This window comes from Phocoena sinus, chromosome 15 (assembly GCF_008692025.1).
Source record: "Phocoena sinus isolate mPhoSin1 chromosome 15, mPhoSin1.pri, whole genome shotgun sequence".
NCBI lineage: Eukaryota > Metazoa > Chordata > Mammalia > Artiodactyla > Phocoenidae > Phocoena > Phocoena sinus.
Window position 1 is genome coordinate 81,729,788 of NC_045777.1, and position 130,221 is coordinate 81,860,008.

Sequence of the window (130,221 nt, forward strand, 5' to 3'; positions counted from 1 at the left end):
CTAATAAGAGGTGGAAAAAACTCACAACATGAAGATAAGCAAATGATAGGAGCAAAGAGTGAAGTTGTTGGGTTTCCAGGTAACAGGAGGACCAACTGGCCAAAAGCCATACCTTAAATCAAAGAGTTTGCAGTCACAGGGAAAAAAACAGGATGGATTTAAGGTAATCATAGTGTGTATTATTGGCTTCTAGAATTTAGTAGGAAGCTTCTCAAGGAGTCAGATTTTCACAGACTTCGGCAGGGACACGAGTATACACGCCCCAAGAGCATGAGGCTGACAAAATGCTCCCAAATGCTGGAAAAACGTGTTCTGTGCACAGGAAAAGCACGATGAAGACTAAGCTGCAGCCACCCTGCTGCAACTTCCTCACACACACTCGCAATCGCCGAAAGCTCTGTTTACCCCAAATCCAAATCTTCCAAAAGCAAAACCAGCAGGAAGTTTCCTCTCTAGAATAGTGCTGAATAACTAACACACAATTTTTTAATAAAATAGTCCTGAGGCATCACAAGATGTTTTAAGTTTATTCTGAATCGGATTAAACTGTGTTCAACATGGCTCATTTCTTTACAAATCATAATTCTTGAATATATGTTAAAACAGTTAAACAGTTTTAATGTTTCCTCCTTAATTATACCGGATACACAGCACTTTAACTATACAAAAGGCAATGTCCGCATGGTTTATGGGACTCGAAGTGCGGTGAGGGGACCCTTCTGCAGCCAGCGGGCAGGTGAGGAACCCGCCGTGTCCCCGCCTGAGCTCTCACTGTCCCCTCGACGTCGAGTGAAACGAAATCTACCCCCGAGTTTACATTGCAATTACCGGGCTTTCTCCCTAGCATTCACATTCTGAAGTTAAAAAAACAAAAACCATCAAGAGAGCATACCTGACAGTTAAGGCCCTTCTCCCTCTGCAGTGTGGACTCTCTGATGTTTGGAAAGATTGGACTTACTACAGAAGGTTTTCCCACAATTATTACACCAATAGGGCTTTTCCCCGGTATGGATTCTATGGTGTTTATTAAAATTGGAGCTGTGGTTGAAGGCTTTCCCACACTCCTTACATTTATACGGCTTCTCTCCAGTGTGGAGTCTCTGGTGAGAACTAAGACCCGCGTGCTGACTAAAGCTCTTCCCACACTCGTTACACTGATACGGCTTCTCCCCAGTGTGTATTCGATAGTGTCGAATGAGGCTGCCTTTCCCGCTGAAGGCTTTGCCGCAATCTTTACACTGGTAAGGAGCCTCTTCAGTGTGCATTCGCTGATGTTTAAGGAGGTCCGAGCTCTGACCGAAGGCTTTTCCACACTTACAGTCATAGGGCCGGTCCACCAAGTGTGTTCTGTAGTGAAGGGTCAGGTTGGAGCTGTGGCTGAAAGCTTTCCCACATTTGGTGCACACATACGGTTTCTCCCCAGTGTGTGTTCTCCGGTGTTTAGTGAGATTTGAGCTATTACTAAAGGCTTTCCCACACTCAGCACATATGTAACGTCTCTCTGCTGCGGCAGGTTTAGTCATTACTTCTCTACCTTTTGAGGGACCTTTGTCTTGGAGAGGAATTTTTGTTCCTCTTCCCTTTTCCAGGTTAACCCACTGCCTTTCTAACCTGGCCTCACATTTGTTGGCAATAATCATGGGAATAGAATCCCTTCTGAATCCTTCTGCGTGAAATTCTTCAGAACTTTCCTGCTTATCTGTTGATTCCTCATTCTGGGTGTTCGACTTACGATCTGAAACAGTAAGTAGAATAAGGACATGTCAGTTGTTTCCTGTCATGAGAAGAAACTGTTAAATGAGAAATAGAATCACCAGGTGACACTGATGGATTCTAAGGGATAACCAAATATTGCTCTATGAAGTTACAGTATCACACTGATACAAATAAGTCATTATCAGATCTAGTTTACGATGCCAAACTTTCACGCAAGCCCCCTGCCAGAAGCTATCATGGTATGAGAAGTACATGGTGTTCTCTGCCAGGAGAACTTCGGGTATAGAGGGCAATTAGGCAAAACCAAGCATACTGAGACAGCAGCAAAGGAGCTGGGTGATGCTCAGGTAGAAAGAAACAAGAAAGAAAGACTGTGGAAGGGTCAAAGTTGATAAAGGAAAATAAAAAGGATAATTAAGGGAGAAGAGGCTAGTGGCAAACTCACAAAATCCTTATTCTCACAAAAGCTGAATATAAAAGCAATAAAAGAGAACGTTTGGTCCACTTATAATCATTCTAGTCCCAGATCCTTACTAATTTGAATGACAGTGCTTAACTCCCACGAGGGTTTAACTCTCATCATTTCACCTACATTGGCTATGTCTTATCATTCTCTTAGTTATAAAGTAACTGTCAAAACCAGACTGAAGCAGCTTAGCTTTCTTAGAGCACTTCACAAGGCAGTCACACCTCTTAAAAGTCCACCTAGGGCTTCCCTGGTGGCGCAGTGGTTGAGAGTCCACCTGCCGATGCAGGGGACACGGGTTTGTGCCCCGGTCCGGGAAGATCCCACATGCCGCGGAGCGGCTGGGCCTGTGAGCCATGGCCGCTGAGCCTGTGCATCCGGAGCCTGTGCTCAGCAACGGGAGAGGCCACAACAGTGAGAGGCCCGCGTACAAAAAAAAAAAAAAAAAAATCCACCTAACCATCCACATACACAGAAAAGGAGAGTAAGAGAAATTCACACTGAAAAATGGGCTCCCTTTGAGAACTGTCATCCCTCCGCAAGTCCAGAAGCCTCAGTCAACAAGGTACTTTCCTCTAAGCCACTTTCTCCTCGTCCCTGTCTCTCTCTCCACCCACCATCTATTTCCCTTCTCTCTACCAGCTGCTTCTAGGCTCAGCCCCTCCTCACTGTCCACTGCTGACTGAAGCAGCAGCTAAAATCCCTTCCAGTCCCTATGATGAGCAGTCACTTGGCTACACGTACAGATTTCCCCTCAAGTTGCCATGAACTATGTGTGGGAAGTAAATAACTTAAGAAAGGTTAAACATTTAAAACAGCTTAATGAGGCATAAGTTGAAAAAGAAATTACCAGGACCATTTCTGCATAATCCCGAACTGATCACAGCAGGTTCACTAAGTCATTAACAAATGAACCAGCACCACCTCTTACTGATTCATTCAAGCTGTTCTCGCTTCCATGAACAGTCCCCTTACTAAACTCACTTCAACTCTCCCTTTACGAGCGTGTCATCTGTTCCCACGCCAGGACCGACTGAGACACACCTGAGGGAGGAAAGGAACTCATTCTGCCTTGTCAGCCAGACCAGCTGAGTCAGCCTAGGGGGGCCACCTCACAACCAGGAATTAGGACGAGTGTTTCTTCAACCACAAAGGCCCGGGCACCGAGTTGGGGCCTGACAGATGGTCCTACCTTGAATCTTTCTCAGCTCTGGAGCGAAGTCCTCCTCTTCACCAGTCTCTTGGATGTAGAGGGGCCCCCAAGACTCATATTTGTAACTGGTCTCCACAGACCGTGGCTGCGGGCTGCTCAGGGATTCCTCCACTGTTCCTGAGGATGCCATCTTCTCCCACCACTGTTTCTGTTCACTGGGAGGTGGTGAGGCCTAGAGACAATTAGGAATGGCTGGGTCTGTGCACAGCTCACTTTAAGAACCAGAACAAAAGAAAACCTCAGGACAGCTATGTAGAACCTCTAGGAAAGAGAAAAGCATCCATCCCATTCAACTCCCAAGGGTAATTCCCTAATTCCATATAGGACAGCAGAAGGAAAATAGGAGGAAACATGGTCTAACTCAGCGGAAGGTCCATTCAGTTATTCTCAGTGTGTGAACAAACCCACTCCTGCCTGGACTGCTACGCTTCCGACCTCACAGAGTAAAAGGTCTCCCCAGCCTACCTGCTGTGCTGGCTCATCCAGCTCTCGCTCCAGATCTTCCAGGAGAGTGACGGCCTCTTCAGCGCTCTCCGGGCAGTGCTCCTGCACCCAGGCCTGGAGCTCCTGGGGCAGGATGGTCAGGAACTGCTCCAGCACCAGCAACTCCAGGATCTGCTCCTTGGTGTGAATCTCAGGCCGCAGCCACTCACAGCAGAGCACCCGGAGCTGGCTGAGGGCCTCCCGAGGGCCAGGGGTGTCATGGTACCCAAACTGCCTGAAGCGCTGGCGGAATGTCTCCAAGCTGGGAAGGCGCTTCCCTTTCTCCTCCTCCTCGACCTTCACAATCACAGGCCCCTGCTCTTGTGGAGTTCTAGGGCCCAGAACTGTGGCCATGCCCAGTACCTTGGTCATCATATAGGTACTCCAGAAACAGTGTCACTAAAATGGGGCTCTGTGTAGCAGGAGTACTGGTTCCTTTGGGTTTCTGGTTCTTTAGGGCTACACGTTAAACCTATGAAAATATGGTTACCATAAAATTACCAAAAGAAAAAGTATGTATGCTTTTTGGTCTTTATAGCCACACCTTTAGCACAGGAAATTGTGGAAGTTATGGCCATCGTAAAACTACCATATAAGAATGACTGTCAAATTTTTCTGGAGTCAGCTCAGGATATCCTATTTTGATTTGACTTTGCCTCCACTCTCTGAAAAAGTGCACTGTGGCTCAACCCCGCTCCTGCATGTATGTCTGAAGAAAACGAAAACACTAATTCAAAAATATACATGCACCCCAATGTTCATAGCAGCATTATTTACAATTATCAAAATATGAAAGCAATCTAAGTGTCCATCAACAGATAAACAGATAAAGAAGATGTGGGGTGTGTACGTGTACACACACACACACACACACACACACACAATGGTATACTAGTCAGCCATAAAAAAGAGTGAAATTTTGCCATCTGTGACAACATGGATGGACTTGGAGGATATTTATGTTTAGTGAAAAGTCAGACAGAGAAAGACAAATACTGTATATTGTCACTTATATGCAAAACCTAAAAAATAAAAAAAACTAGTGAATATAATAAAAAAGAAACAGACTCACAGATACAGAGAACAAACCAGTGGTTACCAGTAGGGTGAGAGAATGGGGGAGGGGCGATATAGGGCCGGAAGTTAAGAGGTACAATCCACTATGTATAAAAGAAATAAGCTACAAGGATATACTGTACAGCAGAGGGAATATAGCCAATATTTTATAATAACTATAAATGGAGTATAATCTTTAAAAATTGTGAATCACTATGTTGTACACTTGTAACTTATATAATATTGTACATCAACTATACCTCGATTTGGAAAAAACAAAACACTGTGGTGTAAGCTTAAAACTAAATTTAAATTAACTTTGCTCCAAAAACTGTTTCAGAATCTTACAATTCCTGAGATCTCAACAGGCCATCTACTGGCCAAATGAAGTCTGTCTAAACCTACAACTTTTAGCTTTAGCATTAAAAATTTACTAGTCAAATGACAGGCTAGTTAGCATAACCAGGAATCATGTTAGAAGCCTGGAATTAACTAGCATATTTTTAAATGATTGAGCATAGTTAGTGATGTAATTTGAGCTTCACTTGACCCATTTTTTTTTTTTTTTTTTTTTTTTTTGGTGGTACGCGGGCCTCTCACTGTTGTGGCCTCTCCTGCTGCGGAGCACAGGCTCCGGATGCGCAGGCTCAGCGGCCAAGGCTCTCGGGCCCAGCCTCTCCACGGCACGTGGGATCTTCCCGGACCGGGGCACGAACCCGTGCCCCCTGCATCGGCAGGCGGACTCCCAACCACTGCGCCACCAGGGAAGCCCCACTTGACCCATTTTAAGCAGGGCATACTCTTGTTTTAAAATGCCATTTATGTTTAGCTTTCACAGAAAGACCAGTGGAATGACAAGAGATTAGACTAAAAGTAACCTATGTTCTTTCAGAGGTATTTCTTTTGATGAGACACATACTGTTGAGAGGAAACTGAAGAGAAAAATTAAACCACAATAGACAATACAAAAGATGTTTAAGAGTATTTTTTCTTTTAAATATTATATATATTTGTCAGCTGATACATTAGAATACTGAAAACATCTATAGTAAATATAATTACTTCCATTTTTTCATATGCCAAAAAAGTGAAATCCACTCACTCAACATTTGCTGAATACCTGCCATGGGCTCGATGCTAGGACTGCAGGGATGCCTAAAACAGATACACGCCTACTCTCACACAGCTTTCAAGTTGTGGGGGAGATGGAAAAGAAGTGAGTAAACAGACAACAGAATCAGTCTATCATTCTTGGCATTCATTAAATATAGTACTCTGAAAGAAAACTACATAAGTTAATTAATCTTACACACTTGTGACTGGCCTTCCTGATGAGCATGTTTTCAAACTCTAAGCAGCACCTTTCCTGTCACATAGGTGCTCCCATACTGCATTTGAATAATCTAGACCAAGAAAACTCCAGCAGTCTCAGGAAAGAGCCAAACACGTAAAAAATCTATGTGGGTGTTCATTACATGAAATTATATTGATAACAATGGTAGAGAACATAAAAAGGATGTATAAATGGCTTATAAAAGCTGAAGACGAGGGAACAGGAGTTGCAGATAATCTAAAGCTAAGGCATTTAAAAAGTTGAGTATTCTAATTTCTAACATGCGTGTCAATCTCCATGGATCTGGCTTGAGAGCACTTGAAATATCATCTTGCACACACACTCATAATATACACACAATCACAATGAAGGAAAAAGATAAAAACACGAACAGTGATATTTCTGGGTTACAGAATTATGAATGATTTCAATTTTTTAAAGTCTTTTTTTTATTTCCTACATTTTCTATAATGGGTATTATTACTTTTGTAGCCAGAAAATCATAAAATCTCCAAAGGAATCATAAGCAGTTTTTAATAAATAAAACAGATTTTACTTCTAATGCCCAAATTCCATGCCCTTCAAAAAAAGAAACCCAGTAAAACAAAAAAGCAGCAATTCCAGCCCATGCAGAACCTTCCAAAAAAGGTACATTTATGTTACAGCTTTTAAATCAGATGTTTAGTTTCACACATTTAGTAAATATGTATTAAAAACATGTATTTTATATGACTCTTCCCCTTTATTTTTCTAATCAATTTTGGTAATTAAAAAAATATAGGAAGTGGGGTTCTAGGAATAAAACCTCAATACGTAACCTTGCTTTTACGAGAAAGTCAGTAATTATCAGCTGCTAATTAGTTCAGAACTCTTGGGATGCTAGCTGGGACTCCCCTCTACCGTACCCAAATTCTGAAGCATCCTATGAGGTGCCAACAGGTATTCCAACACAGTGGACCAGCATCAGCACTGAGCACTCGTTTATGCTGTCCTCTGCACCCAGTACACTATGAAGCTCCCAAGTTCAGAATTACTTGAAAACTGAGCGGGGGGTGGGGGGGTGGGGGGTTGGGAAGCACTGTCATCTAGTCTCTTAAAATAAAGGCATTAGCACCAAAGGCTAAAATAACCTAAATATAGATGTAGTAGCGCTGGGAGCATTCCTTAGAAATCCTTTCAAGTGGACCTCCTAAGTGTTGGAATAACTTTGTAACATAACTGGCTACAAAATTTCCCACTCTCTTCAGAGGAGGGCACCCCAAGAACAGGAAAGACTGCTCAGCTTCTGGGATCCAGCCTGGGAAACTGCAAGACACTAGGAGTTATAACCCAGCACAGGAGGCATTAAACAGTGAGTGCCCTGTATCACGTTCACATGGGATCTGTTCCCAGAAGTTGGCGAGTTCAAACTCACAGATGCCACTATATCACACAATCGCCTTTGCAAAATACATACATAGTCATAATTAAAGAAGAAAGTTTCCCTAGATGTTGCTGCTGGGCAACTGGCTGGGCTGGCTCAATAGCTCAGTGGCTTATTCTAGCACACCAGTTTTGCAGTGCCCACAATTCAAATTCATGCCTCAGCAAGGCCACAAACAAGTGGAGGGCTGGATGCTTGAAGCCTTCTTCCTAACTGTACTCACTCTCTTTGGAGAGTTCATCCAGTCACGTGGCTTTAAGTACCATCTATATGCTCAACAGCCGCCAATTTACCTGCAGCCTGGACCTCTCTTCTGAACTCCAGACTCACACAACAAACTACCCACTTGACGTTGCCACCAGCATGTCCAGTGGCATCTCAAGCTTAACACGCCTGAAACTGTACTTTCCATCTTTCACGCAAAGCTGCTCATCTTAGTTAATGGCAACCCCACCATTTTTTCCAGACCAAAAAAACCTGGGGACCCAACTCCTCCTTCACATTCTGCACACAATTCATGAGCAAATCTCTACAACTAAGAGATTCAGAGTTCACTACCTCCAGCACTGCTGTCCCACCAGTCCATCATCTGTTGCCTGTTAAATACAAGTCAGATCACATCATTCCTCTGCTCACACCTTTCAAGGCTTTGTGTGTCATACAGATTAAAAGCCAAAATCATCACAAGGCCAACAAGGTCTCAAAGATTTCAGCCCCTGTTGCCTCTCAGATCTCCTTGTCTCTTGTCTGCCTCTAGCAAAGCCAGTATTGGTCATGACCGCACTGGTCATGTTTAGTTTGTCTAAAGGTTCATTTAGGGATGCCCTCAAGGTCTTAGCTTTTGAATTTTTCTTAATAAGGTGCTTATAAAATAAAAAAGCATGTGAATAGAAAACAGAGGCTTCATTACTCACACTGTCTTCAACCACAGTGAACTGTTTTAAGCTCGCTAGAATGTTTAGCACGAGAGGCCCATCAAGGAAAAGTTCATGGTCTACTTCAAGCAGAGGCCTTTGTTCTGTTCCGAGGTTTTTTCCCCCTCTTTTATGCCGATTTCCCAAAGCTTATATGCCCTTATCAAAGTGCCCCAAATCCATTCTAGAACAAGATGAGGCATAAATAAACCAAATTATTACAGTCTAACAATTTAACACGACTTACCAATTAATGCTAGAATGCTTCTGACATACTCATTCTGTACCTGAAAACTCCTACGCAGGCAAACTTGATAATTCATGAGGCACAGATTTCTACTGCTGGACAGTTCTAATTGTTACAGGTTTTCTTTAAACTGCGCCAAATTCTGCATCACTTTTTATCTTCTTTCTTCACTGATCCTAGTTTGGTCCTAGACCAAAACTTACTTTCTCCGTTGTAGGCTTCCAATACCTGAAAACAGCTCTCTTTTCTTCACAGTTCTTTCAATTGCTCCTTATTCAAGAGGTTTCCAAGTACCTCACTCACCAGATCATCTTTCTCTTGACAAACTATTTATAAATAAATGGTCCTCTAAAAATGTGTTTCCAAACTGGAGCAGATCCCTGTTACGTGCTTTCTAACCTGAACAAAGCCCTCCCTATTCCCTCCCTTGGAACAGATACTACCCAGGACTTCTGAGGCCCAGTTTCTCACACGAGGTCCCCAACCCCCTCGGGCGAATTCTTATCAATTAGCCTTTAATTCGGACCGCCTACCGAGAGCCAGGGAAAAAGAGAAAGCAGCCCCGCTCAGACTGACGGGCCGTTCGGCTCAGGGAGCGCAGAGAAAAACTGCTCTGGAACACGAAAGAAACCAACTTTCACCTTTTTAAACCCCTGGGGGTGTGCGCGGTGTGGGGGGGGAATGCTTTCAAGGGAGCAAACGCCTCCGCCGTCTGTGGCTGGGCAGGGACTGGGGGCTCCTCCCACCACCCTCCCAGGACCGGTCTGGGGAGTCCCCACAGGCCACAGCTGCCTAACCCACCCGTATCTCCCCGCACCCTTCGGCGGACACTCCCGCTTCCGCCCGCCACGCGAAACCGGGAGCGAGAGGCTTACCGTGAGTAAAATCCACTGGGGCCGCTGGAACACCTCGACGCGCACCGCCGCCGACGCAGCCGGAAGTGCGTCATAGCCCCGCCCGCGGAGAGCTGTGCGGGGCCGCAGAGGCCCCTCTAGGAAGTTGGGAGGTCTTTTTTGGCATCTCGGTGTCTCGGGTGCTCGGGAGGCTGAGGAGCGAAAGTGACTAGTGGAGGCGCCCTCGCAACGTGAGCAGGCGGGGACCTCTTTCCCATTCCTTCTTTTTTTTAACCAAGGAGGGGTTGACCAGATGAAGTCTTGGCGGTTTCCGCACTCCGCCCCCGACGCCCCGGGCCAAGGAGAGGCGTGGGCTCGGCGCGGCGGCCTCGGTCCTCCTCGTGGACTTCAGAGGCCGGTTCCCCTGTGACCCTCAGGCTGGTCACCGCGTGAGAACTCGGTCCCCATTTATGGACAGAGCCCCACGCTTAGCCCACGAAGCCCGAGATTCAGTTATCACACTCAGATGCCCGGCGGCATCCACCTGAAGTAGCTGTGCCCTTGGGGCTTTGCGGGTTCGAAACTTCCTGGGCAGAAATCTCTGGGGCCGCCTTCCGGAAGCTCCTGATGCTGCAGGACTTTGTACAGAGGTCCTTGCCTACCTTTTCCCCCGCCGCTGTTGCTCAACTGCAGGTTACGGGACTGTAGATTCTCAATGTTTTCGATCTCAGCCCCACCCCGTCTGGCCCTCACTGAGTTTGCTTTTGCCTGGTCCCTCAAAAGGCATACATGTTGAGGGACAGCAACGTGCCTGCGCAGGGAATACCGTGTCTGAATGCACCATAAATTTGTAGAGATGAGACGTTTTTCCCTGATGTTTTCTATGATCATTTAAATTAAAAAACAAAATTCAAAGACATACAAAAGATCAACAGTGAGTCCCCTATGTACCAACTGACCAGTTTCAACAGTTATCACACAGTCTTGTTTCATTCATTCCCCCACGCACTGGTCAGACGTCTAAGATGGGCCCCTTCTGGGTGGCAAACGTTAAGAGGAGTGTTCAAAACCCAGTGATCATCCAGAAATGATGAAATCATCAGGAGGTGTGAGCTCTGAACACCATGCCATTCCACCTAGGAGAATCTGGAGAATTTTTCTTACCTTAGGTAAGGAGAGGACAAGGGGAGAATGAGAGACAACGCAGCCTTAGTTTTCAAATTTGTGAAGTGTCATCACTTGAAAATGAAGTTTGTCTTCTGGGGCCCAGAGGACAGAACTAAGAGCAATGAATGGAAATGAAAGAAAAGTTCAATACAAGGAAGGACTTTCTAAGAGAGTTGCTCAAAAACGGCCACTTCCTGCATCATCTTGTGCTGCTTTGCAGTGGGAGAGCCCCGGCAATGGGGAGGACAGGAGTTTTGCAGAGTGAATTTTGGGGCTGGATGACCTACAGCTTGCCCCAGACTCCTGTTAGTTTTTCCCTTCACCTCCAGCCCCAATGGCATTCATTCACCATTACCACTCCCTCCACACACCTCCTCTGAGTACTTACTGTGGGCCGGTACTGTGTTAAGCACTTGGTTTCAGTTCTTTATTGCCGCATAAAAAACTACCCCAAAACCTAGTGCCTTAAACACAACAATTATCCTGACTTCTTCTAACTCAGAGGCAGTAAGGGGCTTAAAAGTATAGACTCTGAAGAAAGAGCCAAGTTTGGATCTTGACTTTCCCACATGTCACTTGTATGACACTGGAGAAGTTACTTACTTTCCTGAGCCCATGTTTCCTGATCTATAGAACAGAGATTTTAATATTTCACAGGGGTAAGTATTCTCAGCATTATGTTTCAAAGGATTGATAAATTGAAGATAAATGTGTGTAGCAGATTGTTTCTAAAAATAGTCACAACTCCCATCCCACATGCTCTTTTGCAATGTGGCCAAGAGCTAGATAGAACAGAATCACTCAGGCTGAGGGGGAAACCAGAAACCTCAGAAACCTGCATAGTTCTATGGGCCACACGTTTCATTGTTGTTTTTGTTGTTGTTTGTTTTTTTGGCCGCACTGTGAGGCTTGCAGGATTGAACCCGTGCCCTCTACAGTGAAAGCTCGGAGTCCTAACCACTGGACCACTCGGGAATTTCTGAGCCACACGTGTATTGATGCCTTGGCAGCGCTCTGTCCAACCTCTTAGACAAAAGGATCTTTGCCGAGTCATGCAACCAGTAAGTTGTGATGTTGAGGCTTAAAGGAAATCCTTTCCGTTCCAAGCCCATTGTTCTTTCTACAGCAAAGGGCCTAGAGTTGCAAAATACTGATGGCAAGAGAGACCTTAGGGAAAAACTGGTTAAGTTCTTGTTTTCAAATGAAGAAACCCACCTGTGCCTGAAGAGGTCAGCTCCGAGGAACACTAGTGAGCTAATTAGTAGCAGAGCTGAGAGTAGAATCCAGATGCTCTAATTCAATCCTGTGTCCTTACTATATCTCAGCAGATTAAAAAGATCAATATGCTTCCATCCAAATCAGACTGTGGTAAAATAAATTAACTTACATGATCCATTATCATCTATTGATGTAACCATGGCCATATGACAAAACCACAAGAGAGCAAAGGAAAAGTTAGCCATTGTGGCTGGTGGCTCTGCATTTCTTCTTCAGAACAGTTTTGACTTACAAGAACCTCATACTCTTCCAATGAATTCATTCAGAAAACACTAACCAAGAACCTACAATGTGTCAGCCATTGGGTTCAGGCACAAGGAGAAAATGAAAAATACACGTAGCTCTTGGCAGATATGTAAACAAATAACTATGGACATGGTCCATAATAATACACGGTCCATGATAATACAGAGGAGACCAATAAATGGTGACAAAGTGACGTGTCATCTTGGGGATGCAAAATGTGATGTCTCCTAACATGCAAAGCTCTGTGGCAGGGAGTTTATTAGAGGACAGTTCCTGCCTTTTGGAGAATTCTACTTGCTAAAAGTTCTTTCGATTAAAGCAAACATCTAGGGAACTTCCCTGGTGGCGCAGTGGTTAAGAATCCGCCTGCCAATGCAGGGGACACGGGTTCAAGCCCTGGTCCGGGGGGATCCCACATGCTGTGGAGCAAGTAAGCCCGTGCACCACAACCACTGAGCCTGCGAGCCACACCTACTGAAGCCCTCGCGCCTAGAGCCCGTGCTCCGCAACAAGAGAAGCTACTGCAATGAGAAGCCCGCGCACCACAACAAAGGGTAGCCCCGGCTTGCCGCAACTAGAGAAAGCCCACGCGCAGCAACGAAGACCCAACGCAGCCAAAAATAAATAAAATAAATAAATTAAAACAAACAAACAAAAAGCAAACATCTGCTTTCTTGTAATTTCAACTCATTGATCCTAGTCTTTTTTTTTTTGGCTGCACCACAAGTGTTGTGGAATCTTAGGTCCCCAACCAGGGATTAAGCCCAGGCCCTCGGCAGTGAAAGCGCGGAGTCTTAACCACTGGACCGCCAAGGAAGTCCCACATTGATCCTAGTCTTGCTTGATCATTTTCTCTCACAAAATGCATGTAGTTGTTCTTGTCAGCCCTTCAAAATATTTGGAAACTACCATGTGTGACTGTCCCAAAAACCACCTACAACAAGTTCTATGATCTTGTCTGAAAGTTGCTTCTGAATCTTGGAATGTGAAGTGTATAATGACCCTCTGAGGGTCCACGGTTCCTCATTTAAATGACCTCCATACTCTCCCACTTAACTTTCTCTGCATTACTTGGTTTTCTTTTGTCTTTTTTTTTTAACTGGAGTATAATTGCTTTACAATGTTGTGTTAGTTTCTGCTGTACAACGAAGTCTTTTGTCTTGAAAGATTATTTGGTTTGAAAAAGAAAAAGACCCCGCTTTGTAGCAGAGGTCTGGAAAGGGAAAAGCTACGCTAGTTACTGCAGGTCTGGGCTTCCTCCCTCCTCTTCCAGCGGGGTGGTCGTGGTTCTCTCTAAAAAGGTTGCTTTCTGGATCTTCCTCGCTCAGTCTCGCCATCACTTACTTTTGCTGCCATCACTATGCTTGGCCAGCAGAGGGTGATCAAACCTTGGTTTCTTTTAGAACAAGGCAAGCTCCTTACCCATCACAGCTCTGAAAACTTCCCTTTTTTCTTCCTAGAGGGAGTCTGCCTGTACAGCCTGTTGGGAAGCTGCAAAGACATTCATTCAGCTAAAGAAAATGAAAAGAGAATAAAGGTGATGTAGTTAGACAACCCCATAGCTTAGAGCTGGAGCGCTGTTGCTAATGAGCCTTGGAGGACTTGAAGATGCAGCTTAATTATCTGGAAAATGGGCATAATAATAACCTGCTCTGAGAACTTTAAAGCATTTGGATCACGTGATAGTGAACTAGCTTTGTAATTACCTGTACCAATAGTAAGGACATTTTCATCTTCAAAACTCTTGGCTACCATATTATTTCTGATCTCTGTTTTAATGTCAGTGCACTGCCCTCCCCGCCGCCCTGCCCTAGGATGTGGCTCTGCCCATCACAGGTCCTTTTTTGTTGCTGTTGTCCTACCCGCTCTGGAGAGGGCCACTTGCCTTCTTAACAAGAGACAGTAAAGTTTCCCGCCAAAGCTTTTACAAGAGCAGGTTGCCGGCTTGTTCCCCGTTGTTGGTGGAAGAACCCAGAAAAAAATTGCATAATCTCTGAGTAGAAGGAGATCACCAAGGGCATCTGGCCCAGCCCTCCCCCTAGCAAAATCCCTTCCTGCCCAGGACCCCTGGGTGTCATACCTGACCTGATTCGATGCAGACAGCTGGCTCTGCAATGAGGTTCCTTCTCCCAGCGTCTTCCACTAGGGCCATTCCTTCTGGGTGTGCACCTTGGGCCCTGCAGAACCCTGGGGCCACCAGTCATCTTCTTATCAGGAGTTGTACGGTTATCACAACTCACTAGCACAAGGCAGGCAAGTGTCTTGAGGAAGGGGTGCCTTTTTCTAATATGCCCAAAGTCCTGGTAGCAGCTGGGAAGAGCTGGCTTTACTTAGCTGCCTTACTCACTGCTGGACCTCTTTCTTTTTTATTATTCCTGACACCCAGCACATGGCCTGACAATAATGTTTGTTGAAAGGGATTTAGATTGATTTCTTGGAGGCATGCAAAACAAACTGAATGCCTCTTCTACATGACAGGCCTTTAGATACTTGAGGGCAGAGACCAAGTTCTCATGCGTTTTCTCCTCACCAAGCAAAACCCTTTATTGTACACCTGAGGTGGTTTTGGTTTTACCATCCTGCGGTTGGTCTGTCTCTCTTTTAAAATGTGGAGTCCAGACCCAAATGCAGGGCGCACGATGACAGATAATCCAGATGGGGGGAGTCGTGCTAGCACGTGTGTGTTCAAGCATCTGGAGTGGAGGCCGTGCCAAAGACACCTGAGCCTTGGAGGCAGTGGTGGTGACTACTGGTGAAGGGATGTGCATAGTTTGGGACAAGAAAGTCCTCTTAAACCTGTGCAGTAATGCCCATGACTCCAGAGGAAATACCATTCCCCGGAGGATTTGGAATTGCAAGAGCTGAAAAAGGATTGGGGCAGGGGAAAGAATTGAGTAGGGATTAGTGCAGTTTGAGAGACTCAGAGGCCATGTGAAATTCTGTCCATAACATCGGGGACTGTCATGGGTCCCAAATTTTCACAAAGACCTGATTTTAAGGTAGTGTCTTTTAGGGACTCATGGGATGGAGGACACTGCCAGCATGTTTCACTTAAAGAAGGGAGACTTTTGTGAGGGGTAAATTAATATTCAGGAAAGAGTGAGAGGACCATGGAGGAAATAATAGCTAGTATATCTGGAACACATAGGTCAGGCACTGCTGTAGCTGCCTTACATGTAACGGCTCATTTAATGCTTATAATGCTATGTCCATTTTGCTGATGAGGAAACTAAGACACAGCACGTAAGTGGTAGATGAAGGATTTGATCCTGGGCACACTGGCTCCAGTGCCTGCATGTGTAAACACTATGCTAGGCTGCTCCATAAACGTAGTTGTGGGATCACAGAGGTGGCGTATGCAGGTGGGAGAATAACTGAGCTCAGAAAGGACATGAAGTAGTGGAAAGAACCTGATTGTTGGAGTCAGACACACCTCGCTTTAAATCCAGCTCTGCCACTCATGCATGGAATCAGCTGCTTCACGTTACGGGCCTCAGTGTCCACATCTGTATAATGGGGAAACTGTCTCTACAAAGTTGATGTATGGATTAGAGAAACCTCATGGTTGTTATTATTCAGGAGTGAAGGAGTAAGAGAGAGAGGAGTTGATGGGCAGTGCAATGCGAACAACTGACAAGGTTTCAAGGAAATGTCAAGTGCTCTAGAAAAGTAAGGGAGAATGAAGACGAGAGAAAGGGCTCTGTCAAGAACACTGGTGACCTCTAATGGTGCCATCTAAGAGGCTGGGATGAGAGCCGAGTTACAAGGGAATTCCTTGGTCGTGCAGTGGTTAGGACTCCATGCTTCCACTGCAGGGGAAAGATCCCTGGGGAACTAAGATCCTGCATGCTGTACAACATGGCCAAAAAATAAAAACACACAAAAAAAAGAATGTTAAAAAAAAAAAAGAACTGAGTTACAGGGGCTTTAAGAGGGAGGATATCAGCGGTGAAGAGATGAAAACAGCAGTTCTGGTCCGCGTGGCAGAGGAATTTGGTAGCTAAAAGGAAGGGTCAAAGTCAAACCAAAGATTTGAAAAATTTGCTTTTGTTCCTTAAAGCTACAAGTTTGTACTTATTTAAATGGAGAACAGGTACTGAGGGGTGAGGAGGAGGCTGGAGGTGCTTGAGAGCAAGGCCACATCCCTCGGAGGCAGCAGGGGAGGGGCTCCAGGGAGCAGGGAGGACCAGACAGGGAGGCGTCGGGATGGCCTGAGGCCCCTGGGAGAGCATAACAAGGGGGGTCTGCTGAGAAAGGGTGAGGTGAGGCCATGGTGGGCCTGGGAGCTTGGGGAGCAGGGAACACCCAGACAGCGGCCCCAAGACTACGGCAGAGAGGAGGGGAGGCTAGCAGGGGCGAGGGTCGTGGAGGGGCCATGTCTGCGGATTTTCCCCGGGCAGCTTTCTGTAACTAAGGCACAGGAATGGAGGGAGGAGGAAGCTACGAAGGTTTGAACTGGACACAGTGAAAGGCTGAGATGTTCTTGGAAGGTAACCTTGACCCTTACGACTCCTGGGGCTCTTGTCTACACTGGGGACGCTGGAGTCTCTGGTCCTCTCCACACCCAGCCGTTAATAAACTCAGGACCAGAATCTCTCACAGGGCCCGTCGTCCACAGCAGTGACCAAATTCAATAATGCACTGGGTTTCTTCCAGCTTCTGTCTACGCTGCGGTTCTCTGAAATCATCTCCTAAAATAAATCAACTGCAACTACACACGAGCCCTGACCTCAGGTTCTGCTCTCAGGGAAGGTAGGCTAAGATTGTTGGACAGTATAGGGCTTAGTACCCCTGAATTAAGATTTGGTTGTGATACCTAAGTAAAAATACATTGCTTTTTCACACGTGCCACCTTTTACTTTTTAAAAAATTTGTTTATCTCACCATAGCCCTGGAAAGCAAGTGAGGCAGGGGTTAGTATTCCTTTAGGATAAGGAAACTGAAGAGCAGAGGAAAACAGAACACTTTGCACTTCTCTCTAGTTTCTAAATAGGGTGGAAAAAAATCAATTATTTAAATGAGACAAAGTGAAAAAAATCACATTTTGTTTCAGTAAGTTATGCAAAAACAAGGTTATTAGGTTACAGTTCATAGTTTGAAGGTCTAAAATATCAACTTTATTTATTGCTCCTACTATTAGGATGTTCAATTTTTTAAGTCTCATAAAGTGGTCAAAAGGTTTTGTTTTTGTTATTGGAGTACAGTTGATTTACAATGTTGTTAGTTTCTGCTGTACAGCAAAGTGAATCAGTTATACATATATCAACTTTTTTTAGCTTCCTTCCCCATACAGGCCATTGTGTTCCCTGTGCTATATGGTAGGTACTTATCAGTTATCTGTTTTATATATAGTAGTGTGTGTATGTCAATCCCAGTCTCCAAAGGTTATTTTAATGGTTCCATCCTATGAAAAAATTATGTTTTGGGGGATCATTAAAAAGCAACTTTAGGGCTTCCCTGGTGGCGCAGTGGTTGGGAGTCTGCCTGTCGATGCAGGGGACGCGGGTTCGTGCCCCAGTCCAGGAAGATCCCACATGCCGCGGCGCGGCTGGCTCCGTGAGCCATGGCCGCTGAGCCTGCGCGTCTAGGTGAGCCACGGCCGCTGAGGCTGCACGTCCAGAGCCTGTGCTCCACAACGGGAGAGGCCACAACAGTGAGGGGCCTGCGTACCGCAAAAAAAAAAAAAAGCAACTTTATTCCATGGTTTTTCATTGTTGCCAAGAAGCTACCTAAGCGCTTGTGAAATTACCTACAACATGTCATTTGGGTGAGGATTGTGTCAGTTCTAGTTTTTAACTTTGAAATTATACTTTTTTCTTTACCCAAAACACGCATTTTATGCAACCAAGGACAACAAAAAACAAACATCACAACTACTGCCACCTAGAGATGATAATTTATTGTTTTACCATGATCCTGAAGAGAAACAACATAAAGAGAATATTTATTACAAATCCCCACAATTTCCTTCCCCCACCTCACTACTCTAAAATTCGTCAGACACCATCGGCCTCCTAAAATGGACCGTTGACTATAAATGCATTGCCAATTTATTTTGCTGCCATTTCTCATGACTGAAACTTTAGTGCTCAATCAAATGACTATTTTCAGTGGAGGAGTTTCCTAGCTTTAAAAAAAAACCTCACTTTTCCTCTAAAATTCCATTATTTACTGAAAGAAGCCGTTTTCGAAACATTAATGAGGATTTTAAATGAACAAATTCAATTTAAAAATCATTCACTGAACATCTACCAAGCATCTGGACGCTTCAAAGACCAGGGAACTGAAAAGACCAGGTTTAACAGCAATAACTTAATTCTGCGGATATACAAAGACAAGTCAGTTTCTTTGCGTCTAATTTATTCTAAACTAAGAAACTAGGAACTGACAAAACAGGAAAGGTTTGTTTTACCCAGTCTACAGATAATAAACAAGACAGTGCCTGAGTTAGCTCTCTATATAGATTTAGGGTTATCGTGTTGACCTGCGTGTAATAACCTCTATTTAACTAAAAGTTAATAAAAATATTTATGTTCATGTTAAAATATTTGCTGATTTTGCTTGCATATCCCGCCCCTTGCCCCTAAACTCATAGATTTTTAGAAAAAGATTTTCCTGTGTCGTCACAACCTGCTTCCCCCTGCCCAGCCCTCTCATATAAGAACCCCTGCAACCAGCAGAAGTACCTCTAAATCTAATACGCTTTGTCCTCGCTCGGCGGACTAAAACCTTACTCTGTCAAGTGGCTGAAGTGGGGGTAGGGGGATGGGGAAGGCAGGCGAGCACTGGCCCCCAGCACACGCCCAGCAGTCTCTCTTCTCTCCCTCCACAGGGCTCCCTCACCACTCTTCTGCAGCTGCGAGTCTGGCCCCTACAACCCTCCCCCCGCACTCTCCTTCCTAGCAAACCTGACCTTGTCGGGAGACTAAACAATAGCGACTCGGGCAGCTGCCCGGTCCCTTCCCTGGACCAAAGGAACTTGAAACCCGCATCTGAAACTGGAATGAAATCCCAGTTTCAGCATCACCTTTCAATCCCTCACAGAACTTACTCTTTGTATCTTAATGCACTCAGCCTGGCTGCTTAATGAGTGCTTGCTGAAGGGAGAAAATTTAATTTTAAGACCAATTAACTTTTCTGATTACTATGTAATTTGAAGTGAGTCATGATTCTTTAGTAAATGGAGGTGAGAATCTCAACGATTAAAAGAAAAACAAAACAAAAAACCTGTTAAAATAACAGCAGACCATTGTTCAGAAGTCAACCTAATGCCCACTCTTTACCTTCCACTGTTTTAGGATAAGAGAAAAACATGAGGTTTGTGGTATCCAGTTAAACAGAACCAGACAATATGAAACTAAGTTCTCATGTTAAGACATTCTGTATTATGAGATGTCCAAAACAGTTCCCAAACTTTTGTTTGACCTGCAGAATTGGAGATGGCTTACCTCCCTATAACTTCAAGTTTGTTTTACAAAGCTCTGAAAAGTAAAACAGATTTCATTTTTAGATATAATAAAAAATTAATTTGAATAGCAAAATAAATAACTACTTTTCAATGTACAGTAGTGTGTCCATTCTAAAAATGAAACCTAAATGTTAGGGAAACTTTTCAAATAATACTTTTTATTATATTCTCCAGTAGTAGTTGAAATAAAAATCTACTCTAACTTTTAGGAAAAGATCTATTTATACCACTTAATTTCCTTTTCTCTGATTCTACGTTTCACTTTGCAATCTGCAGACCTTCACGTGGTTTCCCAGCTGGGGAACCACAGCCCCCTCATCAGTATTTGAGAAGCTGCACAGAGTGGGACCCACAAACACATGGCTCCGCTGATAAGTACTGCTGTCACTGTGTGACTACATTTTAATACTGTTACTCCAATTCACACGATGACTCTTCCATGAGGATGGTAGGATGAACCTGGTTAGCTAGCTTTAGATGAGGACGTCGAGACCCTGCAATAAAAGGTGATCAACTCTAGGATAAAAATTAGAAAAAAGTTCTTTCCTAGCTATGAATCATCACAAGCCCCTCTCCTAATAATCACAGGCCAGGGGAAGTGAGTGGGAGCAAGGAGGGTACACAGGAGACAGCTGAGACAGGAATATTGCAAAATGCTTCTCAAGCCTTCCTGCAATCCCAGGGACTGGATGCCTGTGTGTCTGTTTTCCAGGGAAGAGCCCATCCTGGTGTTTTCCTATCCCAAGTTTTCTAAACACAGAAATTTAAGAGTTAGTGGAGGAAACAGGACCATGCTTCACACCATTGGGTCAAGGTAAGTGGCCCCACTGGCCCTCCCAGGACATGCCCTCTTCTTGATTGACGGGGTCAGACCTTCTTTCTCCCCCGACAAGCTCAGAGAACCCATTCTACTTGCTTGAAATGGTGATCTGGCAGCTAAGCGGTCAACTTCCTGGCTTTGAAGAGAACACTCTCAGGAAGCTGCCGATGTTTCTAGAACTGTTCCATTTTACTGCCCTAGTCGCCTGTCTCTCCTAGCAATTCCACTCATCTCCTAAGCTCTTGACTTGATAAGCACCAAACTATGAAGTTTTTCTTCTCGTTTTCCCCTTCCTCAGTTCTGTGAACTGACTTTTTGTCTATGACCACATCAACTTCTTCACTACTCCAAAACTTTGCTCTTTTGGAGTGATGTGTTCTGTCAAATAGATTAAAATAAAAATACATTATCTGTTTACAGGGAATATACAGAATAACAACAGGGGCTGGAGGTACAAAACACAGACACTGACATTATGGTCATACAAAATATATAGAAGTACCCAACATTAACAATTTTTGTCAGAAGTTGTACATTTTGCTATTTCTTTAGCATTTCCCCACATTTTTTTTTTTCTTCTTCTGTGGATCCTCTGGAGTTAAGACTGAGCTTCCTCTGCAGGGTTTCTGAAATTCAGTACATGATTGGAACATACTGACGGAATTCACTTTCTGTCCAAAGCAATGAGTGCTACACATGAAAGTTTTCCTCACATATAATATTAATAATGTTTATTTACAGTGTGAGCTTTCTGATGCTAAGGGCTGAGATGTGATTAAAGGCTTTGCCATATTTATCACATTCAAGAGGTTCCTTCCTGGGATGACTTCTCCGACGCCACGTAAGATGTGAATCGTCTTAGGTATCAAACGTGTCAACCTCTCTGTACATATTTAGCACAGTTTCACTTTTATGCCTTTAATAAAATACTAAGTGCCTTCCATATCAAGATGCCTCATACGTCTGTAGTCTTAGGCTTTAGCCTTGCCTGCCAGGATGAAGTAGAAACAAATGCCCCACAACTTTAAGACTTTTACTTCTCTTCCTGGCAAGGTTAAGTTACATTTTTAAAAACCCCTCAAAAATTTCCACTGGGTCAACTAGCATGCTAACAGTTAACTAGAGTACTTAAACTGTTAACATACTTCAGCCAGTCGAGAACTTTCAAATGACTACCCTGAGCACTAATTTAGATGTCGTAAGCCTTTTGGGCCATGACTCTATTACACTTTGCGCTGAAGAGCTGATAAATGAATGCAATGCAGATGGTTTTAATAAACAGTGGTAGCCGGTTTTCTTCAGAAAGCTTGTCTTCAAATAGCTGCTTCAAGGAGTCCATCTGCTGAAGATCTGGAGCAACGCCCATGGCCATCCCACAGTCAGTACGACGTCCCAGGAAATGGGAATTAAATGTGGGGCACAGGTTATAGTTAACTTCCATTAAAAAGAAATGATGGCTGAATCATGTCCGCATAAAAAAGCCAGTGTGGGTGGACTTGACCAGTGTTCTTTCCCTCTTCACAACAGTCGGTGCTTCGATCGGTGTCTGGAGTTAAGCACCTCGCTGCTTTCAGTTGCTTCCTGGCAGCAAAAGTCTTTGCTCAAAAGCATCAGCAATTTTCTATGCGACCACCACTATGTCTCACTCTTTGAAGAAAATTCCTAAAAGCATTTCTTCTACCTTCCCTTACTATAAAACGTTATTTAGATGTGCTCTTCTGGAGTATCTCTCCTGTTTTTCTTAAATTGGATGGATAGAATACTCTGGTCACCAGCTGACTTCCTTAAAGTTCCCCCAGGCAACACTGATGCAACTGCTTAGGAGCTACTGGGAAGCTGGAAGTTGCTCCAAGTTATAGAGAGAGGCCAGAGAAAAAGTGCTGTTTGGCCCGGAGCTGAGGCCACAGCTGCCCCCACTTGCATGGTTCCCCGTGAAGTGACACTGTCTTACAGGCTTGGGTTGCTGGCTAGCAAACCAGTGACGAGTGACAGTTTTAGTTCTTGACAGAAAATCTCAAACTCTATGTGAAGGGTCTCCCATTATGGGGCTAGTCTTCAGGTGTGTTCTTAGTCTGTTTCTAAGTCCCTGCAGGGCTGTCTACAATCATTTGCACGCTCTCACGAGCAGTTACCTCTACCCAAGGCCCTGATGACTTCCTATGTGACCCACGCTGCTTGGGTCTCTTGTGTGCGCATCTGAAAATGGTCTGTCGCTGGCTTCCACACAGCAGCTAATGCATCCTTCTGCACAGATGATGGGAAAGGTCAAAGTTTCATAACCTCACCTCAGTCTCTAGTGATGAGAAACAGAAAAGACATTGTGCGGTATGACTACAATACGACCAGCCACATCTCAGCATGTTGGTGAGCTTCCCAGAGCAACAGACATTTAGTAATTGCCAGCTAACGATCTCAAATGTCTTTTAGAAGTTTCTGGAAGGTGTGTGGAAAAAAGTGCTCCCTCCAATGTTCCTTTTTCTGAAAAGCAACAGAAATCACATCTTTTGAACTTTAAAGTTACAAATGATTCAGAAAGTGCCCAAATCATCAGGTTGTTCAGCAGTTGACTGAAGAAGTTCTGGTTAAGGTCTTTGCCATCTTTGCCTTAGTAAGTGTTCACATTGTTAAGATGACGGATGACGACAAAGTCATTTGACATTTCATGGTATTTACTCTCTGATCCATGTCTAGATAGTCTATGCTGGCGGCTGACCAGCACCCTTCGTTTATATTTAGGACAAAAATAGCATGCGGCCCTAGAGCTTTAGCCACGCCTCGGGCTCACAAGCTGGGCCACGCTACCGTATTTCAGGTCCTCGTGACTCACAGGCCTTGTCACGAATGTACAAATCCTGCTAGAAGTCAGGCCTAATGAGCACTTCTCATGTGGTCCGCACTGTGTCCAGGGCTGTCGGGGATATAAATATATCCCCCGACGAGAGAAGCATCTCTTTTGGGGAGTGATGAAAACTTTCACACACGGAACAACAAAAGATTCAAAGACAGTATGCAATCAAGTGCTAACCTGTGGAGAAACGCAGTTAGGAGTGCGAGAGTGCTTTAGGGAATTCGGGGATTTCGCGAAGGGAGAGAAGTGTTTTGAATCACGGTTGCCATTTCAGTAAGATTTGTCTCAGTCATGAGGAGGGAACCATCTACATCTGCAGCCGTCCTTTGGAACTGTAGACTGGTGCGAGTGCCCTCTCTTTCAGGAAGAGATAGAAATCTTTGGTTTGATACTGACAGCGCAGTCCTAGATTTCTATAGCTTTGGTAGGCTACCAGCGACTGTACAGAACTTACCGTATATATACAACTAGTTTTGAGCAGCATGTGCCGATGTAGTTTTTGTTCAAACTGTCCCTCTTTTTTGAGAAATAAGGTTCAGCAAGACGTTGGCCAAGTAGGGCGTGTTTGCGGCAAGCAGGTTTTGAACCTCAGTGTCATTTTCACAGACCCGATCTTAGTCTTTCAATTATGTACTGTGGTTGCGGAGAGTTCAAGAGTGCCTTAAAGGTCTCCTCATTACTGAAAAGCTTGACATTTTCCTGTGTGTGTGCTTCTATCCTGTGTGGAAATAGCATGTGGATTATCCATCCCTGTGAGTCGCATTTTCCTGCAGGGGCTGTGGAAGAATTACATGCCCACAGACTGGGCAAAGGCAGAACACTGCTGATGTACCTGTAAGGATCCATAAGTGTGATTTTTTTTTTTTAACCTGTTGAGGCTTTTTTTCCCCCTCCATGGGCACACATCTCTGAAATAATTTTAGAAACGAAAAGGGGAAATGGCTTATTGACAAATTCTCGCTTTACACACAGCTTTTCAGGAATGCTCCGAAAGCATCGAGGGAGGCAGGGCTGTACTCAGAGGCTCGCTCTCTGGTGTGGATTCTGTGATGCAGAGTGAGGGTCGAGCTCCGGGTGAAGGCCTTGCCGCACTTCGTGCACTTATAGGGCTTTTCTCGGGTGTGAATTCTCCGATGCAAAATAAGGTATGAGTTTCGGTTGAAAGCTTTTCCACATTCACTACATTCATAGGGCTTTTCCCCCGTGTGGATTCTCTGATGCTTAGTGAGGTCTGAGCTCTGGCTGAAGGCCTTCCCACACTCGTTACATTCGTAGGGTTTCTCCCCAGAGTGGATCCGCTGATGCAGAATGAGATTTGAACTGTGACTGAAGGCTTTGCCACACTCGTTACATTCATGAGGCTTCTCTCCTGTGTGGATTCGCTGATGCAGGACAAGGTTTGAGTTAAGACTGAAGGCTTTCCCACACTCACTACATTCATAGGGCTTTTCTCCGGTGTGGATTATTTTATGGCGAATAAGGCTTGAACTCCTTGTGAAGCATTTACCACATTCATCACATCTGTGGGACTTCGCTCCTGTCGGAACTTCTTCAGGGGTGTTGAAGTTTGAGCTCAGACTGAAACTTCTCCCCAGTCCTTTACCCTTTTCCCTTGGACCTCGCTCTCCTGTGCTGGGGTTTTTTTTTTCCTTGACTGTAGCTGGCCCTGGATCTCTCTTTTCTTTTCCAGTTTTCTCCTCAGGGTTTCTCTGCTGCCTTTCTACTACTCTGCCCTGCTGGTCACGTTTTTCTCCAAAATCTTTCTGGAATTTTCCTGTGGTCTCCCCATGTGATGCTGAGTCTTCTGCAATTTCAGCCTTTGAGGTGGACTCCTCATTCTCATTCCTGTTTTCACAACCTGACACAATAAATAAAAAATACAAATAGCATCTTTTTCTTTTGAATATGTGGGTTACTCAAGTGACACTGTTTTCCAGGAAGCTTCTACCTGCCTGCAAAATGACCTCACAATATTAACTGGAGATAAAATAGTAGGAAGAAAAGGGAAAAAACCTAGGGACAACAGGGAGTAGAACTGGGAAATGAGAGGGCAGGCGAAATGTGGAAAGGACAATGGAGGGCACGTGCAGAGAGGCTGGGAGCGAGCAGAGGGAACAGAACAGGCGAGGAAAGAAGGAAGGGGTGAGGAATTAAGGAACGTAAGAGGTCACAACTCATGGTTCTATAATTTGGTCACCCAGTAATTAATCTGAAAGAATAAATACACATTAAAAAAATCATGGTCCAGGGACTTCCCCGGTGGCCCAGTGGTTAAGACCCCGTGCTTCCAATGCAGGGGGGGCGGCTTCAATCCCTGGTTGGGGAACTAAGAGCCCACATGCTGTGAGGCTAAAAAAAAAATTAAAAAAAAAATGATGTTCCAGTTCTAATTAAGAATTTATGAGTTAAAAAAAAGAGAGAACGGACAGATCTTTCCTAGAAAATGATTAAGTGGTATTACCAGAAAGAAAGGAATGCAATTAATTAAAAAAAAGCAAATACTCTGCCAATTCTGTGAGATTTTTATTGACAAGGTGATAGTTAACAGGCAAAAACAAGGAGCGCTGAACCTGGCAGGTTACGCAGACCTTGAGACACAGAAACTAGTTTCTCTCCACCAGGGAGAGCAGCACAGAGCTGACAGTGCTCAAGCAACAGGGATGAGGGTGAAGAAGCTGGTTGGGGCATTAGTACATGTAACTGAAACCTGCACTGACAAACGACTGAGAACTACTGAGAACAAAGAGACTGAAAACAATTCCGGAGACAGCCCACAAAGGACGTAATATAAGACAAGATCTTACGAATGCAGAGCTGATCCTCTGATTTTAGCAATCTGCCTGTTAAAACACTGGAATATATTCTTATTGTGGACTGCTACATTCTGTGTGCCACCCTGTTAAGTATAGACTAAAAATTGTTCAGTACAAAAACACTATTTTATATATGTTTACATTTGTCTAGGAAAAAAACAAACTCTCCCAAATCTATTCTTTATTTACTTGGCCTTAAGAAACCTTTCCACGTGAGTGTGCACTATCTCAATGCAATCGCTGAAGGAGTTGAGTATCTAACCCCTGACTTGAGTGATGAAATCACCATAAATACTGACCTGATCATAAGGAAGAGGAAACTGGTCTACTTCTTTTGAATTCCAAGCCTAGGTCCTTGATGATCTGGATAGTTCCCCGGCTGTTCCCAATGTTTTGTTTTGCTTTAAGTTAGCAAGGGGTGGGTACTACCCGGCTCACAAACAGAGATCAGTTTTTTGGCTTAATTTTCACCTCGTCCAAAGAGCAAGTACTAAGAAACAACAAACCCCAGTTATCCCTATGGTTCAAAACAAAACTTGAGGTTTCTGTATTAACATCCATTCTTCATAACTTCCCTTCATTCACCCTGCCACTGCCCTCCCCAGGCAGAAGTCTTAGGAAGTGGCCTTCCCTATGACAGGACTGATCTGAGAGCTTCCTGCAGTACTATCTCCCAGGGGTTAAGACCTAATGGAGACAAATGGGACTGTTTGTCAACTGTGTCACCTTGTCTTATCTGGTTGATGCCTCTTAGAACTTCTTTGTTCTTACTACACACTCAGGAGCCAGAGCTCTTCACAGAAGATCACCATTAGGTTTGGAATCTGGGAATCCTGACCATAAGGGAGGTACAGGTGCAAGTTCATGGAATTATACAGAACTGTCGTGGACCAGCGCTCACAGGATGCAAGACTGAAAGCCCATGGCAGGATGCAGTGTAGGTTCAGGAACATGGTCCCAGGTTAGGATTAGACTGATGATCAATTCTCACCTGGCCCTCTATAATAGGAAATACAGACACTCCCCCTGACAAAAGCACTTAGTTGTATCCACAGGGAATGAAGCAGAATCCTCAATGGTGACAGAGTAGTTGAAGAGGTGGGGATTCAGAACATAAAAGTATTTCTGCTTTCAAACAGCAAAAACTACCTAGAGGTAAAAAATCCACCTGGAATCAGGAAGTCCCAGTACCAGGCTTTTGGGATTAAAGAAACTCAAATTGTTCTCTATCTGGTCTGAAGAAACGGGCTCAGTAGTCTCTACCACATCAGAGATCCCAGAACTAACAGAAAAAGAGGCAATACAATCTTATCAGACAATAATCCTGCAACCATCTTACCCTGGGAAATCACGTTCCCATAATTCTCCTCCCTGGTGTCCCTATTCAGATTCCTCCGAGCCAGGTTCTGACATCCCCATTCCTCCAGGATGAGGGACACGGCCATGTCCTCGATCTTCACCATTGCCTGAAATAACACGAGATCCCCACACTCAGTTCTCCCAAAGTCCAGGGACAGTCCCACTGCCCGAACCTGGAGTCAGGGACGGAGGTGACTGCAAACCTACAGGATGCTGGGAAAGAAAAGGTGACCACGCCAGGCTCTAGTGGACAGGTGGGAGTGGAGCTACTCTGTGGGCAGGGACGTCAAGAGCCAGTGTCCTGGTGAAGAACGCTGAAAGAGCTCCAGGAAGAGGCAGATGCGAGGGACTCGGGAGGGCAGAGGGGCCCACAGCTCACCTGGGGATCTGCCGAGAACAGTGCAGATGCCATCGCCTGGTCTCTGGGACCCCCCTCGTGATGAGGGGCAGGAACGTGGGTGGCAGGGAGAGCTGAGGGAGGAGAAAGGAGCTGTGAGTGAAGCCAGCTCTGCTCTGGGCCTCCCTTCAAAGAAGGGCCCAGGGGCACCCTCTTTCCTGTACCAGCATGCCCAATGTTCAGTGTTTAACTACAGAACTGAGAACTACAGAGAATGTAAGAAAGAAAAGGCACGATCTGTGTCTTCCCAAGACCTCTGTTCTTAAGCAGGAGTAACAAGGAGTCATAAAAGGGCCCTTAAAATCACCTGGTCCAACTCCTTCATTTTAAAGAAGGGGAAACCGAGGCCCCGAGAGGGTAAACAACTTGCCTAACATCATCCTGTTAAGAGGGCAGAGCCAGAACTATAACCCGGGTTCCTACTCTCAGCCACAGAAGTAGGTAACACTCAGCCCACATTCAAGTCTGGCTCATAATTTAATTTTCTCCAGTCCAACAAACAGTATACCAGGACTTCAGAATCCCATTCAGTTGTGGAAAATGCAACAGTTTTAAAAATCTTTAGTAGTAATATCTTGAAACACAGAGAAGGAAGGGGCTCTTCTTACTTCTGGGTAAGTTTCAGCCATTTTTTGTCCCTCTACTTTTCTCCCTCACTTAGCCACAGTTTTTGGATAAAACGCACACATGGTTCGAATGTCAATGAGACATTTACAAATGTATAAGGGTCTGGGTTGACACTCATCTAATAAAAGACGTCTACAATATAGGGTCACATCAACTGCGACGTGCAAGAAAAACTGGAAAAATTTTAAACGGCAAAATCAAAATCCTCCCTTGCCAAGTAATGTTAGATTTACAAATGTTACTGGTGAACAGATGATGTTACTGTGCTGCAAAGATACTAGAAAAACTAATTCAAAACGGAATTAGTAAATCTTGTAACTATTTCAGAATATACAGCAATAATATAAGCTAAAGCAAAATGTAGAAAAAGATCAAGTACCTAGCACTTTAACCCTCTGAGAGTTAGGAAATGCTCTGGAAGATGAGCAGCACAAAGAGAAACTGAGAATAAGTGCATATGCCTCAATTCCTTCAAGGACTGTTTACGACGTAACAACTGTATGTTCCAGGGTCTGGAAAGCTGTTACTCTGGTAACCTGAATCAGCCCTAATCTGGCACTTAAAACCACAAAGATTCTCCTCCGTTTCCTGACTTCACCTGGTGGAGTGTGGAGAGAGCTCACAAACCCTACGAGGACCTAACGGGACTGGGTGGACAGTGGTGGATAAACATCACAGCGCACTGGTTGGCTCACAAGGCTTTCTCCAGCTGACGAGTGCTGGCTATCTTGCAGAATGCATGGCAGACAATACTTCCTTAAGCTCTAATATTCCTATCCTGAATGTCATCATAAATAAACACACTGGTTAAGGACTGTGCCTTTGTCAACTCTTGCTGAACAACCATACTTTTAGCATGTTATTTTTTTTTTTTTACTGATATTCTAGGTATCAACTTTGATTTTAAAATTGGATAAAAATATTGTTAATATGTCCCTCAAAGGAAAAAAAATTCAACTGATTTTTATTTATATGACCCTGAAGTGATTTTTTTTTGCCTCATGTTCCTCAACCAAAACCAAAATATTTTTTCCATCCTTTTCCCATTCTTTGGAATTTTTGAAAGTAACCTAGAAATAGAGTGATGTTACACAGTATTTTATACATTTTAAATAAAATGAATTGATAAATGATCCTTTTAAAGATAATTTATGACATACTAGGGTGTTGGCTATATTTCATCTCTTCCTAGGACTTTCCTGTAAAAACAAAAAAACCTGCTAGACATCCAGAATACTAACAATTCAACAAATAATATAATGTCCACCCAAGTTCATTATGCACATTTCACTTACCTCCTTGGTAACATTATTTAACTCCTGAAATTGGTCTGTAAGTTATATTTCCTCTGATATTTAGTAATAACGACAATAGAAATAAACATGTTTCTCTATTACAGGCATTTAGCAACACAGAGAGGAGAGGACACTCCCATCCTGAATAGCTTGCTTCTTTCCCCCCATGTGAAACCTTGCTTCTTACCCCGTGGTTGTAAGAGGCGGGGTTTCCGAGATGAATGCTTGAAATGGGACTGGGTGGCCTCATGAGGAAGGTCAAAGCTCGAGGACTCCTGTACTGGATCCAGAGGCACCATCCCCCTTGCGAGCATCTCAGGTCCATGAACTTGACCTGGGACCTAAGGACAAACAGGGTGGGCTTGTGGGTAAATCACTTTTTAAACAGGAATTTAAACAAGTGAAAAAAGACAGTAAATATACCAGTGGCTGCAGGAAGGACAGGGCCAGAATACTTTTTAATATCCAAGCAGAAGAGGATCAAAGCACCACAAGGACTATTAATACAAACTTTAAGTCAGTAACTTTCTCTCTGCTTCAGTCTCAAAGTCCACGTGCTGCTCACACATGACAGGTTTCCCCTCTTCTTACCTGCTGTCCTGATAAATCCAGCTCCAGATCTTCCAGAAGGGTCACAGCCTCCTCTCCACTATCGGGACGGTATTCCTGCAGCCAGACTTGGAGCTCCTTGGGCAGAATGGAAAGGAACTGCTCCAGCACCAGCAGCTCCAGGATCTGCTCCTTGGTGTTTATCTCTGGTCGCAGCCACTGGTGACAAAGTTCCTTCAGTCGACTCAGGGCCTCTCGAGGCCCAAAAGTGTTCTGGTAACAGAAGTGCCTGAACCGCTGGCGGAAGATCTCCGGGTCAGGAGGAGGAGACTCCTGCAGACTGGTGTCCTGCCCCCACACGTGCTCTTCCTCATCCTCCTCTTCGACCTTCACTATCACGATGCCGTCCTTCTCCTGGGCAGCGTGGGGGGACAGACCGGTGGCTTCCCTTGACTCAGCAGTCATCATTCAGGCTCAGGGACCTGACTTGATCCAAACAGGGTCTGTGCTCTCCTTTCTGTCCTGGGAAATGTTTTCTGATATCTGTTTCTGTACTATTCCTGAAGGAGTAAAAAAAAAAAAAAAGGTATTGGTACCTTTATGAAAAGTGACCTGTGCTGTTAATATTTCATACAAGGCTACACATCAAAGCATTAAAAATGCCTCTGGGGGCTTCCCTGATGGTGCAGTGGTTAAGAATCCGCCTGCCAACACAGGGGACATGGGTTCGAGCCCTGGTCTGGGAAGATCCCACATGCCGTGGAGCAAATAAGCCCGTGCACCATAACTACTGAGCCCGTGAGCTACAACTACTGAGCCCACGTGCAACTGCTGAAGCCCACGTACCTAAGAGCCTGTGATCCACAACAAGAGAAGCCACCGTGATGAGAAGCCCGCGCACAGCAACAAAGAGTAGCCCCCGCTCGCCGCAACTAGAGAAAGCCTGTGCACAGCAATGAAGATCTGACACAGCCAAAAAATAAATTAATTAATTTTTAAAAATGCCTCTGAATAGCAAAGGGGGAAAAAAAAAGCCTCCAGAGCCACACTGTTTTCCCTGTCACTCTAGATATTAAGGTTTGCAAACAAACTTCCAACTGGCAAATTCCCCCTCAGGGTGTTTGCCTGAGCACCGCCCTCCAGCAGGGCAGGCTATGACATCATGCTATGACATCATGTGTTTACACGCTAAGCCCAGTGAGAGCGGAATGTCAGTGGGGTGCCAGGCACCCGCTTCAGCAGCACGCTAGCCATCTTACCCCCTCCCACAACACCCTTGGAGCACCATCTCACAGATGACACGACTGCGGCTCGGACGACTCGCTCAGGAGCAGGAGGCTACCTACCTAGCAGAGTCAACACTCAAGCCAAACGTGAAGGCCAGGACTTACTAACCCACCGTCTAGCTATTTCTATTATTTTTATAGGTGCCTTGGTCAGTACGAGATAATCCACTCTGGACAGAGAAAGAAAATATCAAAATGTCTATTTATATTTTAAAAGTGAGAAAAAATAAACCATATTTAATGTACAAATGGACACTACCAAACTCACTTGGTCTAAATGCTGAACTGCCACATGTCACACATGAGACAAGTGTGGGGGGGGGGGTGAGCAAAATGGATCAAATGACACAAACTTCCAGTTATAAAATAAGTTAAGTGCTGGGGACGTAATGTACAGCATGGTGACTACAGCTAACAGTAATACTGTCCTGCATATTTGACAGCTGCTGAGCGTCGTTCTTAAAAATTCTCATCAGAAGAAAATAAAATGTAGGGGCTTCCCTGGGGGCAAAGTGGTTAAGAATCTGCCTGCCAATGCAGGGGACATGGGTTCAAGCCCTGGTCCGGGAAGATCCCACGTGCCTTGGAGCAACTAAGCCCGTGCGCCACAACTACTGAGCCTGTGCTCTAGAGCCCGTGAGCCACAAATACTGAGCCTGTGTGCCACAACTACCGCAGCCTGTGCTCCTAGAGCCCGTGCTCCACAACAAGAGAAGCCACCGCAATGAGAAGTCTGTGCACCGCACCGAAGAGTAGCCCCCGCTCGCTGTAACTAGAGGAAGCCTGTGTGCAGCAATGAAGACCCAACACAGCCAAAAATAAATAATAAAATAAAAAGAAAAATGAAAAAAAGAAAATGTAACTATGGTGACAGATGTTAACCAGACTTACTGTGGTGATCACTTTGGAATATACACAAATATTGAATCATTATGTTGTACACCTGAAACCAATATAATGTTACATATCAATTACATCTCAAAAAAAAGAGAGACAAGCAGCTTTAAAGATTCTTTCAGAGAAACTACAATTAGGGAAATACTAACGATGCAAATACACACAAACAAGAAAACTGCACAGCAATTTTTAATTTTTTTTAAAATTTTTTTATTTTTTGCGGTACGCGGGCCTCTCACTGTTGTGGCCTCTCCCGTTGCGGAGCACAGGCTCCGGACGTGCAGGCTCAGCGGCCATGGCTCACGGGCCCAGCCGCTCCGTGGCATGTGGGCTCTTCCCGGACCGGGGAATGAACCCATGTCCCCTGCATCGGCAGGCGGACTCTCAACCACTGCGCCACCAGGGAAGCCCTGCACAGCAATTTTTAACTCAGCCAGGTCAGAAGGTAAAAACAAATGTGGAACTAAATCAAACTTAAGAAGTCAACCGATAAGTGAGAACGTAGCTGAATTTCAAGAACAAAAATTTAACATGGTTGGTGGATAGGATCAATCATGAGTTGCTAAGGCAGAGGCAACAGTGTGTTGCTTCCATCTGAACTGACAAATCTTCGTGAAGCATCTGTTTTTTTTCCACCTCTACGGCCATCAAAATTAAGCATCAAATTCAACTTTTAGAGACAGAGCATCCAATTGTTCTATAACAAAGAGATAAGCCAAGAGTTTTAAACTAGCAAAGTATTTTTAATTACATGGCTCTCACTGAAAAATTATTAGTAATTTTGATGGAAAAAGGATCATGTACGTTGAAAGCACAAATTTTTTTCTAGAATAGCACAACTTAATGTATTTTTTTAATTATACAAAACACTGGTACATGTATATAATTTTTCTAAATAGTTTTTACTGACAGGAACGTGTGACCAGAAAAGTTTGGAGATGACTGTTCTAATCGCAAAGAATATGATTTTAATCTGAGATTTATCACAGGATTAGTTTTTTTTTCTCTTACTTTGGTCCTTAATGAAAACCAGAAATCCTTATTAAAATAGCAGTCTATAATAACAATAAAGAATATTACATTCAAAAAGGCTTACTACATAAATGTAAAAACAATGTGGGAATTAAGTCATTTCTCCAATGATTTTAAACTGGTAAAAGTCCTGTTGCAAACCATCTTCTAGCCCTTCCCATCCACTCCTTCAGACCTGTTTTGCACTCCACCCACCTTGCTGCAGGAAATATATTTTGTTTTTTAACTTCAGAGCAGCTTTACCTGGAAAGTCCTTACAGTTATGAGTATTCGATTTCCTAACCATTTCTGCAATCTACAGTATGCAAAGTGTCCTGCTAGACTGAGGGGAATAAAAAGATGAGAAGCACCATTCCTATTTTTACACAAATAATTACAGTACAAAGCAGATGTGCCAACAGTTCTAAGGAGGTTACAACCTGAGTGCTGGAGAAGCCCTGAGGAGTGACTGACAGCTACAAGGCAGCTTCCAGGAAACAGCCCCCCTGGAGCTGGGACCCAGAGAGGAAGAGGCAATGAGTAGAGAGTCCAAGAGATCACTCCTTTGGCTAGCTTTCTCCCAGCTGGAGGCTGAATAATTCCTGTAAGGCTTATTCTCTTTATTTCATTCTGAAAAGTGGAAAGCAAGAGTATCTTTTCCAGCTATGCCTCCCAGAACTGTCTTCCACCATCCTAATCCAGGCTCCACATCTCCTGCCAAGACTAGGGCCTTAGCTCCATACATTTTCTCTAGCATCCATTTCTCCCCTTTCTAATACGAACAACATACCAAGGTCAACTTAGTATTGCCAAAGTATGCTTCTAGGCATTCCCTCCTTCCCCTCAGTTACTGTCAATGAATCCCTGACATCTACCGATTAGTGTTCAAACAACACACCCCACTCGACCTTTCCACTCCCATTACTTTCCTTAGTAGTGATCCCCTATGTTTCAGCCTATTGGGCCCATTAATGTTCCCCAAGCATAGGGTGTGACTTTGCATCTTCACCCCTTTGCTGGGACCAATCTCCCACCTTTATCCACCTCTACTGGCCAAATTTTCACTCACCCTTCAAGATGTACACTGTCTCCTGACATTCTGAATTAAATAAGATATCTTCCTCCTTTGAACACCCTTGGTACTTTCTCTGTTCCTATCTTAGGCACTTCTACTCTCCTTGTATTATCATTACTTGAGCTGCAGTTCCTATCTCCACCTCCCAGCTAAGCCCCTCAAGGACAAGGACTTTTGTTTACTTATCTTCTAGGGAACTGGGGAGACTGTTGAACGGCACAGAAGAAATAAGAACAACTCAGCGGCTTCCCTGGTGGTCCAGTGGTTAAGACTCCACGCTGCCAATTCAGGGGGCCTGGGCTCAATTCCTGGTCAGGGAACTAGATCCCACATGCCGCAACTAAGACCCAGCTCAGCCAAATAAATAAATAAATATAAAAAAAAAAAAAGGAAAAGGAAAAGAAAAAAGAACAACTCAAGCCATTACAGCGCCCCCTGCCGTCTTATTGCCTTTAGTGGCAATTAGTGATCAGACAGCCAAGGAACATCTCATCACTCAGGCGCAGAATCTCACCTTCCTTGACTCCTCTCTCCTTACATGCATTCAGTCTCCAGGCACCAGGGAGAAGTAATTCTTTGTTCATACTTATTTTTCTGTCTAGCTCCATGGAGGCCAGCTTCCTCTCTTTGGTGCCCTGCCTTCACCCCCCGGCAGTTCACCTCCCACCTTGCTCTCAGATCTTCTTCCTAAAACTCTAGAGCCTTGTAGTCAATACTCCCCAGCACCTGGTCCCAGTTTCCCCATCAAGCTTCATTTCCCATGAATTTCTCTCCCTCCCCTGCATGAACCTTTTCCATCCAGCAAAATGAGTCTACTCAGTACTTCCTAAATATGTCTTGCATTTTGAACACCATCCTTTTCTCCCATGATAATGCCTGGGATTTCCCTCCCAGTCTTCTCTGACTTTTCAAATTCTACTTATCCTTCAGAGCTAAGCTAAAATGCAACTTGCCCCTCATCTGTTCAAGGGGCCTCTCTCTAGTAGGCATTATAGGAAGAACCAATGTTAACTGAGTGATTTCTATGTACCAGGCATTTCACACAACACCCTCAGGAGGTAGGTACCATTGTTGTCTCACTGTATAATGACAAAACTAAGGTTTACAGATGTTAAATAACATACCCAAGGTCACAGAGCAATTGAATGGCAGAGCGAGGATTTGAAATTAGGTCTGTGGGACCCCTCAGCTCAAGCTCCAACCATCATACCAAACTCATTCTGTCCCAACGTGTGGGGTAAGGAAGGGCTTCTGTGGACACACGGATTCTTTCGAAGAGGAAGGCCTATGAAGGATGACCACTCAGGAATGGGCCTCACCTGCCATCCACTGTTTTCACTGGAGAGCTGCGTGACTAAGGAGACACAGCAGGAGATGCAAGTGGGAATCATCTAAACTCTAACCAGGTGGGACCTTCGAAAGAGACAACTGAGCAGAGCTAGTGCGGCATCTAGTCTGGTGTCAGAAATCTCATTTATGAAAGTTCTGCTCCACCTTAGGCATTTAAGGAGACTAAAGGAAAGGAATCTTAATTTGTGCCCACACCTTAGCCAGTTTTGAAGAGTAGGATGCTCCTTGGCTCAGTGGGACTCAACAGGAAGGGATTCTGAGGAGGAAGTGAGACCTAAAGGGACAGAGATGAGGGCACGGTCACAGTTCCTCTTCCCCCAATTTTGACAGGTACCCTCCCCCCCAACATTTCTCTGCTCCTACTTTGGGCAGGAGAAAAGTCACAACAGCGGCGGAAGGGCTGGGTTTTATTTTAGGTTTCAGAGGATCTGCGCACACAATCTTTTCTCCTCTCTCTAAACTCTATGCCCTAATGGTCTCCACCAAGCATGTGCTATTCAAGTTCTTTCTTGGTAATCTAATTTTTCATGCCATCTTCTTCGACTGGACTATTGTTAAGAGTATGCGTCTTTGTACCTCTCAGACCACTTAGTATGACCTCTTTGCAAGCACTAGTTTTTAAAAAATACTTGACTGAATGTTACTCTTTTTGGCCCATTCATACAGCATTCAAAGTTGCCTTCAAGTTACAGGCGTGGAAGAGTTTCACTAAACTGCATCACCACTTACCAGCTGATTTTAGGTTACTCTAAGTACAGATGTTTCTCCTCTGGGTTAAAAAACAGTATTTGTCTCACAGAGCTGCTGTGAGGATTACAGGAGTTAACATATATGAAGCACTTCAAACAGTCTCTGGCATTTAGTAGGCACTAGAGAAGTGTTTTAAATTTTTTCAATAAACTTAAGAGATGTAACTATACTTTCCAATTTTCAGCCTGCTTAAAAGATTAAGCAACAGGAGAAATCCTGTAATAGTGAAAGTAGCACAGGGTGGAACACCTGAATTCTAGTCTCCCATGAATAAGAGTGAGTCCCTCCCTGGGTGAGTTATTTAACCTCTCTGACATCCAGTATCCTTATCTGTCAAATTGGGGCGGGGTGGGGGAGGGAACAGAGGAGCAGAAAACTACCTCTGGGGTCCCTTTGAGCTGAAAACCATTCTGACACACTATCCGATTTAGATAAGATTACCCCCAGTACCTGGTTCTCCCCGAAGGTAAATACGAAAGATTTTCTTACAAAAAAGGCTTGGAGTTACAAGCTCAGTTTATTCCAAAGGCTATTTTCTGAACAGGCCAGTATCTTTTCCAGGGCATAGTCTTCAAAGTTTAAACTGCCTCCCACCCATTTCTGAACAGAGCTCTAAGATGTTTTAAAACATGAAAAAGCTACCTTTAAAAGACAACTAGCTACCCAAAGAATACTGATACTCAGAATGAAAAGGTAACATTTAACATAACACTCATCTGTATTTAGATACAATATAAAGTTAGGAAAAATTTAAATGCTTAGACCAAGTAGGGAATCAGCAAAAGACTATGATATTAAGTAGCTAGCTTCCCTGTTTGTATTTTAAGATTGGTGAAAACTGCCTGAAATAATGAACAAGCATCGTGCATAGTAATTCAGAGACAATACAAACTTGGAGAAACATTCTGGGGCAAATGATCATTATGGTTCCCTAAGTAATAAAGCTATTTCTCCACACACGGCTGGCAAATACAGTAACAGGGCTTTGTTGACTGGTTACAATGAATCCTCCACAATTCAATTCGACAACTATTTACTGACCACCTCCAATCCGCCTAGCAATAGTCTGTACAATAAATGCTTTCTTTGGTCCCAGGCCATGTAACAGCTGCTCTCTATAATGAAAGTATCTTATTGAGTACCACTGCAGGAAACGGAGGGCAGGGGGGTCAGTGTCAGGCTGAACTGTAGCTGAATTTTTAAATTACATTGACCAAATCAAATTATCTCAAAGTTGGAAGGGCCTTTGGAGAAAACCTAGTTAATTTGATTGATGACAAAACTGAGAGTTGGCGGAAGTGTCTTATCTTATCCAAGGTCACTCAGTTAATCAGTCTCCTAACGGCCCCGCGCAATTTCCACAAATTCCTTTCACTCTTCACCCCTTCCAAGTCAGGCAGAATAACTACTACCCAGGAGTGGAAAATCCACCTCATCTACCGGACAGCTCGTTTACAAAAGCCTTCGAAATAGTCCATAAAGCTGAAAGAGAGTGGGATGTACATATAATCTCTACTAGACCCGAATCATTTCTTTACCCACTCTGACTAGGTTTCAAAAGCTCTTTAATCACCGCTCGGGGGTGGGGGTGGGGTGCGGAGAAGCAGGTGATCTGGAAACACGTATGCGGCACCTTGAAACGTGTCCATTTCTCAGCCTTCCGCATTTTTCATCTCGAGGTCCTGCAAGGACCCCGAAAAAAAAAATCTCTCACTGGAATCAAAGCAAATGGCGACGAAAGCAGAGCAGAACATTCAGACAGGGGTCGGTTCGCTAGCGACCCGGTTCTCAGAAACGTCAAGCGACGATGACGACACTGCAGGAGAGGGGCCCGGAAGGGGCCCGCAGACGGCCTCCCAGGACCCCCGGCCAAAGACCGTCGCCCCCTCCCCGCCTGGGCCCGCGGTGGGGAGGGGACGGCCTGGCCTGGGGCGGGGACGCTGGCACGGACTCGCTTCACGCTGCGCCCCGGCCGCCCGGAGGGTACCCCGGGGCCTCAGTTGCAGAGCCCACCCCCACGCACACACCCCTGCGGCCCCGCCCGCCCCCCCAAGAGGCCGGCCCCACCTCTCACCGTGAGCCCCGGGAGCGGCCTAGGGGCGCTGGGCGAGCAAGGGGAGCTGACTCTGGGGCTCAGGCCGGCCGAAGGGCGCCGCGCACAGATCTAGGCCCTCTTGACGCCTCGACACAGACACAATGAGTCACAAAGGCCGGAAGTGTGTCAGCACCTCGTCTTCCGGGACTGCGCCGCGCTTCCGGGTCCTCTCTAGGAGCGCGGGAGGTTTTGGAATCTCGGTTCCCGAACGCTGGACCAGTCCCCTGCCCTTCCGTGGTCCCATCTCCCGCTTTGAGGTCTCCGCCCTCAGCCTGTGCGCCCCGTGTGAAGGCTGGGGACGAAGGAGAAGGGATTCAGGCCTTTTGAGATACAAACAGACTGTCCAGTTCTGACACCAGTCCATCTGATAATTCGATTTCTCCTTTTTCATCTCTGGCAGTCCTTGTAGTAATTATAGTTATTACCAAGCAATAATAATACTTAATAATTGTATGTCTGTGGCAGAGGAGCTGAAAGAAGGGTGTACACAGAGGAAGGTCAAAGTGAAGCCAGCGGTGGCTGGTTTCACAAAACTGCCGTGGTAGTTTCTCTCGGGCCCTGAAGATGTCTGACAATTGAGTGGGTGGTATTTTTAAATACTTGGCCTGTGGATGAAGGACGTCTTTCTACAACCAAGCTAGTTACAGGTTCTATGTTCTGCTCATGTGAGATATGCTATTATAGCGATCTGAAAGAAGTTTTCAGAATAATAACAGACACTTATGCCTTCAAGTTGCTTTCACAACCTACAACAATTATGGCCTTCATCTGGCAAGATAAAACAAATAATACTCCACCTGCTGAGCAAGGGTGACCACAGGCTTTAATGATTGTGACTTTGCTGTATATTCCAAGGCAAGTTTGGGGGAGAGACTGAACTTAATAGCTTGGTTGCATGACTCCTATTGCTTGGAAGAGATTACTTTTTAAAAAATATTTGAAAACTAAAAGGCAATTACAGTATCATTAAATGAAAATTGCAAAATGGAGAAAAATAATCAGCTGTAATCCCTCCATCGTAACCCAACTATGATGGTTTTAATGTATCCCTTTCCTATCTGTTTTCATATGTATATGTTTTTATTATTTTAAACATGGTTCAAAACTATGATTGTATTGGCTGGTGTACTTGAAGCACCTGCCACATTCATATTGTGTGGCCACTTTTTGGACCAGAGCTGATGGGAACAGTTTTGGGCACTTGATGGAAGCACAGCTTATATGCTGAGGTGGTCTGGTCTGAGAGCTCTGATGAATGCGACAGTAGGGAACTAAAGCAACTACATCTCCTTTCTTGGGGAGTCCAAATGTGAGACACACAGAAAACTGGGGCCAAGCAGAAATCAGTCAGCAGAAGGCATTAGGTGACAGAAGCCATAAAGCCGTGAGTGTCATGGGTAAGCAGTGGTTTCAGTAGAGAAAACTCAACTGAGCTATAGAAACAAAGACCAAGAGGGTCTGATGCACCACATGGCAGAGCTCACAGAAAGGAGCCCAGCCACCTAGTGCTGAGAACCCACAGCATAAGGAGGTGATGGCCTGATTAACTCTCAGGTCCCAAAGCTTTATTCTCTGCACCGCTTGACTTTGCTGCAGATGCTCTTGTATCCTGTCTCCCTACTTCCCCGTGTGTCCTTAGAATAAATCCCTTGCCAACAAAAGAGTCTCACTTTGTTCCTTGCCACAAAGAAAAGCCCGATGCGGTTGATGTGAAATAATGCATGCTACTTAAAAAAGCTTAATATCATATCATTAACATTGAAAATTTTGCTACACAAAATGGGTAAGTATCATTTTAATAGCTGTATAGTATTCCGTCAAGCAGCTGTACCACTAATTATTTAATAATTCCTGTATTTCTAGACATGCTGAATACTTCAAAAGTTTCGCTAGGTTAAGAAATATTTAAATGAAGATCTCTGTGCAGATGTCTTTTGGATTATTTAAATAAGACAGATTCTGACAAGCAAGTTTACTGAGTTAAAAAAATGTATATATATGTATACATATATATGTATATATATATTACCATTATTTACAATTGCCAAGATATGGAAGCAACTTAAGAGTCCATCAACAGATGAATGGATTACGAAGATGTGGTGTGTGTATACAATGGAATATTACTCAGCCATAAAAAAGAATGAAATTTTTCCATTTGCAACAATGTGGATGGACTTGGAGGGTATTATGCTAAGTGAAATAGGTCAGACAGAGAAAGACAAATACCGTATGATAGCACTTATATATGGAATAATAAAAATTTTTTTAAAAAGTGACATAGCACTGGTCTTTGAGAAGTTTGAAGTCTGGTGGGGATATTAGATCAATGCATGGGTCACCAAAATACAAAGTGAAATGATGCATATATCCAGAGCCATATAAATACACTTCTCTGTCCTGACTGCAGGTTTCCCAGGGCAGAATTAAGGGATCTGTGGGGCCCCTCTTCCAAACGTTACTCTCTGGTAGTAGAAAAAGGGGTTGTCTCTTGCACAGCACAGGGAACTCTACTCTGTACTCTGTAATGACCTATATGGGAATAGAATCTAAAAAAGAGTGGATATATGTATATGTATAACTGAATCACTTTGCTGTACACCTGAAACTAACACAACATTGTAAAGCAACTATACTACAATAAAAATTAATTTAAAAAAAAAAGAAAAAGGGGTTGTCTCAAGCCTGCTCCAAGGTCAGCTGTGACAAGGTCAGCTTCTCCTCCTGCTGCCCCTAAGTGCCACTGCCTGCTGTTGTCTACTCTGAGTCCCCTGGCTTGGAAAGGCCTCTTCTTCAGTTCCTGGACTTATGAAAGGTCCATAACAGAAGAATGTTGTGCACCTGTGCCAGCGAGGCTGTGGGCAGGGCAGGGCAGGGTGGAAGGGGCCGGGCCAGGGAAGGAGCAGTCCCCACGCGAGGACCTTTCTCAGGTCAGCCACCTCTGTGCTGACTGAGGGCCTGGCCCTCACGCCTCCCCCCTCCCCCTGCCCCTGCATGGCACATCCTCTGTGACCCCAGCTGTCCCACTGTGTGTGGCCTCTGGCCTTCCCACCTGTCCCCTCTTGTTTCCTGTGGCTCCACAGAGAGACCACCACCGGCAGCCAGCCTGCTATCCGGCCCTTGTCAGCGCATCTGGGTGCAGTGGCTCTGTCCCTGAGCTGGGCTTTCCTCCAGCATGGTCGCCCCCCTCACCTGCTCCATTACCTCTGATATGCTGTGCAAACATATTTCTGGATAAAATGCTGGGAAGAAAAAAGATCGCTGTGCACAATAGATTTAATCCTCAGTTTCCGAATCAATGAGGAAGATGATAACATGCAGATTGGAATCAAACTCAAGGTGAACATTCAACATTTGCAACCACTGCAGCCATCAGGAATTTATACCTGCCCAGATCGCTCATGCTTAGCCCTCCCCCTGCACCCAAGCTCTCTGCTTTACCCAAATCTTCCCTCTCATCTTCTTCCTTCTAGGATTTTAACAGTCTCTTGGAGCTTTTATTCTATTGAACATCGATGTCTCTTTATGTACGTCCATCCGCCCCACCCCCAAGTGCCCACAGGGGCCAGGCAGCCAGTGGCTGGGATAAATTTAATTGTTACCTGAGCTTGAAGTGGGACTGTGGGTGGCTGTCCATCTGTTGAGCACAGACCCTGGCCGAGGGAGGCACTCACCCTTCAGGCTATTGTTGCCAAACCAGGTGTGGACTCAGAATTTCCAGAAAGGCTAATTCTTCCAAGGAGAAAAGAGAAATGGGATTTTTAGATGAAGTCTCTCAATTTTTACTTGGTACTCAGCAAACAAACGAGGGGCACACTGGCACTGGGCATGCACACAATACACCCCCTCTGAGTTGGGCGCAGAGAGATTTGCAGGTGGCCGTGTGTGCTACCTCTCGTCTAAAGAGCCCCAGGGCGAGGAACCTTCCCTTTCTTATACAATTCCCTTCCAGGGGTTTTCCTAAACAAAGAGCCATCCACTTGTGAAGTGAATGCTGATCCTCCACCAACAATATGGAAGCACTATTGCAATTCCTTCCCTTTAAAAAAATAGTCTTTTGGGGCTTCCCTGGTGGTGCAGTGGTTGAGAGTGCGCCTGCCGATGCAGGGGACAAGGGTTCGTGCCCCAGTCTGGGAGGATCCCACGTGTCCCTTAGTGTTTTTCTTTGCACTGCATAAGGAAATTGTACATTCTGGAGGTGGGTGGGCCCTCTGGGAGAAGGATGAGGGATGTAGCTGATTGTTTTGTTTTTTTTAACATCTTTATTGGAGTGTAATTGCTTTACAATGGTGTGTTAGTTTCTGCTGTATAACAAAGTGAATCAGCTATACTATACGTATATCCCCATGTCCCCTCCCTCTTGCGTCTCCCTCCCACCCTCCCTATCCCATCCCTCTAGGTGGTCACAAAGCACCCGCTGATCTCCCTGTGCTATTTGGCTGCACTGGGTCTTCGTTGCTGCGCGCGAGCTTCCTCTAGTTGCGGCGAAAGGGGGCTACTCTTCATTGCGGTGCGCGGGCTTCTCATTGTGGGGGCTTCTCTTATTGTGGAGCACAGGCTCTAGGTGCACGGGCTTCAGTATTTGTGGCATGTAGGCTCAGTAGTTGTGGCTCGCGGGCCCCAGAGCGCAGGCTCAGTGGTTGTGGCGCACGGGCTTCGTTGCTTCACAGCCTGTGGGATCTTCCCGGACCAGGGCTCGAACCCAGGTCCCCTGTATTGGCAGGCGGATTCTTAACCACTGCACCACCAGGGAAGTCCTGAAAAGTCCTTCTCACCATGAGAGATAACATATTCACAGGTTTCGGGATTAAGGCATAGATTTTTTTTGGGGGGGGGATCGTTCTGCCCACCAAAATTTCCTGGGGAAAGAATTCTTCAAACCCTCCCTGCAGGCTGTCCGTCCAGCTCCCAAGTCCTGGGCACGTACGGACCTGCATCCCCAGGCCATTGCTTCACCATCAACTGTCAGCTTGCCATCACCACCGTCAAAGATGTTGCTGCTGCCACTACCCCCAAAGCAAATGACACCAGAATCACCTGCTGGCAAAGGAGTCTGGAAAGTGTAATTTGCACGGTCCTAGCTTCTTCCATACAGAGTGGGAGCCAGAAGGGAGAGAATCAAGCTGGGAGCTGAGAGCAGACAGGAAGAGTCCACCGCACTCATTCTCACTGTTCATCAAGATTTAACTTCCATGTGGCAGCAGCAACAACAAAACACATTATACTTTCACTTAAGTTGTTGCAATGATTCCTCATACACATGAAATGCTTTTGTGCCTTTCCACAAATCCCCATCAGTCACTTATTCACCATTGGGTGTTAATGTCTTGTTCGGTTCCAATCTCACCTGTATAGTCTGTAACCTAAAATCTAAATTGTAAGTTAACCATTTCTGATGTAAAATTAGTAACACTCTTTATATAAAATAATAGGAGAAACAGAAGAAAAAGGACAGATTAGTGAATACATAAAAATATATAAATACATATATAACTATATACTACAAATAAGGAAGAAAATATTCATAGTTGCTACAGGTCTTACTTCCGTAACTCACTGCACGGTTGTGTTTGGGGGCTTTTTAATAACCTCTCTAAGCCTTCAGTTCCTTCATATGTAAAATAATGATAATTAATAACTGATCATTATTGATAATCATTGACAAGAGTGATAAAGATACTAACCTCATAACGTCTTTGTGAGCATTAAATGACATAATGTATAAATAATGTATTAAATGCATAGCAAAATGCTTGGTACACAGTTAATACTCAGGGTCTGTTACCTATCATTATCATTATTATTGTTATTCTTATCATAATCTGAATCAGAAGAGGAAATAACGGAGCTTACATCCACATGGGGGAAAAGACGCAAGTAAATAATCAAGATAGTTTCATAGTGGTGCTGTGAGAAAAGCAAAACAATTTTGTGCATACTCATTGAAGGCATCTCTGATGATTTCTTAAGGACAGATTCTAAGAAATGAGATTGCTGGTCCCCCAAATAGTCAGAGGGTCTATATGAAATAGTGCTGGTAGCTCCAAGGTTCTAGACCTGTTGGCAAACAAACTCAGCTAATGAGATCAGGTGGCATCACTCTGAAAGAACTCAAAGGTAAGAGCTGAGAGTACCACTCAGTGTAATGGTTTACCATTACAAAGAGATGCTGTGCTTACGGACTGACAGGTTGCCCTGAACAATAAAAGTTTCTGTAGGGCACTCTGGAAACTGAAGGCTCCCAAGTTTGACTTCCGGGCTGTGAAAGCTGGTGGAGTTGATACTGAAGGGGTGCCTCCCTGAAGGCATTGGTGACACCAGGCACTAGGGACCCTGGGGGTATTTCATTGTGAGTTCCTCAGCGTTCTCTCTGCAGGGGCCTGTTGAGCCCTGGGTTTATAGTGAGAATCTGTTTGATTCAGTCTTGTACCAGGAACATGAATAAGTTAGAGTCACTATAAACCAAATTTAGCTAGAAATCTTTGGGGTCACTGACATAGTGTGATTTCAGACCACAAACTTTGGAGAGCGTGGTCTTGTGGTTGGGAAATTTCCAAGGCCCGAAGAGCCACATTCCCAGCATCCTCTTCCTTGGTGTGTTCCTTCCAGAGTGTTGTCCTTTGAGGTTCCTAGCTTTAGGCAGAGGTCTCAGGTCCCCGGCTTTGTCTCCCATCGTGTCATGTGTGGCCTGTGAAAACCCACGCTCTGGACACCAGAGGTGAGCAGACACTTCAGGGAAAAGTCTCTCACGGGTGCGCTTATCTCTCTGGACTGTCCTTTCTGGCCTCCAGGGAATTCCCTTACTTTCCAACCGGCTCTTTCACATACAGTATTAATAAAAGATACCTTTTTCATGGAACCCATCATTTTTCGGTAAGCTCTATGGGGAGAGTTTCTCTAATCATCTTAGCTGCTCTATGGCCAGAAGTAGAAGTCCAGGAGGATATTATATGTAAGACTTGTGAGTCTGAAAAATTATAGGTGGCATGGCTGGAGTAAAACAGGCTTAATCATTAAATCTTGGAACACTAGAATGAAGACACTCGTGCAAAGTACAAAGGACACGTACCTGGAGATATTGCTTTGCAGAGAAGATAGTGATTTTGTGGATCTTATTTCTGGGGGACAGGCTGGAAAAACGTGGCCCTCGATGACTGCTTGCTATATACATGGAAGGCAGGTAAGGGCAGAGTTGGATGGAATTTTTAGTTGGTTGAATAACCAGACCCAAGTTCTATTAACAAATTCATATCAACTTTAAATGGAGTCTCCAGAGACTGCAACCACTGGGCTCCGTACTGCTATTCCCGTTCAACAGGATCCTCTTATATGTGCTTTATATGACCTGTTTCCTCTTTTATCAGTGTCATACTCAAGAATGTTGGTGTTATAAAGTTGGATTAGCGCATGATCCTAAGCGAACGGTGTTAACTAATGTGTTGAAGGTAGAAAAGCAATTTCTGTCCCTCCTCCCCCGACCCCAATCCACAGACAGGGAATAGATGAGTTAAAATATAACAGGGCCAAGTGTTCTGCTTGTAGGGGGAAAAGTCTACAAAACATCCCTGTGGCTACCATCCAAGATGGAACATCAGTCTGGAAAAAACAAGTATAGAAGGCCCAGAAGTGAAAGATGTGGCTTTTTGACAGTAATGTTAGTGAACAAGGCCTGGGGTTCTTTACGGACTGTAAGCTCAAGGTGAGCCAAGGGTGAGTCAATCAAAGTTAAATAAATCTTAGGCTCCGTGAGCAGCAGCACAGAGTCCAATGAAGTGAGAGGCATGTCTTCTTCCACAAGTGGTCGGGCAACTGGTTGCAGGGCTTCGCCTCTGGGCACTGGAACTAACCAGAGTGCAGGGAGCGGAGAGGTAGCCACATGGGGAAGGAGCAAGGGAAGATCCCTGCTCAGTAAGAAGAGCAGGGTCTGCTTAGGCTGAAGAGGGGGCTTAGCTGGGAGCCTGTATTAGTCTGCAGTGGCCGCCATAACAATATTGTCTTAACATCTGGAGGCTTGGTTCCTTCTGAGGCCTCCCTCCTTGGTTTGCAGATGGCCTTCTCCCTGTGTCCTCACTGGTCTTCCCTCTGTGTGTTTGTGTCCTAATCTCCTCTTCATTTAAGGATACCAGTCCTACTGGATTAGGGCCCACCCCAGGGACCTCATTTAAATTTTTTTTTTAAAGTTACCATCTTAATCATTATTTTAAAATAAATTTATTTATTCATTTATTTTTGGCTGCATTGGGTCTTTGTTGCGGTGCGCGGGCTTCTCATTGCAGTGGCTTCTCCTGTTGAGGAGCACGGGGCTCTAGGTGCACAGGCTTCAGTAGTTGCGGCTTGCAAGCTCTAAAGCACAGGCTCAGTAGTTGTGGCGCACGGGCTTAGTTGCTCCGCAGCATGTGGGATCTTCCCGGACCAGGGCTCGAACCCATGTCCCCCGAATTGGCAGGCGGATTCTTTTTTTATTTTTTTAATTTTTTTGAATTTATTTATTTTTAATTAATTTATTTATTTTTGGCTGTGTTGGGTCTTCATTGCTGCGTGTGGGCTTTCTCTAGTTGTGGCGAGCGGGGGCTACTCTTCATTATGGTGTGCGGGCTTCTCATTGCTGTGGCTTCTCTTGTTGCGGACCATGGTCTCTAGGCATGCGGGCTTCAGTAGTTGTGGCACACGGGCTTAGTTGCTCCGCAGCATGTGGGATCTTCCCAGACCAGGGCTCGAACTCGTGTCCCCTGCAGTGGCAGGCGGATTCTTAACCACTGTGCCATCAGGGAAGCCCTGGCAGGCGGATTCTTAACCACTGCACCACCAGGGAAGTCCACCTCATTTAAATTTAATTACCTCTTCAAAGACCCTGTCTCCAAATCCAGTCACCTTCTGAGGTACTGGGGGTTAGGACTTCAACACATGCACTTTTGGTGTGGGGACGATAATACATAATTCAGCCCATAACAATGACTGACTCTTGTTTCCACATGCAGAAAAGGAAGTAGATTTCTCTTTTGTGATTCCAGCAGACAAAGCAAAGACCACTGTGTAGGAATTATTAGGAAGGCCAATTCTGGCTCAATAGGAAAATCTTTGTAAGAAAGAAGAAAGAGCTTTGCCTTAGGAAGGGATGGTTTCAAAGATGGTCAAAAAGAGGGTGGATAGTCTCTTGTTGGGAATGTTGTATCTGAGAAAAGGCAGACTGGATGAATCCTCAAGATGCATCTATCAGCCTGAGGTTCTTTGATGCTGAGTGTACACAATTGCAAAAATATCTCTTGTGTTCCCCTTTAAGGACAAAATACCAGACCTGGAGAGTCATCATTTTGGATTGGGGTACCATTTCTTCTGTACTTAATTTTTTTAAATTGAGGTATAATTGACGTATAACCTTATATTAGTTCCAGGTATACAGCATAATGATTCAATGTTTGTATATATAGCAAAACAATCACCGCAATGTCAGGTTAACATCTGTCACCACACATAGTTACAAAATTGTTTTATCGTGTGATGAGAACTTTTCAGACCTACTCTCTTAGCAGCTTTCAAATATGCAATATGGTATTATTAAATATAGTTGCCATGCTGTACATTGCATCCCCAGGACTTATTTTATAACTGGAAGTTTGTACCTTTTTTTTTTTTTTTGCGGTACCTGGGCCTCTCACTGTTGTGGCCTCTCCCATTGCGGAGCACAGGCTCCGGACACGCAGGCTCCGGACGCGCAGGCTCAGCGGCCATGGCTCATGGGCCCAGCTGCTCTGCAGCATGTGGGATATTCCTGGACCGGGGCACGAACCCGTGTCCCCTGCATCGGCAGGTGGACTCTCAACCACTGCGCCACCAGGGAAGCCCGAGTTTGTACCTTTTGACTCTTTTCACCACTAACCCTGACCCTCCAGCCTCTGGCAGCCACCAATCTGTTCTCTGTATCTACGAGCTTGGCTTTTTTTTTTAGATTCCACATATAAGTGAGATTGTATGGTTTTTTTCTTTCTCTGTCTGACTTATTTCACTTAGCGTAATGCCCTCCAGGTCCACCCATGTTACTGCAAATGGCAAGATTTCATTCTTTTTTATGGTTGAATAATATTGAAGTACACACACACACACACACACACACTTTATTTTTAAAATAACTTTATTTATTATTTTATTATTATTATTTTTAAATCAACAAGTATTTCTAGCCTCTTACAATTTCTATGTGGGTTAACTGGACCCAACAGTGCAATTCTATACCATGTGTCAGGGCTGCAGTCTTCTGAAGGCTCAACCCGGCTGGAATAGCCACGATGGCTGGCTCTTGGGGCGGGCAGTGGTGCTGCTTGTCATCTGGGAACTCAGCTGGGGCTGTTGATTGAAGGCCTTGATTGTTCTCCACACAGCTTCTCCACGTGGCTTGGGTTCCAAGAAGGAATACTCTAAGTGTGCTTCTACATGATAGAAGTCATCTTTCTTCTCTTGCAGTACTAGCAAGCAATTCAAAGTTCAAACCTCAGAGGATAAGGGCTGGAAAAAGTAACTTCCTCTCCTATCTGCTTGAAGTCCATCTCCTGGTGGTCTCATTTCCTATATGAACCACCACTTGTAATCTTGGTGACTGAAATGGTAACCTACCACTTTCAGGGGACACACTGGCCTCTCAGAGACCTCACCTAGACAAGCAATTCAGAGTTGAGCTGACAATGCCAATAGTCATTCTAGGGATATGTACTTATATGTATAGATTGCAAAGGGGTGGGGTAGGGTGGTGGTACATTTCATTGGAGCCTCATGACAACCACTATCTTACTATTGTAAGAGAACACTGCAAATGGGCTACATATTTACACACTACTTAAGAACGAAATAGACATGGGAAAATAAGAAAAAACAAATCAACCAATCTAGTATATGTCCATGTCAACTACGCTAAATACTTCATTAATATTTTGTCTTTTTAAAAATGTTATTTTATTTTTTATACAGCAGGCTCTTATTCATTATCTATTTTATCCATATTAGTGTATACATGTCAATCCCAATCTCCCAATTCATCACAACACCACCACCACCACCACCCCCCGCTGCTTTCCCCCCTTGGTGTCCATACGTTTGTTCTCTACATCTGTGTCTCTATTTCTGCCCTGCAAACCGGTTCATCTGTACCATTTTTCTATTTATTTAGGCCGCATTGGGTCTTCGTTGCTGCGCGCAGGCTTTCTCTAGTTGCAGCGAGCGAGGGCTACTCTTCGTTGTGGTGCGCGGGCTTCTCATTGCGGTGGCTTCTCTTGTTGCGGAGCATGGGCTCTATGTACGTGGCTTCAGTTGTTGTGGCACGTGGGCTCTGTAGTTGTGGCTCACGGGCCCTAGAGCACAGGCTCAGTAGTTGTGGCATACGGGCTTAGTTGCTCCGCGGCATGGGGGATCTTCCTGGACCAGGGCTCTATCCCGTGTCCCCTGCATTGGCAGGTGGATTCCTAAACACTGTGCTACCAGGGAAGTCCGATACCACATTTTCTTTATCCACTTACCCATTGATGGACACTTAGGTTGTTTCTATATCTTGGCTATTGTAAATAATGCTGAAATAGACATGGGGTGCATATATTTTTGAGTTAGTCTTAAGTTTTAAATGCAGAAATGAGAAGGAACAGTGGCTGGACTGCAGTGAGGTGACCCAGAAGGAGGAGGAAGTGAAGTCCTGCTTGGTTCTGCCCAGCTGGGACCACTGGTGGTCCTTTCATAGGTGAGCTGCCCCCTTGTTTGCAGGCCCATTCATATCAGGGGAAGATGTGACGGGACCCAGCTGACCCTTAGGTCTCAGCACAAGGTCACTCTGGTTGCTCTTGGGCACCAGTTCTATGACCTGAATTTCTGTTTTGTTCCAAAGACCAGGTCTCCTTGAATCTGAGTTCCCATGTCTGGAATCCTGACTTGTCCCTGTGCCTGAAGTCCTGGTTTAGGATTTTTCTAGAACTCTGGTCCATTTAGGGCTGGCACAGGGCTTTGCATGCCCCTCTATGAAATTCTAGGACTCAACTTTAGGACATGTTCCTAGGACTTCTCTGATCGTCAGAGTTTCAATCACAGGCAAGCTGGGAGTCACCTCTCACAATGCCTCCCCCAAATTGCCTTCGGTATAATGCCAAACCTATAGGTAATAGAACACAGGACGTGTCTGAGTCGGGATAGAACCCAGAGAGCAGCTGAACTAACCCAGAGCTTCCTCTAAACATCTGTGTAGCTTATAAAGGAAAAGGACTGTCACTGCTGCAAGGAGCCGGCAGGGTAGAAGCAAGGTGTGGATGTGCAAACGCACCCAGGCAGCACGGGGTGGCTGGCCATGGGGTGAACTGTCATTCATGGCCACCTGACCCTTAAAGTTGCTGGTTCCAGGAGTCACATTTTAACAATCGATGACAGGCTCTGAATGTTGAGAGAGAAGAAAGAAACAGGAGGGGGCTATTTAGAATTTTTGGAGGAAAGGAAGTGAGACCTTCACATTAGGAAGGATGCTTGAAAGCGTATAAGGAGCAATTTATCAGGAAGGTAGTGAAGATCTTAACGTAGGTCGGCTAAAAGAAAAATGGCGGCAGAGCTCAGGTGCATTGAAGGCAAAGACAAAAAACAACAACAACAACTCACAAACAACCAGTATTAGAGGGACTTCCCTGGTGGTCCAGTGGTTAAGATTGCACACTCCCGACGCAGAGGGCCCGGGTTCGATCCCTAGTCAGGGAACTAGATCCCACATGCCGCAACTAAGGCCCGGCACAGCGAAATAAATAAATAAATACACAAATAAATAAATATTAAAAAATATATAACAACCCAGTATTGGTAGTTTAGGCAGGGGATGAATAGAGATCCAGCAGGGAGGAGAAGCTAACTCTTAAATGTGAGTCGGTATGAATGTTTTTCTATATGCACGTAGGCAAATGGACTTTGCAAGCTGTAAGACATGGTAGCACATTAGTTGTCACAGGAAAGTGGTCCCTGAAGGATGGATTGGTGAGAAAAGAGGGGAGACAGGATTTGACAGCGACGGGAAAGACCAGGAAGTGAGGCCGGCCAGGTGCTGAGTCAGGTGCTGGAGCTGGGCTAAGTGGGGACGGGAGCAGAGCTGAGAAGTTCCAGCTGACCTCACAGGTCAAAGCAATTTGGATGGAGCAGGGCAGCTGGACTTGAGGGACAGAGATGGAACTCAGGTAACGGCTTCAGGTAGACACGCACAGGTTTGAATGCACGGGGACAAGCCCAAGAGGAGACAGGGAGAAATGAACTTGGAGGAAAGCTTCGGTGGTCCTACAGCACGTTCCCCCGCCGCCACGATTCCGCTGGTGGTAGAAGAGTGTGTATGTTCCGTGTCGTCTCACCCGGCTGGTCCACATAAAGCTCTGTCTGGTGCCCGGGGAATGCCCCATTGACGGTACCCATGGACAGACCCCGTGGTCCAGGCACAGTGCCCTGCAGCTCACACCGCCTTTGCTTTCTGCTAGGTCCCTGAGATGCAAGGCTCTCTCCCAGGAGCCATTGGAAGGACATAACATATCGGAACAAGGTCTCTGCACACCTTACTTTACAGCCAAGTGGGAGGCAGGGGACGGAGTAGAAAAAGCTCATAACCTGCAGTCACTGGGCCTCTGCCTCTTGTTGGGTGTGACGTTTCATGCCAGTGACTTGACTCTCTAAGTGTCAGCTCCTCATTGGTAAAACAGGGATGATTTTGGCCGCAGCTACCCACCTCCTTGCTGTCTTGAGGGTCACGTGAAACGGTGGAAATGACAATGCTTTGTCAACTGTACCTCGTGTGTGAAACATCACCGTTCCTTGAGTGCTGAAAATGGCATTTCTCCCCACTTTGAAAGGTCCTAGATGATTTATTTGGTGTGGGTATGAATTAAAGGGGAAAATAATTAGCACTGTTTTGAGAACTTTTTCCAAATCCGCCAGATTCACTCTCAAAGAAGAGACGAGAGCGTCTCCAAAAGACTGTTGTCAGGGGCCTGCCTTCCCCAAGGCCCTGGAACACAGACGGGGCCTGACCTGCGAAGGTCTCCCGCTCGCTTCCTCGCTCAGCCAGAGAACAGCCAGACGGCACTGCCACCTCCCTCCCTGTGCAAACAACTCTCACCCAGCCGAGTAAACAGGCCTCCTGGGTAGCAGCGCCTCCGTGCCGCTTCTGTGTGATGAACCCCAGGAAACGAGGAGCCTTGGGCTCTGGACTTGGGTTCTGTTTTCAATCCAGGCCCCCGGGCAACGGGGTCATCCGTCTTGGCTCTCCTTCTCACTTTCTGTAAACAGGGCTGGGGGCCCCTGTGGTTTGAGTACAGCCAGGCCCCTGCTCTCACTCCTCCCTGTGTAAACACATTACAAAGAATCTTTGTAACTGTCCAGAGGAAGGGAGCTTGAATCAGGAAGCGGGTGGTGGTAGAGATGGGGGTGGCTGCAGGGAGGCGGGAGAGGGGAGGTGGCGAAGAGGTGATGCCCATCAATACTCCCTGTGCCGTGTGATGCAGAGAGGTCTGCTTTGCCCGGTGTCTGGCCGTGGGAGGAGTGGGTCTGTCCCCTGCAGCAGAAACCAAGCGGGCTGTGAGAAAAGGGGGGGAACAGACCTGATATCCTTCATCCCTGACACCTTCCCTACTGTAGAAAAAGAACTAAAACCTCCTCTTCCAGCAGTGCAGGGTAGAAGAAAGAATATCAGCTGGAGAGTCGAGAAAACAAACTCTATTCCTGCCTCCACCCTTAATGAGCTGTGTGCCTTTTGGATGGTGCCTTAACCTCTCTGAGTTTCCTTGTCCAGATAAATTAGAACTATACTCTCTGCCATTTGTTGAGCCCCTTTGATGTGATGGGGACTTTAGGGGGTATGTTATTTTATTAATCCACACAACTACCCAATGAGGTAGGGAATGATTATCCCCATTTTAGAGATAAAGAAATTGAGGCTTAGCAGGTAGACCTGATTTGCCCCCAAAATGCACATTAAGAATCAGAAGATTGGGACTGACATAAACACACTGCTATATATAAAATAGATAACTAATAAGGACCTACTGTAGAGCACAGGGAACCCTACTCAATACTCTGTAATGACCTACATGGGAAAAGAATCTAAAAAAGAGCGGATTTATGTGTACGTATAACTGATTCACTTTGCTGCACACCTGAAACTAACACAGCCTTGTAAATCAACTACACTCCAATAAAAATTAACTGAAAAATAAAAAAAAGTAGCAGAAGCAGCTCTTCTCTCTGCCAAACCCCCATTTTGCCCCCACAACTGAGGATTTCTTTCCTTGACAACTTGGAAGCGGAGTTAAGAAGGTCCTGGCCTACGGAAAACAATCTTTCTTGCCGGAGAAAGAGGTTCTGACTCATAAGCTCAAGGCCTGGGAGTCAGGGCTCTGTCTCAGGGGCCCTACCCTCCCCAGACATCTCCTCTCACTGCATTCCTGTATCACCTTGGGTAAAATCCAGGGAAAGAGAACAATCAGTGACTTGTTCCACCCGGGGTAGAACTTGGCAGGAACTCTCGGAATCGCTGTCACCACCTTTTCCACTCCAAGGCAGTTCATAAATGTCTACATTTCCATGGCACGCCTTGGAGGCTGCACGAGGGAGAGAGAACTGGTAACCCTCATACCTACAGGTAAAAATCAGCGCTGGGAGCATTGCTAAGGGGAGGCGTAAGAGAGGTTCAGAGGCCTTTGACAATAAACTCTCGACCACGATGTTCTAGGACTGGGATGAGCAAACTTCCACCACTGGGCCAACTGGAGCTTGATACATTTTTTGTAGAGCTAGCGACCTAAGAATTTTATGTTTTTATTTTTATTTTTTTTAATTTTATTGGAGTGTAGTTGATTTGCAATGTTGTATTAGTTTCAGGTGTACAGCAAAGTGATTCAGTTACACATATGCATACAGTCATTCTTTTTCAGATTCTTTTCCCATATACGTTATTACAGAACATTGAGTAGGGTTCCCTGTGCTGTACAGTAGGTCCTTGTTGGTTATCTATTTTATATATCAAATTTTATGTTTTTAAATGCTTGGGAAAAAAAATCAAAAGAATCATTGTTCATGACATGTGAAAATTATATTAAATTCAAATTTCAGCCCATAAATAAAGCGACTTTGGAAGGTAGCCACTCTTCTTCGTTTACACAGTTGCCTTTGCGCTAGGATGGCAGAGTTGAAGAGTTGTAACATCGATCACGTGGCCTGCAAAGCCTAAAATATTTGCTGTCTGGCCCTTTACAGAAGTTTGCCATCTCCTGTCCTAGGAAAAACTATGTGCCTGGGACAGGGGCTTGGGGGGAGGTCTCACCATTCAGGAAGTAGATATTTATTTAATCCCTTGTTTTTGGTACAGCACCCACACCTCAGCTGCGCCTGGTGGCCTCGATCCAGCTGGGTCTAGTTGGTAGCCTGAGGGGTGCAGGCTCCCAGACCCACAGTGGATGAGTGGCCTTGTCCTTCACCCCCTACCCTTCAAGGGTCAGGTCCTTTCCTCCCCGGGCATCTGGAGTACTGGCAGCCGGGCTTGGACTCCTCAGGAGGGAGACTAGAGGGTTTCCCCCCGAAGAAACTGACCAAGAGACGAGATCTAGATGCTGACAGTTGGGAGTTGAGGGAAGCTCGTGGTGGACAAGCCCTGCCCACAGCCAGGACCTTCCAGAGTCCCACGATGACATGTGAGTGGACGGCCAAGACATGTGAGCAAAGCCCCCATCTTTACGTCTGGTGAGGTGGAGAATTTCAGGGCTGATCAAGGAAGAGATGGGACCATGACATGTCAGGATCACAGAACAGGCCTACTGGGTCGGGACTGCGTGAAAAGGACCTTACAGACAGCTGCAGGAGACCTTACAGGGGCAGCTGTGGTACCCAGAGCGGGAACGGGGCAAGGGAACTCCCAGGATAGAGTGGAATCACAGAGGGGACTTTTGTGCCTCTGTGGCATCACTCAGCAGTGCGGTGGGGAGTTTCCAGGTCAGAGACCCCTGAAGGGCAAGAGCAGATTTGGGGTCTTTAATGGCCCCAGGGTTTGTCTTATCTAAGGTAAGCTGATGCTGGGTGCAGTTTTGCAAAGCGGGCAGGTTCAGGTGGCTAAAAATACCCTTCTCTGGGCTATATTTAAAGCAATCGGATGTGTGAGGATTTGAATTTAGCACTGGTGGGCTTGGAGCCTGCTGTGAAGAAGTAAAAAACACTGAGGTCATCTCTAGCCCATGAAATAACAGCAGCCACAACAAGAGAAAGACCAGGAAACCATGGCAATGGAGGGAGCAGGAGAAAATCGTGAACAAGAACCTCTGCTGTTAACGTCCTCAGAGATATGGGAGGAAATTGCAGGGTGCTCTATAAAAGGAACACTCAGAAAACAAAAGGAGTATCTTTGAAATGGAAATTATTGGAGCAAAAATGGAAAATTCAACAGAAGAGAAGGTTAAGGACATAGGACAGCAAATAGAACAAAAAAGACAAAGAAATTTTAAAAAATGAGTGGAAAATGAAAATGAGAGAAGCAACCCAGGAGGTCCCACATCTGAATTTTAGGAATTTTGGAAGGAGAGAACAGAGAAAATGAAGTGGGGGAAATTATAAGTAAAAGAATTTAAGATAATTTCTCAGAAATAGAGAACATGCACAGCCCACTGAATACTCAGCAAAATGAATGGGAAAGAAACAAACCATAGATGTGAAATTTTTGAGCCTAAAGATTTCCAGAAATCAAAACAAGTTCTCACATAAAGGACGAAGAATCAGAATGTTCCTGGGTGGGTTAATCGCAATATTAGAAGTTAGGAGACAAAATTCCATGGGAAAATAATTTCCAAACTAGAATTTTATGCCCAAACTAAAAAAAAAGAGGTGTTTTTTTTTTTTTTCCGGTATGCGGGCCTCTCACTACTGTGGCCTCTCCCGCTGCAGAGCATAGGCTCCGGACGCACAGGCCCAGCGGCCATGGCTCACGGGCCCAGCCGCTCCGCGGCATGTGGGATCCTCCCGGACTGGGGCACGAACCCGCGTCCCCTGCATCGGCAGGCGGACTCCCAACCACTGAGCCACCAGGGAAGCCCAAAAAAAGAGGTTTTTTTAAAGGAGAGCAAAAATACATTTTCAGATATGCAAGGTCGCAAAATATGAACTCCAACAGGCACTCTATCTCAGGATGCTTCTAGAAGAGTACGCTTCACCAAAAGGAGGAATAATCAGGAGAGAAAGGGGATCCGGAAGCAGGAAATCCAACATATGGGGGGTGGGGATGGTCCCAAGTTGACACCAGCGCGGGACTGAGAAGCAGCCGGGCATTTCTGGGGCAGTAAGCGAGAGCTCCAGAATTTTTCTACAGAGTAAAATACATGCCTGTATGCAGGTGATAAATTGAACAGCTCTCAAAACCGAAAGAAAACATTTTAGCCCCAGTGGAAAAGGACTCCTTTGCATTTCTTAAAAAAAAGAAAAACTTTTTTTTGCTGTTGTTGTTTAGCAGTTTTCAAAAAAACCAATCAAGTCCTTCTGTTTTTCCATGTCGTTTGTCATTTGTGCATCTATATGATAATATGAAGAGGACAAAATTTGGAGTAAAGAATATTCCAGCATCTCTGGCTATCTCCAGAACACAAGATCATACTACCCTCTTGTCTTAAACACTTCAGTTTTCCTTTTGAATATTGCACAGCAAAACTCTCCCTAATGCATAGAGCCCATGGGTTTTCCAGATGGCTTGGGGCCTGTTCTAAAGTGTGAGCACAGTAAGAGCCTATATCTGGAGGGTTTTAGTGAAAAGAGCCTGAGCCTTGAACCTGAACAGACTAGCCTCTGCCACTCTGCAGCTGATGCATTTTGGCAACTGTTCTGACTTTAAAAAATGATCCTAGGGCTTCCCTGGTGGCGCAGTGGTTGAGAGTCCGCCTGCCGATGCAGGGGACACGGGTTCGTGCCCCGGTCTGGGAAGATGCCACATGCCGCGGAGCAGCTGGGCCTGTGAGCCATGGCCGCTAAGCCTGCGTGTCCAGAGCCTGTGCTCCGCAACGGGAGAGGCCACAACAGTGAGAGGCCCACATACAGGCAAAACAAACAAACAAACAAAAAAAACAAAACAAAAAAATGATCCTGTGCTTGCTTCGGCAGCACATATACTAAAATTGGAACGATACAGAGAAGGTTAGCATGGCCCCTGAGCAAGGATGACACGCAAATTTGTGAAGTGTTCCACAGTTTTTGTGTATCATGGGATAAAGTAAATGAATGATTATACTGATTTCTTTGAGAACTGAGATTTTCAGCATGAGACAAAGAAAACATATATGTAAGATCGATGCAGTTAAACAAAAACTCTATAGTCTTCAAGAAAAAAAAAAGATCCTATCATGGCTACAAAGCATCTAGTACCATGGGTGGTTCCTAGAGACGCTTAATGCCTTGTGGCTGTGACATGTGTTAATGTTCTGTAGTTTCCACAGTGCTTTCATCTGTCCTTTCTCATCGACTCTTCATTGAGGTGGGAGGTGAGGTGGGAGGGCGAGTTTGAAGTCTCCACTTAAAAACAGACAAAACCAAGGCTCAGCACAGTCTAGTCCTCTGGGATGGACCCTTTGGTGGCATAGCGTTTCTCGTCACTGGGCAACGCTCTACCACAGATAGAGCCATTGAGAAGGGGACTTCCTTGAAAGAGCATTCATCCCTGCTGCGGTTTTACTTCCCATCCTACCCTCCCAGCAGCAGGACCATGTGGCTGAGAACAGACTGTGATTACAGACCTGCTCCCAGAAAGAGGGTGTTTTGACATTCCAAGTGGGACCAGGAGGGATAAGTGATGACAGGACAGAGTGGATCCAGGAAATAATGTTTTCCTATCCATTGCCTAAAGGAAATTGGAAAACAAGTGTGTACGAATCACTTCACTCCTGTAAATACGTTTACTACATAGATGGGATAAGAAATACCAGGGCAGTCTGCAGAAATAATAAGGACAAAGCCCCAAGCAAAGGATAGAGCTTTTATTCTTAAGCAGGCTTAGAGTTCCTCTTTGAACATAACTAAGTAAACATTTGTGTTAAACCATGTCTTTAAAATGGTGAATGGGAAGGATTGTGCCAAGAATGCCATTTTAAACAAATTCAGACTTCTCGAGTCATTTAGAAATAACTTAAAAAGCTTCAGAGACTATTATAATAACTGCCATGAGAGTAGGATTCATATTTAATTGTCTGCGCAAATTATCTGTGTATATGAGACTTCTGTTCACTTTTAAAAGAAATATACAGGACTTCCCTCGTGGCGCAGTGGTTAAGAATCTGCCTGCCAAAGCAGGGGACACGGGTTCGAGCCCTGGTCCGGGATGATCCCACATGTCGCGGAGCACCTAAGCCCGTGAGCCACAACTACTGAGCCTGTGCTCTACAGCCCGCGAGCCACAACTACTGAGCCCGTGCGCCACAACGACTGAAGCCCGCATGCCTAGAGCCCGTGCTCCGCAACAAGAGAAGCCACCGCAATGAGAAGTCCGCACAGCACAACGAAGAGGAGTCCCCACTTGCCGCAAATAGAGAAAGCCTGCGTGCAGCAACGAAGACCCAATGCAGCCATAAATAAATAAATAAGCAAATAAATAAATAAAAATAATAAAAAGAAATGTGCAGTGGAGCTAAGAAAGTTACATTAGACCGTTTTGTGTAGGGCAAAGAACCCTGAGGGCGTCATTGTGTAAAGGATATTCACAATGTTGACCAAGTCAGAGAAAAATGAGTTAAATCGTACACACACAGGCAGGTGTCAAAAATTTTAGAAAGATTTCCATGCAGAATGATTAAAAGTGTTATTTCTGAAAATATTAGCAAAAGGTCAATAAATGTGGATTGAATGCAGAAAAATTATTTACAACAATAAATAAATATCCGAAGACTAAAACATTAACATGTAAATGGTTATCTCTAACATATAACAATATATTCCAATAGTCCCGTTATAGACTGGCTTTTGGGAATTTGGAGCTCATTTTCCCAAATAAGTAGTGCTGTAGACATCAGTTATGCTCTCACAAAAGTTTAGGTAAAACATCATGTAGATAAAACCCTGTGTACCTGCAGTGAAAATCAGTAGAAATCCTAGCATAGAAGTACAAAAGGAAAACAATAAAATTGGGTTAGAAATGCTATATTGGTTTGCATGCTAGTTTTCGAGGATTAGAGAACTACTGAAAAAAGAGATTACTTCTGGGGGGATTGAGTGAGATATCTGGGCTTTCAAATAGCTGAAGTGCTGGTGGCACCCATGTGATTTCACTTTAATACTTATGGCCTTCTCTTTTCTTGATACACTTATATCTCTGGATTATTGTGAGTCAAATCAGCAGTGATTATTGTCATTTTTAAGTTCACAAATGGTATGAAGAGGGTGAGGGGATAAAGGACAGTGTTGCTTTTTTTTTTTTTTTAACCGAGGTATAATTGATTTACAATGTTGTGTTAAGGACAGTGTGTCTTTTAAGGTAAAAGGCAAATGATGAAAGATAGGGGCCTGTTGCAGGGACGTAAAGAGGGAGCTTGTGCACCCTTGTGAAAGGGTGTAAGACGGCATAACTTAATGGTAAGCAGTCAGGGGCAGGAAAAGGCAGTGAGTCATGGTTGCCCTGAGATGTCTCATCACACGTGTCCTTCCGCCTTAACTCCTGGGTTCTGGTCAGCGTCTTCAGGGGTGGTGGATTCTAGGGGTGGGGTGGCGTGGGGGAAGGTGGAGCAAGAAGGAGGTAGGGTGCATCCGGCCACTGTACATACAGAACATCTGTAAATGGAACCCTCGTAACTTGAGGACTACCTGTATCGTGTATATTTCAATCCCATCCAGCCACCCCCGTTTTTCCCCCACATGCTTTCCCAATTCCTGATCATTGTGAGTCTCTGCAATAGAACCATGATTATTATCCATCACATCCCCTCCTGAGAAATTAAGAAAAATGTAGCTTGAGGCATTACAAAAGGACCAGAAGAAAACAGCGACCAGATAGTCTGTTTACCTAGACTGTGTGTTTCTGGAATGTGAATAAGCTCACGCACGCTTGGTAAACAGGGGAACCATATTAGTATAAAGTGAAGCCCTATTGTTTCATATACAAGTTTTCTCAGTTTACTGTTTTGAGCTCCTAAAGCACCGGCGCCTGCAAGCAAAGCACACCAATGAAGCTGAACTCAGCAAGGTGCGGGGCAATCCAGAACAGTACTCGCCCCTTCTTTCCCCGTTAGCTCCGGTGGTCACATGCTCTATTTTGGAAAGGCTTATGCACACTTGTCCCTAATCTTTGTGTATTAGCCCATGTCTCCCTAACTCTATAGCCTCAAGCTTTCCTCACAGCCCTTCCATCAAGCTACCTTTCCCTTTTATTTAAAAAAGTTCCCCTGGTTTTACTGAGTTATAATTGACATATAGTATTGTATTAGTTTCAGGTGTACAATATGATTGATAATATGTATATATTGTGAAATGACCACCACAATTACTTAACACCATCACCACACATAGTTAACAATTTTTTTTCTTGTGATGCAGGCTTTTAAGATCCACTCTCTTAGCAACTTTCAAATATATAACACAGTATTAACTATAGTCATCATGCTGTACGTTACATTCCCAGAATGTCTTATAACTGAAAGTTTGTACCTTTGGACCACTTTCACTATTTTTAGAAGAAATCTCTAGAGCAGGGATTTGTGGCCACACATTCATTAATCTCCACTACCCAGTGCAGAATAAACATTTACCAGAATGGCATTGAAATATTTACTGCTCTCTCTGCAGTTCTCCCCACCCTTTCACCTTTAGGCTTTTGCACCAGCTCTATCCGGAATATCCCTGGCTGGTAGGGCAGTGCCACAGATCCAATTCTTATTCTCCTTCGAACACCACCCCCGCCCCAACCCCCCTTTGCAAAATTTTCAGGATTTGATCTCAGCCGCTGCAGCTCTTTATCGGTATCTCTCCATCTCTCGGTTGTATCTCACATTATATCGACAACACACGTCAGTTCCCTTGCTAGAACGCCCAGCTCGGGAAATGCAAAAATCTAGTCTGATGTTTATTCCCCCTACACCCAGGCCAGTGCTCGGCTGATTAAGTGCATGTGGAAGAATAAAGAACATGCAAAGCCGAGGGATCCAGCGTCTGTTCTGCGGTTCAACAACCTGGACTTCCCACAGGGTCGTTTCAAAAGGAGTTTCTGTGGACTTGGGAGGGGGCGGGGGCGGCTTGAACTCCGCTGCCAGGCTGGCTCCAAGGAGGCCAGAACGAGGGGTCAAACCTCGGACCTGCCCCCGCTCCCGCCCCAAGTCTCCGTAAGTCCCCCCGGGCTGGCTGGGAGCACAAAAGGAGGGCAACACCAAAAATGCGAGGGGTAGGGAGACGTGGTGCCTGCCACTGGCCGCCGGGCCTTCTTGGGCCCCACAGGCCGAGACTGGCATCGCATAACCCGGTAACCCACGCCTTCATCCTCGGGGCCTCAGAGACATGCCTCACCACATACCTCCGCAGACGGGATGGCGGAGAACTGACCCCCCGGGCCGCGGTCAACAGCGGCACACAAAGGCCGGAAGTAGGTCGGCGTCAGCCTGGCGAGGCGTCCTCTCTAGGACCCAGGAGGCCCCACACCTCAGTGGTTCGCCAGAATCGCAGGTGGCGGCAGAGGACCAGGGCCAGACCCGGCAAGACCTCGTCTCCCAGGGCGTGTGCCCCACTCCAGGGGCAGCAAAGTGAATCGAAAGAAACAACTTGGAAATCAAATCCAGAACTTTTATGTGCAAGAGAAACTCCCCTTAAATGTATTCAGGCCTGTTTCAGCTAAGGGTTTGGAGCACAGTGGGTTATCATCCTAGCTCCCCGCAGAGGAGGAGGAAACAACATGGAGAAAGTTCTCCGTGGCTCAGGGCTCAGGGCCTCTCACTGACAGAGTGGGTCAGAACCCGGACCTGTGCCACCACAGTCAGTGCGCTTTCTGCTGCCCGGGGCTGCCTCTCATCAGAAAGACTCAGTAGGGACAGGAGAGTGTCTTCAGTAAATGGTGCTGGGAAACTGGATTACCACCAGCAGAAGAATGAAACTGGACCCCTATCTTCTACCACTCACAAAAACTAACTTGAAATGGATTAAAGACTTAAATATAAGACCTGAAACCATAAAACTAATGAAGAAAACACAAGGAAAAAGCTCCTTGACATTGGTCTTGGCAACAATTTTTTGAAGATGACAACAAAAGCACAAGCAACAAAAGCAAAGATAAATAAGTAGGATTGCATTAAAATAAAGAACTGCTTAGGGGAAAAAAATCTGCAAAATGAAAAGGCAACCTATGGAAAGGGAGAAAATATTTGCAAACCATCTATCTGATAAAGAGTTACTATCCAAAATATATAAGAAACTTATACAACTTAACATCAAAAACCTAATAATCTGTTTATTGTATAATGGACAGAGGACCTGAATAGACGTTTTTCCAAGGAAGACATACCAATTGCCAACAGGTACTTGAAGAGATGCTCAGTATCACCAATCATCCAGAAAGTGCAAATCAAAATGACAATGAGGAGCTTCCCTGGTGGCGCAGTGGTTAAGAATTCGCCTGCCAATGCAGGGGATACGGGTTCGAGCCCTGGTCCGGGAAGATCCTACATGCCGCGGAGCAGCTAAGCCCGTGAGCCACAAATACTGAGCCTGCACTCTAGAGTTCGCGAGCCACAATTAATGAGCCCGCGTGCCACAACTACTGAAGCCCGCAAGCCTAGAGCCCATGCTCCGCAACAAGAGAAGCCACTGCAATGAGAAGCCCGCATACCACAACGAAGAGCAGCCCCCACTCGCCGCAACTAGAGAAAACCCGTGCGCAGCAATGAAGACCCAATTCAGCAAAAAAAAAAAAAAAAAAAAGACAATGAGATATCACCTCACATTTGTTATAATGGCTGTTATCAAAAAGACAAGAGATAACAAAAGCTGGTGAGGATGTAGAGAAAGGGAACCTGGTGCATTATTGGTGGGAATATAAACTGGTACAACGACTATGGAGAACAGTATGGAGGTTTTTCAAAAAATTAAAAATAGAACTACGATACGACCCAGCAATCCCACTTCTGGGTAGATATCCACAGGAAATGAAATCAGGATCTTAAAGAGATATCTGCATTCCTGTTCATTGCAGCATTATTTGCCATAGTAAAAATACCAAAACAACCTAAGTGTCCATCTAGGGATAAATGGATAAAGACGATGCGATATCTATCTTCTTCTGGTATATGGGATTATTCAGCCATGAGAAAGAAGGACATCCTGCCATTTTTGACAACATAGAGGGATCTTGAGGGCATTATGTTAAGTGAAGTAAGTCAGACAAGAAGTCTCTGGGTCCAACAGCCAGTTCTGGATTAAACCAAGCTCTTCTGTTCCTTAGTAGAATGTCCTCAGGTTCATCCATGTTGCAGCATGAGTAAGGATTTCCTTCCTTTCTAAAGTTGAATAATGCTCCATTGTTTGGATAGATCACATTTTGTTTATCTGTTCACTCTTTGATGGACACTTGGGTTGTTTCCACCTCATCTTGGAATTTAAGAGAGAAATGACGTGATCTTACCTGTGTTGTCAGAGCATCGAGCATGTTAGGAAAGGAGACAGACTTGTGAGGACTGTGAATAATTGATGGAGGTGCAGCAAGACAGGAGCAGTCTGCGGGAGAAAAGGGCCCGAGTCAGAGCATAATTTGGTGACATCTAGGCTGCCAGGGCTGAAAGGGAGGGGACAGGAACCTTAGCTTGGGAGGTTGGGAGGAGAAACCCAGAGGAGAAGGATCAGGAGGCAGAAGAGGAGGAGGACGGTGAAGAGGGAAAGTAGTTTTGGTTTTCTTTGGGGGGGGGGGTGGAGTGGGGAAGATCATGCTGGAACTGGGACTCGTGATTCTGAGACGTCTTCAGGACATCCAGGTGGCAATGCTGGGGAATAGGTGTGAAACCGGAGTGAGATGATCCCATAATTATAAAAGGGATCAACAAATACAGTGGAAGAGAGATGCCCTCCTCTCTCCTCTCACCCAGGGCTCCCGGCCAAGCCCTGCAGGTTCTTAGAGCTGCTGGGAGAACCTCTCCGAGCCCGTTAGCTGGACACACAGTACCCTCTCCTGGCGATAACTTGCAGCTGCAACAGAGCCTGCATCCTAGGGCGGAAATGCCTTTCCCGCTGAGCATCCTGAAAGCCGCAGCTGCGGCCCATAAGAAAGAACTGTGACTGACCCGCACGATGGGTTTTAAGACCCTGCACGTGAGGATTGCGTGCTCAAGGGTCCAGAGAAGCTAACCGCCCCCTCAGCAGGTGCCGTGAGCCTCGGAGGCACCTGCGGGACAGCAAAGTGGAAATGGGAGACCAATACGGAAGGTTCACGCCTAACTTAAAGGAGTCCGACGCTTTTGCTGTAAACCCCGTTGTTTATTTGAAAGTATTCACACACCGGGAACCTCACAAAGAGAAGAAGGACCCAGGGCGGTGAGAACTCCTTCATCCCTGTGGTCCCTTGAGGGCGGCAAGGGCAATGTTGTAATTCCATCATTTTTCTCTGCCCGGCCCCTGCCGCAGCCCCGGCTCTTTCTGAGAAGTAGACCCCGTCTCCTAATCCCACCTTCTTCCGAGGCCTGGGACTTAACACAGAGGGGCCTGGCCTCTTCTGTGTGTCGGGCACCTGAGCAGCTCCCAGGAGCTCCAAATCCCATCCTCTCCCCCATCAGGAAAAGTGCTGCAACCACCCAGCCCCGGCCGGATCCCTGGCATCTGAGTTTTGAGGTGCCCAGAGCTGGCTGCATGGCTTGGGGGTTTGGAGGAGAGGAAGGAAGGCGGAGAAGGCAGCACAACAGAACCCAGGAAACAGCCTAGACTGAGCTTTTCTTGTAAATTCTGAGAACTCTCCCCTGTCCTGTTATCCACAACATACCACGATTTTTTCCTGATTGGGAGGCCTCCCGTGCCTTAGACTAAACACTCCCCTGGTTCTCAGAGCTCCGGGTCTCCCAGTGAATTCTCTGCACAGGTGCAGCCCAAGCATTCGTTCCTCCTTCCCCTCTTCCCAGGACAGCATCCTGCCCCCGTGCTCCCGGCCACGAGGGCACGCACCCACACTGGGAACCCAGCCTCCTCCCTCCCAGCTATGGACCCCAGGCTCTCTGTCACGTGTGAGCCTGGAACCACATAATCCACGGCCCACTGGGGACACGGAGTGTGCACAGGCAGGAAGGGTGACATCTTGCCAAGGAGCTGGACTTGTTGATAAAGCAAGATTTAGAGGCTCTGGCCCTGTTTACAGAGCAGACAGAGGGACCCTCCCCCCCTTAGGGTGGGGAAAGGCAAAATCAAGGTCAGCGATGGGGTGGCGTTGGGGGTACTCACAGCGGTGGCTCCGGGGACAGATTTTTAAAATATGTAAATGTTGCAAAACTGTCACATGGCTTCACTAAGGGCCTTTCACAAGCCTGGTGACCATGGGGAAAGAGGGTGAGAGATGTGAGAAGGAATGCCAGTGAGGGGCGGCTACGTGGTGAACTGCCCCGTCCTGGGCACCCTCCCCTGGCTGCTCTCTGCCCATGTCACTCACCTGGAGGCCCGAGCAAGGGCTTGTCCACAGGTAGGAGCGCAGAGAAAAGAGCCTTCTGGCCAGAGCCCACCTGAACCCCAGCTCTCCCCCGGGCCCTGCTTCCAGCCACAGCTGTGTCTGTCTCTTCGCTTTCCATTCCCCCTCGGAGGAAAGACCAGCAGCTGGAGGCAGTCCTCCTCCTGCCTGCGTTTGAGAAGCAGCAGAAACGTGGTTTCCTGAGCAAGGGGTGGGGCTGGAGAATCACTCCGAAGCCAGTGTGGAGGCAAGGAGGTGATGCCTGGGAGGAGCGCCCTGGGTGAGGCTCTGATCATGGCGATGGCAGGTCTTAGAGCCCAGGGCATGGAGGGGCCCTGGGCGGCAGGAAGGAATGCAGTCCCCGGTTACCTTCCTAACTTTCCTCTGTGTCACCTCTTTGTCCCTGCTGTCTACCACTGTTCAATTCTTAGGCCTTCCAGAAAAAAGCCCTGTGAGAACTGACTATCTCCAGTTCTTGCCCCACCATCACTGCTCAAGCCACTGCAACCTGGCAGCGTTTGGTCCTCTTAACCAGCGGGGTGGAGAGGAAGATGGGAGATGCCTGACAGCTGGAGTCAGGAGAGCTGGGAGAGCCCTGACCCTGGTTCCTAAAGAGAAGTGGCACCGAAGAGTGTTCCTGAATACAGCTCTGCAAGACTGCAGGTGCTGCAAAGGCAGGGGCTGTGCCTGTCACGCTGACCATGGTGTCCTAAGCTGCGTGTCTCACATGCGGTACATTTGAAGTAACAAGAAAACACAGTAACTAGGAAACAGAAGATGAGATGAAAGCAATCAATTTAACTGTGTCAGAAATCACAACGTATTTAAATAGGTTAATTTCCTATATTAAAATGCAGATGTTTAGGACTTAATTCTCCATTTCTTGGAATCCTTAAGAAGACATACTGTTACCCAGAAGGCCTTTATAGTTTTGCAGTGTGTAAAATAAGCATCAGCCCAGAGCAGAGAAGCAGAAGTTTGCAATCCAAGGGCAATGTGATGAGCTGAATTGTGCTCCCCCAAATTCATGTGTTGAAGCCTTAACTCCCAGTACCTCAGGATATGACTGTACTTAGAGATAGGGCCTTTAAAGAGGTAATTGAGTTAAAATGAGGCCATTAGGGTGGGCTCTAATCCAATTTGTCTGGTGCCCTTATAAGAACAGGAAAGTTGGACACACAGGAGACACCAGGGTGTGCGTGCACAGGGGGACAACTGCCTGACGACACAGGGAGAAGATGGCCGTCTGCAAGCCAAGGAGAGAGGCCTCAGGAGAAAACAACCCTGCCAACACCTAATCTCAACTTTCTCGCCTCCAGAGCTGGGAGAAATAAATTTCTGTTTTTTAAGCCACCCATTGTGTGGTGTTCTGTTACGGTGGCCCTAGGAAACTAATACTGTCATGTACAAGAACATCGGGTGCTGACAGGTTATGGGCAGGTTACCAAAGGCATCTGCTGCAGGGGCCAACTCATTTCATCAGATTCTCAAGGGGACGATGATCTCCCAAAGTTAGAGTCACAGTGTAGAGATTTCATAACTCAGGGTGGAGATAGAGAAAGGTAGAAAGTGCCCCTCACCCCAGCTTCCGAGGCTGCTCACCCAGACTCATTTGCCCGGCAGGAAGAGAACCCACTAGAAGGTGGTGTGTGGGGCAGAGGCTCATCTCCTATAAACAACCAAGGGGCTGCAATGTGAGGATGTGAGAAAATTTGGGAAGTAACTGCATAAAGGAAAACCCTAGGGGCCTTGAGTCATCGGGCTGACCCTGTTCTGTGTATTTCAGAGTTATGATGAACTTGAACCTCCATATGGGGAAGAGGAAAATAAAATCAAATGAGGCTACCTGGGAGGGGCGGTTGTCTTCTCTCCTTCTGCCCCTTCTGGGGCAGCCAGGGGCATGAGGAGACATCTGCCAAGGGGGCTTCAGGGAAAAGTTCAGTTGGGTCTCTTCAGTTTGGGCCACTTTGTTTAAGAATGAGCGATAGCAGTTATTAACCTCCCCGGTAGGAAGTATTTCCACTTCCTGGAGCTCTCCTACTGTCGGGGATATTAATCCAGCCACCTAGGCTGAAGATACAAATTTGAGAGCTTTCAGCAGATTGATGGCTTCAAATCCATGGAAATGGAGTGAAAATCCTAGGAGAGGGTGGGCACAGAAAATAGAGGAAGGTCCATGCATTAATCGTGAAAGGCAAACCGAGTTATCAAAAAAAAAAAAAAAACCCTTCTGCATCTCGAAGGCTTAAAATAAAGGTGTGTTTCTCACTTACTTCACAGTTAGTGACCGAGACATATGGCCCCACCTAGATGTCAGGGGCCTGGGGACTGAGGCCATCCTGTGTATCCAGGAGGACAATGGATTGGCTTGGTGGACACACAGCATCGTCTCTGCCACAGTCCAGGCCCGGGCTTCCATCAAAGGAAGCTGAGACAGGAAGCCCGTGTGCAATGTGACAGCCTGCAGAGGTGGGGCTGCAGGAAGTGGCTCAGAGAAAAAACCTGGGATGTAGACTTGAGTGGTCCCTTCCCCCAAACAGCTCATATCCAGCCCATCAGCAAACCCAGTGCTCACAGATCCATCAGCAAGTCCTGTAGGCTTGATCTCCAGGATATATCCTAATCTGGCTGCTTACTACCTTCTCCACTGCTGCCACTCTGGCCCAAGCCCTTCACTGGGGCCTGGATCTGTTTTCCTGATCTCCCTCCTTGCATCACCGTGGTCAGTTCACACAGAAGCCAAAGGGCTATTTTAAAAACTTAAATCAAATCATATTGCCACCTTGGCTAAAACCCACCAGGGTTCCATTTGCAATAGAAACTCCTTTCCAAGGCCTACAAAGTCTTACGTGATCTGGTTTCAACATCTTCTCTTAGGGCTTTCCTCTTGTTCACAATGGTCCAGCCCTACTGGTCTTTATTCTGTCTTTCAAACACCTAGATGTTTCCTTCCCCAGGACTTGGCATTTGCTGTGCCCTCTGCCCCAAATACTCTTCCCTCAGATAGTCCCAGCTTTGATTTCTTTACTTTTCTTTCTCTTTCTTTTCACTTGGGAAGGAAAAAAAAAAAAAAGCCTGAGTGATGGGTGGTCTGGGATCTCTTGTGATACCTTCAGATGATGTACAGATAGGCTTCACTCAAACTTCTTCTTGAAATGTCCCCTGATATTTCTATCTGAAAGAAATCTCAGCATGAAAAGAGTGCATGTTGGAATTGGTTATCATGGAAGCAGTCGTGGGAGGAGGTGAGATTGCAGCTGGACCTTAACAGTGAGGGTTGTTTCAGTAAGCAGAATTGGGGTAACCTCCACGCAGGAAGGGGCTGTACCTACCTTGTTCTACTGGGTCTCCAGTGCTTTTTAGAGTACCAAGCAGAAAACAGATAGTCAATATAGAATTCTTGAATGAATTCACCACTAAATGAACAAAGGAAAGAGAGTGAAAACACTAAAAATGTGTGATGACGACAAACAACAGGTCTATTTGGCTGGAACAGCCAGTTCTAGTGAGAAACGAGGTTGAAAAGCAGCATTCAGCTGAATTGAAGAGAGCATTCGCAGAGAATATATTTAAGTCCTATACCCGGTTGGTGTCTCCTGCCTAATTCGGAGCACGCCATCCCTCCAATCCAGCTGGTGAACGATCCCCAGAGAAATCCTCCATAGAGGGCCGAGGTAGTACTTAGGGACTGAGGAACTGTTGAGAAGGAGATAATTTGTGGCAACGAGCCTCTCCTGGCGGCAGGGACATCCTCAGATTGCACCGGAAGTTGGTCCTGCCCGCAGGGAATCTGTTGGTGGGTCTTCGCTGGGTGGGCAGGAGGTGACCATGGCAGGACCCACATTTGGCTCTCTGGACCCCTTCTTCCTCCCTGCTGTGCCCAGTCGATGCCCATGGCCCCGCCCTCGGGTTGCTTCCCTTGTCAGGACCTTGCCACCTTCTCATCTCAGCTGTCTCACACCCGACTGGTCAGGAACAATCTTTTTTTTTTTTTTTTTTACGGTGCGCGGGCCTCTCACTGTTGTGGCCTCTCCTGTTGCGGAGCACAGGCTCCGGACGCGCAGGCCCAGCGGCCATGGCTCACGGGCCCAGCCCCTCCGCGGCATGTGGGATCTTCCCGGACCGGGGCACGAACCTGTGTGGCCTGCATCGGCAGGCGGACTCTCAACCACTGCGCCACCAGGGAAGCCCAGGAACAATCTTTTTAACCTCCTCTTGGCAAGCTGTCTTAGGCTTCCCCTGAAATCTGTACCCCTCCAGGAAGTTTCTCTGGGTGTCCGAGTGGCTCTGTGCCCTCTCTTTTTCCCCACACCTGGCCAGGACTCAGGTCTTCTGAGGTTTTCTCCCCCTTGCCCATCTCTCCTGTTGTAAGTGGGGCAGATCTCACATTGCCTCAGCCCTGGACTGTTTACGTGGACTGTTCACGTGGACTCTGCGTCTCCTCGTTGATCTGAAACTTTTCTCCTGTCACGTGTTATTCTTTATTTGTTCAAAGGTCAGAAGTTGTTTTGAAATATCACTGGCTGTGTTACTTCCTTCTGAGTTATTTGGTTCTTCTTCCATGACTAATTATTAAAGACAGCATTTCCACGTATTGTCCACCAAATACAGGGTAAGAAAAAAATACTACCATAAGTGAGAATTATAGAACCATGGGGCTTATCCAGGCCAGTGTCTCCCTGGGGAGCTCAGGACAAGGACAGAATCCAGACTTAGGCCCTTTTCTTGAGTCTCAGGAGTGGGCTGACAATGTCCTTCCCTGTCCCTAACCTTGTCATGAACCTACAGCTTTTGAGAGTACTTTTGGTGGGTTAAGCAGGATTCTGAGGAACATTGTTCCACACCTCTAAGCCTTCCTCCTTCTCTTCCACTGAGTCATGCACCCTCTATGTCCCCTTTCCTCAAGGTTTCTTGGCCCTTCTTTTGCTCAATGCTGATGAGTAGAACATAAGAAGAAGTGAACACTTAGTTCAGGTAGTAGGTGATCCCTCTGAGCATCTCAGGGGCACTCCTCCTCCAGGCAGGCCTCGGCCACTTCACTGAGCTGCTCTCCAATTCCCACTTCTGATGGGTGTCTGGGGCTGCAGGGTCCAAAGGGACTCAGGCTGGGATTTCTTTGTTGAACACGATGGATCCGTCCATTGTAGGCATACCTCCAGAGTGCTACCCTGCTTTGTTTTTTTATTTGTGTTTTTACTCCAGAGCTTTCAACCCAACATTCCCTGGAAGGTGTGAGACCCTGAATGTATGGCCTCCTGGACCCTGTACACAGTCAGGTGGTCTGGCTTCATTTCCTGCTTCATTCACAACATCATTTCCATCTCTGTTTTTTAAAAAATTTAATGTTTCATTTTTATCATTTTATCCTATAAAGCTATAAAAGCAGTTGAGGCTTGAGCCACATTTTTTAAAATTAATTTTTATTGGAGTATAGTTGTTTTACAGTGTTCTGTTAGTTTCTGCTGTACAGCAAAGTGTGAGCCACATTTTTTGTTTTAAACAAATTTCCACACAGTTACTTCCAATTACATGACCTTTTCGCAATTCTTTCCTTTTTCTGTTAATTATGTTCCAGTAAAAATTCTTTGCTTAAGACCATAAGTATTTTTTTCCAATGCTTGGTTTATGCAAAAAAGTAATATGGTTTCCAAAATATTTTTTCTTTATATTTCACGTGATGATTTTTCTTATCTTTTAGCTGGTTATTTGGTAGATACTTACCTCCATGTCTCTAAATAAAATGCTTTCTTGATATTTCATTATAAAGTCAATATCCTGGAAGATGATGATTTACCTTCATCCTTTCCCAGCCTCCACCACCACACACGTCCATTTCCCATCATCCGTCCTCCCAACATAAATACCTTATATGAGAATTTAGGTTAGATCGTCATTATTTTCATTATTATGACTCTGTAATATATTCACACCTCTGCTGTGTAGTAAACTATAATCATTTTACTTTCCCACACAACTTTTTATTTTCAATGGAGCTAATAGTTATTACTTTTTGATGTTCTTATTCAACTGCAAGCTTCTCACCAGTCATATTAATCTCATCACAAGACATTCAGAAATCTCGGGTTTAGACAGGTCGCTCTCCACACTTGGGATCTTCCTTCATCATCCTCATCTTCGGAATTCCATCTCTTACCTGTGTGGCACCTTCTATGTCCCCTATACCATATATATATTCTTCTCTTAGTTTACTTTTTCATTTCGACGGAGCACATTATCGAGAAGCTTCTGGAGGTAAATTTTTAGAGTGCTTGTATATCTGAAAATGTCTGTATTATACCCTCACACTTGAGTGGCAGTTTGGCTAGGTATAGAAGTTTAGGTTAGAAATTATTTTCTTCAGAAGTTGAGGCATCTCTCTGTTATCTTCTGGCTTTCATTGGTACACTTGAAATGTCTGGAGACATTCTGATTTCTGATTCTTTAGTATGTGACCTGTTTTTTTTTGTCCCCTCTGGAAGCTTGTAAAACAATTTATTTTTTTCTCTAGCATTTTGGAATGCAAGATATGAGTCTATTCCTCCTCAATTCTTTCTTTAGGGAACTCCTATTGTGTAGCTGTTGAACCTGCCAGCCAGGTTAATTTTTTAAATCTCTTTTCTCCTACTTTCTATTTCTTTTTTTTTTTTTTACTATAGTTTCTGGGAAATTTCTTCACCACCCCCCCCCCCATGAGGGGCTACAGAAACAGAATGACCCATTGCTCTGTTCCTGTGCCTCATGGACCACCTGGAGCTTTCCAGGGCCAGTGAGAGGGGCTGGAGGGGGATGTCCAATGACGGGAGGACCCTCCCTCCCCTTGGTGGAGGGGGATCCCCAAGAGACAGGGGGACCCTGAGCCACACCTCACCAACCATATGGCTGAGGAGGAGGAGGGGGAGGGCCAAGGGGGCAGCAAGAAGAGCAGTCAATCCTCTTGGCTATGCCTGGCCAGGAGAGCACTGAGTCACCACACTGATCACGGCAAGCGAGGATGTTCCTCTGCTTAATTCATCTGGAAAGCCCAGCTACAAAGATAGGTGCTTTCCCTGCTCCCCAGCCTGATCTGAGAAACAGAGGGGGGCGTCCAGGTTGCTGGGCGTCCAGGTTGCTGAACACCAGCTGCCACCCTCACTGCCCTGGGGTGCTGTGGATTGGAGGGGGCACCTCACAGGTTCTCCCCGCAACCTCCAAACTCACACAGAAGGGTAGGGCTGTGGGCTGCTATAGCCCAGAATCCTGAACCCGTCCTGCGTCCTGTGCCCACGAGAGCAACCAGAGATCAGTGTGTGAGCATCATTCTGATGCAGTCCTGCCTCACCAGCAGGAGCAATCAGCTCGTGTGGACAGTGGGCCAATCTGGCATAGAGGTGGGGGTTGGGGACAAGGAGCTGGGGAGGGTGCTGTTGGGAGGGGCAATCTGCCATGGGTTTTGAACTCGCTGCACGTTCTGGGCGTCTCAACAATGCAAAGTCCTGTGTTATCTTTACCCAGGCTGTTTCTCAGGGTACTGCATGGAGCCACCTCCAGGGATGAGGTATTGATCCCCTCTGGAAAAAGATCAGGCTTGTGCCAGCTCGCTGTCATTCCCCAAGCTCTGTGTTCCCTCCAAGCCTACCACCTGGGTCCGGTGGAGTCACTATCTGGGATTTAGGGGCCATGCTGCTTGCTGTGCCATAATTATCAGTTCTTTGTCTGTGTTCCAGAGCTGTTCTGTCTTCTGCCACATCCATGAAACATAACAGGCTAATTTATTGGCTTGCAAGTAGGGTTCAATTCCAGAGTCTGACAAGCACCTGCCCCAGGGGATGGTCTCACGCCCCTCCCCTGCCTGCATCTGATTCTCTGCTGGCAGTGTGTGTTGGGGGTACTTTGTGTGCTAAGCTGATCAACCCACCTGTGTGCACCCCAGCCATGGATATGTCAGTGCACTCTTAGGAAACCAGGTCCACCGTTCCAGGGAAAACAGTCAGGATGATCCAGCCCTCACTGCCGGCCTCCTGGAACTCCTGTGGGGGACACCACACACCTTCACTTTAGTAAGGTCCAAAGCCGACATTGACACTTGGGTTGGTGTTTCTTAGACTCTTAGAGGTAATATCCCTTTTAGCCACAAGAGGAGCCTATCAGTGGGCTGGGACAGGAAAATCAGCTCGGTGGGCACTCCTGAGTCGGCTGAATAGAATCTCTTTCTTTCTTTTTTCATTGAAATATAGTTAATGTAAAAAGTACTGGCTTATATTTTCGTGACCTTCAGATTGTCACGCAATGATGGGCCCAGGACTAGCTTATCTCCCTCCTCTCCAGGTCACATAGTATCCACGGCCCAGTGCTGTCGAATCCGATTCTCTGGGGAGATTTTTTTTTTTTTTTTTTTTTTGCGGTATGCGGGCCTCTCACTGTTGTGGACTCTCCCATTGCGGAGCACAGGCTCCGGACGCGCAGGCTCAGCGGCCATGGCTCACGGGCCCAGCCCCTCCGCGGTATGTGGGATCTTCCCGGACCGGGGCACGAACCCGTGTCCCCTGCATCGGCAGGCGGACTCTCAACCACTGCGCCACCAGGGAAGCCTACTTTTCTTTTTGTTCTGACACTTTCCTTCTACTGACTGTAACTGAGCAGGGTCCTATGAGGCCTTTCCAGAATAACACCTCCCCACCCCCATGTCCTCTGCCTGCCTTTTGTCTGTAGAAAAACTTTAGTCAACGAATAAATTTAATCAGAGAAGTGAGAAAATGCAGAAAGAAAGAAAAACAGTCAAGCAAAACAAACTAATAATACTTTAGCCATTAAACAAAGTCAAGGACCTTTAGCTCTTCCTCAAGGGCTATAGATAATATTCTGAGCCATGTCCTTTGAGCTGTTTTGCAGATACTGAAACCCCCTCCAGGTGGAAGAAGTTAACCGTGTGCTGACCACACAGGTAGACCCTAGACCAGTTGGAACCAGAAGGTTGATGATGCTGAATCCCCATGACCTCACCACCGACCAATCAGAAGAATGTCCACGAGTTGACCACGCCCTGCTCCTAGAACACTGTGAGACTCCTCACTACCCCCTCCAGGGAGGGACACAGGTTTGAGGGCATTAGCCCGCTCTGGCCCCCTTTGCCTGGCAAAGCAATAAAGCTATTCTTTTCTACTTCACCCAAAACTCTGTCTCTGAGATTTAACCCGGCACTGGTGTACAGATGCCCAATTTCGGCAACACGACTCCTTCTCAATCCTCGTTCCTGGTGGTGTCTTTCTCTCCCAAAGCAGATAGACACGTCCAGCTGTGGAAAGAGGGAGGGAGGGAGGGAAGAAAGATTTCTCCTCCCATCACCATGAGGGTACAAAGATGCTCCCCAGCCTTGGGTGACTCCTGCACCCCAGGCACCCTGCTGCTCCAGGTCCTGGCACTTTTCGTCAACATATGGCTGTGGGAGGAGCCTGGCCTCATCTGCTGGGAGGAGGGGAGACAAAGAGGGCCTTGTTTGGTGGAATAAAGAAGTGGGAGGAGAGTTCTCTTGACCCTTGGGGGCTTCTTTCCTGGCACCAATCCTCAGAAACTTACTGTGAAAGAGAAGTTTGTCTTGGTGCTTTAGGGTCCTGTCAGAAGCTTAGAAATAATTAGGCAGAAGCCCCCTCCCCCAGGCTCCAGCACCAACCTTAACCTCCTGCCCTGATACCCACACTGACCCAGGCACTGTGGACATTCATAAATGGAGCCATTGAGGAATCAGGAGAAATCCAGGCAACTTTGAAAAATGTGCCTATTCTCCGAGTCCTATGTATCTCCCCACTTCCCACCCCCATTACAGACAATTAGTCAAGGACTTTGGTCACTGCGGCCGGACTGTCTGCATAGCCCCGAATGGCGGGCTCACAGTTCTCTGTTTCCAAGGAGGTGGTCACATGCGGTCAGCAAAGAGGTGCTGTAGGCACCTGACTCAGTGGCTCCTCCTTGAGAGGGGGAAAGAGTTGGACCCTAGATTCACCCTTGGTTCCCATCCTGCCTCTTCTACTTACTGCCTGAGTGGCCTTCACAAGTGATTCAACCTTTCTGAAACTTGTTTCGTTGCTAGTCACCTAACTCTGTTATTAGGTGTATAAATGCTTAGGATTTGATGAACTGACCCCTTTATAATACCGGAATGACCTCTTTATCCCTGGTAATATTTTTGCTATGAAACCTAATTTGATATTAATATAGTCCCTCAAGCTTTCTTTTTTTAAAAATTTATTTTACTTTATTTATTTTTGGCTGTGTTGGGTCTTAGTTGCTGTGTGCGGGCTTTCTCTAGTTGTGGTGAGCAGGGGCTACTCTTCGTTGCGGTGCACGGGCTTCTCATTGTGGTGGCTTCTCTTGTTGTGGAGCACGGGCTCTAAGTGCGTGGGCTTCAGTAGTTGTGGCACATGGTCTCAGTAGTTGTGGCTCATGGGCTCTAGAGAGCAGGATCAGTAGTTGTGGCGCACGGGTTTAGTTGCTCTGCGGCATGTGGGATCTTCCTGGACCAGAGCTCAAACCTGTGTTCCCTGCATTGGCAGGCAGATTCTCAACCACTGTGCCACCAGGGAAGCCCTTAAGCTTTCTTTTGATTAGTGTTAGCTAAGTATATTTTTCCATCCTTTTACTTTTAAACTATGTGTGAATTTATATTTAAGGTGAGTTATTGGCGGGACTGCCTGCCACCTTCTTATAAAGAACCCTGTGATTTCATTGGGCACACCCAGACAATCCATGGAAATGTCCACATCTCGAGATCCTTAACTTTTTTTTTTTTCCTGCCACACCTAGTGGCATGCAGGATCTTATTTCCCCAATCAGGGATTGAACCCATGCCCCCTGCAGTGGAAGCGCAGAGTCCTAACCACTGGACGGCCAAGGAAGTCCCACGATATCCTTAACCACATTCACAAAGTCCCTTTTTCATATAAGGCAACATTCACAGGTTCTGGGGATTGGGATGTGCATATCTTGGGGGGCATTACCCAGTCTACTCTAGGCAAGAAAAGGAGGCACAAATGGCCCCCAAACATATAAAAAGTAGATCAACATCATTAATATTCAGAAAAATGCAACTTAAAATCAAAAGGTCATGATCACAGAAAACTGTTAGGCATTGCCTTATAGGATTGGGTGTATTCTACCTAACATTAGTCTACATTCTGGTAATTCCTCAAAGATGAAAACTCTAAAGAAAATCTTGCATGGGTGCAGATATAGAAATGTATGAGAAATGTGTATAACAATATTGATGAAATAGCAAATCTGAGAAACAACCCAAATATCATCAATATTAGAACATATAAATCATTGTGGTTTATTTAAACAATGAAGAACTACACAGCAGTGAAAGTTAATGGACTTCAACTGCATGTATGAGCATTACTTACATTCATACTCATGTTAACATGTATGAGTCTAAAAATATATAATACAGAGGCAAAAGGGAAATCAAAGAACTGTATAATTCTACCACATATATAAAAAGTAAAAACAGGCAACATTAAAAACAGATTTTAAACAAAGTAGGTATGTGTTAAAAGTATAAAAAGATAAAGGTATGATAAATATATATTTTAGGAAGATGGATACGCTGGAGGGTTGGGAGAAGGAGATTTTTTTAAAGGGGCAAACACATCATCAAAAACTCTACAAATAACAAATGCTGGAGAGGGTGTGGAGAAAAGGTAACCCTCCTGCACTGTTGGTGGGACTGTAAATTGGTGCAGCCACTATGGAAAACAGTATTGAGATTTCTCAGGAAACTAAAAGTAGAACTACCATATGACCTATCAATTCCACTCCTAGGTATATAGTAAAAAAAAAAAAAAAGAAAAAATGAAAACACTAATTCGAAAAGATACATGCACCCCAGTGTTCATAGCAGTATTATTTACAATAGCCAAGATATGGAAGCAACCTAAGTGTCCATTAACAGATGAATGGACAAAGAAAATGTGATACACACACACACACACACTATGGAATACTACTCAGCCATAAAAAGAATAAGATTTTGCCATCTGTAACAACATGGATGGACCTGGAGGGTATTATTCTAAGTGAAATAACTCAGACAGAGAAAGACAAATACTGTATGATATCACTTACATGTGGAATCTAAAAAATACAACAAACTAATGAATCTAACAAAAAAGAAACAGATTCACAGATATAGAGAAAAAACTAGTGGTTACCAGTGGGGAGAGGGAAGGGGCGGAGGGGCAAGAGAGGGGTAGGGGATTGAGAGGCACAAACTACTACATATAAAATAAATAATCTACAAGAATATATCTTACAACACAGGAAATATAGTCAATATTTTATAGTAACTATAAATGGAATATAACCTTTAAAAATTGTGAATCACTATGTTGTATAATATTGTACATCAACTATACCTCAATAAAAAAAAAAAAGAAGGAAAAAAAGAGAGCTTACCCCTAGACAGTTCCCTAGTAGAAGAAATACTAAAGGTTGTACCTCAAGAAGAAAATTTAGTGCACCTATGTTCATAGCCCATTATTCACAATAGCCAAGAGGTGGAAACACCCCAACTGTCCATCAATGGATGAATGGATAAGCAAAATGTGGCACATACATACACACAATGGAATATCATCTAACCTTAAAAAGGAATGAAGTTCTGGGCTTCCCTGGTGGCGCAGTGGTTGAGAATCTGCCTGCTAATGCTAGGGGACACGGGTTCGAGCCCTAGTCTGGGAGGATCCCACATGCCGCGGAGCAACTAGGCCCGAGAGCCACAACTACTGAGCATGTGCGTCCGGAGCCTGTGCTCTGCAACAAGAGAGGCCGCGATAGTGAGAGGCCCGCGCACCGCGATGAAGAGTGGCCCCCGCTCGCCACAACTAGAGAAAGCCCTCGCACAGAAACGAAGACCCAACACAGCAAAAATAAATAAATTTTTTAAAAAAGGAATGAAGTTCTGATAGATGTTACATGAATGAACCTTGAAGAGATCACGCTAAGGAAAATAAGTCAGTCACAATGTTCTATGATTCCACTGATATGAGAGGTTTGAAGTAGTCAAATTCATAGAAACAGAAAATAGAACGATGGTTGCCAGGGGCTGAGGGCAGGTAGAAATGGGTACAAAGTTTCAGTTTTGCAAGATGAAAGAGTTCTGGAAATCCACTGAACAACAACAATGTGAATATATTTAACACTACTAAAATGAACACAGAAATGGTTAAGACCATGGTCACCAAGAAAAAAAAAAGGAGAGAGAAAGAAGCAGAAAAAGATTTAATCCGGAGGAAGGCATAAAATTGAAGAAACAACACTGAGCAAAGAAACTGGTAAACATGTTGGTAAATCTAAATAAGAATTGAATTAAATATTGTCTGCAATGCAGGGAATGCATTAGAGGTGGACAAGTCTAGAAACAGCGACACTAGGGTGACATTTTGGTAATTCAGTCTTTTTTTTTTTTTTTGTAAATTTCCTTCCTTCTTTATTTTTGGCTGCATTCAGTCTTCATTGCTGCGAGCCGGGGCTACTCTTCATTGCAATGTGTGGGCTTCTCATTGCGGTGGCTTCTCCTGTTGTGGAGCAAGGGCTCTAGAGCGCGGGCTCAGTTGTTGTGGCACATGGGCTTAGTTGCTCCTTGGCATGTGGGATCTTCCCAGAACCAGGGCTCGAACTCATGTCCCCTGCGTTGGCAGGCAGATTCTTAACCACTGTGCCACCAGGGAAGTCCCGGTAACTCAGTCTTGAACTAAGGCACCTTCTTAATTCATGGGACAGAAATCTGTACAACCAGTGGAATGTTAAGACGTGTTCAACGAAGGAGAAGTTGTCAGTGATGACACTTAAGTTTTTGCTTGGAATCCAGGGTTGGTGGCATAGCTAGTCATTAAGATGGAGAAAATGCCAGCAGAGGATTTTTATTTTCTTGAAGGTATGAAATTATAGTGGATTTACCATCAAAAGGTCTTTAAAGGCTGGTAATTTGAAATACGATGAGGCTAGGAGTACAGTAGTGTTTAGGGGTTTGCTATCTGCAGCCAGATTGCTTTTTCAGATCCCATCTCCTTTACTCACTAGCTGGTCAACCTTTTACAAGTTACTTAACGTCTCCATTCTTCATTTCTCTCCTCTGTAAGAGGGCAGTAACAGTATTTACTTCATAAAGTTGTTACGAAGTGTGAATTAATAACCATTTAGCACTTAGAATATCCATCATTTATTAAGCAACTAAATAGATGTTGGTGTAACAAGGTATTGGAAATTTGGATGGGGATTTCAAGATGGAATATTTTAGAAAATAGAACACATATGACATTCTAAAGTGATTTGTTAGTCTAAAATGCAATATTTCAAAGGAAAACCAAATAAATAAGTTATGTCGCTCGAACTCTACACCCACGTCTAAGTTGTATAAAATGGCAGAGCTGTTGGAAATTAGAGGGAGAGAGGATTAACTCTGGAGGGAAGCTGCCTTGGAAAGAGATGTGCTAGTAGTTCTTCCAAGGGAAGGCGGTGAGGGTGCTGCCTCCTGTATCTCATGCCTAGTGAGAGGGGCTCCAGTGTGTTGATTCCCGAATGATAAATCAAAAAGGCAGGAGAGAAAAAAAAAAAAAAAAAAAGGCAGGAGATAAGATATCCAGCAGATGAACGGAAGGAGATGTGGCTGTGTCGGAAACGGCCTGTATGCCCAGAGTTTCTTGGCCCTAAGGATGCATCCATATTTCCTGTGTACCAGATGTGAACAGGAAAGAGCCAGTGAGAGATTTCTACGTCTAGCTGAATAGTATCCCCTGGAGGAGTGAACAGGCTTCAAAGGTAAAAAATCATCCATTTGGCAAACTGTCAAAAAGATCAAATCACTTAAAAGATGAAGACTATTGAGGTGGACTTGAACTTCTCTACAACAATGTTAAATGCTAGAAAATAGTGGAATGATGCTCCAGATCTCCACAGGGCCAGTATCTGGGACTCAGGTGTTGCAATCTTCCCAGGGCCTGGTGGAGAGGGGCTGGGCTCCCTGAGTTGCAGAGAGCCCGTTTCTCCCAGCCAAGAAGAGAGGATGTCCAGAGGTAAATGTGTGGAATTCTATCTGTTGTTGCCTGCAAGTCCCTATATTGAAAACATGCCGAAGCCTTTGCCCCCCTTTCAGATGATCTGAGAATCCCCATTTCAGTTCACTTAGAAGACAGAGCCCTCACCCTCGACAATAGAGGGTTATTCTCCAGAGCCCATTCTTTAGCAGCTGGGCTGCCTGCCCCTCTGGCTGCAATTCTTTGACCCTGCGCTAAGGCTGCCAGGAAAGACAAGGGGCGGGGGGAAGGAGTGGGTGGAGGCTTGGAGGCAGGGCCTGGGGGAGAGCTGGGACCCTGCGGGCTCCAGCCTGAGGGCTCTTACCTCTGCCTCTTTCCCCCCCGCTGTTGGTGCTTCTGCTTGAAGCTGCCAGGTGAGTGCCAGGGCAGAGCAAAGCTGGGCTGGCACAGGGCCTGGGGTAGTGGTGGTGGGGACTGCCTGGGGCTCTGGGCTGTGCATCTGTAACTCTAATGCGCACGCCCACGGCCTGGGGATTATTATTAAAATTCAGACTGACTTGCTAAGCCTGGGATGTGGCCTGAGGTTCTGCACCCCTGGTGATGACAGGGCTGCTGCACCATGGACCGCACTTTAGTAAAAGATCTAGAATGTTTTCTAGGCCAGGTGGGGTGAGCTGGAAGCAGGGAGCTGCTCTAGTGCTGGCCTCAGTGGACCTCCTTCCTTCACGCCTTAACTCTCTGAGGTGGATTCTGCCGCCACAGTATCCTGAAATTTTTCTCCCAAAGAACAAGAGATGCTTAGAAAAATTCTTAACAAAATTGCTATGAAATTTTTAAAAATCTGTTTACGTATTCGAAAATCCCCTCAAACTCTGGGTTTTCCTCCTTCTCCCAACTCTTGAGCTCATAGGAACTGCTTCTAAAATCTTGACAGGGCTCAGATCCCGCCAGCCCCCTCCAGAATAAATTGATTTGCAAACTCTTTCTCCCCTTGGAGAAACAGTGGTCCCTTGAATTTTCTCAACAATGCTGAGCCCTCAGCTCCCTAGGTCTCGAAGTTTGGCCTGGGGTCTCTGGCCCCCTGTGGGCAAAGCTGCAGATGTGTTTGTGGGAGGAGGACGCGGGTCTCAGAGAATGAGAGGGGTGGGCTGGGGACGGCTGGAACAGATGAGGAGACCACTGGGTCCCAGGAAAGCAGGGGAGGAGGGAGGACGGACAGCTGTGTTTGAGCTTCGGTTTATAGGAAACTCCCTTTGGTCTGCAGACTTGGGGAGATGGAGCAGGATATTTATTGTCTGCACCCTCCAGGAGGCCCTGGAATGTGTGTTGAATAAGCATTGTTTTGGTTATAACAGCCGTGGGGCAAAGGGCAGGAAGGGTGCTCCAAACCAAGCGATCTCAAGCAAGCCCTCTTCTCCTGCTTTTTCTGTTCTCTCCCTTCCAAATCCCCAAAGCTCCGAGGTGAGCCCTGGAGACCTCAGTTCGGTTCTGAGACCCTCTCAGAGGACATCTGGGTGTCTGGCTACAGGTCTGGGGTGGGCACGGGAAAGAAGAACCAGAGAGAGGGCTTCAGGAAGCTACTCAAACTCCCGACACTTGGAATATGCCAGGGCTGCTCTGTGTTAAATTCCAGGTCTGCTGGGGATGTGCTGGCAACATGTGTAGACAGTGCTGGGCCCGCACTTGGAAATGAGACGAGGCGGAGAGCTTGACTTGAGAATTTACCAAGTTAACGTTTAGTCTGGTGACTCGCCAGGAGGGCCAGGGCAGAAACCCCCAGAGCCCAGGGCTCTCCCCCAACCCCAAGTGCTGGGACCCTTTGAACTTATGAGGTGGGAGAGGCTGCAGGCATCCTCACAGGAGGATGTACAACCAGCCTGGAAATGGGCTGATTATCATGCCCTACAAAAGCCCTCTGAGATGCTCTGGTGCAGACATCTTGCTTTACAGAGCTGGCGACTGAAGCCAAGAGTGGAGAGGTGAAGGACCAGTGCTTCCCTAAAGCAGTGGTTCTCAACCAGGGGTGATTTTGACCCCAGGGGACACTTAGCAGTACCTGGAGACAGTTCTGGGTGGGAGGGGAGAAGTATGCTACTGGCATCTAGTGGATAGAGGCCAGGAATGCTGCTAAACATCTTACAAAGCATGGGACCCCACCCCTGCTACCCCTCAACAAGAATCATCAGTCCCCAAGCATCAACAGTGCCAAGGTTGAGAAACCCAGGACCGGCCTTGAAACTTGCTGTGGAGCTCAGTTTTCACCAAACAAAACTGAAACATTTATGGAGAAACCACTTCTTTCCTAGACACTTCACGAAGTGCTTTCTCACCAATACGTAAGCTAGTGACTTTGTTTTACTGTTGTCTTGATTTCCAAATTAGAAACAGATTTTGCTCCTTATCTATTTATCTTTTTTTTTTTTTTTTTTTCTGTCTCCGGGCCTCTCACTGCTGCGGCCTCTCCCGCTGCGGAGCACAGGCTCCGGACGCTCAGGCCCAGGGGCCACGGCCCACAAGCCCAGCTGCTCTGCAGCACGCGGGATCCTCCCGGACCAGGGCACGAACCCGCGTCCCCTGCATCGGCAGGCGGACCCTCAACCACTGCGCCACCAGGGAAGCCCTATCTTTTATTATCTTCAATTATTCATCTTCTTCCTTTGAATTCTGGGAGAATTATCCAATGTGCTTTCTGGCATCCTGATCTAATTTCCCCCAGAATCTGTCCCATTGCCTTCAAAGATCAAGCTGATGATGTTTCTTCTACTCTATTTATAGTGGGTGTACACATGTAAAGATCCATTGACTCTCATTTTTGAGGAGTCTTAGGGATGAGAAGGGATAAATCTTTATCTTCAATATGCCATCTTTAATCATGGGACCAATTCTGCATCTTTCTAGAGACTGGAAATAAATTTCTTCTAAAATTTTTAACCCAATTTTATAGAAAAGAATTTTCAGCAGCCTGACGTACTTCTAAGTTTTCACAGTCTATGAAGGAAGAAGAAAGACAGGGACTGAGGGGCAGGCAGAGGTTCAGACTCTGATTCTTAGTGGCTCAAATATGGTTTCTCACAGTTGGTGGATGGTGACATAATTCTCTGGTCAACTGAGGCCCTTAGAACTGTCCCTTGGAAGCATCTCAATCCGTCTCTTTTGATTGCACAAAAGTGACCATTCTGCCGAAGTTTCGGCATGTGGTCCATTTTATCTATAGTTTATAACACTAATACTCATTTAAGATTGCTTTGTGCATCTCTCTGGGTATTATAATTGGGAAGCCGACGTGAGATAAATTAGGCTTGTCTCACTTGCTGCCATGTTAACTTAGAAATTCAAGTTATTATTATTCGACTTAACAGGAAGAAACCTAAGCAAGTTCAAGGTCAGAGCAGAAACAAGGATGGTCTGAATTACAGAAAAGGTAATTAGGGGGTCAAATTCTTGAGGAAGCTGGAAGGAGTGCCCCAGGGACACAGAGTTGAAAGGGAGGGCAGCCTTGCACAAGTGGAAAGACACTTCTTTCTCTGAGATGCTACAGCAGGACATGACTGTGAAGATATGAGAAGAAGGAGCTTCAGGGTTTCACACTAACGAGTCTATTTTCTCTGGAATAAGAGCTTTGTATGGTCTTCTGAGAGTGAGGGGAACCAGGTATGTAAGAGTTTGGGCTGAAGGGGTAGGGTTAGGAAGAGAAGCTTGCCGTTGAGGAGGGCTGCTGAGGAGGACAGAGAAGATGGCAAACTGGGCTTGTAGCATGATGGCATTTTGTCCAGAGAACAGAAGAATTTCTGAAGCCTGTCCTCGACCATGGTCACCTCTCACCACGAGGGAGATGTAAATCCAAGGAGCAATGACAAAGCAGAGTTGAATTTTGAATTTTGATCCAGTCACCTCTGGCTTTGGCCCAAACACCATTATGTTTAACCAGTAGATTCTGCTGGGTTTTCTTCAAAGTATTCTCCTTTCCTAAGCTGGTTAGGTCTGAAGAACATCAGACTAGAGCAAGCCTTGATATTCACTCTGTTCACTGGATCCCCACCGAGCCCCTTAACCTAACCTCACCTCAGTCTCACCACTGTGATGGGGGCCAGACTGACACACCTGTGAGCAACTGGGGGCCTGAAGCCAGAGAAGGCAATGCACACCCCTCCCAGGGGCAGCACTGATTTCGTTCAGGTGACACTGACAGTAGCACCAGACCTAGCAACCATCACCTAGGGAAGCAATGGTCTTCAGAGGACTCGGGTCTCTGACTATTTAGCCTTTGGGAAGCAGGAGTGGGAGGGAGGGAAAGAGAGAGACAAAGACTGACCTTGGCCTCCCCTCAGGCCGAGAGTTCCTCTCCCCTCCAGCAGTACAGGAGCGGGGACAGAAGAGAAAGCCACACCCACACTCACTCACTATTAATATTCTACATAGATAATTCAGTTAACTATAAAGAGGTGCCCTCAGGTCGTGGTATTTGATCAGCCAGGTCCTAGGAGAGGAGCAAGGAAGCCTGCCTTAGTCACCGTTGGAGTGGGAGTGAAGAGCTGGCCTGGCACTTCTCCCACTGGACAGTGAGCATTACACCTACACTCACCACTGTCCTCTGCTCCCTAACAGCATGTGCGGCAGGTTCCTGAGGCGGCTGGTGGTGGAGGAGAGCCAGCACTCCACCCCCGTGGGGCGCCTCCTGCTTCCCGTGCTCCTGGGGTTCCGCTTCGTGCTGCTGGCCGCCAGTGGGATGGGGGTCTACGGCGACGAGCAGAGCGAGTTCGTGTGTCACACGCAGCAGCTGGGCTGCAAGGCTGCCTGCTACGATGCCTTCCACCCTCTCTCCCCGCTGCGCTTCTGGGCCTTCCAGGTCACCCTGGTGGCTGTACCCAGTGCCCTCTACATGGGTTTCACTCTGTATCATGTGATCTGGCACTGGGAGGAATCTGAAAAGGTGAAGAAGGAAGAGGAGACCCTGATCCGCCAAGGGGAGAAAAGCAGAGATGCCTTGGGGCCTGGAAGCCCCAGGGTGCTCTGGGCCTATGTGGCACAGCTGGGGGTGCGACTGGCCCTTGAAGGGGCAGCTTTGGGGGGGCAGTACCATCTGTACGGGTTCAAGATGCCCAGCTCCTTTGCGTGTCGTCGAGAGCCTTGCCTTGGTAGTATAAGCTGTAATCTGTCTCGCCCCTCTGAGAAGACCATCTTCCTGAAGACCATGTTTGGGGTCACTGGGCTCTGTCTCTTGTTCACGCTTTTGGAGCTTGTGCTCCTGGGCCTGGGGAGATGGTGGAAGATCTGGAAGCACAAATCTCCCTCTTCTAACCACTTCCCAACTTCAGAGAGCGCCCAAAGACACAAGGAACCGACTGATAACTTCCCAGTGGTGGAAACAAAAGAACGGTTTGCAGAAGCAGGTGAGAGGGGCACTGATGTCCCTCTTTCTACCTGTCCCTGATGTATGGGTCCTGATGATCCCCCACGGCAAGCCCCTCACCCTCCGGGAAGTACAACTCCCACAAGTTACAAAGTAGAAAACCAGGTTCTACGCAGAGGTGTCCTAACCACTCATCCCACCCCATCGCCCAGCTGCATCCCCATCAACTGGATGGTTCCTTCCAATGAACCAGGACCCAAGTGCTCAGTTGATTGTACCTCCTGCCCTTCCATTTAGGTCTCTTCCCACTTAGGAAAAGGCTCAGCTTCTGCTTGATCCTCTACTTTGCAGAATTATGAAGACACCTGGCTCACCTCTGAAGGAAACCCTCTGACTGCATCTTTGTCCGAACATCCAGTGAGTGGGGTGTCTATCTCCATGGTAAATTAAAGGCTGTTGAAGCATATCCAAGAGCCTTGGGGGGCCACGGTGTCTGAAGCTTTTCCTTGGAGATCTCCTGCTTGTGCCTCCTCACCAGAATTCCCTGGTGTCAGCATCACAATTTTCATGGGCTTGGTTCCAGAGTCAGCCAGCAGAAACCTCCATAAAACCGTGCCTCTCTGTCCTGCACAATAAATATTGACCACTGTTGCTGGCATTCCTGTTGCTGAGGACAATCCTCTTTCCTGTCTCAATGAGTCTACTCCTCTTTCCTGCTGTCCACATCTCTGCTCCCCCAACCTTTAAAATCTTGTAACCTATAAATGCACCCAGCCCTGCAATATATGTCATATTCAGAAACTCTGGCTTTCCAAGCATATGTAACTAACCCAGGGTCCTTTAATATATAGATTCAATGTATTCAAACACTCAGCCACACTCTTCTGGAAGATTCCTGTGAATTCAGAGGCTTACATACCCTGGACCACTGACAGATCTGATTTCTGCTCAGTCCTCATTCTCTGCCTTGTACGTTGCAGCTGCTCCATTGTTTCATATGGGGGGGAGGGGCCAAGTCGTTACTTTTTAAACTCATACTTCTCGGTATCACACAGAAAAGACCGCAGAGTTTTATTGCTGATTCAGGGCTAACAGTAAGGGACATTTATATCACAGTGTGATTCAGCAGATGATCTAATGCTGGATATCAGGCTTCTCTTTTCTTGTGTCTCTCAGTCATTTCTGTCCAAAAGCATCCCAGCCTCCCACCTTTTCTGCAGAAACACTTCCCTTCTCAGTTCTTCCTTGCCCTCAAATTCTCAACAAAGAGCAGTTTCCAGGTTTGGTTGTCTCCTCTGAATCTCAGATGATCCCCAATTAAATTAGGAAGGCTCATTCCTAAGGAAAGATACTTGATTCCCCAAAGACACTTTGGCAACAACTAGCAAAGTAACAGTTTTCTTTCTGCTACAGTGTTTCATAAAGAATCCCGTATCTAGCATAGCCAGAGCCCAGCCAAGTGACCAAGGACAGAAAAAAAGCAAATGTCATCATTCTGAATTCCTCCTTGATGGTGTCCCTTTTAAAATAGCTTTATTTTTTAATTAATTTATTTTAAATAAATTTATTTAGTTATAGCTGCGTTGGGTCTTTGTTGCTGTGCGCAGGCTTTCTTTAGTTACTGCGAGCGGGGTCTACTCTTTGCTGTGGTGCGCAGGCTTCTCATTGCGGTGGCTTCTCTTGTTGCGGAGGATGGGCTCTAGGCACGCGGGCTTCAGTAGTTGTGGCGCACGGGCTTAGTTGCTCCATGGCATGTGAGATCTTCCCAGACCAGGGCTCGAACCCGTGTTCCCTGCATTGGCAGGAGGATTCTTAACCACTGCCCCACCAGGGAAGTCCCTAAAATAGCTTTATTGACGTATGGTTCACACACCCTATAATTCACCCATTAGAAGTATATAATTCAATGGCTTTTAATAAATTTATTTATTTATGGCTGTGCTGGGTCTTTGTTGCTGTGTGTGGACTTTCTAGTTGTGGCGAGCAGGGGGTACTCTTCGTTGTGTGCGGACTTCTCATTGCAGTGTCTCTTGTTGTGGAGCACGGGCTCTAGGCGCGCGGGCTTCAGTAGTTGTGGCATGCGGGCTCTAGAGCGCAGGCTCTGTAGTTGTGGCACACAGGCTTAGTTGCTCCATGGCATGTGGGATCTTCCTGGGCCAGGGCTCGAACCCGTGTCCCCTCCACTGGCAGGCGGATTCTTAACCACTGCGCCACCTGGGAAGCCCTGAATGGCTTTTAGTATAGTCAGAGTTGTGTATCCATTGACACAATTTTAGAAAATTTTCAACAATTCAAAAAGAAATCCTATAGTGCTTAGCTGTTACCCACAAATACCCACGCCCCCAAACATAAGCAACCACTAATCTACTTTCTGTCTCTACAGATTTTCCTAGGCTGGGCTTTTCATACAAATGGAATCATACAGTATGTGGTCTTTTGTGACTGGCTTCTTTCACTCAGCATCATGTTATCAAGGTTCATCCATGTTGTAGCATGTATCAGTACCTCATTCCTTTTATGATTATTATTTCATTGTATGGCTATACCACATTTTATTTACTCATCTTTCAGCTGGACATTTGGATTGTTTCCACTTTTGGGCTATTCTGAGTAATGGTGCTATGAACATTCATGTACTAGTTTCTGTTTATGTTTTCAGTTCTCTTGGGTAAATACCTAGGAGTGAAATTGCTGGGGCATATGGTAACACTTTAAATTTTTGAGGAACTGCCAACCTTTTTCCCACAGCAGCTGTACTATTTACTATTTCACATTCCCAGCAGCAATGTACAAATGGATTCCAATTTAATCTGCATCCTTGCCAACACTTGGTATTTTGTTTTTATTTTTCTGTTTGTTTGATTTTTAAATTCTAGCCATCCTAGTGGGTGAAGTGATATTTCATTGTGGTTTTGATTTGCATTTCCCTAATGACTAATGATGTTGAGCATCTTTTCATGAGCTTATTGGCCATTTGTAGAGCTCCTCTGGGGAAATATCTACTCAAATCTTTGTCCATTTTAAAATTGGGCTGTTTGTATTTTTATTGTTGAATTCTTCATATATTCTGGATACTAGATCCTTATCAGACTTAAGGATCTGATATTCCAAATATTTTCTCCCATTCAGTGGGTGGTCTTTCACTTTATTGAGTGTCCTTTGATGCACAAAAGGTTTTAATTTTGATGAAATCCAGTTTATCATTTTTTTCTTTTGTTGCTTATGATTTTGGTGTTATAGTTAAGAAACCATTGCCTAATCCATGACTATGAAGATTAGACCTATGTTTCCTTCTAAAAATTTTATAGTTTTAGCTTTACATTTAGGTCTTTGATTTTGAATTAATTTTTGTATATGGTATGAGATAAGGGTCCAACTTCATTCTTTTGCATGGAGATATCCAGTTGTCCCAGCACCATTTGTTGAAAGGCCTATTTTCCCTACATATAATGGTTTTGGCACCACTGTTGAAAATCAACTGCTTGTAGATGTATGGCATTGTTTTTGTACTCTCAATTCGATTCCATTGATCTACGTGTCTATCCTTATAGCAGTACCATGTTTTGATTACTGCAGCTTTGTAATAACGTTTGAAATTGGGAAGTGTGAGTACCCCTAGTTTGTTCTTCTTTTTCAAGATTGTTTGGCCAGTTGGGATCCCCTGGAATTCCATATGAATAAAATTGTAAATCAGGGAGCCTCAATATTTTCAGTAAAGAAGGATGTTCATTTCAGGAGTATGGCAGGATTGAAGACACAAAGACATTAAGGAGATATAGTTCAATACAAAGGCAGACATACAGATACAAAGACACACACCACAGATACTCATGGCAAACATCAGTAACTGATAAGAGCACCTCATTCTTTTTTTTATTTTTTTATTTTTTTTTTTAAGAGCACCTCATTCTGCTTGGTCCATATTTAAGACTCAAGATTCCTTCTCTCTCTCTCTTTTTTTTTTTTTCTCTTTTGGCCGCACCGTGTGGCTTGCGAGACGTGGGATCTTAGTTCCCCCAACCAGGGACCAGGGATTGAACCCGGGTCCCCTGCAGTAGTAGCACGGAGTCCTAACCACTGGACTGCCAGGGAATGCCCTCAGATTCCTTCTCAAGATAGTATTCCAATTTACAAGGAAAACGCAGCTATCTGTTGTAAACATTTGAAGACATCCCGTGGAACTTTCACCAAAACCCCAAAATAGTGATCTCAGGAACCCCCTTTCCAAATCATTTAATCATACATTCAGTGACCACTTACAGAGCATATTACAGGAAAGGTGGTATCTGATTTTGGGACACAGGAAGAATTAAAAATTTCTTTCATAAGAAAAGGAATAGAGGGAAGAATAAAAAACCAAGCACCTCAGAAACACAAGCTCAAAAATCCACTGATGAGGAACAGATAATTCCCTGAAACAGGCAAGCACACTGCTTGTTGAAAACCTCAGTGGATGTGCCTTGGGATAGCAAAACGGTTGCTGTCTTCAAGTTGGGTACCAAAAAGCAATGCATCTGTGCTTCTGAATCTTAACTTAAAACACCTGATTTCCTTCCCACCACTCTCCCGGTGCTGTAAGTTTTTTCACAATGCCCTCAGAACAACTACAGCTTCAGCTCCACTCTCCAGGTACTGCTCTCACAACCTGGTGTTGACCTTCTCAGGTAGGACGGTCAGGATCTGCTCCTTCCCAGCATATAGGATGACAGCCGCTCATAGCAGATCACCCAGAGCTGGCTTAGAGCATCCTTTAGCCCACAGTCCTCCTCCGCACTGAATCACCTAAAATACTGCTGGGAAGTCTCAAACCTGGGGAAGACCATCTAACCCTAGATTCTTTCCCCTAACTTAATTATTAGACCCTCTATCTGCACTGGGTGAGTGAGGCCCCTGCTCTAAGAATGGGCTTCCTCTACCTGGTGTGTCTCTTGTGCTGGGGAAGAAAGAGAGGGAAATCAGAGTGCAGAGTGATCAGACATCTCCCCACTAGGTCGTGGGGCTAAACACTTCCTTCCCTGGTCGCCTCGTAGAAAACTGGCTCTCCAGTTCGCCTGAATCCTCGAACTCCAGGAGAGCTTGTGGGCTTCGAGTTGGTGGGCTTCGTGTGGGGAGCCAGAAATCCTGCCTTTCTAGAAACTCAACTAGACCTTGGGGTTGGAGGACAAGAACGGCTTCCTCTCCTGGAGAATGAGGCTGAAAGAAAAAGGAGAGACTTCAAGAAGAGCCAGCCTACGGGGCACGGCGCCTCCTTAACCGCACTCCAGGCCCGGCAGCACAGATGCGCCTCGTTCTTCTGGCCCTTCTGCCGCTAGGCTGCTGCCCGCCTGGAACGCCCTTCTGGGCAGCAGCTCGCCTAGGACTCCAGAGCCTAAATCTTCCGGAGCGGACGGCGAACATTGACCTCAACCCGCAAACCTGAAGGCCAGACGAAGTTAATGAGCGCCTAACCATTTTGCTTCACCAGCAGCTGCTGCAGCTGCGCAGTCGTCGCATTCCGGCGCGTCCCCCGAACTACGGGCTCCTCGAGGCCTCTCTAGGCTTCTTGGGGGACTTCCGCATCTCTACTGTTCGTCCAGTTGCAGCCCGCAGTCCCGTCACGCCTAGCGCGCAGCCCTCGCGAGGAAACCCGGAGGTTCGCGGGGTTGGCGCCCTTAGTACGCGTGGGAAAGGGCCGCCGCCCGGCGGTTGCGTGGCCCCGCTGGGTGCCGAACCCCGGAAGAGGCTGTACTTTAACCTCCCGCCGGAGGCGGTGGCCGCGGGTCCAAAGGCCACCTCCCGCAGCCTGCAGACCTCTCATCCAACCACGACTCCGGCTCTGGGGCCGAGGAGCAGCATGGAGGCCGAGGACTTCCAGGAGGAGCTGACCTGCTCCATCTGCCTGGACTATTTCGAGGACCCGGTGTCCATCGAGTGCGGCCACAACTTCTGCCGCGGCTGCCTGCGCCGCAGCTGGGCGCAGAGCGGCAGCCCGGTTCCCTGCCCCGAGTGCCGGCAGCCGTCGGCGCCCGCTGCGATGCGGCCCAACTGGGCCCTGGCCAGGCTGACGGAGAGGATGCGGCGCCGGCGCCTGGGCCCCGCGCCCCACGGCCTGTGCGGCCGCCATTGGGAGCCGCTGCGGCTCTTCTGCGAGGACGATCAGCGGCTCGTGTGCTTGGTGTGCAGGGAGTCCCAGGAGCACCAGGCCCACACCATGGCCCCCGTCGACGAGGCTTTCGCGAGCTACCGGGTGAGCCGGCCCTTACGGGGCTGCCAGTATTGCCTGGGAACGTTTACTGTTCACGTTGGAAGCATGAACCCCCATCCTATCCCCACCAGGCTCAGAAAAGTTAAGCTACTCACGGATCTCAGAGCTGGAGTTAAAACTGGGATTGGGAGGGCCGGTGCAAGGCTCAGTCATCACCGCAGAATTTTCAAGGGACTGGCTTCCGGGAGCTTCTAGTTTAAGACGGTTATCCTGAGAGGTTATATACCAGTGCTGTCCAATAGAAACAAAAATACGAGCCACATATGTTATTAAAATGTTTTCTAGTGGTAAAAAGAAACAGGTGATGTTAATTTTAATAATTTATTTAACCCAATTATCAAAAATATCATTCAACATTGATTTTTTTTCTTAAAGCTCATTCTGTTTCCTCTTTATTGTGAAAATGAAACAAAATATAATCAGAAAATGGAGAACTCAGGTTCTTCTTACAGCTGTTCTCTGACTTGGATGGGCACAGATAGTGTGATTTCACATATACATTTTGGAGTATAGTTGCTTTACAATGTTGTGTTAGGTTCTGCTGTACAGCAAAGTGAATCAGCTATACGGATACATCTGTCCCCTCTTTTTTGGATCTCTTTCCCATTTAGGTCACCACAGAGCACCGAGTAGAGTTCCCTGTGCTATACAGTAGGTTCTCATTAGTTATCTATTTTATACATAGTAGTGTATATATGTCATTTCCAATCTCTCAGTTCATCCCACCCCCTTCCCCTCTTGGTATCCATACGTTTGTTCTCTACGTCTGTGCCTCTATTTCTGCTTCGAAAATAAGTTCATCTATACTATTTTTCTAGATTCCACATATATGCAATAATATACGATACTTATTTTTTTCTTTCTGACTTACTTCACTCTGTATGTCAGTCTCTAGGTCCATCCATGCCTCTGCAAATGGCACAATTTCGTTCCTTTTTATGGCTGAGTAATAGTCCATTGTACGTATGTACCACATCTTTGTCCATTCCTCTGTCGATGGACATTTAGGTTGCTTCCATGCTCTGGCTGTTGTAAATAGTGCTGCAATGAACATTCATTCAACATTGATTGATATAAAAAATTATCAATGAGATATGTTACCTTTTTTTTTTCATGATAGTCTTTGAAATCTGTGTACTTTACATTTACACACATCAGTTCGGACTATCCACATTTCAGGAGCTCACATGGCTAATGGATGCTGTATTGGACAGTACGGGTTTATACCTACAGATGTCATAGACAACTAATGATTTGGGAAAAACCTGGCTTGTAGGGATGAGTCTGGATTTTACTAGCTTCCTTCATCAATTGGGAAAATCACTTAATGTTTGAATTTGGAGATTATCTGTTATGCCTTATCTTATGGGTTAAGAAGCTTCAGTCAAATAAATCGGTTTATCATATTCTGGTCCAGCCACACTGGCCTTCTTGCTTTTGTTTCAAGCCTGTTCACTCTCTACTCATACCTTCCATCCTTTAGATCCTTTTAGACTTTAGCTTGAAGACCTTCCTTGATCATCCTTTCCAGAGTAGCCCCACCCCCTTCCATTACTGACGGTGTCACTCCGGTGGTCTCCATCTGAATTGGTATCTAGTAAGTACTTGTTGAAAACATGAATTTAATGATACAAGTTAAAGTGTACTGTAAACTGTGAAATGCTGTACGGTTTTATCAGCTGACTACAAACAGGAAACAGATGCAAAGTTAGACTAGAAAGTGTACATTCATTTTTTTATTCAGTAACCCTTATCGGTGCTTCCTGTATGCTAGTCATTGTTCTAGAATCTGGACGTAAATTGATGAGAAAGACATGGGCCTTGTCTTGTATGGGGCATAAGCATGTAGTCCTGTAATTTCAGTGTGTGTGAGAGTTATTGACGTTTGTACCAACACACAGAAGGTCTGAGGTTAGAGTGATCAGACAGGAGTGAGGATCGCCTTCACAGAGGAGTGGAACATGAGTCCACTCTTGACGGATGAGTACAGCAAGGTAGGGGGGAGGATATTCAGGCCAAGGGAACAGCATATTCAGTAGTGTGGCAACGTGGAATAGCATGTGATAAATAAGAAGACCAGAGGTCGCTCTGTGCTTCAGGAAGGTAGTGCATGGCAGGGAGGATGGTGGGAGTTGAGGCTGAAGACAGAGGCAGGGTTCATGTTGTGGGGGATCTTGTTGACCATACTGAGAAGACTGAGCTTTCTCTTCCAGGGAATGGGGATCATTGAAGGCTTTTAAGGCAGGAGATGACACGATCAGTTCTTTTGTTTTAGAAAGTGCATTGTGGCATCCACGGGGATGAATGGAGAAGACCAATTGGGCTGCTGTTGCACCACTTCAAGCAAGAAGTAGTAAGGGCCTGAATTAGTGCGGGGCAGGGGTGATGGAGAAGAGGAGGGCATGGCGTTATGATGAGCTGGAGCTGAATGACATTGTGACTAATGGGAACTGATGGGTCGGGGAGAGAGAGGAGTCTAGGACGGCAGTCTGGATATCTGGTGCTTATTTGGGACATGTTGAGAGTAAAGTAACTGTGACAGGAAGTCCAAGGAAGAGGGACAAGAGGCAGGGGGCATAGGAAGCTAGAAACACAGTATTTTAGATTAGAATCATCAGCCTACCCTTGAAGTCTTAGAAGAAGTAAGCTGATTAGATTTTCCGGGAGGGACCACATAAAAGGTAAAAAAAAAGAGGGGCATGAAGAGAAGCTTGGGGAACACCAATACTTAGTAGCCAGCAAAAGAGATTGAAAGGACCCATCAGAGAAATGGAAGAGAAAATATATGGGACTTCCCTGGCGATCTAGTGGTTAAGACTCCGCGCTTGCACTGAAGGGGGCGTGGGTTCGATCTCTGGTCTGGGAACTAAGATCCCTCATGCTACACTGCACGGCCGAAAAAAAACCCCCAAAAGACCCCCCAAAAAAAATGTATGGGGGAGGGCTGAGGCAAGTGTAAGTGGTTAGGTGTGAAAGGGGAAAATAACCCTTAAAGCTTCAACCTTTGGCAATGATCATAATCATAATGATAGCTATCAGGTGTTGATTACTTACGCCTCACTGACGGTTCTAAGCATTTTTCGTATAGTAATTTTTAAATTTCCATAGCAGCCCTGTTGGATGGATTCTGTTTTCCCCATTTTGTAGATGAGGCAGCTGAGGCCCAGAGATGTGAGACCACTTAGCCAAGGTCACAGAAGCTAGGAAGTGGCTAAGCTTGGACTGAGTTCCTCTAATTCCTATAGTCCACGTCACTTGTCACTCTGCTACAGCTGATCTAACTGAGAAGACTAATCGGAAGAGGTGGGATTTCAGGATTAAACTAAAACGGGCCAACAGGTAGGGCGTGGGTGAGAGTAAGGCTGGGGAGGGTGGAATGTCATGGGGTTGACTGGCCAGGTGTTCCGGAGTCGGGTCATTAGACACAGTTGCCCGTTGTGTGTCCTCTTCTGCACCCTTCTCTGCTTCATCGCTGCTTAGTTTATCCATCTCCACCCCAGGTTAGCTAGAAAAACATTAAGTTGCTCTTGGGTGGAGCAGTTCTGTTTCCACCATCCTACTGCAAGCACATACTCAGGTGGGTGCACTGTGACTTAAAAGTTTGGAGTTCCCTAAATCCGTGGAAAATATCCCCCATCCTATGCCCACACCTGAGCCCTGCAGACAGTGTGCTAGATGCTTTCTCTGAGGATCTGAGCCCCTGAGTACTGCATCCAGGAAACCTGCTTTGATGAATTCCTAGTCCACTCTGCTCACCCTCTTGGGCCCCACCAGTGGCCCAGGATACACCTGGAAGCGCTTTTAAGCAATACTACCCCCCAACCCCCGCGAGTGTTTGATTCAGTTGGTGGGGCCCTTGGCATCAGCATTGTTTTAAAATTCACTAGGTGATTCTAGTGTACAGATAGGATAGAGGATCATGGACCTACATCTTAGTATCTTCACAGAGGGAATGTCAGAAAAATCTTTCAGAGCAGAAGTTGTCTTTAATGGAGTCATTGGGTGGTTGGAGAGAAAAAGAGAACAGAGAAAGAATAGCGTCCTAAGCTTCAGGGAGCAAACTCTGCCTGGAAAAAGCTTCCAGCTCTTCTTTCCCTCAAGCCAATGTTTAGTCTGTGACTCTGGGAGCTAATCCCTTCATTGCTATTAACTCATTTAACAGATATTCAGTATTTCTTGAACCACCTGTTTTGTGTCACTTGCTGTACTACAGTACCAGACTCGGCACTGGGCAAACAGTGGTGAAAAGACCATGGGGCTTACAGTCTGGCTAGGGTGGGGGTGAGAGGCACACCATGGACAAGTAAATGACCGCAGATGATGATATGTGCTGTGAAAGAAAGATAGTGCCGTGCCAGAGAAGCGACACGGGCTTTAATAAGGGAACACGGTAGCCTCCTCTGAGGAGATGACATTTCAGTTGAGACTTGATGGATGAGGAATCAGCCATCTGAGGAACTGTGGGAAGAACATCCCAGGCAGCGGATAGCAAATTCAAAGACCCTGAGGCTGGGAAGGGCAGGACCTATCAATGGAACTGAAAGACCTATACACCTGGAGCATCACGGGCAAGGGGGAAAGCAGCACGAGCTGGGAGATGCAGACAAGAGGGGGGGTTATGTCGGACTGCAAGGTGTTTGAATTTTCTTAGTGATGCGGGAGACCAATGGAGAATCTTAAGCAGGGGACTGACATGATCTGACTGGTCTTTAGAAGATTATGCTGGCTTCTCTGTGGACGCTGGATAAGAGAAGGACAAGATTGGAAGTAGGGAGCCCAGTCATGAGGTTATTGTAGTTGTGTAGACAGGAGGTGGCTTGAACTAGGAGGTGGCTGGGGACGGCAGATAGGCAGATTTGATATGTATATTGGAGGTAGACCTCCCTGCTTGGGTTGGATACAGAGGTTACAGTGACTCAAATTCACAGAACCTAAGTGCTGGGATGGTGTTTAAGAAAAGACCATCTAGTCTCGTTGTCTTCATCTTCTAGGTAAGGCAGCTGTGGCCCAGAAAATGTGTGAGGCTGACTTGACCACAGATCCATAGCTAGTTTGTGAAGGTCTAGACTGAAACTCAGACCTGATTTGAAGTTTCATGTCGTTTGAACTACATGATCACAAGTCAGCAAATGTCTTCATTCTATAAATGTCTGGTCTTTTATTATAGTTTTATATACACACAATTGTCTGATGTTAAATGAAGAGTGATTTTTAAACTTTGGTGCGTCTACCCAGCTTTGAAATGCTTGTGTTGCCGTCCTGCCACCTCGTGGCAGTTTCTGTTATTGCAGGGAAGAAGTTTTCTGCTCCCAGAACGTTACCAAGTTTACTCAGGGGACCACTATAAGAGCCCAACTGTGGCAAGATACAAAAAAGCTTAGGTAATGAAACAGGAAAATTCATACATACTGAAAATTGTTAAGGGCTTTTAAAAACTGAAAAGTTCTATTTCAAATATATTTGAAAGCTTAAAAAAAAATCTTGGTCACATTCAAAGGAGCTATTTATCTCATGACAGCCTTCACACGTACATCAGATTTGACAGTGATTTGTGCATGTCTCTAACCTGTCTGCCTCTGTCTCTAAGGTCATCCCTGAGATTCTGCTGTTAGGTGCTTCCCCTCTGCAGCCCACTGTGTTCCTTCTGATCGACTCAATTTTTTTAATAGCTTATTTGTTTTTTTCTAATTATAAAAAGAATATGTGCCTCTTGTAGAAATTCAAACAAAACAGAGATTTATAAAATTTCTAGTCCTCCCCCTCCAACTTTCAAGCCATTCCTATTCCCCAGAGATAAGCAGTGTTAATAATACTTAGATATATACCCTTCCGGATTTTCCCTCTGTTCAGATACAAACGCACACACTTGCACAGACACATGTATATTTGTTCTTTTCAAAACGGAATCATATAGAGAGCTACCTGAAATTGATGTAGAGTATCAATATACCATAATTTAATGATTTCACATTGATGGGTAGTGAATAATGCTGCAGTTAACATTCCTACACATTATTTTTGCTAATGTTTTGTTGGATATTATTAGAAATAGGATTATGCATATTTTAAATTTTGTTAAATCCTGCCAGTTGCTCTTCAAAAAGATGGGACCTTCACTCTCCTACTATTATGGTGCCAGAGGCCTTTTCCCTTGCCAGGACTAGGCATTTATTAATCTTCTAACAATTTTAAATTTTTGTCTATTTAATAGGCATATTCTATATTGTATTATGATGATTTTAGACCAGAATAATTCTATTTTTTTTTTTTTTTTTTTGCGGTACGCGAGCCTCTCACTGTTGTGGCCTCTCCCGTTGTGGAGCACAGGCTCCGGACGCTCAGGCTCAGCGGCCATGGCTCACGGGCCCAGCCGCTCCACGGCATGTGGGATCTTCCCAGACCGGGGCACGAACCCATGTCCCCTGCATTGGCAGGCGGACTCTCAACCACAGCGCCACCGGGGCAGCCCCAGAATAATTCTTATGCATTAGCCTGTAGTCATCTTCAGCATTTTCTCAATCTCATCCCCTGTTTGAATTAGGTGACTTTTAGCTCTTGAACAAGGAAGATGCTGGGAGAGATGATTTCTTACTTATGCGTGTTTCTGCTGACAGGAAAAACTTCTGAAGACTCAACATAGTCTGACAGCCAAGATGAATAAAGCCATGCATTTACAGGACATGGAAGTGAAGAATGCTGCAGAGTGGAAGGTAAGAGCAGAAGTTGGTTGGGTATTTCTTGCCCTTGAGTCCTTTCAGTCTGAGGCCGCTCAAGGGCTTTCGCTGGGAAGAGCTTGTGGATCTCACCAGTTGTTAGGCCCCTTTCACATAAGGTGATAGAACAGGAAGAATCTACCTCTACTGACCTGTGTCTTTGGGCAACATGAGTTCCACACACTTCATCCTCATATCTCAGGGGTAGTGTTCCTTTCCTTCCTGCTTTCTGCCTAGGTTGGCTTCCTACATTGGAGTTGATTTGGGTCTGTGGCACTGTGGAAAGCAAATGGACTTTGCTTCCTGAGATGCTAGTCCAGTTGGGAGGCATGATGTGGGTGCACATATGCACATCTAAGATTTAACTAAATGGTAGGTGATCTGAGGGCTAAATTAAATAATAGATGTGCAAGTGCATTTTAGTTTAAAAAGTGTACAAACAAGGCATTGCTATCATAGCAGAGACTCAGATGTTACAAAGAATGAACTAATACTATATAGACTAGTACAAAGATATCAAGTAGGTGTAAAGAAAGGAGTAGGGGAAATTTGTAGGGGCTGGGCAGGAACTTTTCTAGAGAAGGTGATTTGGATGGAAGGATCATGGGTTGTTAGGGAGTCATGTGCAAGGAATTTAGGAGGAAGGACCAGGCAGAACAAGACTGAGCCAGTCCCCTGTGGCTATAGGAGAAGATGAAGAATAAGCGAACGAGAGTCAGTGCGGAGTTTGCAAAGCTGCACGTCTTCCTGGCTGAAGAAGAGCAATTGTTTCTTAAGAGACTGAGCCAAGAAGAAGAAGAGACAAAGAAGAAACAGAATGAGAACACATTAAGGCTCAATCAAATGATCACTTCCATGAAGAAGCTCATCTTCGAGGTGGGGGAGAAGAGCCAGAGCTCCACCCTGGAGCTGCTCCAGGTGAGACCGGCAGGGAAGGGCGTAGTCTTTGTCTTTACAGAGTTGTTATTTAACATCCCTAACTGAACTCCCTCTTGCCTTTAGAACTGAATGTCCTTCCTGGTGAGTGGGTTTAGTAGAAGACATGTTTTCTCTGTGTTGCTGTTGTGTTATTATTTTTATTATACAATTAAAGAGTCAAAGATTCATCTTTCAAAGGAAATTAATGTGAAATTTAGGCCTGATGAGCTCAGGTAATATGAGATACTTAGATTCCAAGAACTGTCTAGAACGTTTACAATTTGACTGAGCAGTGAGGTTCCAATTTCATGTCTAAAGATATACTATAGCAGAATCTTTGAAACAACACATTTCTTTTGTATATGGATTCTTTCATTTAGTGTAATGTTTTTGAGGTTCATTCATGTTGTAGCATATATTAGTATTGTATTTGCATCCCTTTTTTAAATTCCAGAATAGTATTCCATTGTAGAATATACCACATTTTTATATCTGTTCACCAGTTGATGGACATTTGGGTTGTTACCACCTTTTGGTTATTAGGAAGGATGCTGCTTTAACATTTGTCTGTCATTCTTTGTGTGGACATATGTTTTCCTTTCTCTCTGTGCTAGGCTGTATGCTATATTTATATTCAAATTTTAAAGAAACTGCCTTTTTCCAAGCTACCTTTTTCCATTTTATATTCCCACCACATCCTCACTAACATTTGTCTGTGATTGAAAGAGTGTAGACGGAGAAGTAAGCAAAAAGCCAGGAGAGAGCTAATGTCATAGTGCCAAAGGAGAAAGAGGAGGGCTTCAAGGAAAGGATTGGTCAACATTGTTAAATAGTTCAGAGGGGTCACATGAAACAAAGACTACATTGTGTTAATGCATTGGGTTTGGCAGCATGAGAGCATATGTGACGTTAATAAAAGCAACTGACAGAAAAATACCTGCTCACAAAATTGAGTAACAGATCTCTAGGGGAAGGTACATAACTTATTTCTTTCTTCTCTTCACAGAATCCAAAAGATGTGTTGACCAGGTACAAACTCTTGCCTTCTTATGGGGGCTTGAGTAGAATGGTAAAGATACAGGCCAAGCAGAGGGGAAATGAGGCCTGGGCTCCATAGATCAGTGTGGACGTTGACGTGAGGGGGTTGTTGGGGAGGAGTTCCACTGTTCACTTTTGCCGGGAGGAATGGGAGAGAAGTAGTCTGAGCTCTGGGATTTGAACCTTCAGTTGGGAGTTGGGGGTCTTGGGTGTCCTAGTTGTCTCCTAAGCAGAGCAGCCTTCTGTACTTCTCTTAGGTGTGAGAACCAGGATGTGACCTATTCCTTTGAAGTTCTAAAGGTGAAGACTGTGTGCCGGCTACCAATGATGAAGGAAATGCTGAAGCGATTTCAAGGTGAGCAGAATTTCTGGGAGTTGGAGCTCAGAGAATGAATGAGAGAAGTCTGGAAAGGAAAGAGAAAACAGAGCATGCAGCTGACAGGAGGGTCAGGAAAATGGTAATAAGTACTTAGGAATAAATGGATATATGCTTCATTCAAGAAACATCCATTTAACACATACTGTGTGTTATAAGGTACTTGTGATACAAAAAGAAAAAGACCTATTTGCCTACAAATTGGAGAGACAGACACATATCACTTTACTCTAATACAGTGGGATCCAGTGTTTATCAGTGGTATGAATAAAATACTGCAAAACTACAGAGGAAGACCTCTGTTGGGGGTGAAGTGGGAAAGTTTTCACAGCAGAGGTGATGACAGTTGTTTGGGAATTTGAAGGATGAGTAGCAGTTTGCCAAGTGGAAAATGAGGGAACCCTGTTCCAGGCAGAGGCGGCAGCATGAGCTAAGGTGTGGAGAAAATGGAGGAGAGGGTACCTGATGTGACTCAACCGTAAGGTGCATATGGGGAAAGGCAGGAATTGAGTTTAAGATGAGTGTAGGAAAGACTGAAGATAAACTTATTAGATCTCCAGGGAAGTACCAAGGCACGTACGTGATGTAAAGGTATGCACTCAATTCTCATGTGCATGTACCTGATTAGGAATCACGTTGTGGATGTCTACTTCCAGCTAAAATGCAGTAACAGGAACTGGATTTACTCCTGAAACTTAGTTGACCAAAAAAAAAAAAAAAAACCCAAAACAGACAATACATAAAGCAGCAGTTTTTAAAACACTGGACCTCAGGCAGTGAAGGCCAGTGATCCATGGGAAATGTGAAACAAATGAGGTGCGCTCTACGATGGCCCCAGCCTACAGCCTTGAGAGAGTTTCCAGCCCACCTCAGAGAGGGTAACAGAGGTGGAGCCAGGTGGACTTCCTGAGTTGAGGAGTGGAGCTGAGAGTCCAGGGAGAACAAAGCAGTGAGCGTTTACAGAGCACTGGACAGAGTACTGGAGAGGAGAGAGCTGGACAGAGAGAGAACCCAGATGATCTACAGAGACACACCGTGAACATTCAGCAGAATGCTGATCAGTACAGGCTTGTGAAGAACTAACCGAGTGTGAGGAAGGAAATTTCCAAAATGAGTAGAAGAAACGGTTCCTGGTGCTCACACGGGGCCAGGAACAATGCCTGTTCCTGCCAGCCTCTGGAAAACTCTTAATTCGTGGGGCACTGGGTAGAGTACTCAGGAAAATCTTGCCTCATTAGTGGGGAATAATTAACCCTACACTGAGCACTGCTTTGGACCCACTTTACAAATCATGAAATAAGACTCAAAAGGATGAAATTATTTCCAAGTAACTGCATCCCAGAACAAAGCTCAACAAGATGGATAGGAATTTAAAAAAATGAGTACCCAACAATGTAAAACCACAATGCCTGGCATCCAATCAAAGATTACTAGGCAGGCAAAAAGATAGGAAAACATGACCCATGATGAGGAGAATAATCAATTGAAACTGATCCAGGCTTTACCTGGACGCTAGAATAAGCATAGAAGAACATTAATACAGTTGTTGTAACTATTTTGTAAAGAGGCATATGGGGACATGGAAGATATAAAAAAATCCCAGACAGACTTCTAGAGGTGAAAACTACTGTAACTGAGATGAAGAACAAGCTGGTTGGGGTTAATGGGTCATTGCAGAAGAAAAGCTTAGTGAGCTTGAAAAGATAGAGCAGTGGAAACTATGCAAAATGAAACACACAGAGAAAAAAACTTAAAAAATGAAAATAGCATCAGTGAGCTGTGGGTCATTTTCATGCAGCCTTGTGTCTGGTCATTGGTACCCCTCAGGGAGAGGAGTGGGATGGGGATGAGACAGAAAAAACATTTGAAGAAATAATGACCGACAACTTCCCAAAGTTGATGAAAACTATAAGTACACAGATCCAAGAAACTCAGCAAATCCTAAGCATGATGAAAACTACACCAAAACCAGTGATAAAGAGAAAATTTTAAATGCAACAAGTTGAAAAGGACATGTTACAGTGGAACAAAGATAAAGATGACGTCACATTACTCATTGAAAGCAATGCAAGTGAACAAAATCTTTAAAGGAATGAAAGAAAATAACTGTTAACCCAGACTTTTATTCCTGGCAAAAATACCCTTCAAAAACAAAGTGAAACAAAGATGTTTGCTGATATCCAGAAACAGAAAGAGTTTATCAGGCCAACACTGCAAGAAATGTTAGAGGAAGTCCTTTAAGCAGAAGGAAAATGATACCAGATGGAAGTCAGATCTACACAAAGGAGTAAAACATCTTCTGAAATGACAATGACATAAAGAAATATGTACTTCTGTCATTACTTAGATCTCATTAAAAGGTAATAGGGATGGCTAATTTATGTGTTAATTTGACTGGGGCACAAGGTGCCCAGATATTTGGTCAAACATTATTTCAGGTGTTGCTGTGACAGTAAGAGTGTTTTGGGATGAGATTAATATTTAAATCAGGAAACTTGGGCTTCCCTGGTGGCACAGTGGTTGAGAGTCCGCCTGCTGATGCAGGGGACACGGGTTCGTGCCCCAGTCCAGGAGGATCCCACATGCCGTGGAGCGGCTGGGCCCATGAGCCATGGCCGCTGAGCCTGCACGTCCAGAGCCTGTCCTCCGCAACGGGAGAGGCCACAACAGTGAGAGGCCCGCGTACCAAAAAAAAAAAAAAAAAAAAAAAACCCCAGGAAACTTGAGTAAAGCAGATTGCTCTCCATAATGCTGGTGGGCCTAATCTAATCAGTTGCAGTCCTGAATAGAACAAAAGGCTGACTTTTCACCCTGAACAAGAGGGAATTCTACAGCAGGCTGCCTTAGGACTCCATCTGCAGCTTTGGTTCTTCCTGCCGTGTGGCCTTTGAACTGGAACATCACTTTTCCCTGGGTTGTAAGCCTTCTGTCACACACAGTGGATTTGGACTTGCCAGTCACCATAATCACATGAAACAATTCCTTATAATCTCTTTCTCTATACACGTACATCTTGTTGGTTCTATTTCTCTGGAGAACCCTGACAAATACAGTAATTGACTGTTTAAACAGACAGAAAATAACATTATAGAGTTTATAACATATTTACAAGTAAAATGCACAACAATAACAGCATGAATGTTGGGAGGGGAGAACTACAAGTATACCGTTATACAGTTCTTTTTTTTAAAGTATTTATTTATTTGGCTGCGTCGGGTCTTAGTGCGGCATGCAGGATCTTTCATTGCGGCATGCAGGCGCTTCATTGAGGCGAGCGGGCTTCTCTCTAGTTGTGGTGCATGGGCTCTAGAGCACGTGGGCTCAGTAGTTGCAGTGCACGGGCTTAGTTGCCCTGCGGCATGTGGGATCTTAGTTCCCCGACCAGGGATCGAACCCATGTTCCCTGCATTGGAAGGTGGATTCTTAACCACTGGACCACCAGGTAAGTCCCTATTATACAATTCTTATATGTGAAGTGGTATGCTATGTCTTGAAGGTAGGCTGTTAAGTTAAAGGTGTATGTTATAAACCTTATGGCAATCACTAAGATAAAAGAGTTGTAACTAATAAGTCAACAAGGGAGATGAAGTGGAATCATAAGAATGCTTGGTTAATCAGAAAGAAGGCAAAAAAGAGGAAAAAAGAATAGGACAAATAGAAAACATAACGATGATAGACACAAACCTAATCATATTAATAATCACATTAAGTATAAATGGTCCTAAGCAGAAGGGACAGACTGGTTGGATTGGATAAAGAAAGCAAGACCCAACTATATGCTGCAAGGAACGCACATTAAATGTTAAAAGTAAAACAATGGGAAAAGCTATACCATGCTAACGTTAGTCAAAGGAAATCTGGAATGGTTATATTAATATCAAGAAGATTTCAGAGCAAGGACTATTACCAGAGATAAAGTCAAGTCCTAATGAATAAGGAGTCATTTTATCAGGAGGACATAACAGTTCTAAACATTTATACACCTAATAACAGAGCTTTGAAATATATTAAGCAAAAATTAATAGAGCTGCCAGGAGAAACAGGCAAATCCACAGTTACAGCTGGAATTTTCAGTACCTTTTAAAAATAATTTTTAGAACAAGTAGGCAGAAAATCAGTAAGGATATATTAGACTGAATAACACTATCAATTTGAATAGCAGTGTCAGCCAACTTGCCCACCCTGTTATTTATAGAATACTGCCCCAAACAAAGACAGCGTACATATTCTTTTTGAGTGTACATGGAACATTTTCTAAGGTAGAACAGGGTGGGCCATGAGACATACCTCAGTATTCAAAAGGATTCAAGCCATGCAAAGTGTGTTCTCTGACCCCAATGCATTTGAGTTAGAAATCAGTTAAAAAAAAAAAATCCTTGGAAGTTCCCCAAATGTTAGGAAACTAAATGACACACTTCTCAATAACCCGTGAATTAAAGGTGAAATCAAAAGGGAAGTAGAGAGTGTTGATACTTTGAACTGAATGAAAAGGAAAACACAACATTTCAGAATTTGTGGGATACAGCTAAAGCGACACTTACAGGGAAATGTATAGCACTAATCACCTATATTATAAAAGAAGAAAGTTCTTAAATCAGTGGCATCAGTATCTACCTTAAGACACTAGAGAAAGAAGAGCAAATAAAGCCCCCCAAAACAGAAGAATGGAAATAATAAAAATCAGAGCATAAGTCATTGCAATAGAATACAGAAAACAAAAGAAATGTTAGTGGAACCAAAAGCTCTTTCTTTGAGAATATCAATTTTATTGATATATTTTAAGCAGAATGACCAGATACATCACTAGTATTAAGAATGAGAGAGGCATCATCACTACAAATTCTATAGATATTAAAAGGATAATAAGGGAATATTACAAACAACTTTATGCTGATATATCAGACAACATAGATGAAATGGACAAAGTCCGTAAAAGACTCAAATGACTAAAGCTGACTCAAGAAAAAATAGGTAACTGGAATAACCTTATTTCTATTAAAGAAATTTGTGTTAGAAACCTTTCCAAATGGCTTCACTGGTGATTTCACCAAACATTTAAAAAATATTTATTCTACATAAACTCTTAACAAAAAATTGAAGAGACTATTCCCAGTTTGTTCTATGAGGCCTGCATTACCATGATAGTAAAATCAGACAAAGACATTATAAGAGAAGAGAACTATAGATCAGTGTCCCTCACGAACACAGTAAAATTCTAAAGAAAATTTTAGCAAATTGAATTCAACAGTGTATAATACATCACAGCCAAATGGGGTTTATTGTAGAAAAGCAGGTTTGGTTTAACATTTGAAAGTCAATATAATTCACGGCGTTAGCAACTTAAAAAAAGGAAAACGATTTGATCACCTAGTAGTTGCAGAAAAAGTCCTTGTCAAAATCTAACATTCAGGACTTGAGGACACGGGGAGGGGGAAGGGTAAGCTGGGACGAAGTGAGGGAGTGGCACTGACATATATACTCTACCAAACGTGAAATAGATAGCTAGTGGGAAGCAGCCGCATAGCACAGGGAGATCAGCTCAGTGCTTTGTGACCACCTGGGGCGGGGGGAGGGAGACGCAAGAGGGAGGGGATATGGGGATATATGTATAGCTGATTCACTTTGTTATACAGCAGCAACTAACACAACATTGTAAAGCAGTTATACTCCAGTGATGGTGCTAAATAAAAAAAAAAAAATCTAACATTCATTTGTGATTAAAAAAACAAAAGAAAAGAAAAACAACGCTCAGCAAACTAAAGAGACATGGAGAGTCTAGGAGGGAAGAGAAGTTGGAGGCAGCCCAGGGAGGAAGTTATAGATACGGTTACAGTGAAAGATGCAGAAGGTCCGAGTGAAGACAATGGCGATGGGAAAGGAGAGGGAGAAAAGAACCTGAGTGATATTTGAGAGGTAGAATTGATAGGACTTGGAGATTAATTAGCCACCGAGGGTCAGAAGAAAGAAGAATCAAATAACCTTAAGATTTCCAAGTGTGAGTGTTTGGGTGGAGCTAATATTATTAGACCTTAGAGAACATAGAAAACGAAGTCTGCATGTGAGGGAGGATTAGTCCCAAGAGAGTGGAAGGGGACTTGGGATGCTCTGAATTCGGTTTTGAGTTACCTGCTGGGGGCTTGCAGAGATGCCCAGTGAACAGCTGGAATCGGTAAAGAGATACCTTGTTAATGATGATATCTGTGTGTTCCTGTACAAAGAACCAGCCAGTCGACAGCTTTGGTTCTGGTCCTCATTCAACAAGGCAGTATTTGTTACTGTTTCTCCAAATTTTATGCTGGTGGTGAAGACTTGGGGCCATGAAATAATGGGCTCCCCATTTTCTAGATCATAGTCTTTGAAAGCAGAAGGGGAATGAAGATTTCAGGTCACTAACACACACTGTGGCCTGTTAGGCCCAGCTGACGGTCAGTTGAAGGACAATGAGTCGTCTTATCCCTAACAGTATGTGATAGGAGAAGAAGGGTGGTACTGAAGCTGGAACAGACGGGTGTTTCTGGAGGAGGGTTGGTGGTAAGCTCTTGCATTATTGATCTCAGCTCTCATTTTCTCTGCAGTGGCTGTAAATCTAGCTGAGGACACTGCTTATCCCAAACTTGTCTTCTCCCAGGAAGGGAGATATGTGAAAAATGGAGAATCAGCCAGTTCTTGGCCACTATTTTCTACAGCGTGGAGCTACTTTGCTGGATGGAGGAATCCTCAGAGGACCACAGACTTTGTGGAGAGATTTCAGCACTTACCCTGCGTTTTGGGAAAAAACGTTTTCACTTCAGGGAAACATTACTGGGAAGTTGAGCACCAAGGTAGCCTGGAGGTTGCTGTGGGGTTGTGTCGGGAGGACATCATGGGGATTACTGGTAGTTCAACAATGTCCCCCCGCATGGGAATCTGGGCTCTTTGTTGGAGTTCTGCTGGCTATTGGCCCCTGACAGGCATCTCTGTGAGGCCTACCAAGCTAGAGCCAGCTCTTCACCGGGTGGGAGTTTTCCTAGATCACAGGGCTGGGGAAATCTCATTCTACAGTGCTGTGGATGGAGAACACCTATACACTTTTTCCTGTCCTTCCATCTCACGTCTCCGGCCGTTTTTTTGGTTGAGTCCATTAGCATCTTTAGTCGTCCCACCAGCAACTGGCGGGAAATGAGGCTGTTCCTCTCCTGCCCAAGAATCTTCGCCTTGTGCCCCAGCCCAGGTACATACATCCCTGGGCCCTCATCTTTTTTTTTTTTTTTTTGCGATACGCGGGCCTCTCACTGCTGTGGCCTCTCCCGTTGTGGAGCACAGGCTCCGGACGCGCAGGCTCAGCGGCCATGGCTCACGGGCCCAGCCGCTGCCGCGGCATGTGGGATCTTCCCGGACCGGGGCACGAACCCATGTCCTCTGCATCGGCAAGCGGACTCTCAACCACTGCGCCACCCGGGAAGCCCTGGCCCTCATCTTTGACTTCATATATAAATCCATCCTGGGTGGTCCCTCAATTCTGTCCATTCAGATTCCAGCTTCACATTTTGTTCAGCCCCCCTGGACATCATGTGCGTAGACAGATGTGGGAGACCCTGCTGGGTGTCTTTCCAGTAGCCACTTGGCCCACTTTTTCTCCTTCTCCTCTGGTTCTTCCTAAATGAACTGCTCAGGATGTGCCCTCCACGTGCTTCAGGGAGACACAGGCCCATAGGAGGGGCTTCTGGCCAGCGAGGCGGGGTGAGAAATTCTCCAAGGTGCCTCTGAGGGAAGTTTTTTAGCTTTTTAGAAAGAGATGTTTGGGAAGACACAGCCCCTCTCCTGATGTTAGTAGGTATACTGGAACTGAGAGGAGCACAGTAACCGTGGAAAAAGGAGGAGAAATGTGGTCTTTGTTGGCATCGTGAAATGGTCGGAATTTCCCTAATCCTGAATTTCTTGTTATATGAGATTATTGCTTCTTTATTGTATAAGGCAGTCTAGTTGCCTTCTGGTCACTTGCAGGCTGAAGTATCCTAACCGGTGCTCTAGGCGCAAAGCTTGGACACCTCACAGTACAGGCCTGTCTCACTTTTCTTCCTGAAACTTGACGGCTTTATAGAATCCCTTTCTGTTTAGTCATGTAATTCCTCTTCTTTCCAGTAAGTACTGATATTCCTCACTTCTTGGATTGGAAAATTGAGGCAGTCTTCCCCTGCTCTGCCCGTGTTGTTACTCTTCACCTGACCGTGTCTCTGCCCTCAAGGGTTCATTATGCTCTCCATTCGTCAGAGTCGTATACTGTGTGCACAAGGTTATTCATGTCATCCTGAAAATGTTGGGATTTACATTAAGTAAATGTTAAGTATTTACACTGTGCTAACCTCTTCACATAATGCTCCCACGTGACTCTTGCAACGGAGATGGAAATTAAAATCCTGTCTTTACAAAAGAAAAAACAAACCTTGAGATTAATTTGCTCAGTCCTGCCCAGCTGTCAAATGGGCATGTTGGGATTGAATCTAGATCTGAGAGGAAAGTCCTGGTCTTCTCTACTCTACGTTCACCTTACACTCACCTACGTGAGCACTTACTGAATGCTGATTGTGGTCTCCAGCACCTTTGTTTCAGGTTTTTATTTTGTTACATGTTTTTACCCTGTGTGAGTGTCCTCCTCTCTTTACCTTCCTGCGCTAGATTGTATGCGCTCAGAGGTTTGTGACTGTTACTGGAGAGTTATTTGAAAAATAATGAATGTTTCTCTCTGGTTATAAAATCACGTACTTATTATAGAAACTTTGGAACATATAAAAAGCGTGAAGAAAATTAAAGTTATTGATAATCCCACCACCACTAACATTTTAATGTGTCTCCTCCCAGACTTGCAATAGGCTTTCTGGCAGCTTCTTACAAAACTTCCAGCACCCTCCCTAATCCGTCCTCCCCTTCCTGTGTCCCAGCCCATCCTGGCTTGTCTCCCTTTGCAGCTGGAGCAATCCCCCTCATTCAGTGATTTCTGCTGAGTTCTCCTTAACTCTCCAAGATACTTGCTGTTATGAGTTGAATGAATTCTGTCCTCCAGAGAAAAAGATACGTTGAAGTCCTAGCTGTGAATGTGACCTTATCTGGAAATTCACATGAGGCCATTAGGGTGGGACCTAATCCAATATCACTAGTATCCTTAGAGGGAATTTTGTACACACACACATACACTTACATACACGGAAATGCCATGTGAGGACACAGAGGGAAGATGGCTATGGGAGAGGCTGGAGTTATGCTGTCACAAGCCAATGAACGCCTGGGGCTGCTAGATGCTGGAAAAGGCAAAGAAGAATCCTCCCCTAGAAGCTTCTGAGGGATCATGGCCCCGCAAACACCCTCATTTCAGACTTCTGGCCTCCAGAACTGTGAGACAGTAAATTTCTGTTGTTTTAAGCCACCCAGTTTGTGGAACTTGGGAATTTAACACACTTGCCCATCAGGACTTCCTTCAGTACTGTGAAATAATATTCATATTTTATGGCAAGGCAAGAAAAATTTAAACATAAAAAATTTTCTCTGCCGATTGGTCTCTGTCCCTGCACTGTGCATCTTGTGTCTGCACTATGCATCGGCCAAACCTCCCCCATCAGCAGAAATACCTGCTCGACCATAAAGAGCAGCATTCTAGCATCAACAAGACAGCTCCCTAAAAGATAACTTTCCTTCTTGATAAGGGGTCACGTGGTGCTTAGATCCGATGTAAACTGTCATTAATATGTCATTTGATGTACAGCCCCCATCTCAAAAAACTTGTATAACTGTGCCTTGACTTCTAACGGGTGGAACGGTTCTCAGAGCTTTCTCAGATACTCTTCCTGGATTATAATCCTCAAATTTGGCTCGAATAAAATTTTCCATTTCCTTCTTAGATCGATTAGTTTTTTGTCGACAATACCTACATTGTTAATTTCCAGTCCTTGGGAAACTCATTAGTACCTTTCCTCCACTCTTCTTTCTGGGCTGTTGAACCAGGTTGGTTGGTTCTGCTACAAAGACTTGTTCTCTGACTTCAAGTAGGCTCTTTGGGCTGCTTGGTAAACAAGCTTGATCTTAAATTCCTTTTTACATCTTCTGATGGCAGTGATTCCAAACCTTTTCCTCTTTTCTCAAAGAAAAGGCCTTTATAAGCCTCCCTTTATACTACTATAACGGAGGTAAAACTTTGCCTCTACTTATCTGAGGTTTTCAGCTGGGACTCTAACGAAAAGAAAGATTAACAAGAAAAAGTTTAACACATGCAACACATCATGCAGGAGAAACAAAATGAATACTAACTCAGAGCCTTGGCTTAGAATTCTGGCTTTCATAGTATCTTCGACAAAGAACAATAAAACTGTGGAGAGATGATAGGACAAAGGTAAGCAGTTTTAGTCTTCCAAGGGTGGCAGACTGTGTGAGGGTAAATATACGTGTGGAAACAAATGGGTCAGTGTATGTTTGCAGATTCTTCTGGCACTGCCTCTGGGCTGAGTCTGTCTCCGGTAAACGAAGAATTTATATCCTGCCTTTAGGGTTTCTGGGTTTGCTGCCTCTTAATTGCCTTCAGCTCAAAATGATTTTTATGTCAAAGAGGCATATTTTGGGGTGACACATTCTGGTTTCTCTCACTACTTATTATTGCAAAGAACTTGCATCTTTTACTGAGAAAAATTTTTTTCTCTTCTACCCATCTGATTAACAATTTTTTGCCTCTTTTTTGGGTCTTGATATTGGACCATCTCTCATCTCTCCAGGTATGGAATGGGACCCAGTTGTTGTATTGGTTAAAAATAAACTCTTCTGATGTACAAACAGGATTGAGAATAAATGTGTCCCAGTCAGTTTCCTATTTTACTTAGTTTCTCTGAGTCTTTACTCTATTAGTGTGTTATATGACTCTTTAGGAGGGGTATTTATTCACCATTTCTTAAGTTTATTTCACCACAGAAACTATTTTTTATTGAAGTATAGTTGATTTACAATGTGTTAATTACTGCTGTACAGCAAAGTGATTCATGTATTTATGTATACATACGTACACATATGTGTGTGTGTGTATATATACATATATATAATATACATATGTGTATATATATATATATATATATACAGATTCTCTTTTTTAAAAATATTCTTTTCCATTATGGTTTATCATAGGCTACTGAACACAGCTCTCTACCACAGAAACCTTAGCTCTGGGCTACTGAACACAGCTCTCTACCACAGAAACCTTATCTCTGGGAGCAGCATTGAAGACTCCCCAGAAGATAGTTTGGCAGCACTGTTTAGCCTGCACTTTCTTGAGGTGATCTTGGCCACCTCAGATTCCAATCTAGCTTGCACCCCCTAGCCCCCAGAGCTGGTGGGTACATGCATTGGTGCTATAAGCCACCCACACTGTGTGGCCCTGGATAAGGTTCTGCTGAAGTCTTTTCCCCTGGATTGGGACTTCCCTGGTGGTCCAGTGACTAAGACTCTGCTCCCAATGCAGGGGGCCTGGGTTTGATCCCTGGTCAGGGAACTAGATCCCACGTGCTGCAACTGAACCAGGAGGGGAGGGGGCAGGGCACGACCTTTAAAAGAATGACATAGCCTGAGGACATGACATAAACTGATTAGAACCAAATAGGTCCAAGATGGCAGGTGAGTCGACTTCCACTAGACTTTGAGCCTCATGGTAGCACATCAGCGTGCAAAATGACACACCCACAGGTGCCATGACAGTTCCAAGGCTGACCATGAGGAACCGGGGCGCTGGTCCAATTCCTGGAAATCCCCACCCCTTCCCCAAAATAGCTGGGATGCCCCTCCCACTCATTAGCCTATGAAATTACCCACCCCTATAAAAACTGACAACCCCATACCCAGGTGTTGCTCTTGACTTCTGAGATGGCCCACACTCTGTGGAGTGTGTTTCTCTCTAAATGGATCCACTTTTTTTTTTTTTGCGGTACGCGGGCCCCTCACTGTTGTGGCCTCTCCCGTTGCGGAGCACAGGCTCCGGATGCCGAGGCTCAGTGGCCATGGCTCACGGGCCCAGCCGCTCCGCGGCATGTGGGATCTTCCCGGACCGGGGCACGAACCCGCATCCCCTGCATCGGCAGGTGGACTCGCAACCACTGCGCCAGGTTGAGTCCGATGGGAAGTCCGATGCTTCCTTACTTTAAAACTTTCTAAGAACTCACATTCTACTTTGAATAAAATTTACTAGACCTTGCTTTCCTCCTTTCCCTTCCCTTCCCTTCCTAACCCTAACCTTCCCTTCCCTCCCTCCCTTCTTTCCCTTTCTCTTTCTTCTCTTCCTTCCTCTTCCATCCCCCTCCTTTCTTTCTTTATTCCATCTTCCTTCCTTCTTCCCTTCCTTTCTCCCTCTCTCTCTCCCCCTCGCCTGCCTCATGCTTATATCCATCATGGCTTCTTCTACTTTGCTCTTCATTGCACCTACTGTCATACTGGCTTCCTTTCAGCTCCTTAATTACATCAAGAATTTTCTCAGCTTAAGGATTTTGCACATCTTTGACGTCTCGGGACTTCTTTTCACTTTCAATTTCCTGGATAACCCTTACCTCAATTCAGAGATCTTAGCTTAGTTGCCATTTTTAAAAGAGGCTTTCCCTTATGACCTGGTTTACTGCAGTGACCTCCCTGTTTTACTCTAGCATAGTAAATTCTTCTTCATCATAGTTTAGCAGTGGACATGCATTGTTTTGTCTGTCACGCACTCCTTCCCTACTTCTGCTAAAGTCACCCCTTCACAACCACACTTTCTTTCTAATATTACGCCATTCCAAATCCATGTTTCTCCTTTTTCTAAAAGTATTTATTTATTTTGGCTGCACCGGGTCTTAGTTGTGGCATGTGGACTTAGTTACGGCACACATGTGGGATCTAGTTCCCCGACGAGGGCTCGAACCCGGGCTCCCTGCATTGGGAGCGTGGAGTCTTATCCACTGGACCACCAGGGAAGGTCCCCCAAATCCATGTTTTTCTTATTCTATCACCACCCTCCCTCTCCAACCCCTGCAGGAGATGGGCACGTGTCCCAGGGAAGTCTATCCTTTCACTGCAGGCTTTGGCGCCCAGTGATTGCTCCAAGGTGTGGCCACAGGGCTAAACTGTTGAACAGATTTCTTCCCTGGAGTTTTCGCAACTGGGGGTGGAGGAGTATTAGATTTCAAGCCAAAAGTATGGCATCAGAGCTTCCAGCTGTATGGGTACCCTGCATGTAAAAATGCCTGAGAGAATGAGATCAAAACAGAGACCCAAGCCAAGATGAGAGATGGAAAAAGAAGGCATTGACATGATTCAAGTAACTGGCTCTAGCTGGTTCTGAGATGAGTTCTACCCTAGCCATTGCTGTGATTCCAAACCCTTCCCTTAAGATAGTATAAATTTTGTTTTAATGTCATTGGCATTTGAGGAGTATTGCTTACTACAAATTATTAACCCAATATAGTATATTTGTTTATTTATCTGTTCTATCTCTAGGTCCCCCTGGGGGGAGGGACCCTGCTTGCTTGTCACTGTACACAGTGCAGTGCTCGGAACTTAGCAGATGATCATCAAATATTGGTCAAATAAATTAATGCATTATATAAATGCCATAACTGCTTTAACTAGAGGGATATTAGATTCTGGCAAGACTGAGAGCACCAAGTAAATCATTAGACAGAAGTTTTGTTTTGTTTTGTTCGTTGTACGCGGGCCCCTCACTGTTGTGGCCTCTCCGATTGCAGAGCACAGGCTCCGGATGCGCAGGCTCAGTGGCCATGGCTCACGGGCCCAGCCGCTCCACGGCATGTGGGATCTTCCTGGATCGGGGCACGAACCCGTGTCCCCTGCATCGGCAGGCGGACTCTCAACCACTGTGCCACCAGGGAAGCCCTAGACAGAAGTTTTGAGGAAAGTGATGATACACTGAATCTACTCAAAGAATAAACAACAAGATAAACTCAGTGAAATAAGACATTTTAGTATCTGAGTTGAGATAGAGAGCAAAGAATAGCTCAATAGATCCTTTAATGGAGAAGAGAGCAGGGCATAAGACTGAGATGGGAGTAAATAAGGAGGAGATGTATAGATACATCACTTTCTTTTCTTCTGTATCTGAAGTCTTTGGACATGTTCTATGAATGTAGTCTATAAAATTGGAGTATGACCAACAGCGAGGGTGGGAAGTACTAGTGGTAATCGCCTGCCACCATTCCTTGACTTTTTTCCTATGATATGGCACAGGGGGAAACCTCCACAGGTTCCCGTGGGCAATAGAGACTATATCTTTCTCAGATTGTCTTCTCCAAAGGGTTGGAGGGAAAGGGGCAAGAGTGATCTGGGTTCCAGGATGAAAAACAAGCCAGGGACTCTAGGAATTGTTTCTCTCCACGGCTAATTGGCCCTTGGAGAAGATATTCCCATGTTATCTTCAGAGCCACAGTCGTCAAAATATCTCAGCCCCCTGACCCCTACAAACAAACTTCAAGCAAAGCCCTTTGGGAATGCTTATCTCATGCACAATGCAAGTCTAACTGGCATCTTGAGTAATAGTTTCCAGAAGAGATTCAGGATGTGTCCTTTGGGTGGGAATCCCTGATGCCATATATTTAGTGTCCCCAGTTTGCCTCAGCTGACATAGGTCCTCTGGGTTGAGGGGGGGGGTGTTTCATTTCTCACAGGTGATGCCCCTCTTCCTTCATAATTGGCTCCTGTCAGGCCAAGTCTTTCCTCATTCTAGCCCCTATGATTCCTGCTGAGGAAACATTCATGCAGTCAGGAAGGGGCTTATTCTATTTTTTTTTTTTTTTGTGGTACGCGGGCCTCTCACTGCTGTGGCCTCTCCCGTTGCAGAGCACAGGCTCCGGACGCGCAGGCCCAGCGGCCATGGCTCACGGGCCCAGCCGCTCCGCGGCATGTGGGATCTTCCCGGACCGGGGCACGAACCCGTGTCCCCTGCATCGGCAGGCAGACTCTCAACCACTGCGCCACCAGGGAAGCTCAGGAAGGGGCTTATTCTAAAAACACCAGTGCTAGAGCCAAATTCTTATTTTATTAAAATGGGAAAGGAAATGTAAAGCTAAGAAGAGAGTGCTTTGAGTGATCCAATGGAGCATGAAATCCCAAACAGATTTTCTTTTGACTCTGGACTCATTGATGATTAAGCTGGCTCACACCTTTTGATTGCAAATTTATAGTAATCAAAAAAGTGTGATACTGGCATATATATGGATGTATAGACCAATGAAACAGAATAGAGACCCCGAAAAATACTGTCATATATATGGTCAGATAATTATCATCAAGGATACTAAGATCATTCAGTGGGGAAAGGACAGTCTTTTCAGTAACTGTGAAAACTGGATATCCACATGCAAAAGAATAAGGTTGGACCCTTACCTTACACTATGCAAAACATTAAGTGAAAATGTATCAAAAACCTAAATGTAAGAGCTAAAACTGTTAAACTCTTAGAAGAAAACATAAAGGGAAAGCTTCATGATAAGAGGTTAATACCCAGAATATATAAAGCATGACTACAATTCAAAGGCAACCACAATAAAATAATCCAATTAAAAAATGGGCAAAGGACTTGCGTAGACATTTTTCAAAAAAAGTTATACAAATGGTCAACAAGCACATGAAGAGATGCTCAACCTCACTAGTTATCTGGGGTATGATTTAAGAAAAATCATCTCAAATTGGATTAAAGCCTTGAAAGTAAAACCTGAAACCATTAAACTCCTGGAAGAAAACATAAGAGATAAGCTCCTTGACATCAGTCTTGACAATATTTTTTGGATATGACACCAAAAGCAAAAACAACAAAAGCAAAAAGAAACAAGTGGGACTGCAAACTAAAAAGCAGAAGATTTTCACAGCAAGGGAAACCATCAAAAAATGTAAAATCAACCTAGAAAATGGGAGAAATATTTGCAAATCATATATCTGATGTGGGCTTAATATCCAAAATATAACAGAAATTCACACAACTCAATAGCAAAAACACAGATTAAAAATTGGGCAGAGGAACTGAATAGACATTTTTCCAAAGAAGATACACAAATGGCCAACAGGAATATAAAAATGTGTTCAACATCCTTAATCATCAGGGAAATGCAAATCAAAACCACAATGAGATATCATCTTACACCTGGTAGAATGGCTCTTATCAAAAAGAAAAAAGGGACTTCCCTGGTGGTACGGTGGTTAACAGCCTCCCTGCCAATGCAGGGGAAACGGGTTTGAGCCCTGGTCCGGGAGGATCCCACGTGCTGTGGAGCAACGAAGCCTGTGCCCCACAGCTAATGAGCCCGCGCTCTAGAGCCTGCGAGCCACAACTACGGAGCCTGAGTGCCACAACTACTGAAGCCCACGCACCTAGAGCCCGTGCTCCACAACAATGAGAAGCCTGTGCACCACAACGAAGAGTAGCCCCTGCTTGCTGCAACTAGAGAAAGCCCGCATGCAGCAACAAAGACCCAATGCAACCAAAATAAATAAATAAATAAATAAATAAATAAATAAAAATTTATAAAAAAATAAATTTATAAGAAATAAATAAACTAAATAAAATTTATTAAAAATAAAATTTATAAAAATAAATAAAGTAAGATTTATTTTAAAAAAAAAAGAGGTAAGTGCTGGAGAGGATTTGGAGAAAAGGGAACCCTTGTGCCCTGTTGGGAATGTAAATTGGTAGAGCTACTATTGAAAAAATATGGAGGTTCCTCAATAATTAAAACTAGAACTACAATTATGATCTTGGGATTCAACTTCTGGGTATATATCCAAGGACGTGAAATCACTATCTTGAAAAGTTATCTGCCCCCCAGTTACTGTAGTGTTATTAATATTGGGTGGGCCAAAAAGCGCCTTCGGTTTTCTAAGTAAAAATAAGACACATTTTTCAACTTCACCAGGAACTTTATTGAACAACGTATTCACTCTTTTGTTCCACTACCTTCTGCCATTTTTCAGGCAACTTCATAATTCCACCTTCCCAAAACTTCTTATCTTTTTGAGCAAAGAACTGTTCCAGGTACCTTTTATAGTCTTCCAGGGAATTGAAAATTTTCAATGAAGAGAATTTTATAAAGACCAAAATAAGTGGAAATCTGAAGATGCAATGTCTGGTGAATACGGCGGATGAATCAGAACTTTCCAGCCAAGCTGTAACAGTTTTTGCCAGGTCATCAAAGAAACATGCGGTCTTGCATTATCCTGATGGAAGATTATGCGTTTTCTGTTGACTAATTCTGGACGCTTTTTGTCGAGTGCCGCTTTCAGTTGGTCTAATTGGGAGCAGTACTTGTTGGAATTAATTTTTTGGTTTTCCGGAAGGAGCTCATAATAGAGGACTCCCTTCTAATCCCACCATATACACAACATCACCTTCTTTAGATGAAAGAGCGGCCTTTGGTGTGGTTGGTGGTACTTCATTTCGCTTGCCCCACCATCTCTTCTGTTCCACATTGTTGTACAGTATCCACTTTTCATCACCTCTCACAATTTGTTTTATTTATTTATTTTCTCTCTCTCTCTTTTTCTTTTTTTTGCGGTACGTGGGCCTCTCACTGTTGTGGCCTCTCCCGTTGCGGAGCACAGGCTCCAGACGCGCAGGCTCAGCGGCCACGGCTCACGGGCCCAGCCGCTCCGCAGCATGTGGGATCTTCCCGGACGGGGGCACGAACCCGTGTCCCCTGCGTCGGCAGGCGGACTCTCAACCACTGTGCCATCAGGGAAGCCCCTCACAATTTGTTTTAAAGACGGAACGTTTTCATTACGTTTCAGTAGAGAATCGCATGCAGAAATACGGTCCAGAGGTTTTTTTTCGCTTAACTTATGTGGAACCCGAACATCAAAGCGATTAACATAACCAAGCTGGTGCAAATGATTTTCAGCGCCTGATTTGGATGTTTTGAGCTTCGATTTGATTGCTGCCATCTTCAGCTGGTCTACCCAGCCGTGGAGCATCGTCCAGCGAGAAATCTCCAGCACAAAACTTTGTGAACCACTTCTGACATGTTCGATCAGTCACAGCACCTTCACTGCACAAATCTTTTTTTTTGTGTGTGTTTCAGTTGCGTTTTTTTACCTTTCTTTAAATAATAAAGCATGATATGCTGAAAATGTTGCTTTTTTCTTCCATCTTCAATATTAAAATGGCCACACCAAAATTCACCAATTTTGATAAGTCTTTTTTTTAATGTACACTGATATGACAGCTGTCACATACAATCTAACAAAATTGTTTTGAATGAAGTTAAAGACAACTAAGTGCTACTAGAGCCATCTTACAGAAAAACCGAATGAACCTTTTGGCCCACCCAAGAATAGCCAAGATATGGAAACATCCTAAGTGTCTATCTATGGATGAATAGATAAAGAAAATGTGGTATATATATATATACAATGGAATATTATCAGCCATAAAAAATAAGGAATTCTTGTCATTTGCGACAACATGGATGGACCGCGAGGGCATTATGCTAAGTGAAATAAGTCAGACAGAGAAAGACAAATACTCTACGCTATCACTTGTGTGTGGAACCAAAAAACCCCCTCAACTTTTAGGTACAGAGAACAGATTAGTGATTGCCAGAGTTGGGGCTGAGGGTGGGGGTAATGGGTGAAGGTGATCAAAAGGTAAAAGCGTCCAGTTGCAGGCTTCCCTGGTGGCGCAGTGGTTGAGAGGCCGCCTGCCGATGCAGGGGACACGGGTTCGTGCCCCGGTCCGGGAAGATCCCACATGCCGTGGAGCGGCTGGGCCCGTGAGCCATGGCTGCTGAGCCTGCGCGTCCGGAGCCTGTGCTCCGAGTGAGAGGCCCGCGCACCGCAAAAAAAAAAAAAAAAAAAAAAAAAAAGGTTCCAGTTGCAAGATAAATTAGTTTGAAGGCTATAATGTACAGCATGGTGACTACAGTTAACAGTACTGGATTGTATATTTGAAAGTTGCCAAGGGAGTAGATCTTAAAAGTTCTTATAACAAGAAATAAATTGTAACTACTTGAGGTGAATTGACTAAACTCATTTTGGTAATCATTTTGGAATACATACATCTATCAAATCAGTGTGTTGTACACCTTGGACTAAGACAGTGTTATATGTCATTTACATCTTAATAGTGAGGCAGGAGACAGATGGGCTCCAGGCTAGGCATTTACAACCGGCCTCCTGTTTACATTTCTTGCCGTGAGAAAAAGATGGGCTTCAGGCTGGACACTTAGAACTAGCCTCCTGTTTGCATTTCCTGAGACACGAGATAGGTGGCTCTAGGTTAGATATTTACAACCAGCCTCCTGTTTGCCCTTCGACATAGAAATAACAACAGAAACAGGGTGGCCAGACTTTGTCTCCTGAGGAAACTTTACAGTCATGGCAGGAACAGAGAGGGGCTAAACCCTTTTGAGTAAAAGATCAAGAGGTCATATATTTCCCTTTCTTGGGACAAGGGAGACATTGCACACGTGCAGAAAGGCTCCTTGGGGATCAAAAAGGAGGGGGTACCACCCCATAATAGGTGATGTCAAGGCTCCCCCCAGAGGGTGGGCTGGAATCCATCTGGGAAAAACGTTGTGCACGCATGCTGGGGAGGATCCTAGGGTGGGGCAGGTGTGGAGAAAGAAATCGGTTAATTGGCCAAAGGTAAACAAGGACCCTAAGGACTGCCCTGTATAAATGATTTAACCGCCTTTTTACTGGCTCCTACTCATTAGGGAGGACGCCCACACCCTTTCTCTCTGGGTGTGTATCTCTGCCTTGCGTTGGTCTTAACCAAACAAACTGTTTCCCCGTGTGCTCTCCCACTTGTGCTGTCTCTAATAATAAACTTTGTGCCTGTTTTTACAGTTTTTGCCTCCTTGAGAAATGCATTTTTCAGTGGGGGGCAAGGGCCAGGGAAAATTTGCTTCAGCCTCTAGCCCTGGCTAGTCTAGTGGCTGGGATTCCTGGTTTTCGTCCAGGCTACCCAGGTTCAATTCCTGGGTGGAGAACTAAGATCTCCCTTCAAGCCAGTGCTCACTGCTGTCTCTTTGAGATCAACAGCAGTAGGAAAAATGAATCTTACCCTTTAATAAAAACAAACAAACAAAAACCACGATAAGATTCCACCTCACGCTATTGAGATTGCTATTATTGAACAGCAGAGAAGGGCAAGTGTTGGTAAGGATGTGGAGAAATCGGAACGTGTGTGCACTGTTGATGGGAATGTAAAATGCTGCAGCCACTCTAGCAAACAGTTTGGTGGTTCCTCACAAAATAAAAAAAAAAGAATTACAGCAATTCCATTTCTGGGTATATGCCCAAAAGAACCGAAAGCAGGATCTCAAAGAGGTATTTGTATGCCCTTGTTCATAGCAGTGTAATTCACAAGAGCCCCAAAATGGAAGCAACTCAAGTGTCCATTGATGAAGGAATGGATTAACAAAATGTGGTAAATATACATACATTGGAATATTATTCATCCTTGAAAAGGAAGGAAATTTTGACACATGCTACAACATGGATGAACCTTGAGGACATTATTCTAAGTGAAATAAGCCAGTAATGAAAACACACATACTGTATGACTCTACTTCTCTGAGGTACCTAGAGCAGTCAAATTCATAGAGAAAGAACCTAGAATGATGAATGCCAGGGGGTAGGGAATTGTTTCATGGGTGTAGAGGTTTAGTTTGAGAAGACCAAAAGAGTTCTGGAGATTTGTTGCACACAACGCCAATGTACTTAACACTACTGAAACTATACACTTAAAAATGGTTAAGATGGTAAATTTTATGTTATGGGTATTTATCACAATTTTAAAAATTTATGTAAAAAACTTAGGTTGGGTTGAATACAGGGCACTCTCATCATTAATGAGATATTCATTTGGATTAACAAAAAGGTATGATCCAAAGACCTACCACAAACATACATTTTTTTTTTTTTTTTTTGCGGTACGCGGGCCTCTCGCTGTTGTGGCCTCTCCCGTTGCAGAGCACAGGCTCCGGACGCGCAGGCTCAGCGGCCATGGCTCACGGGCCCAGCCGCTCCGCGGCATGTGGGATCTTCCCGGACCGGGGCACGAACCCGTGTCCCCTGCATCGGCAGGCGGACTCTCAACCACTGCGCCACCAGGGAAGCCCCAAACATACATTTTAATGGAAAAAAAAAAACACGTTAGAAGTTTTCCCACTAAAGCCAAGACACAAAATTACAATTACTGCTACGATTAAGCATTGTATTAAAGAATCTTGCCAATACACTAGGAAAGAAATAAGTTATCCTGAGCAGAAAGAAACCTTACAGTATTTTTCATACCTTAGAAGACCAAAAGAATCAATTTACCATTAACAGGAGCAAACAAGTAAGCTCAAGAAATGTACAAGAAACATTACTTAACAACCCAAATAACCAGTCAGAAACTATACTAAAACATTAATAAATAAACTGAAAATGCTAAGATAAATAGAGATAACCCATATTCCTGAGTGGGAAACTTTTAATTGCAAAGAGGTCAGTCCTTCTTCAAATTAATCTTTGAATTCAAAACGATTCCAATCCAAATCTCTTACTGTGTATTACGGAATTTGCCAAGACCATTCAAAAAGTCAAAGAGAATATTGTAAGAATAAACAGAAAATGACTGAAAAACAGCAATAACGAAGAACAGGTATTATCAACTGTCAGAACATACCATGAAATCCAGAAAGTTAAAACAGCGTGGTATTAATTCAGAGAAAGCATCAGTGAAAGAATAGTGAGTGCAGAATACAGATTTATATCTAGGAATTTAGTTTATAATAACCAGAGCGTTGAAAATCAAGGAGGAAATGATGTTAGAACATTTAGGTACTCATGGCAGGGTGTGAGGAGTGAACTCTTCAAAGTATTGCTTAATTTAAAGCTTTCTAAATGTTTTATGAACTCCATGAAATAAAGCCTTAAATATTTATTTTTCCCCAGAGTTTGTTTTACCCCTTAATCTTCGCAGGGTATTCTTATCTTGCTTAAGGAGAATATTATAGCACCTGGAGGCAAAGATGCATCCTAGTAACACAGCACTGGAAGCCAAGATGGAAAAGATCTCCACAGCCACCATGACCTTCCCCTTGGTGCTATTATACACAAGGAGGAAGGTGATCCAGACACCGCAGAACACCAACATGCGGAACGTCAGGAACTTGGCTTCATTGAAAGTGTCAGGCAGGCTTCTGGCCAGGAAGGCCAAGGTGAAGCTCGAGAGGGCCAAGGAGCCCGAGTATCCTAAGGAAAGTTAGAACATGACAACGGAGCCCATATTGCACACAATGATTAGGAGGGTAGGCTCTGAATGTGTATCCATGTCAACGGAAGGGGGAGAGGTTCCCAACCAGACAGCACAGAGAGTCACTTGAATCTGAGCAGATGGGAATGATCAAATTGGGTGCCCCTGAAAGCGACCACTGCCTCATCTTTCCCCCTGGGGTTGTGACCTTGGAAGTCAGGACTACAGTGTTGGTTTTAGCCAAAATGGTGGAAATAGCCACAGTGAACACGACTCCAAATGTCATCTGTTGGAGGATGCAGGTGGCAGTGTTGGGATGGCCAATGAAGAGGAAAGAGCAGAGGAAGCACAGGATGAGGGAGACGAGCAGGATGCAGCTGAGAGCCCGGTGTTTAGCTTTGACTACGGAGGTGTCCCTGTACTTCACAAAGACGCCAAGAGCTACAGCTGTGAGGACAGACAGACAAGGGGCAGTGCAGGCAAGGACCATCCCCAGAGGATCTTCATAGGACAAGAAGGTCACAGCCTTTGAGAGGCAACGATCTCGATCACTATTTGGGTACTGATGGTCTGGACACTTCATACATTGCTTCACATCCAGCAAGAAAAGCAAGGTGCCATTACCTTGGGTTCAGTGATTCTCTTGATCTCCCTAAATATTTACATGTGGTCAAATTTCTATAATTCGACACCAAATAAAGGAACATTACAGAGTGAAGAATTCTGAGTTAATGCTGTCTAGTGTTTCTTAGTATATCTAGGACCAAGGAACCTAACATCACCTCTTTTGTTTATCTTACATATGCAAAGGAACATGTTCTTTCATATAAACAAAAATTACACCCAACTATTTCACTTAGATATGGGCAGAGTAGGACATATCCTGGATTCATTCACTCAAAAGCAAGTGTTTATTGATAACCTGCAGTGACCTAGAGAATATCCCAACTGTTGCACATATAGAGAGCACCAAGGCATAAACGCTAACTTAATAAGCTACAAATTCACATTATTTCTGTTACCCACATCACTGCAAACCTATGTCCTGTTCATTATCACTTTTACTATGTTGTTCCAATTTGAATAACTTGTTTTTTAACAGAATAACTCCCTAATGAGTCTCCCTGTCTTCTGTCTTGAAACCCTCTCATCTCTCAACCATTCAATCACAGGTATTATTGTTTCTATTATTTAAATCCTTTCATACTACTTCCATGATTCAAATGCCACAATTATTCTCATGTTCTTCTAGATCAGTGATTCTCGGACATTAGCATGCATTAGAATCACATGGGGGGCTTGTTAAAGCAGTTTGCTGCTCTCCCACCAGAGTTTCTGATTGGGAAACTCAGAATTTACATTTCTAACACGTTCTCCAGCGATGCTGATGCTGTTGGTATACGTACTACACTTTGAGAATCGCTGTTCTAGATTGAGTCCAAACTCTCAACCACGCAAAAAGCTCCGTTATTATCTACATTCTACCTACTTCTCCTGCAGTACCTTCTTTTTTTTGAGGCCGTGGAGTAGGGAGGCTAAAGAAACCAATTCTAATGTGTACCTGTGATACTCCAGGCAATTTGCTTCATATAATATCTCCCCTTCAATTTTCACAGAATCTCAGGAGGTAGGTAGATAGAAGCAACCACTTTGCAGGTGAAAACTGTTGAGGCTTAAAGCGCTGAAGTAACTCACCCGAGATCTTGGAGGTAGGTCGAGCAGGGCTAGATGTAGACTCGTGACCAGGGGGCTGAATTAGGGTGAGCCAAGTAGGACACCCATAGGGGCAAAATTCAAGCAGGATTCTGTTTCAGGTGCCAACCCTGCCCCTGCAAGACCCCAGGCGCCTCATTAATGTTTGTACCTCCTGCACCTCACTTTCCTTATCATAGTCTGGGCCCTAATCACGTTTGTCTGATTCCAAAGCCTGTGATCTTTCCCTTACACACATTTTGCTAGTTTTCATGTTCATTACAACCTTTTCTCTTAAAAAGCTGTCATTCTCTTCGAATTACAGGGTTTAGAGAAATTTCTGTATTTTGATATTTATCTCAATACGAATTTCTCAAGATTTAATTTCATAAATTTATCATCAAATAGAAAACCATAGGCCAATCTCATTTATAAAATGCTAATAAATTTTAAATAAAGCCTTAGAAATGATTAATCAAGTACATTAAATAAATAGCACACCACAGCCAACCGGGACTAAAATTTTTAAATGTTTTCTAACAAGAGAACTTGAAAGAACATTAGAGTCAGGCAGACCTGAGTTCACAATAGTCCAAATATTGGCAAGAATTTTATGCTGAATTATAATAAACAAAAGCAAACCATAAAATTTATGAAGCTTTCCTCTTTAAAAAAATTATGGTACTACTAAATTGAGTGAAAATTACCTGTTTCCTGAAGGTTTAATGGAATCTTCAGCTCAACTGATCAGGACCGGGTGTCCTGTCGGGTGAGCAGCCCTTTGAGATCCTTCATTACTATCAAAACCTTGAAAGAAATCTACCTTCAGTTCTCAGAATGCTCCTTTGTCTTCATACCTGTGTGTATCACTCTTGTTCTCTTCTTCCTGGGGCATCATTTCCTCCCTTCTCCACGTAACTAACTATAAACACCTGTCTCTAGACTGAGCTTGAATCATCTCACCTGAGTAGCATCCCTTGCCTGTGTCAAGATTATTGACTCCATATTTCCCCAACAAATAATTTTAGAATACTATTGTATCAGACTTGTGTACTTGCAGTTCATTACTAAATATTTTAAACGCGTACCTACATTTTGGAATATTTTTCTGCCATAGAGTTAATACGGTTATTATTTGTCCATAGAAAAGCTGCTGCACTTTTGTGTACTTATTTAGAGACTGGACTTACCCAACTGTGGCAAAATGATCATCTTTGTCTTGTTTTTAAACAAGAGTGCTTTAATGATGGTGAAGAAAGAGTAGTTTTTAATAACCTTCAATATCTTAAATGGGGTTTTCACCCTAATCACTCTCTTATATAATTATTTTCTTGAAATAGATTTTTCTTACAAATGAAATTTGAAATGATTTTGCCTGATTTCAAAATGAGGGTTCTGGCATTATTTGTTATTTAAAATTTCTTTAAGCCTACTTGTTATTTCTGAGTAGATTAGGATGTTTCCAAATTCCAAATTTGTATTCTGTAAAATAAAGAGATGTTATATAGACAGGAAGGGGGATCTATCACAGAGAAAAGAGGAAGGTCATCGAGTAAAGCAGACAGAAATAAGAGGAGTTAATTAGTGAATTCAGGAAAAATTCTACTTTACAGCCTGATTTGTGGCTACAGGGAGAGAAAACTGGCAGAACTTTGCAGTGTTCGGTGTACTTTTGATTCCAAATGTGTGTGAAGCCCAGAACATAGTAAAAATCGGATCAAGCAAAGCAAAGGGCTCTTTTTCAGGGCACAGGATCCACTGCAAGCTGCTCTGGTAATGACCCCCCCCAACTGATGACAATGAGCTTCTAATGAGAAAGACGTGCAAATAAAGCCAACGCTAATTCGAGGTGAGCTAGTCGGCAGCCAAGTTTGCAAAGGGTTCATGCTGAAGAAGAGGTCGAGTTTCCCCAAAAGGATTCATTTGAGCTTGTGTTCTCCTGAGAGCTCCTGGGTACACACCTGAACTAACAGTCAATTACCCGAGAAGTAGGTCATATCCATGGCATTTTCTATTTTACACTGTCATCACCGCTTGTAAGCAAACCTCAAGAGGCATGGGGTAAGAGCATGAGGAATTCTGCTCTCGAGGCATTCTACGCCAATTTGCCAGAAATGAGCAAGCTAGACCACCTACGGCTTTTATAACTTTCCATGCCTTCACCACTGGCCCGAGGGTGAGCCTAGTCAGGGGGTGTAAAGAAGCCAAGGTTCGCTCTTTCATTTAATCAAGATACACACCTCTCCAAAAGTCTGCATTTTTTTTTTTTTTTTTTTTTTTTGCGGTACGCAGGCCTCTCACTGTTGTGGCCTCTCCCGTTGCAGAGCACAGTCTCCAGAGGTGCATGGCTTAGCGGCCATGGCTCACGGGCCCAGCCGCTCCGTGGCATGTGGGATCTTCCCGGACCAGGGCACAAACCCGCATCCCCTGCATCGGCAGGCAGACTCTCAAGCACTGCGCCACCAGGGAAGCCCCAAAAGTCTGCATTTTGATGATATAATTACCACGCAGCTCTTCTTGAGGTTATCCCGAGATATATTGTACTATCCGAACGGAGTAGCTTTCAAAGCTCTGTTCTCATGCTTAGCATGCAGATATGACTAAGACCCAGACAGTATTCAGTTGAAGAGAGAGACAAACAGGTAGTTATAGTACAGCCAGTGTGAACTAATTATACAGGTAAGAGAACACTGTTCCCTCATCAGGTGTAAATGGCTTCTCAGTCCTTAGCACTCAAAGTTGAACCTCAAATAGCATTCTGGGCAGCATTAGGCTCAGATGTCAGTATAGATGAAGCATCATGGTCTTATTTTCCTGTCCTTTTATATTGTTAGCCCAAGTAACTCCTCTTCTGGGAAGGCTATCTAGACTTTCACGGCGGAGAGAAGTGCTCACGGTATGAAGAGGCAGTGTTACTCTGGAAGGATTTGTGCATTACATTCAAATGTCACAATCTGGAGTGTGCAAACAATGAAAGCAAGATTATGTGTTTGTAACTCTGCTCCTAAGCCCTCATGCTTCTCAGAAGGGAAAAACTTGATCTTGCCATTTGGGGGTAACCAGGTGGTATTTAAGTTTTGGCAGCTGGGAGAGGGAAACAGCCAACTTTTCTTAGTCTCCTGGCTTACAGGTGGTGCTGAGTGACAGGACATTCTGTCCTGGCCTTAGACGAGGTGGGCACCTCACCCCAGTGGCACTGTAGGTTGGTTGGGATCCATGCCTGCTGTGTTCAGGCCACGTGCCAAGACTAATTATAAAGAAGTCAAAATCCTTGCTCTCATGAAGCCTACACTTAAAAGGGAGAGAAACATAAATAATTTCACAAATAAATATTGAATTATATCTGTGACATGTGCTAGAAAATAAGCTCCTTTAGCATTGATACAGTTGACCTTTCTTTTTTTAAAATTCCATTCTCCTTGAAAGATGTGAAGAGATGAGAATCGACAGGACTTGATGCATTGGAAGCATGTGACCTTGGGCATCCCTGGGTCTGTTTCCTCACCTGTCTGTGAGGAAAATTGACCAGAATTGACCTATGAGGACCTTATCCAAATTGTGAGGCCCCTTGATGGCCTGCTTCTCAACTTCTGTGACCCTGCCCCCTCCTTTATTCTCTTTCCCTTACATGCCATTGAGGGTCCCCAGGTCCCCCAGCCTAGTCAGGAACCAAGAATTCCTGAGGGCAAGATGGAGAGCCAAGATGGAATAGGATGGACCTGGGAGAAGACAACCAACCATTTAGGTCTTGAGCTCTAAATTCTAGAGTGGTTTCTCAACTGGGGCTTCAGAGAGAGACACATCACACCACACACACACACACACACACACACACACACACGTGCACCCACCCCCCCACCCACCCCACCCCCACACACAGAGCAAGACCTAACCTCAGGCAAGGAGAGATAAATTTCTTGTTCTGAATAGTTGGTCTGCATTAAGTGATTCAATCCATCCAACAACCCCATGAGATAGGTATTGTATGGTTCCTATTTTAAAGATGAGCAACAAACGGGGGCACAGAATGGT

At 45.0% G+C, this 130,221-nt stretch overlaps 3 protein-coding genes, 1 long non-coding RNA gene and 1 other non-coding gene across 16 annotated transcripts; 4 read left to right on the top strand and 1 right to left on the bottom strand.

Moving 5' to 3' along the window:
• Positions 1-507: 507 nt before the first annotated feature.
• Positions 508-39,169, bottom strand: ZKSCAN1 (zinc finger with KRAB and SCAN domains 1). Of its 10 annotated transcripts, XM_032604741.1 has the most exons (7): positions 38,995-39,169; positions 30,594-31,111; positions 30,190-30,343; positions 28,063-28,154; positions 27,664-27,790; positions 24,529-25,369; positions 508-1,497 (listed from the first exon to the last, which is right to left on the bottom strand). In XM_032604741.1, the coding sequence occupies exons 2-7, from the start codon at positions 31,017-31,019 to the stop codon at positions 900-902; spliced, it is 2,238 nt and encodes a 745-aa protein (XP_032460632.1). In that variant the 5' UTR covers positions 31,020-31,111; positions 38,995-39,169; the 3' UTR covers positions 508-899. The 10 variants fall into 10 exon arrangements, 9 of the variants coding, with proteins under 9 accessions (XP_032460632.1, XP_032460627.1, XP_032460629.1 ...); XR_004345730.1 differs by lacking the exon at positions 508-1,497 and having other exon boundaries at positions 18,250-25,369; positions 26,624-27,790; XM_032604733.1 differs by lacking the exon at positions 508-1,497 and having other exon boundaries at positions 18,250-25,369.
• Positions 39,170-46,112: 6,943 nt separating this feature from the next.
• Positions 46,113-87,705, top strand: GJC3 (gap junction protein gamma 3). Of its 2 annotated transcripts, none has more exons than XM_032604769.1 (2): positions 46,113-46,195; positions 86,242-87,705. In XM_032604769.1, exons 1-2 carry the CDS (start codon positions 46,185-46,187, stop codon positions 87,065-87,067), a joined length of 837 nt encoding a protein of 278 aa, XP_032460660.1. In that variant the 5' UTR covers positions 46,113-46,184; the 3' UTR covers positions 87,068-87,705. The 2 variants fall into 2 exon arrangements, with proteins under 2 accessions (XP_032460660.1, XP_032460661.1); XM_032604770.1 differs by lacking the exon at positions 46,113-46,195 and adding an exon at positions 81,962-82,049.
• LOC116741063 lies at positions 58,119-58,225 on the top strand. The gene has a single exon (XR_004346037.1). It is a non-coding gene; the product is annotated as a U6 spliceosomal RNA (small nuclear RNA).
• LOC116739894 lies at positions 65,114-67,984 on the top strand. The gene is made up of 2 exons (XR_004345735.1): positions 65,114-65,517; positions 67,063-67,984. It is a non-coding gene; the product is annotated as an uncharacterized LOC116739894 (long non-coding RNA).
• Positions 87,706-92,522: 4,817 nt separating the features above from the next.
• TRIM4 (tripartite motif containing 4) lies at positions 92,523-112,146 on the top strand. Of its 2 annotated transcripts, XM_032604748.1 has the most exons (7): positions 92,523-93,212; positions 95,506-95,580; positions 99,845-99,940; positions 100,631-100,861; positions 101,868-101,890; positions 102,157-102,254; positions 108,851-112,146. In XM_032604748.1, the coding sequence occupies exons 1-7, from the start codon at positions 92,820-92,822 to the stop codon at positions 109,435-109,437; spliced, it is 1,503 nt and encodes a 500-aa protein (XP_032460639.1). In that variant the 5' UTR covers positions 92,523-92,819; the 3' UTR covers positions 109,438-112,146. The 2 variants fall into 2 exon arrangements, with proteins under 2 accessions (XP_032460639.1, XP_032460638.1); XM_032604747.1 differs by lacking the exon at positions 95,506-95,580 and having other exon boundaries at positions 92,528-93,212.
• Positions 112,147-130,221: the final 18,075 nt, after the last annotated feature.

Excerpts from the sequence above, each read along its gene's own strand:
- TRIM4 (XM_032604748.1), top strand. The coding sequence starts at position 92,820 with ATGGAGGCCGAGGACTTCCAGGAGGAGCTGACCTGCTCCATCTGCCTG. Across the intron at positions 100,862-101,867 it reads CCACCCTGGAGCTGCTCCAG|AATCCAAAAGATGTGTTGAC; the intron begins GTGAGACCGGCA and ends TTCTCTTCACAG. Across the intron at positions 101,891-102,156 it reads CCAAAAGATGTGTTGACCAG|GTGTGAGAACCAGGATGTGA; the intron begins GTACAAACTCTT and ends TACTTCTCTTAG.
- ZKSCAN1 (XM_032604741.1), bottom strand. The coding sequence starts at position 31,019 with ATGATGACTGCTGAGTCAAGGGAAGCCACCGGTCTGTCCCCCCACGCT. Across the intron at positions 27,791-28,062 it reads TGTTCTCGGCAGATCCCCAG|GCAATGGTGAAGATCGAGGA; the intron begins GTGAGCTGTGGG and ends GTGTTATTTCAG. Across the intron at positions 1,498-24,528 it reads ACCAGAGAGCGAGCCTCTGA|ACGTTACATATGTGCTGAGT; the intron begins GTACAGCCCTGC and ends CGCAGCAGAGAG.